The sequence below is a fragment of the Sceloporus undulatus genome, chromosome 1 (assembly GCF_019175285.1).
Source record: "Sceloporus undulatus isolate JIND9_A2432 ecotype Alabama chromosome 1, SceUnd_v1.1, whole genome shotgun sequence".
NCBI lineage: Eukaryota > Metazoa > Chordata > Lepidosauria > Squamata > Phrynosomatidae > Sceloporus > Sceloporus undulatus.
The window spans coordinates 174,628,156-174,772,334 of record NC_056522.1 but is presented as its reverse complement, the minus strand read 5'-3'; the positions used below and the strand labels follow the sequence as shown (position 1 = coordinate 174,772,334).

Genomic DNA, 144,179 nt, shown 5'->3' with positions numbered 1-144,179 from the left:
GAGTTATTGTTAGTTTAGGGGCTGCCTTCAGATTATTGCTTTTTTAGAGATCTGGCGGTGGTACTATAACAGCAGAGCTTTCGTGTTGTTATACACACATTAATTTGTGTCTGCTTCAGCTCATGGATGTGCATGTGCCTGTTTGTGTGTTCCTCCCAGCTAGAATTTCAAAACTGTAGTTACAAAAGCTGATATACATTTGACTACATAGGTGTGATTGTTGATGATATCTGATGAATGGTATCTGTGATGAGCTGTAGTTAAGGTTTTTTAAAAAGACATCCCATAGGAAAACAAAGATACTTTGTACAGAAATAAACTTTGTATTATTAAAAAGAAAAATGAGCTTGGTTGTATTTGGGAGTATTATTGACTAGAGAAAAAAATCTTCATAATCATACAGGATGATATAATTCTCATGCTTTCTCACCATGCTTTGGGGGATTTTCTACATAAAAAGGAGGGCACTTTAATAGAAAAATGGGATTTCCTGCATAAAGAATCCTGTATGTCTGCATGCACATACAGATGCATGTGTACACACACACACCAAGTAGCAAATTTTATACAATGTGCAGTATCCAAGTGTGAAGAAACTTGTCACATTCGGATTCCTCTCATAGAATTTCCTGGTGTTTATAAAACTATTTTTAAAATACTCATTTGAATATGTCTAATATTATTTCCATCCCTAATAATAACAATGTTTTTGCTTTCATTGGGCAGTACAGGAAGCAGCTGTAACTGAGAATTAGGAAGGCAGAACAAGCATGCTTCCTTTCTGTTATGAATCTTCCCTTCCCTCCATCACTAAAGTTACTGAGACACTAACTAGCTTCCAAGAAATGAATACTTCTTCTTGTTGTGTGCCTTCAAGTAATTTCTGGTTTATGGTGAGATTTGTTTGACACTGCCCTCCTGTGAAGCTGAGAGAGTGGGACTTGCCTAATGTCCATGGCTGAACAGGGATTCAAACCCTGGTCTCCAGAGTCACAGTCCTGCACACACCATTACATCACACTGAATCTAAACAAATGCTTATCATAGAGTAAAAAGTGCATGCAACTACTACTATGGCATGAATAGATGTATAGTGACTAGATCAAGGGATGTAATAGTGCCACTCTATTCTGCTTTGGTCAGGCCACACCTGGAATACTGTGTCCAGTTCTGGACACCACCATTCAAAAAGGATGTGGAGAAACTGGAGCATGTCCAAAGGAGGGCAACTAAAATGGTGAAGGGTCTGGAAACCATTCTTATGAGGAACAACTTAGGGAGCTGGATAAGTTTAGCCTGTAGAATAGAAGGTTAAGAAGTGATATAATGGCCCTGTTTAAATATTTGAAAGGGTGTCATATTGAGAATGGAGCAAGATTGTTTTCTGCTGCTCCAGAGAATACAATCCAGACCAATGGATTCAAACAGGAAAAGAGATTCCACCTCAACATTAGGAAGAACTTCCTAATACAGTGCACCCACGTCACACGTGGGCTCATTATTTGCTGCTTTCAGCACATGCTGAAAGCAGCACTGGAAGAAGAAGCGACATGTGCACCGGAAGAAACAATGGTGTGTCACCACCACCCTGCGCCGCTGCAAGTCACCGTCGCCCCACACCACCGCAAGCATGAGCCCCTTTACTTGTAATGGGGCTCGAGCATATGCGCTATTCCTTTTACGTGGGGGGAGGGGGGGCTGGAACAGATCCCCCACATAAATGAAGGGTGCACTGTAGTGTGAGCTGTTCAACAGTGGAACACATTCCCTTGGAGTGTGGTGGAGTCTCCTTCTTTGGAGCTCTTTAAACAGAGGCTGGATGGCCCTCTGTTGGCAGTGTTCCTGCATGGCGGAGGTTGGACTAGGTGGCCCTTGTGGTCTCTTCCAACTCTGTGATTCCATACTACCACTATTTCATCTTTGTCTTTGTCTTCTTATTGCATCCTTTCTCCAAAGAGTTCACCAAACACACACACACATATAACGTTATTGCATGGCACTTGGAAATGGAACGGAATGGAACCGGTGTGTGTGTGTGTGTGTGTGTGTGTGTGTGTGTGTGTGTGTGTATTACCACATGGGGAAATGCTGCTGATGCTGCTGGGAGTCCCCAAATCATTCCCCAGATGTTCCATGGCAGCCAATTTTGAAGAACGGTTCAAAATAGTCCTTCAAAATCAGCTGCCAGAAATGGCTGGGGAATGGTTTGGGGACTCCCGGCAGCATCAGCGGTGTTCTCTCATGTGGTAGCACATGTTTTCCTCCCTCTCGTTCCATTCCATTCGCATTCATCCAAGTGCCATGGAATAAGCTTAATACATACCAAAGCCAACCATGACATCAGACTGGCCCATTTATTTAAGCAGTTAATTCTTTCATGTGTTATTATTGAACATGTTTTTAATAGATAATTTTTAAAGTTTTAATGATAATCTTTAAACTTGTGTTTACATTATATGGCTAGCTGCATTCTGCACATTTTAAAATAAAAGGTAAAGGTATTCCGTTGAAAAGATTGTCAAGTCATCTCCGACCATAAAGACCGGTGCTCATTTCCATTACTACGTCAAAGGGCCAACGTTGTCAAAGACTACTCTGTGATCACGTGGCCAGTATGATTTCACAGAATGCTATTTTTTAATAGAAAGGTGTTAATAAAATATATGAATAAGAACACCCGTGAACATTTTGCTTCCGTTCAGGACTCCCAAATCTTAGTATAACCATTATAACATACTAGTTCACCAGTCTCATATATGCTGTTCTGAGATGCTTTCAGGTAAAAGGTGCAGAAAAAAAAATACTCAAAATGCATGTAAGGGACACTGTCTCAACACTGCCATCAAGTAACCCAAAGTAGCCTATGAAATGACAATTATTCCTGTCTGCTCACAGGAGAAGCTTTACATTTGGCCAGGGATTTTGGCTACACCTGTGAAACTGAATTCCCAGCCAAAGCAGTTGGGGAACATCTCGCCAGACAGCACATGGAACAGAAGGAACAGACAGCGAGGAAAAAGATGATTTTAGCAACCAAGTAAGTAAATTATAAGACACATAATTTACATGTGGGTTTGAAAACTGACATTGAAATAACTCAACATTGAGGCTCCAAGACCAAGGTTTTCTTGTTTTTTTAGAATTGACATACTGAATTGATAGCATGTTGGCCACGAAAAACAAACACACTCAAAACCCCCACACAAAAATGCGCCTCGTGAATCAATGTAATATTAGAGATGAGAAACTACACAAGATTTTACCTTTATTGTTTTTCGAAAGTCCATTGCCCCTCCATTTTTTTTTCAAACTTGTAAAGAAGGACCCAGACACACATAGAATTTCCATTGTTAAACTCTTCATGTGAGCATGTCATTTTGATGAGAATGAGAGTTTGAGATGGAGATCTCAAGTTTGGGGCCGATGGTGCATCACTGGAATGAACTACCTTATGAATGGTGGCTGGGGGTGATGGTGTGTGTCTTCAATTTTGTCTGTTTTCTAGCATGTCTTTATTGCCCTCTGATGGACAGAATAAGAATTGCATAGTTGCATGTTGCAAATGTGTGAGCCCTGCAGCCATTTCCAATTAACACTGTTCTAGACCAGAAAAACCTTCTTGTGTATGTATGTAAAAGTTTATTCGGTCATTGACCTTCTTGGAAATTTTATTCAGAAAAATTTTATTCAGAAAAAACACTTGGCAAACATGGGGTTTACTCCATCAGAAACTTTTTCGATAGGCATGCAAATAAATTAGGTGCTTACTTATTGATGGTGAATCTAGTCAAATGCCTACAGAGCACCACTGAGGAAAGGATTTTCAATACATGGCTACTTCCTGTACCTTGTTGAGGGAATTATTCAGTGGGAAGTGTGAAAATCCCACTGTTTACACATTGATGCAAAGTCCAGTGTTATCAATAATGTATTACAAAGTCTATATTAAAATTCTTGAAGTGTGCAGAAATATGTTCTTGGATTAATGAGGATGTGCATTACGAAGGTATAACAGATTTCATTGAGAGGTCCGGCACAGAGCTGTCTAATTGTTTCCTAGTGAGGAACTGCCAGGTCTTACAAAATTACAGTATCTAATGTAGAATCACAGAATCATAGGCCTGTTACAGACTGCCAAAATAAAGCTGCTTCGGGTCTCTTTGGAGGTATGCTATTTAAATGATGCATGGGTCCTAAGTGTATGGAGGTCGTGCCAAAGCCACATTCCATTCCAAAGTACAACTTTGGTGCAGCTTCCGGACTCTTAGGATGCATGCATCATTTAAACAGCATACCTCCAAAGAGACCCGAAGCAGCTTTATTTTGGCAGTCTGTAACAGGCCATAGAGTTGGAAGAGACCACAAAGGCCATGCAGTCCAACCCCCTGCCATGCAGGAACTCTCAATCAAAGCATCCCCAACAGATGGCCATCCAGCCTCTGTTTAAAGACTTCCAAGGAGGGACACTATCAAAGGAAGTGTGTTCCACTGTCAAACAGCCCTTACTGTCAGAAGGTTCCTCCTATGTTGAGGTGGAATCTTTTTCCTGTAGCTTGCATCCATTGTTCCGTGTCCTGTTCTTTGAAGCAGCAGAAACAAGCTTGCTCCCTCCTCAATATGACACCCCTTAAAATATTTAAACAGGCTATCATATCACCTCTTAACCTTCTCCACTCCAGGCTAAACATCCCCAGCTCCCTAAGTCGTTCCTCGTAGGACATGGTTTCCAGACCCTTCAATACTTTATTCACCCTCCTTTGTATACGCTCCAGTTTCTCAATGTCTTTTTTAAATTGTGGTGCCCAGAACTGAACACAATATTCCAGGTGGGGTCTGATCAGAGCAAAATAGAGTGACACTATTACTTCACTTGATCTAGACACTATACTTCTATTGATGCAGCCTAAAATCGCATTGGCCTTGTTAGCTGCCGCATCGCATTGTTGACTCATGTTCAACGTATGGTCTACTTGGACTCCTAGATCCCTTTCACAAGTAGTTTCATTCAGCCAGGTGTCCTCCATCCTGTATCTGTGCTTTTCATTTTTCTGCCCTTACATTTCTCCGTGTTGAATTTCATTTTGTTAGCTATGGCCCAGTTTTCTAGTCTGTTCAGGTCATTTTGAATCTTGATCCTGTCCTCTGGGGGACAATTGTCCATCGCCGACTAGTCCACAAGCTATCTGGGATAACATCATCCAATTTCATGCCGATCACATTTGGTGCAGTAGACTGATTGAGGGCTTCATGGCCAGCTCAAGTATTTTGCACCCTGAAATGAGGGATCAAATGGTGTCCCCACCCCTAAATCAGGATGCATAGTGCTGAACACTAGGGTATTTTGGCAAAGATGGAAGCAGAAAATCCCATAAGTCCCTCTCTCCACCGTTAGCATGAGAAAGATAATAATAAAAAGTTAACTAACAATTTGCTGTCCTTCCATGACATCTGAAGTCTACAGCCTTTCGTAGCGGAGTTCCTCATCCAGTCTAATGGGCCAGCTCTTTTCATAACTCTGAAAATATTTCTCCAGGCTGAGATTCTTGCACATACTGAGGCAAAGTCCTGTTGATGCCTTACATGAGTGTAGTATGCCAGAGTAAGATATTTTTTGGAATGGTATATAGCATCAGTGGGAGGGATAACAATCAAAAAGCCAACTCTATTACCATAGATAATATTCTGTGAGCTCCAAGGAGCATAGGAGCTGGCAGAACAGCCTTTTCTTCTAACAAACATTGCTTCCAGCATGGCTGGCCCCTTGTCATCTCAGCACCAGTGGGCATTTTATCCTTGCCACCACATCACCACCCATGCCAGTGAAGTTACATTGGCCAATACAACAATGACCTGACTCTCATTTTCATTCAGTCTCACTTAAAAATCTCTCAGATGGTGTTCTAGCAGAGTGTAAAGCCCCATACAGGTATTACAGTCTAAATATCTAAGGAAGAATAAGTTCCATTTCCTCTCCTTGCACATTTCCATAACTCTGCTTATGGCAAAAGTGAATTTCTAAAGAGTTATTCCTCTTCCTTGTGCTTTTATTGTGCATGGCTACAAGGGGATATAGTTACAAATACAGTGGACCCTTGTTATGCGCTGGAGTTTGGTTCCAAGATCCTCCGTGTATAACAAAATCTGTGTATGCTCAAGTCCCATTAAATATAATGACATAGCAAAATGGTGTCCCTTATAAAAAATGGAAAATCAAGGTTTAATATTTGAAATGTATACTTTTTTTTAACATTTTCAAACCGTGTATGCTTGAATCCATGTATAAAAAATCTGTGTATAAGAAGGGCCAACTGTAGTTCTGCTGAATGAAACAGAGCCAAAAGAGCTGCATTTGGATAAGTCCATTATAAATTGCAGCTTTCTAGCCTGATCCACAAACCATTTAAGCTCATGTATATGACACCAGCTAGTTCATGCATGTATGTGGCTTAACCTAAAGCACTCCCAATCCAATTGTTTTATCAGTCAGACCATATTTTTGCATAGGGCTGAGTGGTAATTTATGTCCCAGTCCAGTGGGCAGACCTTTCAGTCCTGACAGATTTCTGACCTTCATCCCTGATGTCTTTCTAACATTGTCAGTACCATGACATGAAGCCCGGTGGCAAGAATCAGGTAGCCACAAATAACCTATACAATATCAAAGATTCCCATGAAAGTCGCAAGATTTCTGCTTCCTTGAAAAGTGAACTTCTTTCCTACTTGATATGCAACCCCTCTTCAAACAATCTCCTTTGGCTATATCTAGCATGCAGTGGTCTACAAATCACTTAACAGCCACTACTTTTATTAGGCCACATGCAGTCATTAGAATCAGAGTGCTCAAAAATGCACAACTATATAGCAGAGACGAATAGGCCCAGTGAATCCCTTTGTCTTCCCAAAGGGGCCATAAAAACAATTATTCCACCTAGATTGTAAAGATGAAACAGAATCTTAAAACATTTGCCTAAGACTAAGAACCTTATCACATATGAAACTGGAACTCCAATCTGGGGCCCTTCCGCAGTGAGGGAGAAGCACGGTTACTTCAAATACAAGGCAGTTCACACGATGTATTATCACACATGAAGAACGAAATTGTGGTCACTACTGGGGCAAAGAGTTCATATAGCTATATACCCATTGGCTTGCCATTTCAAAATGACCTCTTTCTTCCAAGAGTGATGGACCTTCACTCAAGCTGCATTCCCAAAGAAAGAATGGAATGAGCATTTCTTTAGGCTTATTCACTCCAATGATTCCCATTACAGATTGTTGGAGCCAGGATTTGACACTATAAAGGCTGAAATGAGGGGAAAATAACCCTCTGCTTTCATTTTAAAACAGTTTTCAAGCAATCTGGCTGGGAAAATGATGTCTTCTCTCTCTCTCTCTCTCTCTCTCTCTCTCTCTCTCTCTCTCTCTCTCTCACACACACACACACACACACACACACACACACATATGCTGTCACAAATGTATGCACTTTTTGTGTGCTGCAATGGGGCAAAGACAAGCACCCCACCTAAATTTAGTTGATAGGAACCCCAGGGCTGTAATCCAGGCTCCAGGAAGAGAAGAGGGGAGGGAAATGAGGCCTGCCAGCCGACACACTCCCAGGTTGAAGGGTCACTGAGCTTTTTCCAAGTCCGTTGGAATATCACCATGATATTTTAGATTATTCATTTGGAACACTTCTCCATTTGGGAGCCTGGATTACAGCCCCAAGGATTCCTATCAGTCATAACAAGTAGAGTAATAATAAGTAATAATAATGCCAACTTTGTCCCCATTTCTACTTTGGGAGCAATATTACAGGGGCCAATAACATCACCCACAACATCAGAGGTGCATTTATTTGTTTTTCCTCCAATGTGATATATGCCATCCTATGCCAGCAAAGACCATCTACACTGTACAAACAGGACTGTACAAACAGGATAAATAGACACAAATCTGACATTAAAAATGGCAATACTCAGAAAACAGTTGCAGAACATTTTAACCTTCCTGGACGTACAAGTAAGGGATTTACAGGTCACAGTCCTTGAACATGGAAATTACAAAAGGAAGACTAGAAAGAGAAACAGATGGACTGAATCATATTCATAAATTCCAATCCATTAGCAGAGGTAGGAATAATGACAATGGCTTCATGATGCACTAAACATATTAGCACAAGAGTCCTTGCTACTGCAGAAAAAGAATCTTTTCAGAAAGAGTTAAATTCATTTTTTCAAGTATCTAGACATAACTAAATTGCATTATGACTGTAATTTAACAAGGGAATTTCATTCCTTTTGAAATGTAACATGGATTTTTAGTTGCTTGCATAGTTGTAGGACATAACCTCACTAATAAAGGAGAAAGAATATCACATGGTTCAATCACTAGCTCATGATGTTGCCCTATACTTTGTTGTGGTTATTGGAGTGACAAGATGATAAAAAAAAAAGAGAGAAGAGTATTTGTGTAGCACGGGGCATAGCCTTGAAACATTTGGGTGTTCTTGTAACATTTGCTTGTTTTTTTAAGTAATTAAAAAGAAATTACATTAGCTACCTTTAAGAAATAGGAAAGTAAAAAGTTATTTTAAATAAACAGTAACTATAATATAATTAACAACATGAACTGACTTGTAGGTGTTGGAAACTCTAACCACAATGGACTACTATTGATTGATTGATTGATTGACTGACTGACTGATATTAATTGATAGCTTGATTCAGTAAGGCCTTTGAAAAGGTCCCCCACTATATTCAATAATCTAGTAAAATATGGGCTTGACAATGTTAGGAGTTAGGTGTTAAGTGCATTTGTAATTGGTTGACTGGCTTAGATGAAGGAATAGAGGGCATGCTTATGAATTTTGTAGATGACAACAAATTAGGAGTACCTAATACCCCAGAAGAAAGGATCGGAAGTAAAAATGACCTCTCTAGATTAGAAAGCTGAGCCAAAATTAATTTCAAAAAGGAAAATGTAAGGTACTGGTCTTAAGTAGAAAAAATGAAATGCATAGATATAGGATGAGGGACACTTGGCTTAACAAGACTACATGTAAAAGGGATTTAGGAGTCCTAGTAGACCACAAGTTGAACATGAGTTAACAGTGTAATGTGACAGCTAAAAAAGCCAGTGTGATTCTTGGCTGTATCAATAGGAGTATAGTGCCTAGGTTGAGGGAAGTAATAGTGCCACTCTATTATGCTTTGGTCAGACCTCACCTGGAATACTGTGTCCAGTTCTCTGCCCAAGACGTAACAGATGTGAACAAGCTGGAGCATGCAACCAAAATGGTGAAAAGTCTATCAACCATGCCTATCAGGAGTGACTTAGGCAGCTGGGTATGTTTAGTCATGAGAAGAGAAGGTGAAGAGGTGACATAATAGCTCTGTTTAAATATTTGAAGCGATGTCATGTTGAGGATGAAGCAAGATTAGTTTCTGCTGTTCCAGAGACTAGGATATGGAGCAATGAATGCAGACTACAGGAAAAGAAATTCTACCTCAACATAAGGAAGAACTTCCTGACAGTAAGAACTGTTCGACAGTGGAATGCACAAGAGTGATGGAGTCTCTTTCTTTGGAGGTTTTTAAACAGAGGCTGGATAGCCATCTGTTGGAGGTGCTTTGATTGTGTGTTCCTGGATGGCAGGGAGTTGAATTTAATAGCCTTGAGGTCTGTTCCAACTCTATAATTCTATTATTCTAAAAGCAACTTCCAAATCATCCCCTGGATGACTACTAGAAGACCAGAAGCCCTCCCTACTCCAACTTGGCCATTTCTGGTTTAACTAATTCCTCTGACAAAATTTAGAAAATATTATTGTTGTTTGTTGTTAGCTGCCATCAAATTGACTTCAACATATAGCAACTCCATGAATGAGGACCTTGATGTCACCTTGTCATCACCCAGCCTGTAGTCTTGCCGATCCAGGGCCTTGGGTTCCTTGATTGGGCCTGTCCATCTGGAATGCAGTCTTCCTCCTTTCCTACTGTCTTCTACCTTGAAAAGCATTACTTTTTAATGAATCATGCCTTATATTCGATACTGAAATTAATAATACTACTGCAGTGGTATGAATAGGACATATGAGGGGGAAGATTATTTTCATGACAAACCTAGCATGTGACCTTGACAGTTATGCCTCTGTTCTGATTCTAGGCAAATATGTAAAGAATTCCAGGACCTCCTTAGCCAAGACAGATCACCCTTGGGATCCTCTAGACCCACTCCAATATTGGACCTTGACATCCAGAGACATTTAACACATTTCAGGTATGACCTTCTAAGTTTCTTTTATGGAATCATTTACCTAAAGAAATCTGAAATGGGAAATGTTGGTGATCATTTTATCTGTCATTATGCTACTTGAACAGAAGCTGAGACAATGTGTACTTCTGCCAGCACATTTGACATTAGGAGCAGGATGTGTTAAAACTGCAGAGTGAACTACCAGTTGTTCATGTTATGGGGTGGGTAGGCGGAAGGAACAAACATCTGTACAATTCATTGGTTACCAAATCTCAGGAGCTTTTGACAGCCTAGTCCTTGAGGGCAGTCACATCAGGGAGAGGAGGGGAGAGAAGGAGAAATCTGGAGGGGGACTTCTTCCACAGTTCACTGCCGACAGTTAGATTAACAAAATTCAAGGGATCTGGGAGGAGGGAACCTTGCAGTGGAGAGGAGGTGTGTGTGGCTTTGTGCACAATTCTCTGCCCAAGACCTAACAGTAAGAATTGATAAAATGGCTGCACCCAGGCTCTGGAAGTTTTTTCCTTCAGATAGCTAAAAACTTCCTGATAGGAAAGCTAAACAGAACTATGAAAATTTTCAAAGCTCCTGCATTGAATTTGTTTTGATTTTATTACTGAAAGATAACAACTTGTTTTAGTAAATGCTTTGTACTTGTTTCTTCTAACTTGGTAATTTTGTTTGACTTAGGTTTGTTTTAACAGTTAGCTGCTTTGAATATTTTAGATGATAAATGCGATGTGTGTATTTAAAATTGATAATTAAACAACTCGAATCATTTCAGTTTTTCCATGAATTGCATGTATCTTTGATGGGGGGGGGGGGGGGTCTCTGGTCACAAATTCAGGGTTGAAATCTGATCTCATGAAGATGTGCTTGCAGACAAAGGCTAGGATGCAAGAGAAACATGTTTCAACCTGATTTGTTAAAAGTAAGCAGTGAAGTGCTCTCTAGTGGTTCCAGAAAAAAGCAAAGGTTTCTTTTCTACCACTCTGCTATGAACAAAGGAAGTAGTAAGAGTATGTGTATACCAAGTCAGATGGAAGCAGGAATGGAGTACTAGATTACTTGTGCTGCACCTAAATGGACATTTGTTCTTGGTCTAATCTATTTGATTAGATTATTGCAAGTATCAGTTTTATCAATGTAGCTGAACCAAAGGCTGGCTGTAGATGGAATAAACATGCCTGATACTTCATGAAGTACCCATGGTCATTATTGGATAGTGTAATAATGGGATCCTTCTAGGGTTTAGCTTCTAAACTGTGGAAGTGAAACAATTTGTAGTGTTATGGCAGTGTATCATATTTTCCAGAATATTATACAGTACTGCAATGCTGTTGTTGTTGTTGTTGCAAAAGAAACAGAAACACAGCCATCAGATCTATCGTAGAACTTTTTAATAATAATAATAATAATAATAATAATAATAATAATAATAATAATATTTTATTATAGACCGCTATTCCGCAATGATCATAGCGGTTGTACAGTAAAATTGCAAACAATACAAAAAATTGCTGCCTCTCTCCCCCTCAAGATGGTGGTTGGAGGGGGCTCTTTGTCTTCCAGGCCAGGCCTCTCTCCCCCTCAAGATGGTGGTTGGAGGAGGGCTCTTTGTCTTCAGGCCAGGCCTCTCTCCCCTCAAGATGGTGGTTGGAGGAGGGCTCTTTTTTCTTCCAGGCCTGGCCTCTCTCCCCCTCAAGATGGTGGTTGGAGGAGGGCTCTTTGTCTTCAGGCCAGGCCTCTCTCCCCCTCAAGATGGTGGTTGGAGGAGGGTCGTCTTTGTCTTCCAGGCCAGGCCTCTCTCCCCCTCAGATGGTGGTTGGAGGGGGCTCTTTGTCTTCAGGCCGGCTCTCTCCCCCTCAAGATGGTGGTTGGAGGAGGGCTCTTTTTCTTCCAGGCCTGGCCTCTCTCCCCCTCAAGATGGTGGTTGGAGGAGGCCTCTTTGTTTCCAGGCCAGGCCTCTTTCCCCCTCAAGATGGTGGTTGGAGAGGGGCTCTTTGTCTTCAGGCCAGGCCTCTCTCCCCCTCAAGATGGTGGTTGGAGGAGGTTTCTTTTTCTTCCAGGCCTGGCCTCTCTCCCCTCAAGATGGTGGTTGGAGGAGGGCTCTTTGTCTTCCAGGCCAGGCCTCTCTTCCCCCTCAAGATGGTGGTTGGGGGAGGGCATCTTTGTCTTCAGGCCGGCCTCTCTCCCCTCGATGGTGGTTGGAGGAGGGTTCTTTTTCTTCCAGGCCTGCCTCTCTCCCCTCAAGATGTGGTTGGAGGAGGGCTCTTTGTCTTCCAGGCCAGGCTCTCTCCCCCTCAAGATGGTGGTTGGAGGGGGCTCTTTTTCTTCCAGGCCTGGCCTCTCTCCCCCTCAAGATGGTGGTTGGAGGAGGGCTCTTTGTCTTCAGGCCGGCCTCTCTCCCCCTCAAGATGGTGGTGGTGGAGGGCTCTTTGTCTTCCAGGCCTATAGCATTAATATTGTATGTGTGGATTCAAGCAGCACAGGTAGCATGGAGACCACTAAAAGTGTTAGTTTGTGGGTTCCGCATTTATCATTTATTTATTTATTTACGGTATTTATACCCCGCCCTTCAGCCTAAAGGCTCTCAGAGCGGCTTACAATTATTATTATTTTTAATTGCATGGTTCCCTGACCTCAGGCTTACAATCTAAAAATGTAATCCTCCCAGTGATCTATTCTGACATCGGCTTAATACACTGTCCATCAGAAATGAGGAGGCTGTGCTGATAGAAACATAACTGATTATCAGGAAACCATCTGCAGGGGACAGTGACTGCAAAGAGCGGGGGCTGCATGTGCACTTGGGAAGAGTATTCATTTAACAGGGAAGCTATAGCCTAGACTACACTCTGAAACAGCTCTGTTGTTTAAGTTTTTCAATTAGCATCTTGAATAGGTTGTGAAGAAAAGACCAGAAATTGTGGAGGTTGCTGGTAGAGATGGTTGAAGTCAGAGGATTAAATGCTTTTCCATAATGAGCAGGGCAGAAGAACATGGATCTCTTTGAGGATCATCTCCCAGCCACAGCATGTTGTAAATATTTGATAGCAACTTCTGCTCTTAGAAAGATGCAGACTTGGCCATTGCTTGAAACTGGAGATAGGCAGATGGTATCGTCCTCATGTTGCCCCCCCCCCCCCATAGCACATGGAAATGTTTCCTTTGCAATAAAAGTGAGCTATTTCACCCTGGGGGTGGAAGGGTGGGTGGGAGTGGGTGAGAGAGACCTTGTGACTGCCAAAGAAAAGTCCAAGACTTGGGGCCATTTTGGCTGCTTTCACATATATGAAACGGTATCATTAAAACATGATAGAGGCCTGCCTTCCTCTAGACACAGTTGCATATGTTAACATGTATAATGATGGGCTATATATACTGCAACTCCTCTCTGATCTCCACCTCCCCCTTATATTTCTAAATACTCTATAGAAATATGAATGATTATTTTGTTCCTCCAATTACTATCTGGATTGTTTTAGTGGGCTAAATGATTTTTTTCAGACTCCTACAGCTATCAGTGTCATTCTGCTACTTCATCTGCAAAGCAAAGGAGGGAAGAATTATTGCCTATATACTATCAGAGTCTAATGGGTGCTCCAAAGAGTCTATACCTTTGCCCATCTGACACTTTCTGTAAACTGAATGACTCTTTTTATCAGCCATTCACAGAAGATAGTGTCCCCAGCTGTATTTCCTTTTTGAAAGGGTGACTTTGGACTTGTGTTAAGACAACTATTAATAAGTAAGACTTCTGGCATTATTATTGTTGTTGTTGTTATTATTATTATTATTATTATTATTATTATTATTATTATTATTATTATTATTATTGGACATAAAAACAGGAGCCACAATAAATAAAAAAGGAAACCTTTAAACCATGTTGAGAATCTTGTAATGCTTTAAACTCACTCCAGAATCTGAAAAGACAACTCTAGATTTATGACTTGATGATCCCAAGCTTTCTCTGCTAGAAGAACTGAAGCATTTTCTGCTACATATGATGAATATTTTATCATCTACTCTAGTGAGTGGGAGTTATTGGGGGTGGTTCCATTAATTTGGCCTCCTAGCAGCTGATACAGGCCACCACAGCCAACTGCGCTTCAGGATATGCTGGCAGGTAGTTCCAAGTTGGACTTATTCCAAGAACCTATAAAAAGTAATGCATTAATTTCCAACCATGACTGTTAGAACATAATCATAGCAACATAGAATTGGAAAGGACTTCATGGGCCATCAAGTCCAACCCAGCTAAAGCTTCCTCAGCAGGTAGCTGTCCACTCTCTTTTTGAAGATGCCCGTAGAAAGAGACCCATCCCCTCTTTAGGCAGTTGGTTCCATAGTTGAACCTCTCTTACTGTTCAGATGTTCCTTCAAATGATCAATTGAAATCTATCCCCATATAACTTAAAACCATTAGACCTGGGGAAGACCTGCCCGTTCCTCTCCGTAGCAGCCCTTGAGGTCTTTAAAGAGTGCAGTCATGTCTCCCCTCAGTCTTATCTTCATCAGGCTGAACAAGCCCAGCTTCTCCAACCTCTCCTCTTATATTTTGTTCTCCATAACTCTTAGCATCCTTGTTGCCCTTCTCTCAACCTGTTCTGACTTGTCTATATCCTTCTTAAAATGAGGTGCCCAGAACTGGATGCAGAACTCCAAAAGAGGCCTAACCAGCACACAATATTACTTCTCTATTACTTGACTATTACTTCTTTCAACTTGAAAACTATGTTTCTTTTAAGTCAGGCTAAAATAATATTCACCTTTCTTGCTGCAGCATCCCATTGCTGGCTCATGTTCAATTTATAATCTTCAATAATTCCAAAGTATTTTTCACATGTAATTCTGCTGAGATGTGTATTCCCCATCCTAAACCTCCGCATTTAGTTGTTGTAGTCTAAATGTAGAATTTTGCATTTGTCTCTATTGAATTGAATTTTATTAATTTCCCTCCGTTTTTTCTAGTTTATTGAGATCCTTTTGAATTCTGCTCCTATCTTCCAATGTATTAGCCACCTCTCCTAGTTTTTTTTTAATCATCTATAAACATAAGGATTCCCTCCACTCTGTCATCTAGGTCATCGATAAAAATGTTGAACATTAATGGTCCTAGGACAGAGCCCTGAAGAACTCTACTAAAGACTTCTTTCCAGTTTAAAGCTCAGACATGTTAGTTAACTAATGACCTGATTAAAAAAAGATATAAGATTACTTTGGAAGGCTTTTTTCTTGATAAACCCATGCTGGCTGTTGCAGATCATTGTCTTGTCTTCAAGACACTTGCAAGCAGGCTCCTGTATGATCTGTTCTAATATTTTTTCCTGCTATTGAGGTCAGGCTGACTGGTTTGTAGTTTCCTGGATGACCATCACCTCCACCACCACCACCATTTCCTCCTTACCTTTTTAAAAGAGATGGACAACATTTGCCCTTCTCCAGTTCTTTGATGGCTCACATGTTCTCTGTGATTTCTCAAAAATGATGACAAGGGCTTCAGAGAGTACATCAGCATATTTCTTCTTTTGGGGAGAAAAATGAAGTGAGTTAAGTATGGAATAGTTCTGCTTTTTTGTTGTGACTTGTTAGCATTTTATTGCATAGTGGCCCCATTGTCTCCTTGCCTGAAAACTTTGGGGGAAAATCCTTTTTGTTACTCCTTGTTTTCCTAGCAAGTCTCAGCTCATTCATAGCTTCAGCTCTCCTTATATAGTATTAATCCTGGTGGTTCATCCTCCCTTTCACTCCATGTTTGTTCTTGTGTTACATCAAGTTGTTTTTGAGTTATGGTGATCCTAAGAAGAACCTGTCATGGGGTCTTCAGGCCAGATTTGTTCAGGGAGGATTTGCCTTTGCCCTCCTCTGAGCTTGACAGAGTATGACTTGCCCCAGGTCACCTGATAGGTTTCCATGGTTTAGCAGGGATTCAGACCCTGGTATCCATAATTATAGTCCAATACTCAAACCAATACACCACACTGAATCTCCTGCTATTCTTTATAATACTCTTTTTTCTTCTTACTTTCTTCTTGATTTTGATCTGCAGCCACACTGGCTGTTTCAAAAGTTTACCATTTTTCTTCTTTCATGGGATTGTATGTAATTGTGCTTTTTGCATCTCCTTCAAGAACTCTCACCCCTTGTCTTTTTCATATAGGCCTGTTACAGACTGCCAAAATAAAGCTGCTTTGGGTCTCTTTGGAGGTATGCTGTTTAAATGATGCATGGGTCCTAAGAGTCCGGAGGTCGCACCAAAGCCACACTCCATTCCTAAGCACTGGATGGCAGCTTTGGTGCAGCTTCCGGATTCTTAGGATGCATGCATCATTTAAACAGCATACCGCCAAAGAGACCCGAAGCAGCTTTATTTTGGTAGTCTGTAACAGGCCTTAGTGTCTCTAACCATATGATTCTAACTAGCAATTCCCTGAAATTGTTAAAATCAGTTTTTTAAAAAAATCCAAGGTCCATGCTTGACTATAGTCTTCTTTGCCCTGTCCCACAGTTATGGGCCATTTTCCCCTGAGGTACCAACTACAGTGGTCTTTTCCCTTACATGGGGGATCAGTTCTGGACCCCCCCCCCCCATGTAAGGGAAATTTCGCGTATGCTCGAGCCACATTAAAGATAATGGGGCTCGTGCCCATGGCAGCGTGCAGCATGTGCGTCACTGCTTCTTCCGGTGCACGGTGCCGCTTCTTCCAGTGTGGCTTCCAGCGTATGCCATGTAAGGCACGCCCGCGTATGACGCAGGTGCATTGTACTTTGATTCCAGTGACCAGTTTCTCTGTATTGGTCAGGATCAAGTCCAGGACTGCAAATCCTGTAATTCTGTCCTCTGTCTTCTGAAACAGAAAATTATCTGCAAGGCATATCAGGAATTTGTTGTACATCCTATCCTTAGCAGAATTAGTCTCTCAGCAGATATCAGGATAGCTGAAGTTCCCCATAACTTGAATCACTGAAATGTCTGAGATTTGTTTCTGAAAACTTCATCCACCACCTCTTCTTGGTTTGGGGGTCTGTGGTAAACTTCTACCACACTGTTAATTCATTTATTTTTACCCAAATGCTCTCAATAGGTCTACTCTGATCACTCTCATGGGTTTCTGTACAAGTGAATTTGTCTTTGTAACACAATGCTACTTCTCTTCCTTTTCTCCCACATCTGTTCTCTTGGAATAGGTTATAAACTTCTTTTTTTATATTCCAAACATAGGAGTCACCCCATCAGGTCTTTGTTATGCCTTTAAAGTCAAATTACCTTCCTGCATTAAAATGTCAAGCTAATCTTGTTTGTTTTCCAAATTCTGTGCATTGATACATAGACATTGGAAGCTTTTTTTTGTTCACTTATTTATTTACTGTTAGTTTTTCTGTGGATCCCATTCTCTCCTTCAGCTTCTCCTCTAGAATTCACATGCTTGCTTGCTTGCTTGCTATTTTATTTTATTTCATTTCATTTCATTTATATGCAGCCTTTCTCCAAGAAAAGGACCCAAGGTGGCTCACAGATCAATTTTAATAGCAATAACAATAGCAGCTATATTTCTATGCTGCTTCATACTGAACTAATCAGTCTCTAAATGGTTTACAAACTGTAAGCTAATTGCCCCCAACAAGCTGGGTACTCATTTTAACAACCTTGGAAGGATGCCAGGCTGAGTTGACCCTGGAACCCCTGGCTTTTATTGAACTCACAACTTTGTAACTGTGAGTGATTGGCTGCAGTACCGGCATTTAACCACTGTACCACCATTGTTTAAAACAATTTTTAAAAACCCAATTAAAATCATCTTGCTAGAACAATATAAAATTATGTTAAATATACAAAAGTTTAAAATGCAAGTAGAACACACACACCCATATAAAAGCCTCCCTATTAAGATTATATATTAAAAGGCTATTTGAATAAAAATAGATTTTCCTGCTGGTGAAAGGAAAGCAGGGAAGGGTCCAGCCTAGCCTCCCATGGAAAGGCATACCAGAGAGTGGGAGCATCTACTGAGAAGGCCCATGCTTCCCTTTAGGCTCCAAATCCCCAAGGATTTAGTCTGAAGCACTATTGATCAGACTTTCCATGCTCATAACAAAGACATTTTTCCCAGTCTTTGTGATGGCCCATCTCTAGCCAATCATTTTCTGTCTAAGAAGTGAAGACTGTGGTCCCAAAAACCAAACTTCTCACATCTACACTATCTACATAGCCAGTCAATCACTTTTAGTATTTTCCTGTCCCTAAGTAATCATCTATCATTCAATGGCAGAATTGGTGGGGATACCATCTGTGCCTTAAAACCCTACAGCTTTTTGTCCAAAGCTTTATAACTATATGGTGATTTACTCAAAGGAGGAGGACTCTTTTTGTTACTCCTCCCTTGGCATGGAGGTATACCCTGTTGCTGATTTCCTGTTTGAGCATTTACACTGCTGCTATCCTCATGAAGATGTAGGAAGTGATTAATTGGAGCAGTTCTGAATACCTTCTGTATAGTCTGATCCTGATAGTGACTTTATTCAGGACATTATTTCACTGTTACAGACCTCTTTCATTTTCCTTAGCAGTTTCTTCCTGCTGGTTCTGTAAGATCAATTCTCCCTGTGTTTTATCCAGGAAGTCCTCATGTTCTCTGATGCACTGAAGGGACTCCACACACAGCTTTGGTTCACTGATCTTCTCTTCGAAGAGACCTACCAACTTGCACTTGCTGCAGGTGTAGCTGGTGATATTTTCTGGCAAGACGATAAACTTTGCACATAGACAGCAGCAGACAAATATAGATCATTCTTCCTTCATCTCTACAGTTATTTTTCTATTCTTTTCCCCGGTGATATCTATATGGCCTATAACTGCACACACTGCAAGGCACACACAGACATTGCTCCTTCATCCCACCTGGCTGCTTTTTTTGGTTATAGGAACTTCAGCAAGGCTGATGAAAATAAGCACACAAATAAGTTGCTTCATTTTCTCAATTACTAGCTCATCTGCCAGCTCAAAATCTTACTGTCTCTCCTAACTCAGCTGGCATTTTTCACTTACACTAACTTCAGCACAGGCTGATGGGGAAAAATAGAAAGGCAAGCTATTTCATGCAGAGACCTTCACCTACTTCTCTGTTGTCTCAAAAGCTTACTGCTTATCCCAGCCCAGCTGCTTTTTTGCTCACAGTGACTTCAGCAAAGGCTGATGGGAAAAGTATGCAGATGAGCTGCTTCTCTCCCAAAGCCTCACTTCCTCTGCTAGCTCAAAAATTTGCTGCCTCCACCATCTTGACTGATGTTTTGGTTTTTGTTCACATTGCAATTATAGTTTAGCAAACATTAATGTTACTCCTTTGTTTCATAATTGTAACTTATAAGGAAGTGGAAATAACTTTGCACAAGCTCACATCCACTATACAAGAAGATATCTGTTCATCTGCTGAGGGATGGCTCCTTCTTGAGGTATTACTTCCCTCTTCCTCAGATAGATGCCTCCTCAGACCCTTCTTCATTCTTGTTGCAGATATCCAGGAATGTGATACCATGATCCCTGAAGATCTTCTCCCCCAACTTCTCTGCCTCTCTCAAGTTCTAGAAGTCAGGTGCCACAGGCCTTGAAAGAAAATACCAATTTACCTAAAATGTAAACAGAAAAGATGTATTGGGATTAAACAGGACATCATCTTTGTTAAACTCAGCCCTAGAACTATAGTGTGCAATCCAAAAGCATAGGCCTCCTTACTCAATAGAGATAGACACTGAGTCCTATGATGCATTCTAGGAGATTGACACCAAGACCAGGTCAGAAAATTTTCTGGACTGAACTTATCTTTGCACTGAGTACAAGCAGAGGAGGAACCCTGCATCTCCCATTGCTTCTAGTCAAGATCAGTAGGGAAACCTTAATGTTTAAATGGAATATTGTTATGTTACAGGCCAAATGAATTTTAGTTGGTGACTCCTAAGCCTGTGCATATATCATTAAAATGTTTAACTATCATTACATAAGAGCATATAACCTGATAGAAACATATAGATGGCAGTATATAGAACCTAAGGCCTGTTACAGACTGCCAAAATAAAGCTGCTTCGAGTCTCTATGGAGGTATGCTATTTAAATGATACATGCATCCTAAGAGTCCGGAGGTCACGCCAAAGCCACAGTCCATTCCTAAGCACTAGAGTCCAGCTTTGGTGCAGCTTCCGGATTCTTAGGACCCATGCATCATTTAAACAGCATACTTTCAAAGAGACCCGAAGCAGCTTTATTTTGGCAGTCTGTAACAGGATTCATGACATTGTCTTCTCATTGATTGTCTTCTAAAAAAGAAAGAAAAATCTTGTTTAGATCTCAAGTCTGGGAAGACTGCCAGATGCTTCTTTCAAGAATGTAAACACAGGGCCCATACAGACAGGCCAAAATAAAGCTGCTTTGGGTCACTTTGGAGGTATGCTATTTAAATGATGCATGTGTCCTAAGAAGCCAGAAGCTGTGCCAAAGTCACGCTCCAGTCCTAAAGACTGGAGTGCAGCTTTGGCGCACCTTCTGGACTCTTAAGATGCATGTGTCATTTTAACAGCATACCTCCAAAGTGACCTGAAGCGGCTTTATTTTGGCCTGTCTGTACAGGCCCATAAACTACAAAGAATAATCTCAGGTCACCTGTTAGTTCATACGTTAGAGACAACTGACAAAAGGTAGTAGGTTCTGTTTTAAAAGTGGGGTGTGCACTAGAAGCGAGTGCACAGGACAAAAAGTTAAGAATCTAAACATCTAATTGGATTACCAAGGCACTGAATGGGCATGAAAAGAAAAGAGCTAAGAGTGAGTCACATAATTAGGCCACTTAGGAAGGCCTCCAGTGTGGAAAGTGAAGTCTACATGTAGCCTTCCTGAGATAATCCCTGTCATGCTGCCCTAAAATGCTGGTGTAGGTAAAGTTGGGAGATATATGCTTACATGTAATAAATGCAGTTAAGACTTGCTTAATAAGTGCTTAAGCGTTAATCCTTGAATACCTCTGTTACACAGAAGCATGTTAAAAGTTGTAACATTCCTCAAAAAGATGAAAATGGCTTAGAATATGATAAAAGATAAGATTGTGAATATGTCAATTATGTAAAAGCCTTTAAGAATTATCTGCATGACTTGGCAGACATTCTGGAAAACTATATGATTAGTGGGAACCTGATTATGATAACAGAAGGAGAATGTTGTATGTTAACTGGTTTAGAAGGCTGGTGTTCCTACATGCAGTACTTATTGCCATGCCTGTTAAAGAGCTCAATAGAGAAAGTCCCTATGAATGTTCTAATTATGTGATAGCTATAAAGCTTAGTATAAGATGCCATATATGGAACTTAATGGGATAATAATGCCTTCCATATAATGTTATGGAATATAACTAAAGCTGAAATGCCCAGACAATGTTATGTCTGCAATTCTCCCTAAAGGGAATGCATATGTACAGTATATCCATGTATCTATATGACTCTTTACAATAAATAGCCTGAAACAGTACCAAAAGGGCCTGTCCCTTCCCAAATAAATATCCGAAATAAATATTCAACTCTTAGACTTGAAGATATTTAAGTGGAGTGTTGATGTTAACTTGGCCTGTCTTATTTAATCTCTCTCATAACTTGGGTGACCATAAATTGATAATGGTGACTCCAGACAGAACCTAGAATTAGCTGATAAATGGCAAGTGCCCTAAATCCCTGAGAAATAGTCTAAGAGTAGGGATGGGGAACCACATCTGTTTAAGTCTCCACAGAGAATCTCATCCTAGCCCCTGGTTTCAGAACCAGATGCATGCATAGTCCACCAGACACTGTGCCGCCAAGTGTTCACTGGGACAACCTAAGCATTTAACATCACACCCAACCTCACTGTCAGGTGTGGCAAATTAGAGCCAACCATCTGAGTAAGTCCCAAAAACGCAATCCTGTAGACCAATTGAGGGCTGATTCCTCCACCATTCCTATTTAACCCCAACAACAGACTAGATAAACCCATGTTGCATAAAGGGAAAGGATAACAGGATATTGCATGGAGACATAAGAGGATGAGAAAATAGCTGCCATACAGCCACTCCCCCCACTCCCATCATCATTGATGTCGCATAAGATCAGAAGTCTTATAATGCTTCAGGACAAGACAGGTAGTTCATAGACACCCGAAGCTGTCAAAGACCTTTGAGAAATGGATGTAGGTTGTCAACATTTTTCCCTCTGGTTGTGTTGCTGTTTATTCACCAGATATGTAGTGGAAAGAAATAAGCATGTAAAGCTTTCTCTACCACTGAACTTTCATGTCAAGAAACTTCACTGTAACTACTAGGAATCTTTTAAAGGTACTTAGGCATCTCCCAGAAAAGCAGTTGCCAATCCAAATTCAATTCCTAATGAAAACCAAATTAAACACAATGCAGTAGTTACCAGAGAGAAATCTGATGCCTCTGTCTTCTCTGAAATGTAATTTGGGTAAGAACCATAAATTTTAGAAAAGATTGGGAATAACACTGTAGCTCCATGCTATTCCTGGATGAAAATGGCTTGTTCCGCTCCCCATTTATATTAGCCAAAGGGGGTAAGGAATCATAAGCATCTATATGCCTTCAACATATGACACACTGATAGACATTGTTATTGCTGTGAGGTTATTATTAACCTACTGAAAACCTGTAAAAGGTGTAATGGATATTGGTGGCCAGATTTGTGTGTCTGAGTGGGTCAGAAGTCATTGAGGAGTACAATACTGATGCTCCTTACAAGATTTGTAATGTCTATAATCACTGTAGCTTTGAGGTTGGGTGTGTGAGTATGCATGTGTGTATGCACATGCATGCACATACATTACCTCATCATCCCACTACCCCGTCTTATTGAGAGTCACATTGTATTGCTTTGGAGAATGTAACAGCCACACCTTATGCCAGAAGAATTCAAAGATCCCTCTTGCAGTGCTTGCAGGGTGAAGATCTGGTCTCCAGATGCTTCAGACCCTCCAACCAGAAAATCAACCTTTGAAATTGTGTCTGGCCTTGATTTCTTTTCCCCTCATCTTTTCTCAACAGTAATAAATATTTTAGTGGGCAAGTCTTCAATTTCAGCAAAATGAAAATCTGTGTGCAGTAAACTCTTCAATATTTCTCTCTCTTTCTCCCTGCTTTACAGTTTGATCACTCATGGCTTTGGAACTCCAGCTATATGTGCTGCCCTCAGCACTTTCCAAACTGTTCTCAGCGAAATGCTGAACTACTTGGAAAAGCACACAACACACAAAAATGGTGGAGCAGCAGAATCTGGCCAAGGACATGCCAACTCAGAGAAGGCCCCCCTGCGGAAAACTTCAGAGGCTGCTGTGAAAGAGGGCAAAACAGAAAAGACAGACTAGCTACATCAAACAGAATCTATTTCCAGAGAAACATGCTGCTGATATTTTTTTTAAAACATATATCTATCTATCTATATATATCTATATATCTATATATCTCATTGAGGGTGACTTAGTTCCACTGGACCAAACTGACTCAGGGGGAAAGGGTTTTCCAAACTCACCAACCCTAGCAACCTGAAGGACAGTGATGTAGAATAACCATGTGAAGAAGTCACTTTTTTAAACCATTGCTCTCTAACCTGCATTTTGTGTGTATGCGTGTGTGAGAGTGTGTATGTGTGCACATACATTTAATCATCATTGCATATGATACTCTGATGCATTTTATTTCTTAGAGCTTCCAGACATGGAAGAAGCAACACTACACTAACCTTTTCCAGTTTAGTGATTGGACAGTGTCATCAGAAACTAAGAAAATATGACATCATGGGATATGCAGCTCCTGGTGAACTTGTGTCTCATCACCCATTCAATGGATGAAACCAAAAACAGTGCCTCTTTCTATTGCCCTTGAGAGATGATATGGAAGAATGCCTGGAATGGGAAATAGAAGAACTTGAAGACCTTGCAAATAATAAACACTGTGTTACTGGAGCTGAAAACTGAGGTCTGGGAGTTTATGGGAAATCCACATCAAGGTTATGCCCATCTTTTTCAAGGAGTATCCTAGGAACCTTGACTTGGCTGGATGGCACAGATTAAAATGCATGAGCTTGGTGACTGAGACCATATCCTTCATCTCTTTGGTCATAATCAATAACAGCTTGACCATCTCCTACCACCCTTGGTCTTGGTATCTGAATTCCAACTCTGAAGAAAACCATATATCATTGCATGTTCTGTTGGGTTAAAATAGGTGACTGGAGAAGTCTATTGTGTTTTCTTGATTTTATGATGCTTCCATCTCTTCCCCCCACACCTTCAAGAGTTTTAGTTCAACTAACCATGACTGGCAGCACTGTTCAGAGATCTCCCAGAGGAATATAGAAGGTGAGCCAGGATCATTCCTAGTGGCCCTATACACTTTGGATGTTATGTCTGAAAAAGTTTGACACAAGAGATGTATCTAAGTAGGCTTCAGTGGCACATCAGAAATGCATAATGTCTGTTACAGTAAGTAATCATAAGGAATCAAGGTATTGTCAGCAGGATTGATTAGGCAGCATTATGGTCCCCATTTACACTCATTCAGAGAATGTTGGAATATTGTTAACATTTTTTAAGAATACACATTTATAATGTGTAAAGCTTTGTTACAGACCAGCATACTATTAAATTTATGTACAGAACAGAAATTTCAATCTGTAGTCCAAAACAGACGGGCCCTTTGTGGCATGGTGGTGGCAATACTAGGGATAGGGACTGCGCGGCAACTGCACAGTCCCTAACTCTAGTACGGAGTGTTGGTGTCCTGCGTTCATGGACGCTGCCATTGTGCAATAAGCTCCGCGCAGCATCTGCATGGCACCGTGCATTGCTTACATTGCGAGTACGCCATTGGCACACTTGTGACGTCCACCCTGCGGTGCAAAAAACCCCCGTTTTTTCCGGGTTCTTTTTACTCCAGAGGGAAGCCGCATGGTTTGGTGGCTGCTGCTTCTCTCCGGAGGGAATTAGGCCATCAGCAGGCCACCCCTTTGGGGCAGTCTGTACCGCACCATAGTTTCCAGCAAAAATACTCTATGGTCTGTTACATGTCTCATCCACTTACAGTTTCATGTTTCTACTTAATGTTTCTGACATTTTGAGCTATTCTGTTTGGGTTATGTCTTATCAGGCAATAGGAGAACCCTATTAGTTTTAGGATAGAATCACAAAATAGCTGTTGCCTAAAGAGTAACCCTTGGATTAACCAGTAAGCCTTAATCGAAGTCTTTTTCTTCTTAAAATAATATCACACTTTAATGTAATATAACTGCTTCATAACACTTACCAAAATCCGGAGTGTAAGCAACCTTTCCCTGAGAGCCAGTGTGGTGTAGTGGTTTGAGCACTGGACTATTATTTATTTATTTCCATTTCTCTGGAGAATAGGATTTGAATACTTGCTCTGCCATGGAAACCAACTGGGTGACTTTGGATAAGTCTCACACTCTCAGCCTGAGAGGAGGGCAAAGGCAAACCACCTTTGAACAAATCTCACCAAGAAAATCCTGTGATAAGTTTGCCTTGGGGTCTCCATCAGTCAGAAATGATTTGAAGGCACATAGCAACAACAACAAAAACAATTAACTTTTCATTAAAGACAATGGAACATATCCTACTTCATAATGTATCAGACTGCTCATTTTGAAGCCAACCCTTGTGCCTATACTATCCAGAATTATGAGGTGATACTTGACATATGAAGTGATATTTGGCCTATTTCTCCATGCAGAATTCATATGGCTCAAGTTTAAAACCTGACAGTATATGATAATTATCTAAGATGGCATTGCACACACTGTAACCTGTGCCATTGGAAACCCACAGAATTGGTTTTGATAATACTATAAATCCTGACTTTACTTATTTGGACTACAACTCCTCAAATCTCCAAACCATGTACATTGGCAATGCTGGCCCTGAAAATCTGGGAACTGTAATCTAAAAACAAACATTTGTAGGCTGTGGTTTAAACCTATTGGTTCACTGGCGTGTTTTGCTTGAGTAATATTTATCCTGTGGTTTCACATTGAATCATGGCCCTTGTTTTGTACACTGAGAAAATTGCAAGTTCTGTTTTTCCGGTTCATATTTAGAAAGGGCAGTTTTGCATGTGTCTGTGGCTTGGATGTTCCACTGCTCATGTGAGTTAACTTCTCACTTAAGCAAGCTAATGGGTTTCTTGAGGGGGGAGCGGATGCTGATGAAGACCTTTGACCTCACAGTTGATTGGCTTACTCAAGTTAACTTACTGACTTTTGTCAAAACTGGTTGACAGAATAATAGTGCCAAATATTCACAGTGATCTGTGTTAGAGTTTATTCACCTCATTGTGGTCTGAGTTTAGTGAAGAGTAATGAAACATATCAGGGGTTGCAAATTATGAAGCCAACCCTTCTGTCTTTAGCAGAGGCTAGATTATCCACGACAAGCACAATAACCATGATAAGCATTTCTGTTCCCATGCAGAGATTATGAAACAAGTGGCTGATTCAATAATTTGTTCCATTGGGGTGGGGTGGGGTGGACAAAAGGCATAATCAGGGTGCCTTTAAAATCAGTGGCACTACAACAGAACTCTCCGCATCTACATTTCAGTTTATTATAACTTAACCAAATTGTACTAAATGTATGATTGTATAAATGTTGTGGATGCTCTCCAAACTATTTGAACAAATTGTGTGTACCTTTGGGTCCAGATTTCAAATTAACCATTTTGATTTCTTGTTAATATGGCAGTAATATTCTGTGTGGAACAAGGGAAGCAGGTGTCCAGTCTGCTCTCACTATCATTAATTACACTCTTGTTGTGACCAACAGACATTAATGATCAGATCTAACAATGGCTGCTGCTTTTGACAAATTGTGTTAAACGTTCAGACATGATCCAAATGCTTTCTTGATCAAAGGTGGGTGAATATTTGGAGCTATGTGTCCAAACTTTTTGTGATATTTTGTGAAAAGGCTCCCAAGGTATTCAGGCCATTGCATTTCAAGGTGGTAAAAACTAAGAATCTTCCCTTAAATTTGAATCACTGCCAAATTGTTTCAGAACTTGAGGTGTCCTCCCACCATTCATATTCAGAAGTAGTTAAGAATTGTTTTGTTGCTTCTCTTGTTCACCATCAAAAAGTTGCCATCTCTTTTCTCCAACAAGACAGGACATTAATACTTAGGTCATGTTTTAGGTGTTTAAAAAACACCTAAATATGGACTGTATGGACATGTAAAACAAATGTTGGAAAAAATGTTTGTTTGTTTTTTGGACAACAACACTTGTCAGAAAACTGGAGGTGGTCTGCAGCTTGAACATAGCATAGCTTGAGTGCTTCCTGAGCATTCAGTTGCAAATCATGATTGTTGTTGTGACATGTGTGAAATGACACACTTTCAGCTCTGATGTGATATTCTATAAAATATTACAAGCAAATGCAATGTACAGTTTTCTCAAACCTCTGTGTAAATACCACCCACAGTTGATATCATTTGAAATTTCCTCACAGGCATGTTTGTTTTATCAAAGCACTAACCTGGGGACATCCTGTTCTTTATTTGCAACTTTGAACTCCGCTCCATGTAATCTTGGTTGATTTTTAAATATATATGATTTTATCGTATTTTCAAATATATAATTGAAAATAAGATAAAACCCTTTTTGCTCTAGAAACTAACAAACCATAAAGGGCTGCCAATTAATCCAAACAAAGCTGAATGTTCTCGTAATGTTCAAAGAAGTAACATTGTTATTCCAATTGTTTACTTTTTGAAAGGCAAGAGGAGCAGGTTGTAAGAAACATCATGCCAAAAAGAATTATACTGGAAGTGTATAGTTTCAAATACTGTACTCCATTGAGGATTCGACCTGATAGCCATAGGTCTATCCAAGTCTATGATTCTATGATTCCTCCTTGGCTGTCTCATGGACAGTGTAAAAGTGCTGGCTGAGAAGATGATCTCATTTTCCTACATCAAGTAAAGGTCAGATGTCAATTTCTTTTACTGGTAGTAATTTTAAGCAATTCTCCTTTTGTATGATGGATTCTGTTCTGTATAGCAGTTGTTGTGATTGTACTTAAATGTGAGTGAGCACTTGGTCACAAGCGAAGCAAAGATCATTTTTTTCTTCCTCCCCCATACAATGCAACAAAGTTATAATTTGGTGGTGAAATGCATCCTCCATTATCATTCTGTTTCTTATATAACTTCTCCACAAGACGAGTCTCTGAAGATGATGACCACATTTAAGTGAACATTTCACGACAATAAAATCTATGTTGATTTATGAACATGGAAATAACTTCAGTCTCTAAGAGTTGCTCTGCCCACTTCTCCTTTTGCAAGAAGACCAGTGCCTTTCCACAGCTGCAACAAAGCAATGGGCACGCTGTAGCTTTCTCCATTACTATACTGTCATTCCTTGTTCACCTTCTGCCTCTCAGATAATGCTAAAGGGACTGAAATACACATAAACACACACACACACACACACACACAGTAATAACTATATGCACACAGCCTAATAACTAGCAGCATAAGAAGGTCCCATTCTGTTCATGGAGAATTATTTCATAGCAAAAGGCAATCTCTCTTCAGCTTTTTTTTAAACCTCCCATGACTGCAGAGGTATTCCAAAGGAGAGAACTGCACCTAGTGAAGTTCACCAACTGACTTGGAAGAGAATATGAGCCTTATCAGGCTTGGACCTATCTGTCAAATGTATGACATACATGGGGCAAAGTCCGTTCTGGACTAGTAGGTGGAAACATGGCCTGTCTTACTTCTGTGGCTTCAACATCATTCTGACACAGAGACATCAGTCAGTGAAGCTTTTAAGAGCCCAGCCCAGCCCAGCCCAGCCTTCTCCTCAAAGATGCTACCAACCATAGTGGGAATGTGTGAAGATCAACATTGTGTGTATGTGTGTGCAATCACCTTCAAGTCACCTCTCAACCTATGATAATCCCATGAATGTCATGGGGTTTTCTTAGGCAAGGAATACTCAGAGGTGGTTTTGCCAGTTTCTTCCTCTGAAATATAGCCCACAACACCTAGTATTTGTGGGTGGTCTTCCATCCATGTACTAAGCAGGGCTGACCATGCTTAGCTTCCTAGAACAGACAGAATCTGGTGCCTTTAGGTCAAAACAAACACTAGACTGAGAAATTTAAATTGAGGAGGCCTATAGCCATGGCCTCTGGCCTCACCTCCTAGATTTGGGACAGTCTGGCCATTGATCTCCCCTGCATCTGCTTGCTCTGTCTGCCTGGTTATTTATTTCTTGTTGGAGGAGATGAAGCCAATTGTGGCGACTAAACATAATACAGTCATAGCCACTCTTCACCTACTTTTCATTTAACCATACTGGTCATCCTCAAGTATATTCAGGCTACATCCAATTCAAAATATCTGATTGTAGGCCAGAGGACAAGCCCTGCTCCCCTGCATTTGTATGTAAAACAAAACAAAACAGGGAGGGGGATGTAGGAAGAGAAGAAGAAGAGAGAAGTGTAACACCCCTACTGACAAATATCTTAAGGAAATTCCATGATGCAATCTCCTAGTTGTGATATTGTTCACTGGGGGTCTTCTTGTTACAGTCATTAGATGCAGAGGTTGGTAACATCCTTAAGGTGGTGGAGAAGCAAAAAGACAAGACATTTTGGCAGGAACAAGCCTTTCCTCTGTACCACAAGATGGATTGACTAAAGCCAAATTTGCTTTTCTTCAAGTAAATGACAAATTGGGAGCCCCACATGCCTTTCTTTGAGGTAGAAACAATGCAGTGGTCTGTGTCTCTGCCTTAGTGAATAATATCTTTCAAAATATCTCTGTCAAGTGCAAAACTCAGGTCAGGGCTTATGTTTAGGACTATTTATCCCAGGATAGCCTTTTACCTACCTCAACTACTGAACAATGGATCTCAAATCATTGGTTATCAGCAAGTAACATGTTAAATATGACACAGGATTTTAAAGATTCACAAATATCAAGCCAGCAAATAGGGCTGCCACTGCCAGCTTCTCAGCTGGCCATTATAGTTATGCTTTACTATATGATTGTGTACAGTCATTAACAATTGATAGCAGGTGCTTCCATGCCCTATCTAGTGGTGGCTTAATGGTTAAGATGGTGACTCTAACAATTGCAAGGTTGGCAGGTAAGTAGTTCAAGACCCAAGTATCATGTGTTGGAGTGAGCTCCTGTCACTAGTCCCAACTTCTGCCAACCTAGCAGTTCAAAAGCATGCAAAAGAGCAAGTAGATAAATAGATAATTATGGTTCTATGATTCTAGGTACCATTTCAGTGGGAAGATAACAGCATTCTGTGCAGTCATACTGGCAACCACAGAGTCCTCTTTGATAACGCTAGCTCCCTTGCTTTAGTAACAGAGATGAGTACTGCCCCCTATAGTTGGACACGACTAGACAAGTTTGTCAAAGGGGAAACCTTTAACTTTACCTTTTATTTAGAAATTCCTTGGAGGGTAGTAGACTCTTGTAAGGCAGCCTTGTAAAGATGCGTAGGTTGTCATCTCGTCTCCCAGTTGAAGGGCATGGCCCAGGAAGGGAGAGAAAAATACTAAGGCGAGGAAGAGGCGCTAGAGCCTCATTCTACAGAACTGTTGGTAGAGGTATTCTGGGACATACCTTGCAAAAGGGAAGCCTGGTTTTCTATGTCCACTTTGCTTGGGTAAGAGCTTAAAATTTTAAAATGGGAGCCATTTCTTTTGGTCGCTGGGCAGAGGAGGAGCTAGAGCCTCATTCTACAGAACTGTTGGAAGATGCATGCACCTAACGGCGCACAAATTTTTCTTTTCACATTCATTTTTATTTTTATACTCAAGGAGGGTTTGGAGTACAGAGGAGAAGGTCACCTTGGCACAGTGCTAGAGGACATCTTCAATTTTACACTTTTCTGTTCACTACTCCCTTAAGGGGTTTGTGGGGACTTGCTCAGAGGAAGTGAGTCAGAGACTTGCCTCTGAAACTACAGAGCCAGGAGCTCTGTACATAACTAGAGTCCCAGTTGATTGAGCTTGCTGACACAGTTTGGGTACAAAGGCCAGGCCCACAGGAGTTCTTTGTACTGGTGTCTAGCAGGGGAAGCCCACAGCCTTGTTCAGTGCCTCCTTAAGACTTTTCAGTATGGACACTAAGGGACCTGCTGCAGTCACCTGTAACACTTGTGGGATGTTTGTCTTCTTGCCCACAGATGTGGGGAACTTCACCTGCACTTAGTGCAAGTTGGCAGCTCTCTTAGAAGAGAAAGTACAGCAGCTGGAGGCCCAGGTATCTACACTTCAGCATCATAGGGAGTAAGAGGTTTTCCTGACCAAAACAGACCAGATGGTCCTGAACAGGAAACACACAGAAGAAGTTGCTGGGGAGGAGGAGGTCACAGAATCATAGAAGATACTGCAAGGGCCATCCAGTCCAACCTCCTGCCATGCAGGAAATCTAAATCAAAGCATCCCCGACAGATGTCCATCCAGCCTCTGTTTAAAGACCTCTAAGGAAGGAGAGTCCACTACACTCCAAGGGAGTGTGTTCCACTGTTAAACAGCCCTTACTGTCAGGAAATTCTTCCTAATGTTGAGGTGGAATCGCTTTTTCCTGGAGCTTGCACCCATTGCTCTGGGTCCTAGTCTCTGGAGCAGCAGAAAATAAGCTTGCTCCCTCCTCACATACAATGGAAATAGATAGTTGGAGGAATGTCACACACAGAAATGGGGAAACCAGGGATTGTTTTGTGAACTTGCAGCTACAAAATCAATTTGAATCTCTCTCTATTATCAAGGATGATGAGGAAGGGCAACAGGGACAGAGCAGGGAAGGTAATAGAAAGACAAGAAGACCACACACCAGATGGATACACTCAATCAGAGAGGTCACAGGCATGGATTTGCAGGACCTAAGCAGAGCAGTGGAGTGATAAAGGATCTTGGAGGTGTCTCATTCATAGGCTTGCCATGAATTGGGGTCAACTCAAGGGCAATTAACAACACAGATATAGCATCAATAGTACTTGGCTCAGCAGTAGTACATGTGAAAAGGACCCTGAGATTATTGTTGATCATTATGTTGAATGTGCTCCAGCAGTGTGATGCTCCAGCAAAGAACGCAAATAACATTTAACCTGTATTAATAGACCCAAGTTTTCCAAATAATAGTCCCACCATATTCTGCACTAGTCAGGCCTTATCTGGAGTACTGCACTGAGTTCTGGGTGCTTTATTTTTAAAAGGATATAGATGATTTGGATTGGTTTCAGAGGAGGAAAACAAGGATGATAAGAGGTATAGAGAACAAAATATATGAAGAAAGGTTGAAAGAGCTGGGCTTGTTCAACCTGCTGAAGAGACTAAGTGGAGGCATGATTGCACTCATTAAATACCTCAAGGGCTCTCACAGAGATGAGGGAGCAGGTTTGTTCTTTTCTGCCTTAGATGGTATGACCAAGTCTAATGGTCTGAAGTTTTAAGAGGGTGGATTTCAATGGAACATAAGAAGGAACTTCTTGTTGGTAAGAACAAATCATCAATGGAACCAATTGCCTAGAGAGGTGGTGGGGTCTCCTTCTCTGGATGTTTACCTGCTGGGGATGCTATAACTGGATTCCCTCCACTGAGAAGGAAGTTGGGGTCTGTGCCCTATAGAGCCCCTTCTAAAGCTATGAGTCTATGCTTTTATAAGAAGATTGAACTGAATGGCCTTATTTATAAAAAAAATTCTGCACTTAACTATATAGTCTAACTTTTATATTGGTTCCATGCTTTTATTAGGGCTTTCCTAATACAGTGGTTTAAAAAGATTTTATTCTGTTTATCCTTTTCATATGCCAAATAGATATGCCATCCTTATCTTATCCCAGTTCCCTGCAGTTCCAACAACCTATTGTCATTTCAAGATAGTCATTCTTGTATCCATACTAAGCAGCAAGCTTTATAATATAGTTTCAGATTAGGGAGACCCATGTCCCCTCTTTCTCTTATATCTTGCAACAATTTTAACTTAATCCTCGGTTTTTTCTCTCCTCCATATACATTTTGCTATATCTTTCTGCCAGTCCTTAAATATTTTGTCAGATATTATAATAGGCAGCATCTGGAATAAAAAAGAAGTTTTGGTAGAATGGACATTTTTATAACTGCTACCCTACCCAAAAGAGATAAATTAAGTTTATTCCAATTCAACATTTCTTTCTCTCCATCTCCCCTTCTTCATATTTGGATACATTTTTAGTTATAATAATGTATTTGTTTTTATTGAGTCTACAACCTGTTGCCAATTCAAATTCTTCTAATTCATTTATTAGGATTTCTACGTTTTCTTTCGGGTCTTCAGTCATTAGTACTTTGAATGATCATCGTTTTTTAATGTTCTTATCTTGTAATTTGTTTCTTAATTTTCACCCCTCTCAAATTCTTGTTCAATTTTATATTATTAATAAGAAATTCCATAAATTAATAAAAATAATAAAGGTGATAATGGGCAGCCCTGGTGCCCCCTGATATAAATTGGTATTCTTTCTGTCCTTTCTCCATTACTCTAATATAGGCCTTTTGATTAGTGTATATTTTACCTATCCAATTAAAAAAAATTCTGCCCTACATTTATTGCTTTTAGTACATCCATTACTGATGACTAATTAACTGAGTTGAAAGCTAAGTCAAAGTCTAAGAACAATAATCCCAATTTTTTGTCATTATGTTGCTCAAAAACTTCTATTATGTAAATTACTATTCTCAAATTTTCTCTCTTTTTAGGGGTAACCCCCCCCCTTTGGTCTTCATTAATCATAATTTTTAGACATTCTTTTATTCTATTGGCCAAAATTGATGCAAAAAATTTATAATCAATATTCAACAACTATATTGGTCTGCAATTCCCTGCACCTTGTAAATCCTTGTCTTCTTTCGGTAATAATATTATTTCGCCTTCCTTCCATGATTTGGGCACTTCCCCTTTCAAGGATTCATTCATTAAACATTGCAGTGGGATTTCTAATGCCTCACTGAAGGTTTTGTAGAAGGAACCTGTTAAACCATCTGCTCCCGGAGCTTTCCCTTCTTTACTTTGTTTTATTGCTTTTTCTACTTCTATTAGTGATATCGGTACAGCTAATTTTTGTTGTTGTTCCACAGACAATTTCCCAATTGTACTTTTGTCTAGATATGTTAATTTTTTTTCTTTTGAAATTACTTGTTCTGTATATAGAATTGAAGAAAAATCTTTAAACACCTCGTTGATTTTTTGTTGCTGAGTATACATCATATCTCCTTTCTTTACTTTGGTGATATTTTTCTTAACCAGGTTTGTCTGTTTGAAGGTTGTAGCAGGAGTGCCTGCATCTTGATGGAGGTCTCTATCACTCTGTTTTCCTGACCCACAATAGGCCCTTTAGAATAAGGAATCCAGGTGTAGGGGTCACTCAGATGTGGTTTCCAGGGTACAGTCTGTGTCAAGCCCTTGCCTTCTCCATGGATATGTGGCTACTGGACACAAATCAAAGGTGGAAAGGGGAGCATATTTCACCCTTGATAGTTAGCCTTTGTGGCTCAAGCACACAAAGTTCTCAATCATGCTTGCACACAATTTGAATTGCAGTCTGGGCATTCTACTTTCTTCCCCTACTTCCTCACCAACAGATATACCAACATGCACTTTAGCACCCCTGGGGAATAGGGCTTGCCCACATTCTCCACTAATCTTGTTACCAAAAATGCCAGGGTCCTAGGAACACGTCCACAACCAATATTCCACTTTTCAAAACATCTGCAGATAACCCCATGGCAGAGGATTTCAGGCCCATCACAATTAATTGAGATGTCAAGCTTCTCTCATCTATTCTAGTTTGCAGGATTAACTCCTTTATAACCAAATACATATATGATAGCCAATTTCACTTTATGCCATGTTGAAGATTAGCTGATCCAATTAGAAAGAACCTGAACATCATATATGATGCTAATCATTCACACTCTCAACTTTCATTATCTTCTTTGGATGCCTTGAAGGCATTTGACAAATTAGAATGGCCCTATAGTTTTGCAGTCCTGGAAGGCATGAGTTTTGGGACACAGTCCACAGCTTTAATTAGAAATCTTTACAGAGAGGCAGCAGCAACAATTTATATCAACTGGCAAGACTCCCCATGGAAAAATCTTCTTAGAGGCACCAAGCAAGGGTGCCCTCTCTCACCAGTATTATTCTATTAGCAGTAGAGCAATAGAACCCCTTGCTGATTCTATTAGGAGTAATCCTAAAATTCATGGCTGGTTCCACAGTATATGGGAGCATACATTAAATCCCTGAACTTGAACATGCTCTTCATTGCTTTGATGTAAAAGTGGGCATTAGAGTCAATTTACAGAAATCCAAACTGATCTGTCATAACAGCACTCTAGACACACAACTGAAATGGCAATGTATGACCCATTTCCATCCTTGTCTATTGGGTTTCACCTACCTGCGTATATTAATTACAAAAGACCTACTCCAACTGCTCCCATGGAATTATAAACCACTTGCAGATAAGATGAAATCTAAATTGAAGCTCTGGAAAACATACAAACTCTCACTACTGGGTAGGATAGACTTACCAAAATTAATCTCCTATCCAAGTTTCTTTCTCTGTTGCAAGCTATCCATACCTTTATCTCATGATAAAAACAAATAGTCAACTTTATTTCAGCAAGCAAATGAATTTGATTTCCTAAAGATTGCTGACATATGAGATCTAAGCATAGACGTCTTGCCATACCCAACTTGGAATATTACTTTGCAATATTTCAGTTAATCTAAACTAACCAGCTCATCAATAAATCTATCTCTACACTTTGGGTAGAATTAGAATTAAATGTAGAAAAACTCAATGCAGTGCGCCCTTTAGAATTATAGAATCATAGAATCATAGAGTTGGAAGAGACCGCACGGGCCATCCAGTCCAACCCCATTCTGCCATGCAGGAAGTCCAAATCAAAGCATCCCCAACAGATGGCCATCCAGTCTCTGCTTAAAGACCTCCAAGGAAGGAGACTCCACTACACTATGAGGGAGTTTGTTCCATTGTTGAACAGCCCTTACTATCAGGACGTTCCTCCTAATGTTGAGGTGGAATCTCTTTTCCTGGAGCTTGCACCCATTGCTCTGGGTCATAGTCTCTGGAGCAGCAGAAAACAAGCTTGCTCCCTCCTCAATATGACATCCTTTCAAATATTTAAACAGGGCTATCATATCACCTCTTAACCTTCTCGTCTCCAGGCTAAACATCCCCAGCTCCCTGAGTCGTTCCTCATAGGGCAAGGTTTCCAGACCTTTCACCATTTTAGTCACCCTCCTCTGGACACGCTCCAGTTTCTCAATGTCCTTTTTGAATTGTGGTGCCCAGCATACGCTGAAAGCCGTGTGAGGAGAAGGGGTGGCACATCTCATAGGGAACAATGTGGTGTGCACCCATGTTGCACACGCGTTGCCACACCATCATGCCGCCACATGAACAAGCACCATTCATTTAAATGGGGCTCGAGCATAGGCGGAATTCGCTTTAGGCGAGGGAGTCCGGAACAGATCCCCCATGTAAAGAAAAGGTTCACTGTACACCCTTTTTTCCCCTAACATCACAGCTATAACCCTGAATGGAACTGAAAATATCTTTCTTCAAACAATATTCTCTGTTTGGAGGAAATAGGACCACCTTGTGGCTCCTATCTCTTCCCTCATTAGACCCTTCCTACTTCACCATTCCTTTCTTAGTTCAGATAAATTTATACAATTTAAAGGGTGTGAAGATAAAGACATTTATATCAAGAGCATGTTGTAAACAGGTCTGATAAAATGACATGGATGTGGCCACTAGGTGGAGCTGTAGCAGAACTTATTAAAGTTCTAGTGTACATGAGTCTGCATTTTAATAATAATAATAATAATAATAATAATAATAATAATTTATTTGTATCCCGCCCCTCTGAGAACAAGGCTGATGCAACTGTCAACTGTCACTGAGAGAGTGAGACAGTTGTGTTAGAGTAAATGCCTCCGAGGTTGTTGTTATGGTTGGTTGGTTGGTTGGTAAAGTAACTTGTTAATGAGTATTCAAGACAGATGTCTTATACTCTGTGTAATCTATGTAAATAGTTAAAGTAACAAAGGTTAAAGAACCCTCTTCTTGAGAGAAACATCATTGTACTGAGATTCATTCCTGTGAGAGAGAAAGTTATATGCAACTAAGATTCTTCACAGACCTTCTTCTGGGTGTCTTGTCCACGTACATAAACTCTGCTTGTGTTCCCTTTGACAAGGATTATGAACCCAGCGCGCACCTTGACCATTTATACTAGGTAAAGGTTTCCCCTTTGACATGATTTGACTGTAGGGGGCAGTTGTTAGGAAGTCTCTTGCTTAGGGGAATTTTAATTCGTTCAAATATAGCCGAGAGGAGGCCCTAACAAAACCACGTGCCAGAATCGGGTCCCAACAGTGTATACCAGAGGTCGCCAGCAAGCCCCAAGAGAAAGAGACGCTGATACCAACTAGGTCCAATTAAAAGGGTAATGTTTATTAAAGCACAGGGAAAACCACACAGCAAAAGGGGAGCATACACACACACACACATTCAATGCTACAGCAGGGGATGGGTGAGTTAGGGAGATAGGCACCACTAGGGAATACTACCTTAGAAGTCTTCTCTGGGAAGTCTGATGAAGCTTGGATGGATAGTGGATCATGGCCACAGGAGCGGGGGAAGAGGGCCGCAGGAGCTAAGATCAGAGTTCAAACTGGCATGGACCAGCTTGCAACCTGGTGATAGCACAAGGAGGGTCCAAAAACCCAGGGTTCTTATAGTGCGAAACATAGCTGGAGGCTAGGGAGACTAGTTAGACAAAGGTGTTGATTGCTTGGGCTTTGTTAAGCCAAGAGCAAGTAATGTGTTGCACAATGCATTTAGGTCTGGACACAATTCAGAGGGGCATCCGAGTTGATTACTGAGTCATTAAGCTGATCACTGGCTCATCAGGTGTGAGGCCAAATCTATTGTCTTACTTGGGTAAGCAGTGGCAGTTCTGGTTTGGTGACTCCCAAACTTCCTGAGGAGAATTTCCAATTCCATCTTTTTCTAGGGACTCTGCCTTTGCAAAGCAAGTTGCCTACATGGTCTCCTCATCTTTGGCTTAATGGCGGGTCCTCTATGAGGTCAGTCAGGGGTCATAGTACAGAGTGCATGTACTGAAAATTTTATTAGAACCAAACTTGATAACACAGTGCTCATCTCCATTACTAAGCTGAAGGAGGCAGTGTTGTCAAAAACAACTCCATGTTCATGTGGCCAGCATGACTAAATGCCAAGACACATGGAACACCTTCCCACCGAAGTGGTACCTATTTATCTGCTTGCACTTTTACATGCTTTTGAACTGTTAGGTTGGCAGAAGCTCAGACTAGTGATGGGAGCTCACTCCATCACTTGATGCTTGGGTCAAACTGCCAACTTGGTTATCCTGGGGTCATCAGAGTCGTCATCTTAACTGCTAAGCCACTGAATCCCTGCATTTGTACTATCCAGTACTTATTTTAGAATTCTAGGCCTAAAACTACAGAAATCCTCTTAAATGCTTTGCTGTCCCTTAAATCCTCCCGGCTTCAAATCCAACAAATTACTTCATTCATGTCCCAGCTAGTATGGTCAGGTAAAATCCCTAGATCCTTGACTGTATTTGAACAAATGTGCACAGTCCCAGGTCCACCAGTGAAGGGCAGGTCAGCTGCATTATTTAACTGGATTTAACTGGTTGAGGACTCCTATGGCAGAGGTACTTTCTATAAAATGGGTTGGTAGTTAGATATACATTTGGTTATTTAAGATGCAACATATATGGTCGTCTCCTCTTTATAAGTCCAAGCCATCTGCCATACAGGAAAATATACTGAAGGTAATATACAGATGGGACCTGACCCCTGTGCAGTTGGCATGAATGACAAGGAAGACATCTCCTTTGTGTTGGAGAGGTTGTGGAGCAAAAGGTACATACCTACACATGTGGTTGGAATGTCCACACATTTAATGATTCTGGACAAAGATTGTTCAACTGATTTCAGACCTTACTAAACAAAAAGTCCAACCCACCCCAGAGTTGCTTCTCTTGTCAGTATTTTTTGTGGTGGAGGTATTTATTATTGGATTGGAACACATGTCTTTGGAGTGTGGTGGAATCTCCTTTAGAGGTTTTTAAACAGAGTCTGGGCGGCCATTTGTTGGGGGTGTTTTGATTGTGTGTTTCTGCATGGTGGGGAGTTGGAGTGGATGGCCCTTGAGGTCTCTTCCAACTCTATAATTCTATGATTCTAGTCTATGATCCCTTCCATTAGCATACTATATTCTTTAAGTAGTTCATCTGTAGTTAATCCACAAACTACAGTTCCTCAGCAATGGACTGAACAAAGATAATTACTTCCTGACACACTACACACATTTCAACTCTATCTTACCCCATCCTTAAGGAAGCATCCTGCACTCATCTGTTCTCTTCACCACAAGCTAGTTCCATTGCTAAGCTGAATTTGCTACTTCATGTCCATGCACAAAGGCTAGTTTGCAATGCCTTTGTTCACAAACAACCATTGTAAAAACTGAGCTTGACACTTCATTTTCATATACAGTGCACCTGCTCCTTACACAGGTGTGCCATACGTGGCTTCCGGTTTACATGGAAGCTGCACTGTAATCGTTTGAATGGTGCGTGTGACTGCCACACACACACCTCACCACCAAGTGCACAAGCCCCATTCAGTATAATGGGGTTCGAGCATCGGTGGAATTTGCCTTACGCGGGGGGTCCGGAACGGATCCCCCGCATAAGGTGAGGGTCCACTGTACAAAGAATTTTGAATTCAAATTGACTTTCTCACACATCTAGGACATATGTAAGTCTGTCCCTAGCTCACTTCTCTACCAAATGCATCTGAGGAAGTAGACTTAAGTTTACAAAAGCTCATGCTGCCAACTTCTGTCTTTAGTTAGTCTCAGAGGTGCTACAAGATCTCTCTACATACTGATCCTACAAACTTACATGGCTATATCTTTGAATTCTATCTTCTTTAAGTATGTAGACTCTTACAAGTACAATGTGCACTTAAAGAAAGGTAAAAGTTTTCCCTTGACATGAATGTATACAGTAGTTGTAACTGACTGTAGGGAGTGGTGCTCATCTCCGTTACTAAACCAAAGAGCCAGCGTTATCAAAGACAACTCTGTGGTCATGTGGCCATCATGGTTGCACAGAACACTGTTACCTTCCCACTGAAGTGGTATCTATTTATCTACCTGCACTTTTACATGTGTTTGAACTACTTGCACTTTTACAAGTGTTAGAACTTCTGGTTGGCAGCAGCTGGGAGCTCACCCCAACACATGGCACTGGGGCATTGAACTGCCAACCTTCCAACCTTACATTAGATTTGGCATCTCAACCACTAAGTCACTGTGTCCATTGTCTAATGTGCACTTAGAAGTCTGTAAATCCAGTGTAGCTTACTCCCAAGCATAGCATAGTTTGCACACAGATGTTGTTATTCTTAGGAACTCTTAACTGAAATAGCTATCCCAATTTAATTTTTTTTAAATTGATTTTCTACTTAATCATTTGATACCCTCCTGGGTGATCATTCCTAAGGGAGCTCAGCTAAATAGGTGCCTTGATAGCCCAAATTTTTCTTGATAATTTCAGTTCAGTCCTCTTAAATGGCATTTATCTAGGGGCAATTGATTCTTGAGCCTGAGGATGCAGGGACAATTTCTCTGTCTACATCCAAGGAAGCAAGACCTCAGACAGGTAATTTTACCCCCTTACATGATTAATACCACAGTTTGAAAGGTTATCTTTTCAGACTCCAGGTCTCAGCATTTTCCAGGTAGAATGGGAAAATTCTGTAAATATGACATTTTCTCCCCCCACATTAAACTTCGAGTAAAACTCTTAACACTTCCAAAAACATGAAGATTGCATTTTTTTTAATTTGCATACACCAAGCCAACTTCTGGGATCTAAATTAGTTTGGCGTTTCTTACATTCTAGTAAACACTAGAGAGGAAGAAATAAGGGATTTTAATTTTTGTTGTCCTGTACCTTCAAAGTCTCTGAAGTAGGGCAACCCTAAGCCAAACCTATCATCAGGTTTTCTTGGCAAGATTCTTCAGAATGATTTTGCCATTGCCATCCTCTGAGGCTGAGAGAATGTGACTTGCCCAAGACCACCCAGGGAGTTTACATGGCCGAGTTGGGATTCAAACCCTAGTCATAATCTAATGCTCAAACCACTACACTATGATGGCATATGTTAATTTTAATTTATATAAACATATCAAAGTAATATTTCCATTTTTCACCTGAACTTAGATATATATCTTCTGTATTTGCACTTCTAATTTCTGGTTTTATGCCCTATCATTTTTGAGCACCCTTTCTTGCAAATCTAAGAACTTATTATCTAGTCAAAATCACCATTGACCTCCACTAGCACTAGAAATATTTTTGAGAGATCTCCAGTGTCTCCTAGTGGTAAACAGTCATTGCTGTATAGTATAGTATAGTTAAACTAAACCTTAGGCGCACACACCTTCTCTGGAATACCCAGAATGTGGATACATGTATGCTATGACCAGGGCTGCTTTCTGTTGATATCATCTGGCTCATAAGTGCCCAATTATTTTTGCCTTTAAGAAGTAAACTGGTGCTCTGCAGTGTACTCCTTGTAAACCACACTGGATTCTTCAGGGGATGTCGAAGATGCACTTCTTCATCTAGTTCTCTGCCAATTTGGTCCGTTAGTCACTGAGTTCAATTCAAAACACTACTTTCCACCTATAAAATCTCACCCTTTGCCCAGTCTGCCTTATGAGACTTTAGTCAGAAGATACAGTTGTAAGTAGATTTAAAAGACAGCCAGTGTGATATAGCACAATAGTGGATTGCAGCTTGACAGATGTCAATTCCAGTCACCACTAAACCATAAAACTCACTGATCAGCTAGATTTTTTCAAGCTGATCTATCACACAGGGTTGTGAGGATAAAGTGAGACTGAAGATCATTGGAGAAAAGACATGATATATAAATGCAGCAAATGAACAATAAAATAAAATCTCAGTTTAGCAGAGCCTTTATAAGTATCTTAAACTTTATAAATGTTCTTGGAGCTGGTATGATTTGCATTTAGAACAATTCATTGACCAGCAGAGATATAATACAGAATCCCTTTGCCACACTTTTAAAAATGATCATTTTCTTTTCTAATATTTTTGAAGATGTCATGCAGATTTCCTTATAAAGGAACTTAGAAGAAAATAATCATGGAAATAATCATAGAATCATAGAATCATAGAGTTGGAAGAGACCACAAGGGCCATCCAGTCCAACCCCCTGCCATGCAGGAAATCCAAATCAAAGCATCCCCCGACAGATGGCCATCCAGCCTCCATTTGAAGACCTCCACTACATTCTGAGGGAGTGTATTCCACTGTCGAACAGCCCTTACTGTCAGGACGTTCCTCCTAATGTTGAAGTGGAATCTCTTTTCCTGGAACTTGCATCCATTGCTCCGGGTCCTAGTCTCTGGAGCAGCAGAAAACAAGCTTGCTCCTTCATCAATATGACATCCCTTCAAATATTTAAACAGGGCTATCATATCACCTCTTAACCTTCTTTTCACCAGGCTAAACATCCTCAGCTCCCTGAGTCGTTCCTCATAGGGCCTGGTTTCCAGATCCTTCACCATTTTAGTTGGCTTCCTTTGGACACGCTCCAGTTTCTCAATGTCCTTTTTGAATTGTGGCGCCCAGAACTGGACACAATATTCCAGGTGGGGCCTGACATTATAATATAGGAAAGTAAATAATCCATAGAAAAAGTTGTCTGTACTTAGTAGAGGAGCCCTTAAAGCTGATTTCCATGTGTGAGGGTATGCAGAGAGACATATGCAGAGAGACATCCTCATGGATGTTCATATCTAAGAAAGAGGGCTCCTTTGTTTATCTCTCTATGCTCTTTTGGTCAGGATAACGTCTTGAAGAGGTAACAGCTATCAGGAAATTGCTCTTACCAAAATTACATAGAGAGATAAACAAAACATGCTATTAAGGAAGTTCCCTATCTACTCCTAACTATCTTAGAGGTAAGCATTGATGAAATCTTCACTTCCAACACCCCTTCTCATTTATGCTTGTTTAGATCTATAAGATTCATTTTCTCTCTCAAGAACTGGGAATTATCTCTAGGTGAGAATATCTTCAGTCATCTCTTTTAATGGACACTATTTCATTTCAAATAAACACTTTCTCGTGCAGATCTCTCAACAGGTTATACTTCACATCAGTGTGCTTGAATTGACCTTTCCTGTCTGTGAAAGTTCAATGCAGCTTAAGTTGTCTTCATAAAACTGTAAATGCCTTGGTTCAGTTACTCCAGATTCCTCCAGCAATTGACATAGCTACAAGATTTCCTGGCTTGCTTGAGCAGCCAGTATGTATTCCGTAGATGATAGTACTACCACATCAGTAAATTATAGTGCTACAGCATTTTGTTTCTAGCCTGTCCAGCTCACTATTCCAACTCCATAGAAGAACAGGTTTCCACTGGTGGAATTTCTATCTGGGGAGTCCACAGCCCAATCAACATCTGTGTAAGTGACCACTCTGAGACTGCTGATAAGTTCTAGCTTCAACTTCAAGTGTGCATTACCTTTCAAATATCTGCTCACCCTTTTTACAGCATTCCAGTCCTTCCTTCTAGGTGAACCAAGAATTTCAATTGCTCAGACAATATCTAGTCTTGTGGTTATGGCTAGGTACAACAGCTTTCCTATACTGCTTCTGTACCGATTATTATTTGGTAGAAGTTCAATGTGTTTATCTGTCTTGGTGTAATTTGTTTCCATATGTGGTTGGCCTCCTTGAGTCCTAGGTATTAGAACAGACACATTTAAAACATTTCCACCTAGCCCTGGAACATAAAGGACATTTGTGGCTTTGATTTATTATCAATAGTTTATTGCTATTCTCTGTGTTACAGTGTAAAATACAGAAAATATGCAGGGGCAGCTGTATTGGCCATTTAGCAAATTCAAACAAAAATCCACCAAACCGTGATACCTTTGTTGGCCAACCAAAATGCACAATACGCTTGTTGAAAGTTTTCAAAGCTCCAGTGGCTTCTTCACCATGCAAGATGTTACAAACCAAACAGGAGAAAAGTTGGAGATGTTAGTAAGATGCCTGGATTGTGTTGTTTCTTTAAAATACAGTTTTCATCAACTATCATGTTGGGGTGTGTGTGTGTGTGTGTGTGTGAGAGAGAGAGAGAGAGAGAGAGAGAGAGAGAGAGAGAGAGAGAGACTTACAGCAATTTTCACACTTTGACCATCAAAGGAATTCAAAACAGTGAATAAATCTGGTTTTCTGAGCCTGTGTTTATGGGTGCCAGAATCTACGTAGATTACTTCATCAAATTTGTCTAGCGTGGCTACAAAGTTCCTGTGATTGTGAGTGGCCTGGGAATCATTGCACTTCTACTCCTCTTTCAGGAGATTATGACATCACCTTTCCTTCCATGCTAGATTATTATTATTATTATTATTATTATTATTATTATTATTAACCTTTATTTATGAAGCGCTGTAAGGGTAAGAGGTCCAGCAGTTCCTCTCTACCTCCAAGGCCTGGACCAAGGCAGATGGACTGGAGGGAGGGCTTGGCTTCATAATGGATGGTTAATCTTCTTCCAGGGAAAATACATACTCTCAAGTAGGATAATGCATATACAGTACATAGCAATACAGGAAATGGTTTGATAAACAGACAACAAAAGAACACCAAATAGCAAGTGACATTAATGCAATGCCTGCGAAGGCTACTCTGAACAGGATGGTTTTCAACTTATACAGATGTGGGATGTAAACTTAAATAGGTGGATTTTATTGCACACCCCCACAGCTTTGGTGATACTCATCACAGAGCCTCACTTCCAACCCATAGCTGCTCTGTCTCTGACCCATCCCTTTTAATTCACAGAGGAAACCTATGAATGACCTGCCAACCACACAGGTCCCCAGGTGTGAAATGTCACTCCTGGGGCAGTTGTGTGATTGCCAGTCATGTGGTGTTAGTGTCCCTTCCTCCTCTCTCTTCCCCCTCCCCCTTGCTATTCCAAAGTGCCCTGATCATCTTTCTTTATTTTTTTTCTTTTTCTTTTTTAAAAAATTAAACACTTAAATCATGGCAGCAGAGCTCCAGAACTGTGCGGGGGGGAGGGGGGGTGCAAAACAAAAAACCCTCAAGGCATGCTTGGTTTGACATAAGGCAGGGAGGCAGGATTAAGAGAGAGGTCAGGAAGACAGTTTGATGGGGGCAACAGCCCCAGTCACATGATAGAAAGAGATGAGGTGATGGCTCCCAGGAAATTTTATTTCCATTTGATTACTAGTTTGACTGCTGCAAGAATGGAGCTTGTGCAGAAGAGTCCCAATATTAGATAGGCTTACCGCAACATAGTCTAGATAGGTCTACCCCTAAACACTACATTAACTGCTTCAATCATCATTAAGAATCTACTCCTGGAATTTTGCTGGGACAAAATATGTACGCATTAAGACATTAATATAGGCATCACAATATAATTAAAAACAGGCAAAACCCCCAGATATCACATATGTGCCTGAATAATAATTTTATGACAAAATGGGGGAAAGTGCTGCAGTCATGGGACACACTAACACACCTTTTACTGTAGCCAGGTGCACTCAGGGACGTAGCCAGGATTTTAGGAAGAGGGGGGTCCAGACTAAGTGCCACCATTATAATGGGGCTTGGGTGCGGCGGCACAGCAGCACACACCATTCATTTTTCTAATGGAAGGGGGGGAGGGTCCGGACCCCAAGATCCCCCCCTTGGCTACATCCCTGGTGCACTGGTTGCCAATTTGTTTCCGGGTGCAAATGTTGGCTATCCAATGTGGCTTGGGGCAAGACGACTCCAAGGACCAAGTTTTCCATCCTTTAAGATGAGCACTCTTATATATGCTTTTGCTTTCAGAGGTACGACTGCTGACAGTGTGAGTAAGGGCTTTCCTGGAAGCTGTGCCATGTATATGGGACTCCCTGCTCCCTAGAAGCAGGGAGGCAGGTGGGTTCAGCTTTGTTTCGGCTCTATTCTGTGCTGTTCTGATACCAGCTGAAGGCATTTCTCCTTATACAAGATTTGGATTCTGTTGTTGCTCAGTTTTCATTTATTTACTGTTAACTGTGAAGCTTGTTTTTACCTACACTGCTGTTTTCAGCTTGCTGTGTTGCAGTTGCTTTTATGTTTTTAATACATTGTGTATTTCTTTCTCGATTAACTCCAGGTCCTTATGATTTATGTGGCAGGTTAATTTGTCCATTTCACTCATCTCTAAAATCTTCATTAAGCATTCCTCCATGTGGTAACAGAAATATTAAATACTAGGTTAAAGGGCTTAAGAATAATGGAATATACTCTATGAGTACTTTATAGTAAAATTGAGTGTTTAAAAAAAAGGATAAGGAAATAACAAGAAGATTTGAGACCATGTATCAAAAGGAGTGAGGAAGTTAATAGACAATATATATTTCTCTGGAGATCATTTACACTTTGAGCAATCTCTTATGTAACGGTTTGTTGGAACATGGTTGTTTTTTTTTTATGGTTGTATATAATAAAGAAAAAAAATAAAAATACATTGTGTGTTACTGAAGGGGGAAAAAGGTTTAAATTCTTATTTAAATAATTTCTATAGCAAAAATACATGACCACATGGTTTCTACTACTTTCAAGATTGAAGAATGTATGTGTGTTTTCCCCCCAAATGAGACAACTGGATGGGCTATTTCTGATTGCTAGTGCCAGATACAGTAGACCTGTGCAATGAATGGGGCTTGTTAAGTCACCAAGTCCTATCCATTTAATGGGTCTATTCTAGCTGGGAATAATAACTGGAATATAGCATAACTTCTTTGGCTGGTAAGATAATTTGACAGTTTGAGCCTGAAAAATCAGAAGTGAATCTAAATAGTTTCCATTTTAAAAAAAAGTTGTCAAGGCTGCAAGAGTACCTTGGAAAAATGTAATACTAAATGAGGTTGCATTTTAAAACTTAAGGAGAGAAATCTCATGACTTATCTGAATGATCTTTTGGGGGCTTAGTCAAAAGTAGACAGGATTAGGTTTTATGGGGAAGCTTGGAGGGAGGGCTGACTTTGAGCCAATGCTCATTCGCAGAAACCTTCTGGAGTGCCTGGATTAGAGGGAAGGACAGGCCTCCAAAATTTGCTGAAAGGTAGCTCCAATCAGCCTGACAAGAGTTGTGCCCTTTGCCACCCTTGTTTCAGATACGGCACATAGGTGGCACCTAGGTGGCACCATGAAAAGTGGAGGAGAGGGCTCAAGTTCCTCTTAAAAACAATAACCCTCTCACCTCGGTGCCCTCAATTCTACCGATTTCCACAAAAATTGTGGGAGATATTTAAATATGTTTTAGCCAGATTTAGAAACACACTTATTTTGCTATTGCTACAGAGTGAAATATACTCAGATCCTCAGGCAGATTTACAATGGATGCAAGCTCCAGGAAAAGAGATTCCAGCTCAACATTAGGAGGAACTTCCTGACAGTAAGGGCTGTTCGACAGTGGAACAAACTCCCTCAGAGTGTAATGGAGTCTCCTTCCCTGGAGGTCTTTAAGCAGAGGCTGGATGGCCATCTGTCAGGTATGCTTTGATTGAGAGTTCCTGCATGGCAGGATGGGTTTTGGACTGGATAGCCTTTGTAGTCTCTTCCAATTCTATGATTCTGTGATTCTACTCCAGTCAGCCAGGACTAGGTTGGCAACTGTCAGCCAGAGGACACCGTAGACTGTGGAACGACCTATCTATAGCAGAATATGCTGTCTGCATTTAAAATAACATTGAAGACAGTCTCTTCCAGCAGGCTTGTCAACATGATTTTTAAATGATGCATTTGAAATGTGGATTGTTTCAGAATGTATATGTCTTATTTGTCCTTTTAAACTGCCGTGTGCTTTAATTAATGTGTTTTAATTTATGTTGTGCATTCTTCATTTGTTGTTGTTCCACTACCTTGATCAATGGGGAAAGGAGTGTGAGAAATAAGTACTAGTGGTAAAGGTAAAGGTATTCCTCATTGACAAAATTGTCAAGTCATGTTTGACCCTAGGATGTGGTGCTCAAACTACTCTGTGATCATGTGGCTAGCATCATCGCACACAACCCTGGAGTGGGACCTATTTATCTACTGTGCTGGCCAAATGGCCATAATAAAGTTATTTATTATTATTATTACTGTATTTATTTATTTATCTACTTATATTTGCATGCTTTTGAACTGCTAGGTTAGCAAAAACTGGAGCTAGGGATGGGAGCTCACCCCTCCATGCACCACTGCAAACTTGCAATCAACAGAGTCAGTGTCTTAACCACTTGAGCCACCACGTCCTAGTAGTAGTAGTAGTAGTGGTGGTGGTAAAATTGGATTCGGGAACTATTCCTTCCCGTCGGTATTGCCTGCCTTTTTGAGTGTAAAATGGGATGGGCTGTGTTAGCAAAATGAAAGACACAGTTTGTACACATGGAAGAGGAGTCCTGATAAAAGGAAGGCCTGTCTTAACAGATGTCCATTTTGCAGAGACTGGAAAGGAAAGGAAGCGAAGCACTCCCTCAAGTGCCCAAAGCTGAAACTTAAATACATAGGAATTTAAATGTTATATTAGATTAAATTTTAGACTACTTACGGGAGCGCCTTCTTCCATACAATCCAACCCGCAATTTAAAGTCCTCTGGGAAGAATTTATTACAGTTCAAGAAATCTAGATGTCTACTGTTACCCAGAGGGCCTTCTCAACAGCCGTTCTCAAGCTATGGGATGGCCTGCTGGAGGAGATCCACCACATTACCACTGTTAAAAGGCTGTTAAGATGGATCTCTTCCAGCAGGCCTTTCCAAACTAATTGCTTCCCCTCCACGGGTATGATAGCCCCATCCGCCCTCCTCATATAGATCTTCTGCCTCAATTGTACCTTACCCTAGTTTGAGCTGATTCCTTCAGTTATAACGTTATCTTACATTGTAGTGTAATTTCATACTATTTATGTTTTAGGATTTGGGATGAGGGTGGGTGGGAAAGGGATTATTTGTAAACTGTGTTTGATATCGTTTTTTGTGGGTTTTTCAGGCTCTGTGGCCATGTTCTGGAAGAGTTTATTCCTGAGGTTTCGCCAGCTCTGTGGCATCTGGCATCTTCAAGAAGACTCTCTGCATCTCCTGAAGATGCATTCTCTCTGAAGATGCCAGATGCCACAGATGCTGGCGAAACCTCGAATAAACTCTTCCAGAACTGGCCACAGAGCCTGAAGAACCCACAAAAACTATGGATGCCGGCCATGAAAGCCTTGACTTCATAGTGTATTTGATATCTATTCTTATTATGTTTTGTATTTTGATGGTAACCACCTTGATTCCCTGTGCAAAGGCAGGCTATAAATAAATCATAGTATCATCATCATCATCATCATCATTATTATTATGGCCACCGCAAGAGGGCGCGAAAGCCAATGGTTCCGAAGACCTCAGTGACTCCGAAGCACGCCTTCTCGCTCCAAGCCTTTAGCTGACAGAAAGATAATTGAGCAGCAATGCATCAACTCACCTCGACTTTGCCAGAGCAACATGCCCAGTCATGGAGACAACGGAGATATGGCTTCCCCTCTCCTCAGGCGGAGCGTGGTCTGTGTTGCTTGGACCCTCCAGCCCTGGCTCAGCCACCACTTCCAGAGACTTGAAGCACTACTCAGGATCAAGGCTATTGACACTTGATTTCCCTTCCTTGTTTCCTGCTGTAGTGCCTTATCAAGAGGCTTCCTTGCAGGGGCGGGGGGAGAGAAAGAATGCCGCAAGATCTCCTCTTCCTTGACCGGATCTCTGGACTCCTGGATCCGGGAGTCGGATCTCCTGCGAAAAAGCGGGGCGGGCGAGATGTTGCCAAAGAGCAGTGCCCTCCAGAGGGCTGTTACTCTGCAGCTGAATGCTCTTCCCTGCCACCCTCCTGCTAGACTTGCCATACTAAGGGCTGAAGCTTCCCTTAATAAGGGTAAGGGGATAACTGATAATATTTTCTAAAGTGGGGATTTTCTCTCAGACGAACCCCTTGGCTCTTGCAAGGACTGTGTCCCTAAAATAAAGGCTGGCTTCCCCTCCGAGTTCGCTCCCCACAGATGGGACATCTGTGCCACTGTATCTGCCTGGTCAGGCCCCACCTGGTATACTGTGTCCAGTTCTGGGCACCAAGTTCAGAAAGGAGTGAAAACTGGGAGACTAAAGGTGAAGGGTCTGGAAACCATGCCCTATGAGGAATGAATTAGGAGCTGGGGATGCTTAGTCTGGAGAAGAAAGTTAAGAGATTACATGATAGCCCTGTTTAAATATTTGAAGGGATTCATGTTGAGATGGACGAGCTTGTTTGTCTGCGCCAAGACTAGACTGCGGACAATGGATCAACTACAGGAAAAGAGATTCCACCTCAACATTAGGAGGAATCCAGATAGTAGGGCTGTTTGACAGTGGAACACACTCCCTCAAAGTAGTGGAGTCTCCTTCTTTGGAGGTCTTTAAGCAGAGGCTGGATGGCCATCGCTGGGGATGCTTTGATTGAGATTTCCTGCATGGCAGAAGGGTTGGACTGGATGGTCCTGGAGGTCCTTCAAACTCTGCGATTCTAGGTCTATGATTTCTATGAGGGACAGGACCGAGGATGAAATGGCTCTCCAAGTCCTGGGCTCAAAGTGGACCTAGGCCTGAAAGGACGCCAGAATCCTCTCATAATATTTTATTCCTCGGAGCCTAAAGGCCCAAAAAGCACCAGATCTGATCTGAAAGTTAAGCAGATTCAGCCCTCTAGTGCTTGGGTGGAGATGCCAAGAAATCAGGTGCTGTAGGCTATACTTTTAGAGGAAGGACTGGTTAAAACCGTGTCTGGTATTCTTGTCTGAGAACACCTCATGAATAATTCATAGAGGCTCATAAGTCGATGGGCCACATGTGCACAACGCGCATACACACAGCCGAGGAGCAATGAGTTGGATCCAGACCTCTTAGAGTTCTTCCTAAACTGAATCACCTGATTTCACTGAGTCTTCCTTAGAATGACTCAAACAGATCGAACCCAGGATTTCATGAGCAGAAAGTATCCTAGAAACTAGAATCAGGGTTGGAAGAGACTACAAGGGCCATCCAGTCCAACCCCCTGCCGTGCGGAAATCACAATCAAAGCAACCCCGACAGATGACCATCGGCCTCTGTTTAAAAACCTCCAAAGAGGCTGTGTTTTTAGAGGCAAGCCTTGTCCGTATTGTGCCCCGATGTCCAATGCCATACCCGTCCAGAAGCCAATGAAGCCAGAGACACTATGCTCCTAGTCACTAGTCCGGCTAGGGCCTGAGAGCAGGAAAATGGTCGTAAGAAAAAGGGAGAAATCACGATGATGAGTTTTCCTATTTTCATACTTACAGTTGTGGGTTTGTCTTAATGTATATTTTTACATCCCCCCCCCTTAGTTGTAAACGTAGCTAAATTTAGATTCTCTACATGTCACTCTAAAGCTCACCTTAAGAACTGGTTAGATGCAAAGCGGGATCTTTCACTTAAATGGTGGGTGGTGTCAGATCTAGATATTGGTTGCTGAAAAGACGCGGCGAACTAGATATTCGGCTGTTAACAATCCATAAGGCGACATAGCTTTTTGCACGCTCTTGACCTCCCCACCCTTTCCCTTCCTTCACAGTCCAGGTGACCAGGCCGCGGCCAAAGGAGAAGGAGGACAGGACCTACACCAAAACCAGGGCAAACCACGGCTAGCCTGCATCTGAGCGGCCCAACTGGAAGGTTGCGCCTATTCTAAGCACAACCGGCTTCCAAGTCAGGAGGAGCGATTCTGCCCACTTACTGGGCTGCCAGCCTCAGTGGCACTCCCCAGTGAGGATGGTACGGGCGGCAATGCTGCCAGCCTAATTTACTGCTCTGGCAAAATCACATTGGAGGAAGGGTGGGTTTCGGGGGGGGGAGCGACACATACCCTAAAGGCACCAGATGCCATCTGATCTTGGAACTGAAGAGGTCAGGCCGGTTAGTACTTGGATGGGAGGCTGCCAAAGAATACCAGGTTGCTTAGACAGTATTTCAGAGGAAGGAGCTGGCAAAGCCCACTTTGGAGTATTCCTAAGAAACCTTTTGAAATTCAGGGGTGGCCATAAGTCGGCAGCGATTTGAAGCACATGAACACACAGTAAGAGAGAAGAGAAGAGAGGAGGGAATGCGCACGCAACCCCCCCCCCCTTCCGCACAGTTCCAAGAATGCCTTCATTTCTGCTTTGACTCTTTTCCGAGGCGTTCCCATATTCGGAACGTTGTGCTGAATGTAAAGGGGGGCATGAGCTCCTTCCTGATGCTCTAAAGATGTATCTGCCCCTCCCCTCTCCATCTTCTCCCTCTCTCCCTCCCCCCTACTCAACCGGGCATATAAGAAAACGGGTGCTGTCATTCCTTTTCACCCGCTAACATTTCCGACTGGGAAGGCAAACTGCTTCGCCTTCCTCTTATTAGAACTACCTGAGGTCGGCTTCTTTTTCCTCCCGAAATGCGAGACAGGTTAACCCTGTCTCCGCCCGAACGACTCTCTGGAAAGATGCCACTCGAAGACCCATGAGGCGCTCCTCTCTTGCGAGGATGAGAGGGGAGTTTCCATTTTTCTCGACTTTAATTTGGTGGCAAAGACAACCCCGAGATTTGCTAAAGAGCTCCTTCCCCTCCCCCCCCCCGCCACATACCAGCACCCGAAGATCGATTTCTTGCCCGATATTATAAAGAAATCGAAAGAGGTCGGGAACTCGATAGGTATTCTTGTCCTGCCGAAAGCCTCCGCCCCAAGCCCCAAAAGAGAGCCCCATGCCGGCAGGAAGGAAGACCCGAGCGAGGGCCGGAAAGCACAATCCAGAAAAAGCAACGACGGTGAAGGGGAAGTAAGTTGTCGTTCAAAGGCACCGGGTAAACACAGACACCAGACCAACGACACACACACACGCAACATCCAAGCGGATCCTCCTATTCCATGCCTGGCAATCTGGAGGTTGTGACATAAGGGTCGATGGTTTGAACTGGGGGGGGGGGCGCAAGGCTGCAAGAGACGAAAATAAAAGGTTCGAAAGATGCTGGATGTAACCTTCGTTTCTGGAACCATTGCTCTTCTTTGTTCTTATCGATCAGAGAAATAAGAGTCTGCAAATTTCTATAGGTACAAATACACCCGTGTATATGTATATATTCACAGAGGAGGGAGGAAACCATTCTCTCGTTGCAAAATAAAGAGTTTACCTTATTATTTGCAACGAGAGAAATGGTTTCCTATCTCCTGTGAATGGAAGTAAAGCAGGGTAGTAAACTTTATTATGATATAATTCCCATTCATGGATATAATTTTCCTTCATAAATCTAGAGAAATATGTAAGTTCCGTTCTTGTCCATATATAGTGATTTTAATATAAGTCCATATATATATATATATATATACACACACGCTAGTGTTTATCCCTTTGAAGCATGATATATTATTACTACTATAATTATCTGCTTCAAAGGGATAAACACTAGTGTGTGTGGTGATATATATATATATGAAATAGATCTGTGTATAAATACGTTACACTGCGTGTTATCATCAAAAAACTGAGATGTAACCACACCACACACACACACACACACACATGATGTACAACACTACACACTGTTGGGATACATAAGGTAAAGTATTCTTTATGGTCGTGTGTATGGAGAGAAAACGCTATCCGTCTGTGTGTGCCCGCTGTGTGGTGTGTGTATCGAGGGTGTATAATTATATGCCTAATATATGTGTGCTCAATAAGTCTATGTGTTCTATATAAACTCCATAGAAGGGGATGATTTCCCTCTCCTGGGTGAGGTCTCCTTCTCCAGCCTATTGTTTCAGGCCACACATATAAGAAGTTGCTGCGATGGGAGAGGAACGTCGGGTTTGGTGCCTGTCCCCCATTTCCAATTATAGATGGATCATTACAGACGGAGAAGTCCTGAGAATCCAGACATCTGCTCTTCACATGAATGCACTCACCTCCTAGAGAGCAGTCCGCCATCATGCTCTGGAAACTGGTTGAAAATGTCAAGTACGAAGATATCTACGAGGTAAGGATTAGAAAGATAAGGAGCTTGTTTCAGGGAGGGAAGGAAGGAAGGGCTTTCTCGATTTAGGGAAAAGGAGGCAAAGACAGCGCGGTGCGGGTGGCTTTCTTTCCCAGGGCTTTTTCTGCACACACCCCCCCAACTCGGGGAGCTCCCCGACAATGCCTCCATCGCCGGAAAGAGGCGCTGGAAAGGAACTTTAGGAGGTCGGAACTTGACAAGGGGGGGAAGAGGCCAGATTTCCATGCTGAATCCCTACATGATCCAGGGCTTGCAGGGAGAGAACCAAGCGCTCCCTCGGTTTAGGCAATGCAGGTTGCAGTTCAATGCCGAATGCGGGGCGGGGGGCTGAAGTCTAGCTTCCCCCTCTACCTCCCTCCGGAGAAAAAAGCATAGAAAGCCGCAACGATTGGGGCCCTCGTAATGCCTCCCTCGGAGACCACCGAAGGGTCTGCCCTCGCCCTCGGTTGGGGGGGCAGCCAGAGAGGGAGCTCTCCTTCAACTGTTGGCGGAACCCGACGACTAAGAAGGACTAGAACCGGTGTAGCCCAAGTTGTGGCCAAGGGAAGGGAAGGAAGGGAAGGGAAGGGAAGGGACGGCATGCCTTAGCCCACAGCTCGAACTGGTCCCCCTTTGGGCTAGGGAAACCAGCACCCACCACATGCCCGCCCGCAATCCTCCACGAACAGCCTTCCTCTCCGTCCTGCCAGGCGAAGAAAATGCAGCCAAGGAAGTGTCGGCCAAGCTGCGAAGCCAAGCTGGGGGGGAGCCTCTGTTTAAAGACCTCCAAGGAAGGAGACTCCACCACTTTCCAAGGAAGGAGTGTGTTCCACTGTCGAACAGCCCTTACTGTCAGGACGTTCCTCCTAATGTTGAGGTGGAATCTCTTTTCCTGGAGCTTGCATCCATTGCTCCATTGGGTCCTAGTCTCTGGAGCAGCAGAAAACAAGCTTGCTCCCTCCTCAATATGACATCCCTTCAAGTATTTAAGCAGGGCTATCATATCACCTCTATCTCTTTCCCAGCCCCACGGGCCCCTCTCTGCCTCCCTCTCCTTTTCCCCCAAAGTCGTTCCAATGCCTTCTTGGAAAAGGGGGAATGGGGGAAAGTTCCACATTTAAAACTAGTCCTGAGTTGTGCAAGAAAATGCGGAGGAGAGCGGAGAGCGAGGCAGCCAGCCATGCCGCCAGCCTGGGACTCTTGGCCGCCCTTCCAGAGGAGGCGAAGGAGGGCTGCCTGTGGGCTCTTCCTCGGCCCTCATCTGGATGGAGGTCGGGGAAAACTTCCCAAAGGGAAGCTGCGGGTTCGAGAGCAAGGATCTAAAATCGGAGAGGGTCCCCAAACTGGGCCCAAAATATTAGATGGGAATATTTGCACATACTATATGACAATAAATCAGCTGTGCGTGAGAGCGTTCGCTCATCGACAGAATTGGTAGTCAGTCCAGCTAAAGCGTTCTGACATATGTTCCGCTGCATTCGCATTCACACACACACACACACACACACACACACATGCATGCATGCATCGGATGGGGACACACTTCAGAACTAGCAGAAAAGCCAAAGGAAAAAAGGAACCACTTTCCCTGAAGCGGGAGAGAGGGGGGAAGCGGGGATCTGCGCTCCGCCGAGCGAGACCGTTGTTTAGGAAGGAGCCTCGGGTTGAACTTTAACTGAAATGGCAGCCAGGCCAGTCAAACGGGTTCTGGGGAAACATCAAAAAGGTTTTCCATCGCCCCTGGCCTTGCCTAGCAACTCTTCTACAGTTGGTATCCTTTCAAATTCGTTGCATTCGTTTTACATCGAGGTGAAAACTGGGCGCTTTTTTGGCACAGCCAGAGGAAAAGTCGCTCACTCTCAATCTCTGTCTCTCACACAGACACACTCGCACCCCACAAGCCAGCCAAATAGGAGCCAACCGCTCTGAGCCTTTTCCATGTTGCTTTGCAAAGCGAGGACAGTCTGTAATACGGGTAGATTTCTTTTCTTTCTTTTTTAAGTGCTTAATTACTTCTACAAACAAACAAATCGCATTGGCTGCCTTTATTTTCTGGAGAGGAAAAAAAATAGGCAGGATTAGAGAAGCCCTTTTATTATTTGCTTTAAAAATTAGAACAAAAGCACCAAGGGCAATCGATTTTCTTTCGTATTTGGAATGTATAATTAAATGTAGGGGGAGGGGAAAAAAGAGGGGGGGGAGAATACGAGTTCCCTCCCCCTCCCCTCCGTAGCCTCTGGCGTTGCTCCAGATCACTTCCTTGCTCCAAATCAGCGGCGCCTCGTTTACACGTCTTCCTCTGCTGGAATTAATTGAAGTTCTGCCTCTTCCCTTGCTCCACTTTCTTCCTCCTTTTGGGTCCCTTCCCTCCCGCTCTCCCCCAGCCAGCCCCCTCGTCTGATTACATCGAGTAATTCTCCACTGAATGAACGTCATTTACAATGCGAGGGGAGCTCTCGAGCTGCCGCAGCAAAGCCTTCACGCTCCATTTGGCCCTGCATTCTCCCTTTAAAGTCGTCGTGTAATATTAATAGTCATGAATATCAATTATGATGAGGCGGTGTAGGGGAAGGCAAAGGAGAAGGGGGCACGGGAGCAGTCTGAACCTCGCCTTGGGTGGAAGAGGATTGCCTTTGGAGGCTCCCAGGCCCGGGAGGGGCACCGCGCAGAGCCGCCTCTTCCCCGCCGGAGACTAGGCAGCCCCTCCATCCCCGTCGGGGCCACCGGCTCCTTGACTTTCGGCCCCCAGCCCAGCCCAGCCCACCCCCCGCCGCCGGCCCCGCTTCACATTTTTGTTTTGATGGATAGACTCGGAAATAGCTCCAGCTGTTCTCCGGACTGCACCGCGTTCCTTTGCAGATCTCCTTGATACGTCTCCTCGCCTTATTATTGTTATTATTATTAATTATTATTTATTGCTATTGTGATTCGATCGCTTTTTCTTTTAATTTTTTAGCTGTTTCAAGACCTTTTTTTATTTCCAGATGTTAGTCCACACCTATTCCGCCATGGTGAGTTGTGTCTGGGTTGTAATTATAAATTGCCCTCTCTCTCTCTCTCTCTCTTTCTCTCTGGCACTCTCTCTCCCCTCCCCCCTCTCTCTGCCTTCTTTCTTCCTTTCTTCCTTTCTTTCCTTTCTCTCTCTCTCTCTCTCTCTGCTCTCTCTCTCTCTCTAAACGCCTTTGGCTTGGTAATTTAGCACAATAATTGAAGGAAGCTTGCAGCTGCTTCTCCCTTTTACATTGTCTCCCTCCTCGGTTGGAGCTTCAGGGCGAAGAGGGGGGGAAGAGAGAGACGGAGGGGGGGAGACTTCGCTTTTAGACCTTGCTGTTGGGGATTTGAAGCACATTTTCTGGACTATCCTTCCCCCCCTCCCTTTCTCTAAAATCATATGTTCAACAGGGACATTTACAGACATTTTAATTCGTTTTATTCTTTCTGATTTTCAATTTTTTAAAAAAACCCTCCAAGTTGTCATAGCTTCCCATTCTTTTCTTTTCTTTTTAAGTTTCATACTGTTATCTAAATGAGACAAAGATCATTTGGAGGAGAAAAACTAAGTTTGGATCAGAATTATTCTCTTTAAATTAGTCCAAGCACAGTAGTCTTTCTTTTGTTCCCAGTTCTCCTTTGCACAACTTCTCCTAACTTTTTTGTAACCGCCCCTATCCTGTTCTCACGTCCTGCCTCTAAAATACGAGTGGTGTGGTTGTTGGTTAGTTGTATACATGGTTTAATTGAAAAGATCTCTCTAAAGGAATAAAAGATTCAGTAGCTTTTCCCTTTTTGTCGTGTGTCTCCTACTGTTAAGGTTCTTCACATGAAAGCCACTGAACTGGTGGAGAAAGTCACCCTTAGTGTGCAGCTAAAGTATTTTTTAACATAGGGGCTTTTTTGGGTGGGTTTTCCAGGCTATGTGGCCATGTTCTAGAAGACCTTTCGCCAGCATCTGTGGCTATTTTTTAAACACTTTAAAAACGAGGCTTTGAAATAAATTTTTAAAAATGGTTTACAGAGTTCAAGTGGCGATTCAGCAAAGAGGGATTTCTTTCCTATTTTCTAATTGTTTCAAAGGGATCCCGGTCTAGCGGAGGCCATGACCATGAGAAATAAAACACCGGTCAAGAAAGGGAAAGTGGTGTTCTGAAGGGGAGTTGTGTTTTGTCGGTGGTGGTGGTTTCTTTGGACGGAATGGCTTTTTCATTGTGCCTTCTCTCTCTCTCTCTCTCCCTTTCTCCTTTCTTCCCCCTTCCCTTTGTGCCCTTCTTTCCCCGCACCCTCCCCGTTGCCCCAGGACCGTCACGACGGCGTCCCGAGCCACAGCTCGCGCCTCTCCCAGCTGGGCTCGGTCTCGCAGGGCCCCTACTCCAGCGCCCCTCCGCTCTCGCACACGCCTTCCTCGGACTTCCAGCCGCCCTACTTCCCGCCGCCCTACCAGCCCCTGCCCTACCACCAGAGCCAGGACCCCTATGCCCACGTCAACGACCCCTACGCCCTGAATCCGCTCCACCAGCCCCAGCAGCATCCCTGGGGCCAGCGGCAGAGGCAGGAGGTGGGCGCCGAGGCCGGGTCCCTCCTGCCCCAGCCCCGGGCCTCCCTACCCCAGCTCTCCGGCCTCGACCCCCGGCGGGACTACCACGCCGCCGTCCGCCGCCCCGACGTCCTCCTCCACTCCGCTCACCACGGCCTCGACGCCGCCGGCATGGGCGACGCCCTCTCCCTCCACGGCATCGCCCACCCGGGCATGGAGGACGTTCAGGTAAGCACCGGGAGGGCAGCGAGGGGGAAGGTGTCGGGTGGTGCCCCTGGCCCTCCAGATCAGCAGGTCAGAGGGCTTGGTGGCCTTAGCCTGCTCAGCCAGAAAGAGGGTTGCTCCCCCCCGTGGATGGGGGGGGGCTCCGAGAGAGAGGCGGCTGTGTTCACAAAGCCTGCCAGGTCCGGTTGAGTTCACAAGGCCACCATTGCTGGGAGACCTGGGCCTAATATGCAGCATACTAGACATAATAATAATAATAATAATAATAATAATAATAATAATAATAATAATAATAATAATAATAATAATAATTGTATTTGTACCCTGCTTTTTGTTAAAACAACCAAAGCGGCTTACAGGGTTAAAAATGATACAACAATATATACAAACTGTCCCCCCCCCTTTGAAAAAGAATTAAACAAGTTGGGATTAAATTACATACATAATGCATAAAACAACTAAAACAATAACGGTGGGCAGACCTTATGCGCTGCATGTTAAACCTAATACCATTCCAACCCCTTGCTTCATATGGAGAAGGGGAAACATACATGGCAGAGATTGGGAACCCCTCTGTCCTCCTCAAAGAAATACCTTCCCTGGCGGGAGGCGCTCTTCCTCGGGTTGAAGGACTCGGGAGGGCCCAGATTCCCGGGGAGGCTGCCATCTCCCTTGATGCACCCTTTCCATGTTCTATCCCACTCTCATCCCGATTGGGGAGCAGAGAAAGGAATGTGGGGTGGGCATTTTATTTGTTTGCTTGTTTGGAAATTTCTTTGGGATGTTTTAAAAGAACGGGGGACAGAGTGCACAACTTGGAAGAGGTTTTCACTGGCCCTTGGTAGGCCTAAAGTGCAGGACTCCGGCAGAGCGAGTGGAGGGTGGCTAGGTGGCAGAGCCCCTGAACACCCAGAAATCTGCAGGAACAGCGTGGCTCTGGTGTCTATTTCGCCGTCTGGGGTCGGGGATGGGGGGGGGTGCGGACCCCTTAGTCGTGAGGAGCCGTGGACAAAGCGGGGATGGGAGTCTGAGGAGGCCGGCCTTTCTGTAGGTGAGCTTCGGAGGGGGAGCCTTGGGAGGCCCGGTCTGGCTGGGAGCTGGCGGTGTAGGCTAGTCGGAAAAGAAAGCCTCCCTCCGGTGAAGGAAAGAGCAGGATCAGGAGGAATGGAAGGGGTCTGCACTTAGATCAGAACGCTAAGCGCTGGTTTGAAAATGGCACCTCTGAGTAGCAAGGCGAAAGGACAGAAGATCAGATAATATTTGTCCCCATTCCTCAGCAGTTCGAAAGGAAGTGAAAATATTTGAGAGTCTAGAAAGGCTGTTCTATAATCCAACCCTGTCCTGGTTGAGCTTCTCAATTTTTGTCTCTCTGTTCCCTTAAACGAAAGCGCAACTTGTCGGGTGTGGGAGTGTGGGGGAAAAAGAGCAGGCTTAATATGCTATATGTCAAAATAATACGCTTTTAGGCCAAGGAGTACCTCTCAGCAGCATTGTTCTAGATACAGAATGTTACTTTGTGAGTCCTATACATTTTTGGAAGGGGGATCCACCCCTAGGAAAGTGGGCAAAGCAAAGCAGAGGAAGATGGTTGGCGAGGATCTTTCCAAAGGGCTGGATGAGGAAAAGCGTTGCAGTATTTGGTGTAATTCAGCCGTGTTTAGGAGAAAAATTCGTGCATTTTCTGTTTCTCTTCCCCTGCCTTTTTTAAGGCTTCCACCTGAAAGACAATATAAAATATTTTTAATCAAAAGGAAAGGGTATTTTGAATTTATGTGAAGCTACCTAAGAGTAATCTGATTTATGTTGTATCCCGAAACCAGGCGTGTATTTAGTTTTGCCGGAAAGGGTTGCAGATTCATAAAGAAAGTGAAGTCGAAGGCTTTCATAGCAGGCATCCATAGCTTTTTGTGGTTTTTTCGGGCTATGTGGCCATGTTCTGAGAGTTTATTCCTGACCTTTCGCCAGCATCTGTGGCTGGCATCTTCAGAGAAGAACTTCTCAAAGGAGAGAAAGATCACAAAGATCTTCTCTGAAGATGCCAGCCACAGATGCTGTGGCGAAACGTCAGGAATAAACTCTTCTAGAATATGGCCACTAAGCCCGAAAAACCCACCCAAAAACCACAAAGAAAGTGTTTCTTTAGCAAAAACCAAACAAACAAAGAAAAAAAACCCACCTATCTTTCCGATTAAGTTGACTGGAAAGGAAAGCACTGAAGGGTGACATGGCAAACAGACCGGGAAAGAAATGAAGGAGGAATATCCGATTATTATAAATACAAATCGAAACCATGTGGGATCCGTGTCGTTGGCTTTGTAGAATGAAGTCGTGGTAACTGGAGAGGTTTCTGTTATTGTAAACACGTTGCCCGGTCCGTGGGGCATTGCGGGCTCCCTGTGGCCGCATGCAGGAACCCGACCCAATAAAGACCCTCTTTCCTCTGAAGGAAAGAAACTCTGCAGGGCTGGAAGAACCTTCTTTCCAAGGCAGATGTGCCCAGAGAGCAATCCAGCCCACAGCAAAACGTGCGAGGGCACATTTGAGGCAACCCGCAGCTCTTCCTGGCCAAGAGGGGAGGGAGCCCGGAGGGAGGGTGTAACTTCTAATGAATGAATAACTTCGTGGGAAGGTTTTCACAGTGTCCTCAAAAGTTCCATGCTTGGAGCTACCTTCAGCAGGGCTTCCCAAGAGAAGTCTTTACAGTCCCGGGGCCCTGAAAACCACGTTGACAGGATGTTTGGTTGTCAAAGAGGATCCTCTTTTGGCGGCCTATCATTTGGGAGAAAAGTCCTGGCCAAAGGAGAAAGGCTTTCTCGAAATACTCCAAGGAAAGTTAAACAGGCACGATCCAAGCGGTGCGAAGCAGTTGTCAGTGAGAAAATATGCTTCAGTTTCGCACATGCTTCCATTTCTACTCCTTCGGTGGATTAAATTTTCGGTCAACTGGATGTAAACATTGTTAGGAGGAAGAGGAGAACTGAACACTTTCTCCTAAGTAATCCTATTCCCTATAAATGTTCGAGAGTAGTATAGGTTCAAAATGGAATACTTAGAAAGGACTATACGTTTCATGCTCTATAAATCAAGGTAAAATACGCATGGGCTTTGCTTGGCTTGAAGACCTGAAATGTCTTTGGTTTTGGTTTTTGGTTTTTTAATAATAATAATAATAATAATAATAGTAATAATAATAATAAACCCTAATAAATAGCATCTTTGCAAAATTATTTTCGCACTAACACTTTATATTCTTTATACAACAATATAATAGTATTCTTTATACAGTTGTTAATATTGTATAAAGTATAGGTATAATTAATATTCGCCCTGTGTAAGAAAGGTTCAGAAATGTGTTTCTTCTTAACCTTCTTAATAAATTAGAGGCAGAGATCGATAATGAGATAGCTATGATATATGTATGTGTTTTATACAGTTAATATGTCTGAACTAGTGCCCTATTTTTAATTGTAAAAATGAACTTCGGCATGTTCATGATAGCAAGGATGATATATCGGCGTGCAATATCAGATATATGGCAGCTTAATATTGATGAGGGCCGTTTTCTTGATATATTGCATTGTTCTCGCGTTAAGCGTCAGATGTTCTCGGCCAAGACCATCGGCCGCCTAACACTGAGGCCTTAGATCTATTATTATCAGAAAGTAAATCAAACTGAAACCAAAGAGACTTCCATTAAACTGGGGGCTTCCCATGACGTTTATAGGCTTTGAGGATCCCAGCCGGACCCTCGGGATCCAAGCAGCTCTCCTCGAAAAAGGAAAGGAAGGGAAGGAAAGGAAAGGAAGCAGACCCTGGGGTTGACTCCATGGGACTCCTGCTGAGTTCCTTGGGGCTGTGTCACCTTCCTTTGTGATGTCTACCGGGAAGTAAGTCCCACAGAGTTCAATGGGGCTTACTTCCAGGTAAGAGCCCCCGAGATTTGCAGATTTTCCTGGAAGGCTCGGAAGACAGCGCCACTGATTTCAGGCAACTCGCAAAGGCACCGATGTCGGTTTGGCTGGAATCAGTGGGAATTCCTTCCGAGTAAATCGGTTTGGAAGTGAAGTGTGAGGTTCCCTGCCTTCTGTCCCCACCCCTCCCTCTCCTCCCGCCCGTCTGTTTCTCTCCTGGGTAAGTCAGGCGACGATTAGAAAGTGTTGGGCTTCCACTGAGAAACGCACCCCCTCCCACCCAGTGAGCATGGCTTGTTGTGAGGATGTCCCAGGCCAACTCTCCTCCATCCAATCGTTCCCTCTTTGGGACGGGAGCTCCGAGTACAGAGTTAGGTTGCCTAAAAGCACCAAGGAAGTCCTGGTGTCACTTTTAACTAAAGAAGCCGAGCACTTAAAAGTCTGGAAGGGGGGGGGGGGAGGGTGCGGGGGGGGTGTTTCTTCGCGCGTGCGCTTCTCTCTCGGTTTCCGCATGCAGTCCTAATTAAATCTTTACGATCCTCTCTGTGACTATTAACTGCCAGCATGCTGCGCGAATATCCTGTACAAAAACCCAGCAGGCGGCCGTAATTAGATCGAAAATCAGACAAGACTCTTCTCATTAACTACAACAGCTCAACCACGTTGCGGAGGAGGAGGAGGAGGAGGAGGAGGAGGGAGGGGGCGGAGGGTGTGAGCAACCTGTTTGCAGGAGTAGCGCCCCACACCCGGCCCGCGCCCTCCCGGCACCCAAACTGCTCCGGCAGTTAATCCCGAACTGCTCCGGCAATTAATCCGGATTAATGACCAGCGCCCATCCCCCGTGGACTAGGATTTCGCCCCAGCAAAAAAAAAATGCACCTCGAAAAATAGCTAAAGAGCTGATCTTTGCAACAATAACAGAAGTAAAGAAAAGGAAAAGAAGAGAAATAAAAAGTCAAGAGAAGGAAGGGGGGGTTGACATGTTCACGGAGAATGCAGGATCGGGTCTCTAGTAAGAGGGGAATTGTCTTCAGAGAGGATTCCCGCCTGGACCAGGGCCGATAAGAGAAAGAGGACTGGGAATTGTGTGTGTGTGTGTGTGTGTGTGTGTGAGAGAGAGAGAGAGAGAGAGAGAGTGTGTGTGTTTGTGTGTGGCAGATACCTCCATGAAATCTTTAGTCAAGAACCTTAGGTGCCTAGGCATGATAGATATTGCAGGTATAAGATGATATTGCGGGTATTCATCCTGACCTATCTCCCAACACACACACACACTGAGAGAGAAACAAGGTCTTCTCTCTAGCACTCTGTGTTTGTGTAAGCATGCACACTTATGTACGCATACATACAACTGTACGCAAACAGAGCAATTCCTATTTCTTGATATTCTTATATTTTTTCTTTTCTAAAAGGTGTGTGGTGTGTGTGCGCGCGCCCCGCCACACAGAGCCTGAGCGGCTCCTACGACTCCTCTCTATAGCATTATCCCAAACCATATTACTTTGAACGTCCAACCCCCATAATGACTCCCAAGGGAACGAGCCATATCGTCCGAGGGGGGTTACCTCACTGCGTGGACCCCTCCACTACACATTAAGTCTCCATTTCGTCCCTTATTCTGTGGAGACACACACATGGCCTTTTTTTTTGTTCAGGGAAATTCTGAGAAACTCCTTACACAAGTTAAAGGCTTTCCCAGCTAAAATCCTACGCGGGACCCCGCCGGCCCTGGGATGCTGCTTTGGCGTTTAAAGTAGGTGGGGGTCGAGGTGACCAGTTTAAGGGCTGGAATCCCCCCTGAGCCAACCATCGGGGTCAGGGAGATGGAATCAGGTGGGTGCTTATTGTTGTTGTGTGGTGTGTTTGTGTGTGTGTGTGTGTTTGTGTGTGGATGGCGACATTCAACCCCAAAACCTCTGCCCCAAAACAAGAAAACATCAGAAAAGCTTTGTTTAAATCCTGGACACTTTACTTTTATCCCTCTCGTCTCCAGATTGTGGTTCTTTCTCTAGACAAGGAACAGAGATTCCTTTGCTTCAAAGAATTTTTACCGACAAACCGGGATAGCTCAGGTTGCCAGTCGGTGGGTGTTGTCTGTTGTTTGTGTTGTGTTGTGTTGTTTGTTGTTTTTAAAAGCTAGAACACCGGCAGAATTTCCCCTTGGGCCGGGGCGCGGGTTTTATGACCGTGGCTGCTTTCAGATGGCGATTGCTTTTTCTGTTTTGCCTCCGAACTTGCAACGGGATTGGGCTGGAGTTTTAGTCTAAGGGGCATCCTCGAACCTTGTTTGCTTGGAGAGGAGAGACTGGGTTCCGTGGGGCTGTATCGGGGACATATATCTGATCTCTAGGGGAGATATGGTCGGTATTGTCGGTGCTTCTATAGGGGAGAATGGAGAATTGCCAAGGATTGCCACAACTGTGCAGAGTAAGGCAGGAGCAATCCCGTGAACAAAGGCCATTGAACAAAGGGGGACAAAAGAGCCTTGTGACCTTACCCACTCGAGGCGCACAATAGCCGGAATCCCACCTAAGTCTCTGAGCGACGGTTCGGACCTCACTTTTACATACGTATACATTCTGTAGGAAGGGTTTTGCTTTGTTAAACATTAAAACACATAGTCAATAACACCATCCGTCACCCGCACATGGCCCAAAACAGTTTTGCAAACCCCGCCCTGAGGGGAGGATAAGTTTGGGAAGACTCCCGTCAAATATCCCCTAAAAATCGAAAGGGTAACGCTCTCCTCTGGGCTTTTGCCTCGCCACTCTGGAATCTTTGATGGAAAGGGGAAGTCCAACACAACTGAAATTCCTCCCCCACCAAATTTTGGCATTCCAACAATCCTGAGCCGCAGGGTTGCCGGCCCTGGGTGTTAATTCCCCTGACCGAGGTATCCAGGGTGGCTCCCAGCTCCGAAGGTCTCATCGCAGGAGAAGGTGGCGTTGCAAGGATCAAGGGCTGGCTTTGCCAGGAGCACTCCATTCAAAATCAATTGCCTCCAATTCCCCAGGACGGCTGCAATCCCTGTCCTGGTAGCAGGTTCGCAAAAAGACGGCCATCCTAAAACCTGGAAGAAGGAAGAGCCTGCTTCGTTACTCTCCTGGGGCCTTGAAATCCTGCAAAGGCAGAAGCCCGGGTGTTAAACCAGGAAGGGGGGGGGGACTTTAGACTTTAGCCGGCCCTAGCCATCTAAACCCCACATTCTTTAGAAGTAACTCCACTAGATTTAGTCGGGCTTACCTCGAATAGTATCGAAGGGGACAGCAGAGGTACCAGGTCAATGAGCCGTAAAATTACGTCTTCTGTGGCCATAGTGTTGGGCAAAACCAGCTGAGAACAAAAAGGTCTGTCTTCCTGGAAGTAAGCCCTGGAGAAAGAATGGGGAATTTACTAATTAAAGCAGTAAAATGGTGTACATGGAGTGGTGGTTAGGGTAAACATGCTCAGGATGGGGGCGTACTATAGCTGTGTTTTTAAATGCCATTTATAATTTTGCAGCCGTTAGTGCCTTGCTAGGACACGGAATGAAGGAATAGAAAGCTGAAGGGTAACGAAGTCTATGCCTTAGTCTGATATTTTTAACAAAAAAGCAGGGCGGTAGTGTTTTTGGTGCCCCTTTTTATCCAGTTCGCTAATGTGGGAAAGCTTTTCTCTTTCCCTTTCCATCCCGATATGAATAAGAAACCCCTCCTGTCGCAATGAATTGATATCACTAAAAATGGCAGGCAGATTCCTGTGCCGGGGAGATGATGTGCCCTCTGTATACCACCTTACATGTACATTCGTTCTCTGTATAGTTAGTCAATGAAATGGTGATTTCCCTCCTTCGTTTTTTATTCCTAGTCGGTCGTAGAAGATGCCAATAACAGCGGCATGAACTTGTTGGACACATCTGTCATCAAAAAAGGTATGGCGAACCTTTCAGTCCAGGGCGGTTGTTTTCTTCCAAAGTGCGTCGGGGAGGGAGTCCCTTTGCGGGGGAGTTGAAGTTCCTTGGAAGCAAAGCCCATCTATTCCAGAGAAGGTTACTCCCAATTAAATGTGGAAAGGGTTCTTTAAACGTGGAAGACTGTGCGTTCACCCAGAGAACAAAAACAGGAATAGAAACAACCGGGGAAAGCGGTAAAGGTAGACGAAGGAAAGCAATTCTCAGGATCCGATTCGCTTCTGGATTTTAGTCGGTTAAATGGACTTCAATGGGACCGGTGGAGAACTGAGGTCCAAAACAATCTGCAGAAATAATCCAGTTCGAGAACCGCTTTACTGCGTGGCTTCCAATGCTAGGGAAATTGTTGGAACTGTATTTTGTGAGAACATTTGGCTTTCTCTGTCAGAGAGCTCTGGTGCCACAATAAGTACAATTCCCAGGATTCCCTAGCACTGAGCCAGGACAGTTAAAGCGGTCTCGAAACTGGATTATCTCTGCAGTGTGTTTTTGGACCTTGGTCTCTCTGCATTGCCATGGGGGTCTCTTCCAAGCGCTCTTAGCCCATTAATTTGGGGGCAGCAAAGGCCCTCTTCTGTCCCAGTTAAGGCTCTGCGAGTAATGATCGAATTAATCCTTGAAGCACGTCGATTCGATTCGAGTGAATATTTAGGACTGGGGTGGCAAAAGGAGTGAGCAAAGATCTCTTTCACACAACACAATTAGCGCTACGATTTCAGTTTAACTGTTGTGGCACTATCCACGGAACCTGGTTCAAGACCAGAAATTTCGTGAGTTATTAGACTTCTCACCAGAGAGCTTTCGTGCTTCTGGCCAAATTATTATTCATTATTATTATTATTATTATTATATTATTATTATTTCTTATCCTGCTTTCCTCCCAAGACTGGATCAAAGCAGCTTACGGTCTAAAAGAGACACAGTACAGTTTAATATAAATCCTAAGATTCCACAGAGGACAGTGAAAGTGACATCAAGTGCTTCATGAGACAGAAGCAGTCCGTCGGGTGCTGTGCTGTTATGGGATGAAAGAATGCCTTAGCAGTTTCCAGCAAGAGAGCTAGAGTCCAGTTGAGAGTCTAAATTGCTTTTGCTTTGCTTTTTGCTTTGTCCATCATCTTTTACCCCGGGGGCGGGGCGAGGCGGGGCGGCGGCGGAGCCCTGGGTAGAAAACTGACAAGTGGACCCCTCGTCTGTGTCCCCCTTGTCCTCTCTGCCAGGGCTCGACCTGCCAGCTTTCAGGGCTGAATCTTGCGTGCCCCTCAGCTGGGGGGAGGTCTCCTGGACGGAGTGGGCCAAGTCGGGCTATATGTCGAGTGGTGTGTGTGTGTGTGATTCCACGGTGTCGAGGTGTGTTCACTCAGGAAGGATCCGTGTATGGAGAGTGAGGAGGAGTGGGGAGGGGTGGCTTGGGGTCCCCCCCATGCCCCCTTCGTCCTCAGATGCATACATGATTGGTGCAAGTGCAGCTTCGCCCCATACTGGTAGAGGGAAGTGTGATATTAACAATGTTTGCAATCTCTTGTACAGCTGTAAGCAAAATAATAAACTAATTAAACTATTAAATGTAATTACAATAACTCATTTTGGCGCTATTGCAGCTGCTCCCCTCCTCCCCTCTGCCTCTGACAGACTCTTGAAGACATGGAGATATCGCTGCCTTGCCGTTGCAGGCAAGAGGCCTTCAGTAGGCCCTCGGGGAGGGGGGGAAGGGGGAGCAAGGAGCCCCTCTTTCAGGTCGGAGTGTGAACTGGCTGTCACTGGCCCTGCAGTCCGGATTTGACTTGCTGGGAGGAAACCTCCCCATAAACTTTGTTTGTGCGGAGGAGGGAGGAAAAGTGTGTGTGTGTGTGTGTGTGTGTGTGTGTGTAAAAACCCAAACCTCTGGCCTCCAATTACGTCTTTCTAATCAAGAAGTGGAAAGCCTATTAATAAGGAGCTGGGTTGGGGGATGAGGTATGCCATTGTGCATCATTTATGTATGGGGAGGGAAATCCCCCTACAGAGGCGCCGTAGGTGGCTGTGAACTGGACAACCTCGGAATTTAAGGGAGGCTGAACACATATAAGCAACGGGCCTTCTTTCCCGGGGAAACTTGCACAAAACGTCCGCCATCAGCCTTCTATTTTTTGGGCTTCGTTAGTAACAAGGCGGAACTGCGTTTTTCAGCAGCCTATTTTCGGGGCGGACCTGCTTCGGGAGAAAGACCCCTCGCTGCTCTCTCTGGAGGTCTGCCGCCTCTGGGCCTGAGCACATTCGCCTTTGCCTTTGCCCCCTTTGCTCCCCGGCGCCCCCTGGCGGCCCCTGGCTCTCGGGCTCTGGCTTGGCAATGCAGCCTTTGACCTCTTCCTCGGAAGCCAAGGGGTTTCTGGACGGGCCCCCTGCCCTCAGAGAAGTGCAACCAATTAAGCGAGTCCATCGGGTAGCTGGGAATCCTGGAGTTCATTCCAGGGGGCCATTGCAGTTCTCTCGTTCTCTAGCCACTACTCTTTGAGTGCTGGTGTTCGTCACATTCTCCACAGCCCCCCCCCCCCTTTCTCGATATTCCCAAAGAGCTGATGGGACGAGTATCTCTCACCACATCTTGGGGAGATATAATGTTATTCCTTCCAGGAGTTCCATAACCTTTTCTGAGGTCTTAGAAGGGCGGCTTTCGCTTCTGGGCTGCTTCCCCGCCTCCCTTTTGAGGGCCTGAGCCCTTGGCCGCCCCCCTTCTCTGGCCCACAGACCCAGCGAGAGGACCAGCAGAGAAGCAGCAGAGGCCGGGGGGATTGGGAGTTAGTCTTCTGTTTCACCATGGCTGTCCCCGTTTCCTAGTGCAAAAAATAAATAAATAAGTAATAAACCTAGTGACAAAAGATGCCAAAGGGAGATAAATTATTAAGAGAAATGGCTGATCCCTCCGAGCTTCAGTCTTTCTGTCTTGGAGACCTATGAAAGTAATGGGCGATATCTGTCATCTTTTATTGCCACGTGGTCCTCGTGTGTGACACCACTCCCCGCCTCCCCTCGCCTTCCTCCCGCCTTGCCTTCCCCTTTCCTTTCCTTTCCTTAATATCTCCTTCTGGTCCTCTGTCTTCATCTCTGCCATCGACCCACGAAAAATCCTCTGAATCCGGAGTCCATTGGACTCGTCCTAAACGCAGGTTCACACGTGCCTCTTTGGTAACTGACCTGTGATTCGGTCCATACTGTCGGAACCCGCATTTTCAAGTTCAGATGCTTAGTTCTTTCTTAGAATCTTAGACTTATTATTATTATTATTATTATTATTATTCTTTATTTATAAAGCGCTGTAAATTTACACATAGATTTGGAAGAGACCACAAGAACCACCCAGTCCAACCCCTGCCATGCAGGAACTCTCAATCAAAGCATCCCCGACAGATGGCCATACAGCCTCTGTTTAAAGACCTCCAAGGAAGGAGACTCCACTACACTCCGAGGGAGTGTGTTTCACTGTCGAAGATCTCTTACTGTCAGGAAGTTCTCCTAATGTTGAGTGGAATCTCTTTTCCTGTATCTTTTCCTCCCCACTCCCCCCCACGGGTTTCTTAGAATCATAGAATCATAAGTTGGGAGAGACCACAAATGCCATCCAGTCCAACCTCCCGCCATGCAGGAACTTTCACTCAAAGCATCCCCGACAGATGTACCAAAACCCCACCCGATTTGGACTTGCCCGCCTTGGCCCAGCCTTTGCAACATTCAAACTGGCTTAGGTCACCCAAGTCCTTTGGGGGGGGCGTCAAGTTAGAAAGGCCCGGATCCAATTGCCATCCCCACAGCAACCCACTGAGAGAAGCAAGTTTAGGCCAAGCCTTGGGTAACTCTCCCGGATCGGAGGGGGTCTCCTCTAGCTGGGATGGCAAGCAGCTTTAGGCGAGTCCCATCTAGAGCTTAAATCCTATTACTCGCACTTCCCAGCGAATCAATCCTATTAAGCTCAGCCGGCCCGACTTCATAGTAAACATACATTGGATCAAACTGTAAATCTAATCTCTCCCCCTCTTTAAGCCTTCTCTGGTACAGTCTTTTAAATATTTATCTCGTCCTTCCTTCCTCCGTTCCTTCCTTCCTCCACCGACTTATCTGTAACCGAAGAAAACAGATGGATTGTCTCGGTCCCCCCCCCCCCCCCCCCCCCCCCCGGCCGGGGCGCTTGACTCCGGCGCAGAAACACAAGATGTTGCCAGCCACCCCCCCCCCCTCCCCCCCTCCCTCCCTCCCTCCCTCTCGTTATGTTTGCGATCTGTGCTTCCTTGACATTTCTGAGGTAATTTAGTTAAGAGGAAATGAGTTGTTCCCAGTAGAGAGAGCAAACGAGTGGAGTGGAGGTAGCCAGCGTGATAAATGGCTCTTTCATTTGGAGATCTCCAGAGCTCGTTTAAGGCTAATTTTCTGTATTAGCCCCCTTTGAGCTATTAATGCAACAGGCAGGGACCACCGTGGCCCTTCGGCTCTGAGCTGCCCCATTACAGCCACGCATTAAAGCTGCCAAGATGGATCTCGGGGGCGGAGGGGGGGGGAGGAAATAATGAAAGGTGCTTTTGCCGGGCAGAGGAGAGGGGAAAGTGGAGAGATGGGGCTGGGGGGGAGGCGGCGGAAGAGAACCAAGCGAAACCAAACAAACCTCCTAATCTAAAGTGGCAGAGGGTGGTTAATACGATTGAAAGGGGGCTGGTCAATGAGCAATCAATAAAGTAATAATGAGTGGGATGCGCTACATTAACGGGCTAAAAATCCAACGAGACATTAAAAAATCATTCGTAACTCTCGTTCCATTAAGACCAGGCGGGAGGGAGGCAGCCGAGCTCTCTGTGGGGCTGGGAATAGGAGGAGGAGGAGGGGGGGGGGGGGGGGGGGGGGGGGGGGGGGGGGGGGGGGGGGGGGGGGGCCCAGAAAAAAGGCGGGCTCAACCCCCCCCCCCGTCCCGCTGAAGCAGACAGCCGAGTTGGAGGAGACTGGCGAAATGCAATAACATGCAACCTTAGCCGGCTCCTGTGGAAGGAAATCCGTTTGATGACCGAGAGGCATTATTTGTCGGTTGCAACCTTACAACTAGATTCTAGATTCTAGTAGGATGGCATCCCAGGATCGTCTGCCCCGTGCAGGCATGATGCAGGCGGATTCCCTCCCGCCGCCTTGTCCTCTTAAACCTGGCCTTCCAAGAACCTCCAACAAACGCGAGAGCAAACCTAAAGGTTCCAGCAGAACCGCCTTCCCTAGCTCTGCTTCCTTGTGCCTCTTCAAAGAGCTGGGGGTTAACGGAAGAGCCACTGAGGCGGAGTGGTTTGACCGCAGTGGAGGCCCTTGGGCAAGTCACACTCTCTCAGCCTCAGAGGAAGGCAAAGGCAAACCCCCTCTGAACGAATCTTGTGAAGAAAACCCCGCAGGGATCGCCATAAGTTGGGAACGACCTGAAAGCTCCCAAGAACAATGTCTAGCAAGAGCCACTCAGGGAGTGATTCCTTCAAACGCTGTGGAAGTGGGCCATCATAGATTGTCTCCTGTTGTTGTTCCCTGTCCTCTAGTCAACCCCAACTCCTGGAGATTCTGTGTATATGAGACATCTCCAATTCCCACTATCCTCAACTGCTCTGCTCAGGTCCTGCAGGTCCAGGCCCTTGGCATCCCTGACATGTGCTCTCCTTTTCCTTCTACTGTCCTCTACCGTTTTTGGCATCATGGTCTTCTCATTATTCATTTCTCTTCATGATGTGACCAAAGTAGGACAGCCCCAGTTTAGTCACGATGGCATCCAGGGAGGGTTCGTGCTTGATCTGTCCAAGGACGCATTAGTTTGTCTCCTGCTCGGAGATCATCTTCTGTAAGTCGCCCTCGCCTTTCCTATTAACTCTAGGGAAGGCCCTGAAATCTGGGGGGAAACGTTGCCCCTTCTTTTGGCTTTGTGAAGAGGTCACAGTGGACCACGTTGTGAGAGAGGTAGCTTGTCAGGTTACGATCCATACACATTTGCCTGGCAAGGGTTACCTTTTGGAGTGTGATCCCAGAGGCCTCCACTGGTTGGGGCATTCTGGGAGCTGTAGTCCAAAGAGTCAATTTTCCAGCATGCTCTGCCAGGAGACGGAAGCCCATGGACCTCACTGGGACCGGCTTTGAGCAGAACTATCCTGGATGGAATTCCTTTAACTGTGACCCCCGTGACTCCCATTTGCTCAAGGGGGTATTTCTCTCCCTCCCACCCCAACTTGTGTCTTCCAACTCGTGTTTGGGAGGAGAAGAAGGTCCTTAGGCAGGGACTGGGGGCAGGGAGCTGGTAGGGAGAGTCCTCCGCTCTGGGAAATCTATCTCCAGGGCAATAATATACAGTAATAATAATGATTTAGTACACGACTTTGCGAAGATGGTATCTGTAAGGGCCGGCACTGGTTATTCGGAAGTAATCCCCCTTGAACAAAAGAGCATGGTGGCTCCTTGTTGCGTGCCTTCAAGTCTTTCCCGCCTATCGCGGGGATTTCCGCTAGATTTGTTTCAGAGTGTGGTTGCCATGGCCTCCCATTGAGGCTGAGAGAGTGTGAATTGGTCGAGGTCACCCAGTGGGTTTCCCTGCCCGAGCCGCGATTTTAAGCTTGGTCACTCAGAGTCCTTGTTGTTTTGTACAATTTGATATACAAATGACAACATCTCGCCTAAGTCCAGAAGTGCCTCCGAGATAAAAATACAGAGGATCGGGGTGCAAATCTTAAAGAGCTCCCACCTCCATCTCATGGGGTGCCCTTGGCAAACCGATTGGAAACCTTGGAGGCCTCAGAAGAGAGCCCGGGCCTCGTGAGTCTCCCCACTCCCGATTTGCGGGCAGTTAAGCTGTCGGTCTCATGTACACTTGTTCTCTGACAAGGAGAGAAAGTGTCTGGCGCCCAGACTTCGGTTTTTATGACTGCATGACATGGGTGAGTTTGAGGCCGAACAAGTCGTCGGATTCCTCTTTTGTGTCTTTCAACCGCATTTCAGAAACGTGGGAATAGGAGTCGATGGGGGAAGGTTATGGATCCCTCTACAGCGAGTAGCTGCCAGGAAAAGGAAAAAAAAATACAATCGATGATGATGATGATGATGGATGAAATATTATAATAGATCTCCTTTGATCCACACAGAGAGATGAATATCGTATTTGATTTAGTTGCTGCTGCGCGGACTTGGTGGTGTTTAAAGGAAAGGATGCTGTTGTTTTTCCCCCGGGAGAGAGCCGCGCCTGCCTTTTGTGGCCCAGCTGAATTCCGGTGACCCAGCCACTTCGTATAAACGTCATCCCCACGAAGGGCAAAACCCTGGACGAGTGAGACGGGTGGGAACGGTGACCGGGGAATTCTGTGCCTGTCTCCTCCGACCTGAGTTCTATTCAGTTCAATAGGGTTTACTCCCAGTTAAATGTGTTTAGGATGGCCGATTTCTCCCCGCTCCACTTAAGTCATTTTTAACGGCCTAATCCCGGTTTCAATTCCCAATTAGAGAAGACCCGTTGAATTAGTTGCTGAACATCTAGGTCAATCTCCTTGCCTCGGAGGGTTTCCTCTTGTTGGGACTAGCAGCTGGATGTAGGCCACCGGATTGCCAAGGCTCCACTTCTCCTCAGGCCTCTCGCTAGAAAGGAGGGCAAAGAAGTGCCCTTGCAGGACCAGAGAGGAAAACTCCATCGGACCCTAGACAGGCCCTCTGTAAGGAAGAGCAGGCATGATGCCTGGCGAAAATCTGTGACACCTTTGCAAATCGCTTCTAGGAGAACGCGAACCGAAACCCAATCCACACCCCTAAGGAAGGCTAAATGTCGGGGATGCTTTGATGGAGAGTTCCTGCATGGCAGGTGGTTGTACTGGATGGCCCTTGTGGTCTCTTCCAACTCTACGATTCTATGATCCTATGATTCTATGAAAGTCGGGCAGACGAATATTTTGTCTACTCTTTCCAGTGCGGTGTCCTCTAAGGTTGAGATCCCTTGCCAGTCTTTTCAGCAACTAAAATGGATCCGAGCCTAGGGGAGACGGTGCTACTACCCACAAGGCACAAAACAAGGGAAGCCTCTTCCCCCTTCTAAACACTAGTCAAAACCGCCCAAACGTCGGCGCTTACTGCCCAACCTTTTTCCGAGGCTGATTTGGAAATACTGGACTGGAATTATCTCTTGCTCCAAAGAAAGGCCTCCAGAATTTTCGAGAGAATTCGGAATTTGCTTTTTAAAAGTCTGCTAACCAAATGTGCCATGATAGGATCAAGGTATCCCTAGTGATTACTTAACTGGAAGAGCATACTAGTCAGCTTATCTTTCCGCAACAATCCCTGCTGTCTATAGGAGTAGGAAATGAGTTCCACTGAAATCAGGGAGAAAACATAGGCAGAATTGGGCTCCCAGGCATAGTTCCCAAATGAAGAGAAAGTATCTTCTGCCTTCTGTAGGAAAAAAAACACACGTTTTTCGTCTCAATTGATCTCACCAGGATTCCTCTCTAGAGTAAAAAGAACGGCTGTTCTAAAAACACTCTGGTGTTACTTATGTGAAATCAGTTCACGGTTGCAGACCTAATTAAGGCTATGCATATGTATTTAAAAACAGAAGGGTGGAATGATACTGTGGCACCAAAAAACCGCAAAACCACCCGTCCTAAAACTAGGCAGAGAAATCATCTTGGCCCCAGAGACCCTGCCTAGCCCTGGGTCTCTTGTAGGGAAGTGGCCGCCTTTCTTTCCCTCTCTCTCAAACCCAGCTTTAATATATGCACCGAAAAGAGTAAACATGCAAAGCAGAGAAAGTGTCACGCTGCGTTGCTCCATGCTCCATTTCCTTGCCGTTTCCTGCTGCCGTTTTAAGGCGCTTTTTCCTCGACGAAGAGTCGGCGTTTTCAGGAACGGGAATTGCTCCTAATTACTAACAAATCAAGCGACTCCTGGCGCTCCCTCGCTTTTATTGATAAGATCAAGAGAAATGGAGAAGGGAGGAAGGCTGGAAGGGGGGGGGGAGAGGGGGAAACCCCCAAATCATCCTTAGGAGGAATTAGAGGCCAATGGCCAGGCCGTCTGGGGGATGCTGTGAGTTTTAGTTGCAGAAGTAACGTTGGCAGCCTCTGGGAGGCATTAACTAAGAGCCACCTTTCCGACACTCTTGGGAGCGGGGAAATGAGAGAGAAGGAGGCTTATATTTAAAGACACAAGAGTGGGAAACGAGGCGATAAGAACAGAGGATTTCAAGGGGAGATAGTGGTGCTTGCATTTTGATTTTTCTCGTATTTTTAATATTTATTTTGTATAATTATTATAGGAGTATACTTACTATTTAATTTTTATATTTATTTGACTTGGGTTGTATTCTTTCACTGTTGTAACCCGCCCTGATTCTACGTGATTGGTCGGGATACAAATAAATAGTTGTTGTTGTTATTATTATTATTGTTATTATTTCCTAGGAGTGAAGGGAGTCGGCTTTTTGGTGCAGGTTAAACCATCTTTCTTTCCTTGCCTTCCAAAACCCTCTGAAATTCCTAACTCGACAGGGGTTTTCAGCTGACCTAATAATAATAATAATAATAATAATAATAATGATGTAGTATTTATATCCCACCCCTCTACGTAACGCAATCGGGGCGGCTTACAACATTAAAATATACATACACCAAACCAACATCCCCACTACCCACCCCTTAAAATACAATTAAACAGATTAAAATTAAAAACCTACTTAAAATTCCACAAATAATAATAATAATAAACAGTGGCTATATAGCGAGGTCGGGTCAGAAGCTGAGCTCATACTTTTGGGCATCAATTCCCCTTGGATTTAGGAAGGAAGCCACAGTTTAGTAGCCCCAACCTTTGGCTCTACACAGGAGGAGAGGGGAACATTTGGCCCTTTGACTTTTGGTCTGTATCTCACAGAATGGGGTGAAGAGATGGAGGAACTGTAGTACCTCAGATTACAAGGCAGGGTCATATTTTGGGATGTCTTCTGGACCTTCTGAAATGCTCCCTGACCTTAAGGAAGGAAGCCTATCAGGAGACGAAGGCTTTCATGGCCGGCATCCATAGTTTTTTGTGGGTTTTTCGGGCTGTGTGGCCATGTTTTAGAAGAGTTTCTTCCTGACATTTCGCCAGCATTCTCTGAAGATGCCAGAGCCACAGATGCTGGCAAAAAGTCTGGAATAAACTCTTCTAGAACATGGCCACATAGCCTGAAATACCCACAAAAAACCTATTAGGAGACTTTCCTCTCTGAACGGCTAGTTTACCCAGTGCAGGCATATGGTTGAATTGGGGAGCCATCCCTCCATGCCCACGCCTGCAGCTTAAAGTAATGTTGACCAGAAGACTATTGCTTCTTTCTGCCTGACGCCAAGGGCGGTTTTTAGTGAGACTTATTGGATTCAATGGCATGAATATTGGAGGCTCCAGCCTTCCAGAGGGCCAGCGTGTACTCTGCCCATGCTCTAAAGCCCTCTCTCATTAGACACCACAAGCTCTGAGGATGAGTGCTCAGTAGGTTGAGCGCTACGTTAGAAGGGTGCAATGGTTACGAGCCAAATAAACATTTTTGGATTGGAAAAAAGAGAGGCTTAAATTAAATACCTCACAAATTAACAACCGGATGAGCGTTGCCTAACCATACATTATTGTAGCTAGGCCCCTGCGTTTGTGTGTACACTTAATGTGGGTATCCCGCATAACTGAAATCTCCAAATTGCATTACCTCTGGCAATAGCTTTAATAATAAAGTAATTATACAGATCTAGATAACCGGATCCCTATCCTTCCTTCCTTGGGAGGCTAGTTTGTTTCTTTCTCTTCAGGAGAATTAGGTAATTTACAAAAAGATGGGAGGGAGATTAGAGTTCCCGTCTCTTGAGCTATGAAATTGCAATGGATATGGTTGCGGAGGCTTGCAGCAGCAGGGGAGCCCTCGGTGGGTTTGGAAGAACTATTTGCACAAGTCGCCTCTTTCCTGACAAAAAGGCAAGCAGCGGGATCAAGACGAGGAGGAGGAGGAGGAGGAGGAGGAGGAGGAGGAGGAGGAGGAGGCCTGCCTTTCTTGCTGCAATTTCCCCGAAAGTGAAGTGGAAAGCTTTCATGGCCGGCATCCATAGTTTTTTGTGGGTTTGGGGGGCTCTGTGGCCCTGACCTTCCGCCAGCATCTGTGGCATCTGGCATCTTCAGAGAAGATCTTCCCAAAGAAGAGAAAGATCACAAAGATCTTCTCTGAAGATGCCACCCACAGAGGCTGGAGAAACGTCGGGAATAAACTCTCCTAGAACATGGCCACAGAGCCCGAAAAGCCCACAAAAAACTATGGTTTCCCAGAAAGATGCTTCATCTCCAGTCCGCCTCCAGGGATCCTTTCTGGCAAGGATCTATTCCTTGGACCCAACTGTTTATCTTTCTCAGTACTCTCCTTCAGCACCACATCTCAAGTGAACTGACTTTCTTCCTATCAGCTTTAGCTGTCCAGCTCTCACACCCCGCACATGGTAGTTAGGAATACAGTGGCTTGGACGATTCTAACTTTCGTGCTCAGTTGTATATATTTACATTTTAGAATCTTTTTCTAATTCTTTCATAGCTGCCCTCCCCGTTCCTAGTTTTCTCATTTTATTTAAATGTTTGATCCAAGGTATGGGAACTCTTTTACTGTTTCAATGTCCTCATTGTGTTTAGGTTGCATCTGTGTAGATCTCCCCTGACCATTATTTTTGTTTTAGTGTAGTGCCTTACATTTTTCCCTGTCGAAATTCATGATCCACGTTTCTAAGCTAATAAGGTCATTTTGAATTCTGATCCGCTCCTACTTTGATATCTTCTGCCAAGTTGATGTGCATACCCTGTTTTCTATCATCCAAGTCATTGATAAAGATATTTTATCAATAGCTTTGGACCCAGGACAGACCCCTGTGGGACCCCCACTGGTCACCTCTCGTCAAGATGAAGAGGAGCCATTGCCCAGCACGTTTTGGCTTCAGCTGGTCCACCAGTTACAGTACCAATCCACGGAACATATCTATTGTTTAGCCTACTTATTTTTTAGCTTTAGAATCTATGCTCTTCAATTCAGACCTTTCTTAGGTAGGGCTTTGGAGAGTCAGGCTTTGTTCTCTGACTCCTGTGTTAAATCCTCATCGCCTCTGGAAAGAAAGTTCCTGGCATGGCAGAGGGTTGGAACTGGATGGCCCTTGTGTCATTACAACTCTACGATTCTATGATTCAATGATGATTTTCATATCATATTGTATGATTCTAACTCTCTGTATCCAAGGGGCACCTTTTCAGGATCTGGCGCCTGCTGCCCCAGTTGTTGAGAGTGGCAACCCCAAAGGTGGTTGTTGGCAAGTGAATTCAGAACCAGGCGGCGTGGAAAGACTTCAATCTGTGATGTCTTCAACAGGGCTGTGTCTGTACATCCATACTAACAATATGGGAGATCAATTATTGATCGAAAGAGGGGATGGAAGCATAATAACTTAAGCCACTTTCAAAAATTAGACTGCAGTCTTGAAACACTTACTATGGAGCAAGCCGCATCGAAGCTTGTTTTCCTGATGCCCAGAGAACAGGACCATAAACAATGGATGCAACCCAGGAAAAGAGATTCCACCTCAACATTAGGAGGAGCTTCCTGACAGTAAGGGCTGTTCGACAGTGGAACACACTCCATCGGAGTGTAGTGGAGACTCCCTCCTGAGGTCTTTGAACAGAGCTGGATGGCCTTCTGCCAGGGAGCTTTTAGTGGAGAGTTCCTGCCATGGCAGGATGGGGCTGGACTGGATGGCCCTTGTAGTCTCTTCCAACTCTACGATTCTACGAAGCCGGAAGAATTAGCTCTGAGTCCAAGGATGCCCAAAGCGTAGATGCCAAGGGCGACAGGGATAAGGCCCAGTTGCCCCCAGCCCTGGCTTCCCTCGGGGCTCACCAGCTTCCCCCAAATGGTCCCTGGGCTCCGCGGGGGCAAGATCGGATGGCAGAGCCGGGCCCGGTTTTGCTCAGGGAGGCCCCCATCCACCCGAGGCGCCACGGCCAACCGCCTGCAGGCTGCGTTTCTCTTTTATTGCCTTGTCCTGATTTTGTTTTCCTGCTTAAATAATTGTCCGTTTTGATAGTCTGGCATTTATCTTTTGATCCGGGGAGACTCTCGGAAATCTTGACAGGCAAGAGTTCCACAAAGTGCTTTAAAATTCAAGCTAGCGATAAACTTAAGAAAGGAAGACAAGATAAAAGTACTCTCAGGGTTTTCCGGTGTGGTGTGTGTGGTGGTGTGGTGGTGGTGTGTGTGTGTGGCATAAACGTTAACTACATTTGTTCTGACTACACTATATTCTAGTACGTTTCTTAAACAATATCAGTTAAATTAACCTAAAGTAAGCATAAAACCGTTCATACGGCGACAGAAATAAGGCAGGGCAAAGCAGATTAATACTGGAGACAAGTGCCTTTGAGCATAAAAGCATTTTCTCTCTAATCCAAGGGGGGTTAAACCCATTCTTTTGGGATAGAGAAGGGGTGTACTTGACATTTCACGGCGAGCAGGAGACCAGACGAACATATTTGCTGCCACCGTCCAGCTTTCAAGCCAACAGAAAGGCCGGCTCAAGAGAAACCGGCACGATTCGCCTCCAAGTCAATGCACTGATTGCCATTTAAGTCTGAAAGAAAACCCACCTGCGTAAGATTACATGAAATCCGTAATACGAAGAGATTAACGTCTACTCGGTTTGAGGGAAAGAGAGCAATCAGAAACGGAGGAAATTCTCCTCTCTCAAAGAGAAAACCACTCTGCTGCAGCCACACTGAAGAAAACCCGGTTGACCCCGCTTTAACTGCCCGGCTCAAGGCTATGGAATTCTGACAATAAGGGCTGTCGGACAGTGAACACACTCCCGCGGATCTATGGAGCTCTTCTTGGAGTCTTTAAGCAGAGGCTGGATGGCCATCTGTTGGGATGCTTTGATTGAGAGTTCCTCCATGGCAGAATGGGGTTGGACTGGATGGCCCTGCAGTCTCTTCCAACTCTAATGATCTTACAGCATTCTAAGCTAGAAAATCTAGCATGCTAGACAGGTCGTAATGCTAAAACTCCTCTCCACAATATCTGCATGCAAGATTTTTTTCCCTTGTCTGGGGAAACATTTTAAGACAATTGCTGCGATTTGAAGGAGTAGGGTCGAGGGCTATTGGCCACTTCATAACAGAAACTTAGATGTGTAATGTATTGGGACCTGCGCTCCACTGTCAGTAAATCCTGGATCTCCCAAGTGGAAACCAAAAACCTACAACATGAGATCACAGGGGCCCTCTTAAGGGGAGGCCAGACTGCAGGGATCTCAGGCATAGCACAGCTCGGAGTAGCTGCTGTCATCTCATATTAGCGCTTGCATAAAACGTATCTAAATAGGGTTTGTTATCAATTACAGGCAAGAAGGGAGCAAAATGTAGTGATGCTTTGGGAAATATGGTAACTGGTGATGGAACACAGGCTAGAAACAAAAGTCTCCTAACGCAAACACACACAGCAGGAAGGATTTGTTTAATATAAATAAATCCTACCAAATTAGGAAGATCATCTCTATCCTCTATTCTATCTCTATCCATCTCTGTTGTCTCTGTCCCGCTACTCTATCTCTATCTCTATCTCCTATCTCTATCCCTATCCTTTCCCTATCCCTATTCTATCTACTCTATCTATCTACATCTATCTATCTATCTATCATCTATATACTAAGAGAGCCTTATACCAAACCTATTGTAGACATATAGTTATATTAATTTCTCTTTTGAAACCATCCTCTGAAAACTATTTTAAATAATTCATGAGGTTCATAGAGAACAGCAGTACTTCATTATATAGGGGTATTTTCATTCTATTAGTAGCATCTCTCCAGATGCCAAAAAGAGGGCTTCATTTAAAATTGAAATTGGGCCTCCTTGCCTCAACCCACCATTAAATAGTTGAATAATGAAGGGCACTTTCATCAGTTCTAGATTAGAGTAACACTGAAAAGTTATATGTAAATCAAGACAATTTTCAGTGCAAAAAGTTATGCCCATGTTAAATACGTAAACAAAGAAGACCATGAAGATTAGCAACTCCCTGGATTATTTTTCTTTTCGATTGGAAAGTGAGACCAGAAGTAATAAATTGCTCATATGCTGTTTTGTAACTTATATATGCATAAAAAGGCCCTTGCCCGATGAGTTTACAGTATATTATTTACTCAAGTATTACATTTGCTTGACAGCCTGACATGTTCTCGTATTAAACTCTGACAATTACGTTTAGGAGCAGTGCAGTAAAACAACTGCAATGTCACCTTCCTCCCCTTGCCTCTACTTATGATGTGTCCAAAGCCTATGAAACAAAAAGCTTTTAAAAAACATAATGTAACATGGTTGCAGTGTGTTTTCATGGGCCTAAATAAATGCAGCACAAGTTCTCTGGCTCAATGGGTTAGTGAGCCATACAACAGATCTCTCCTGATGGAGGGGGCTGGGAGGTGTCCTTTATATATTCATTTGGACCTAAAAACCATTTGCTGCCTGTTGCTAATAATACAAGGCATGTAAAAGCAACCGGAGAACTAGATAAGGAGGATGTACCAAGGTTAATTGTGTCCCATTCCCATCTTTCTGGCATCTTGTAGTGTCATCTACGCTGGAGTAATACAAAGGCCGTTACAAACTGCCAAAATAAAGCTGTTTCAGGTCTCTTTGGAGATTAGCTATTTAAATGATGCATGGGTCCAAAAGTCTGGAGGTCGCGCCAAAGCACACTCCATTCCTAAGCACTGGAGTGCGCTTTGGTGCAGCTTCCGGATTCTTAGGATGCATGCATCATTTAAATAGCATACCTCCAAAGAACCTGAAGCAGCTTTATTTTGCAGTCTGTAAACAGGCCAAAGAGACTCATAAATTGAAGCTGTAAATATGTAAGTAAGAACAAATTCAATCAACCCTTGGTCCAGAGAATGAATAATACCTTCTTCTTTTTGTGCTTGAAAACTGTAGAGACAACTGGGTGGCCTCCAGACGTGTTGGCTATCATATCACAGTGCTGGCAGAGGTGAAGAACACCTGTCACTAGTGAAACAATTCCCCCTTGATACAAGAGTTTAAGCTAAGAGATGATAGAAGATGAGTACGAAAGGGAGGGCGGAGACAGACCACCGTAAAGCTCAGCACTGGTTTGTTTTTTTTTCCTTTATTTTTAATATAGAAGAATACAAATTTTAAAAAGTGGAGAACAACAGCCATCTTCCGCAGCTCTCAAGCTGTAATCTCTAACAAGGTAACCAAATTGTGACTTCCCAACAAGGTTAGTCTGAGGCATGGGTCAAAGCCAAGGCTCACTGTTTCTGGGGACTCCCAAGATTCTAGGCTTAAACAGCAACATCTGGGTGAGGAGGTGGGAAGGTTTGAATTCTACCCTGCTCAGCTTACCAAGGAGGGTAAACCTTCCCTGCCTACCCTATGCAGCCACCACTAGTCTGTCACATTTGCTGCGTCACTGGTGGTTAAAGCCCCAGGATTACACTTTAAAACATGGCAAGCAAAATGTTCACTGTGAAGTCGACGGCTTTCAGGCCAGCACCATAGTTTTTGTGGGTTTTTTCGGGCTCTGTGGCCATGTTCTAGAGAGTTTTCCTGACGTTTCCCAGCATCTCTGAGAGAGCAGATGCCACAGATGCTGGCGAAATGTCAGGATAAACTCTTCTAGAAACTGGCCACAGAGCCCGAAAAAACCACAAAAAATATAAAAATGTACACTCTTTGGCCTGTTACAGACTGCCAAAATAAAGCTGCTTGTGGGTCTCTTTGGAGGTATGCTGTTTAAATGATCATGGGTCCTAAGAGTCCGGAGGTGCGCCAAAGCCACACTACATTCTAAGCACCGGAGTGCAGTTTGGTGCAGCTTCTGGATCTTAGGGGGCATGCACATTTACACAGCATACCTCCAAAGAGACCCCAAGCAGCTTTATTTTGGCAGTCTGTAACAGGCCTTTGTCTCCAAGCTGAGTAACACTTCCAAGAGACTGGTTTAGCTTTTATTTGTTTATTTTAATATATCTTTATTAATTATTTCCACATTCTTATCTCACATATTGTACTAATGCATAATAATGATACATTGTTTAGCTTTTAAACAAATGTGTACATTCTCTATGTGCCTTGCTTTAAAAGTCTGTTTTAAGTGTCTGTGTGTAGAAACATTTCACATGCAAACACACAGACACACTCATTTCCTGGTACACATTTAAACTGAACTTTGGCTTTGCATTCAGTGCTGTCAAGAGACAGCAAGCTGGAGTTAGGAAAGGGGAAACAAGTTGACAAAACATGTCATTTGATGTATTAATTCTTCATGGGTCAATGGTTTGAAAGGGTTGCCATGGGTCCAAGGGTCAAAATGTGATAGCTAGAGCAAACAAACAAACAAAAACAAAACAAAACAGAGGAACATTTTTCAAACCGACTGATTTTTTTTGTAACATCCAGTGAATTTCAGAAGTATAATTCCTTCTTCAGAGGCTTGTAAAAGTACAAGAAAATATATGACAATCTTAACACATCAGCTCATAATTGCATTAGAAAGCATTTTGCATTTTATACTGTTGTTATTTTTGTACTGTTGTTATTTTGATTTGCTGTGTTGATGTATTGTATTGTTTTTGATTTGCTGTGCACCGCCCTGATCATAGGAAGGGCGGTATACAAATAAAATTTTTATTTTATTTATTTATTTAAGATTACAGCAAGCTGTTTTTGTAGTACACAAAGCTAGAACCATATCCCCTTCTTTAACATTTAACACAGTGTGCTAGCCCAGGACTTATCATGGCTATTATCTGACCCTATTACGACTGTTATGTTTTCTTTGCCAGAGGGATGCAGTTTTGAAGGGAACATTCACCAACTGAATTGTTGGTTATGTAGTTGCTAAAGGTACAGGACTTCTTCAAGAAAACTAGGTGTCAGTTTCCATTGCTGGAAAAAGAACTTTCCAGCCTCCTCAGTGAATTCTTTTCCTAATGATTTACAAGGGAGTCCCTTGTAATTACCTGTAACTCCAACTTGTTCAGTCCTTTCTTATGCTGTCTTCTTGGTCAACAGAACTTTTAGAGACGTTATAAGGCCCAGTTGTGACATTATATTTGTGAAACAGTAATCCAGGAACAAAAAGTGCATGTATTCCTTTACTGCACAGGGACTGGTGGGTTTTTTTTGTTTATTTGTTTGTTTTGTTTGTTTTGTTTTTTGCTAATTCTTACATTAGGTTTAGTAGCCTGGTTGCTATTGTCCTTGTTGATACTATATATTACCAACCCTTGGCATGGGAAATAAATGTGTCACTGACCTTCTTGATATAGGTCCTTTTGAAGTTATTTTAGTGGCAATTGTAGCATGTCACTTTTCAGTAATCCATGGGTCTCATGGGGAAAATCTCCATTCTGGTCTTTTCCTATACAGGCATTCTCCCAGTTAGTGCAATGTGGGTCTTTTCCCACATTACCTTTCACAATGTGGCTTTGCTGCTCAGAAATGTCAGATACCTGATTTCATCTGAAGGGGATGCTTCCCATATCATACCAGCCCCTTCCAGAAACTAAGGGCCCCAACAGACAGGCCAAAATAAAGCTGCTTTGGGTCATTTTGGAGGTATGCTGTTTAAATGCTGCATACCTCCTAAGAAGCCAAAAGCCGTGCCAAAGCCTAAGGACTAAAGTGCAGTCCTTAGGCTAAAGTCCAGTCCTAAGGACTAAAGTACAGCTTTGCTGCAGCTTCTGGCCTCTTAAGATGTGTGCATCATTTAAACAGCATACCTGCAAAGTGACCTGAAGCAGCTTTATTTTGGCCTGTTTGTTCAGGCCCGAAAATAACACTTGCATAGAACATGCAGCCTTTCCCTCCAGGAGTGTTCATGGCAAGGGAAATAGGACGGGGGCAGCTTTTTTAGTAGTCTGTAACCCCGCTTCGATCCTTTGGGAGAGGCGGGGAAACACAAATAAATTATTATTATTATTATTATTATTATTATCATTATTATTATTTCTTCCCTGGACTCCCTCACTACAAAGGCCCCCGTCTTCAGCTACAATGTGTAAAGTCCCACTGTTGCCTCATTAGAGCCTCCTCCTCACATGCCTATGGTAGGACATCATACATCAAATCTGCCCTGAGCCCCATTAGCCTTCTGGTTCGTGTTCTTGCACATGTTTTCCTTTTTCATATATTGCTGAGGCCTGCTGGTTAGAGTCATACTTTATTTCCTGGATCTCTTTACTCCTGGAACGATTTTGGCACAATACAATGCATTGTGCTGGCACAGGAAAGAGAAACTTTGTGGCAGCTATCTGCTGTGCAATGTGGAAATGTCCAAAGAGGGTCTTCCTGGCCTTTCCAACTGAGTCATCTCGTGTGTGTGTGTGTGTGTGTGTGTGTGTGTGTGTGTGTTGGAGAGTTGGAGTGGGGCTTGGGAAATTCATAATGAAGTCCTCAGTGAACTATGAAACTCCCTGGGTGGCCTTGGGCCATTTGCAGTCTCTGTCTGACATATCTCACAGATTACTGTGAAGACAAAAGTGGGGAGAAGAATAGAGCTCACTGGAGGGAAATGGGGAATTGTAACAGATAACACACAACAAATAAAATTTGGTATGGGACCTGGCTACCTATAGCTGGCCACTATGTGAAAATCAGTCCTGCTAAGTAATTCCCCTATCATGCCATACCACTTCTGAAGCATTCCAGCAATCTCCCTAAAACTGTGGATGAAGTAATGAATGGAATTTACTCCTGGCTGTATATGGTTGTATGATCAAACTCTGTAGGTCCCTAAAGTGTGATCTTACCCACACGACTTTTGTTTCTCCTCAGTTCCAGTTCCTCCAAAATCTGTTACTTCCTTGATGATGAACAAAGATGGATTCCTCGGCGGCATGTCCGTGAACACAGGCGAAGTGTTTTGTTCGGTACCTGGGCGGCTGTCTTTGCTCAGTTCAACTTCCAAGTACAAAGTAACAGTTGGAGAAGTTCAGAGGCGCCTTTCGCCTCCAGAATGTTTGAATGCATCACTCCTTGGAGGAGTACTTAGAAGGTAAGGCCCTTGGGATAGGCAAATCTGAATTTAGTAATAGGATTTACCAGTATTATTTTGAAATCTATGCAAAAAGCTTTTAAAGTAGCCATTGATGCTGATGCATGTAAGAACATCCAGGCAATGGGTTCAGCATGATACTTCCTAGAGTTTCAAATCACTTACCCTGAACTGGCCTTGTGGAACATATCTCACAAATTGATGGCCACTCTGTTTCAGAGGGTAATTCAACACCTTGGGGCTTATCTTTGAAAGCACCATACAACTTTGGAGTCATGTATCTAATTTTATTTTTTTACTTTTGCATTAACTGGTCTGACTGGTGAGGACATCATTAGAGACCGTTCTCAGGCGATCCTGCCTTTGGAAATAAGTATTATACCTTATCAAACACTTGTAAGTTGTTCTATTGTGGTACCATACATCTTATTTTTTTCTCGCCACTGTACTAAATTGTTTCTTAGAGATGTTTTAATTTGCTCTTAAACACTGTTGCATACTGTATAGAATTTTTTTGCTTAAATGTATAGACTATTATTATTTTGAAATACATAATAAAGAATAGTTATGAATTCATATTTAGTATTTGAAATGGTATACAAAACACTGTTCTGAGAGCTAGCATGGTGTAGTGATTTGAGTGCTGGATTCTAGGACTTTGAAGAATTTGAAGCCCATTGGGTCACCTGGAGTGAGGTGTCACACTCTCAGTCTTAAAGGCAGGCAACAGCAAATCCAAACTGAAAGGGCAAGAAAGCCCAGGCCTGTTACAGACTGCCAAAATAAAGCTGCTTCGGATCTCTTTGGAGGTATGCTATTTAAATGATGCATGGGCCCTAAGAGTCCGGAGGCTGCACCAAAGCCACACTCCATTCCTAAGCACTGGAGAGCAGCTTTGGTGCAGCTTCCGGATTCTTAGGATGCATGCATCATTTAAACAGCATACCTCCAAAGAGACCCCAAGCAGCTTTATTTTGGCCATCTGTAACAGGCCCCAGATTCACTTTAGGGTTCCCATAAGCTAAAAATAACTTGTAGACACCACAACAATTACTGTTCTGTATTATCCATGTAATTCAAGGTTTAAAACACACTGTCTTTGAGCCTTAGGACTTACAGCCCACATCCAAATGGGCATTACCAATATTGGCTTATTTTAGTGGATTGTTATAAGAATTAATGAGACATACACAACGAACTTTAAAAAGCTACACACCAGTAGTTTAAAGATGTGAGTGTACTGTATAAGATATGAGGAAATAAGGTGCTGTTCTGTGTTTCCCTTCATTGTAGTTCATACCTGTTCATTTGGATCGCATTTGTATTAGGGCTCTGGTTCTTCAAGAACAGACATGGTCTTGAACCTGATGACCTGGTGAATCAGGACATTTCAAAGTCCTCTGGATGAAATAATCTAGTGATCATTACATATTTGGCTCCACCAAAAATTCCAGAATAATCTTAGCAGTCATGGAATGAGGGGATGAACTCTTCTATGGATCAGTAACTGATTAAAGAAAAGGAAGCAGAAAATAGAAAATGAACAGTTCTATAGGGGAAGAATGTAAAGAGTGGGTTCATCCAGGGAACGCTACTGGAACAAGACTTTTCTTCTTCTTTTAAAAATTTGTTTTTAAATGATTTGGAGTTTAGTAATTGTTGGGGATTCAAGTTTCCTAAGGCTTCAGTCTTTGTTAAAGAAACAAAAACATCAAAATATCAAAAATATCAAAGACAACCCTGTTAGGGTTTAGATTTTCAATCAGCAGAGCAGCAGAAACTGTCTTCAGCAATGCTTCCTAAGGACTGAGGCTGACTCAAAGACAACACAAATAGCTTGTAGTTTAACAACAAAACTTTACTAATGGCTTGAATCTACATATGCATAGAGGCTGCATCCTAACCTATCTAATGAATAGTCCAGGTAAAAGAAGAAATCTTTATCTCACCATCTTTTGGAAGAAAGTTGATAGAGTAGGGAGATCAGAGATCTGGAGAGTAGCAGGAGAATCTCTTTGTATGAGAAAACTTCTTAAAGGAAGTTAGTTGCATCACATGATTTGTGGTATTTATTACCCCTGTGATTCACCAAGACCAAATGGCATGTTTTAAACAGGGAAGACAGTGGAGTTTGCATGGAGGGCAAATCCTATATATTTGAGGATGGGGAGAAAGAATGTAATGATTTTCCAATAATCCCCTTCTCATTCTCTTGGACCAGCATCAAAGATCTTCACCCCTTCACTTAGTCTCTGGAACTAATATCTTGGTTGAGGCTTAGTAAGGATGTCTGCAACCATCACTTCAGTGATGCCGTATTCTAACTAAAAAAATGTCTATTTTGACTCATTTCTTGCACCTTGTGGATGGCAATATCAATATTCTTCTTGAGTGGTTTCTAACTTTCAGAAATCTTCATGCAGCCTTGATTATCTTGCATCAAAATGGTTCGTTTGGGCTCTGTTATCCCCAAGTCCAGAAGTAAATTGTGCAACCATTTCATTTCCTCACATGCTGCCTTTGCTCAAATACACTCAGCACCAGTAGAAGATTCTGGAATTGTGGATTGCTTCTTACTTGTCCAACTTACAGCTCCTCCACCATAGAAGATCAGGTTTCCACTGGTTGATTTTCTGTCTTCCAGGTCTGCAGCCCAGTCTGCATCTGTGTAGGCAACCAGTTGTGGATGGTCACAGGCTGGCAGCATCAGTTTGTGATTTGAAGTTCCTTTCAAGTATCCAGCAACTCTCTTCACTGCAGTGAAATCTCTTTCAGTTGGAGAGTTGACCATTCTGCATAAGATACCAACAGCATTTGCAGTATCGGATCTGGTGAAACTGGTTATATATAGGAGTTTTCCAACTGCAATTCTCTACTTGTCTCCATTCCTCAAAGGTTCAGATTCCTTAGTGTCCTTTAATAATCCCACTTCCATTGGAGTTGGCATAACATTTGCATCTTTCAGGCCAAGACAGTCCAGAAGATCCAGAATCTTCTGTTTTTGATTAAGGAAGAAACTTCTATCACTTCTTCTTTTTAGTTGTACTCCAAGATAGTGTGAGATATCTCCCAAATTCTTGATATCAATCTCTTTCTTGAGATTCTGGATTATCTCTTCAGTATCTGCTTTGTCTTCATTGCACAGGATCAGATCATCAACATAACTTGAGAAATAAGTTTATTTATTATTTCTGAATCTCTTGTATACACATTTGTCAACAGTGTCTGGAGTGAATACTGGTTCAGTTTCTCACTCCATGTTCTGGCAGCCTGTTTCAAACCATAAATGGTCTTTTGTAATTTGCATTCAAGATGTTCTTTTCCTGGAACTAGGAATTCTGGAGGCTCTTCCATTTATAGGTGTTCAGAGAGATTGCCATTAAAAAAAGCTGTTTGTACGTCCAGATGTTGAACATTCATTTTCTTGTAGGGTGCAACAGCTAGGAGAGTTCTAATGGTTGTGTGTGTGACTACTCTGGCAAAGGTCTCATTATGGTCTTCACCATATTGCTGACTGTAGCCATTAACCACAAGTCTTGTTTTGTATCTTTGATTCCCCCCTTTCTACATCTTGCTTTATGGTAAAGACCCATCTACAGCCAATTGCCCTTTTTTCTTCTGGCAGTTCAGACAAAGCCCATGTCTTGTTTCTATATAAAGACTGCATCTCCTCATTGGCAGCTTGCATCCTCTACTCAGAATCTGTCTTTGGCAGTCCCTTGATCTTTTTCCAGTCAGAGGTTTTTGGAATCCCTTCCTCTGTGGCTTGATAAGAGAATCTGTCAGGTGGCACACCTCTTTTGGAGCATTCTGACCTTCTCATCTGGACTTGGATACCTGGCTCCACTTCTTGCACATCATCTGGTTCCTCATCATTAGGCTGTTCCACTGCAAGTGTAGCCCCTTCTAGATGTAAGACCTCTAGAGGATGAAAAGACTCCACATGTTCTGGTTGCTGGTGGGAGTCTTCTTCCACTGAAAATAAATCTGGATAGACATCTTGGTTTGGATTAGATTTAGGTCTTTCGTCAACATAAACAGCACTTATTAATTTCATTGTGTGCCCATCTGGATTTAGAATTCTGTAACCAATTCTAGCATAACCAAGAAAAATTCCATCTTCATTTCTGCAGTCAAGTTTGTCTCTTTTCTGTTGGGGATTGTACGTATATGCTTTGCTTCCAAAAACTTTCAGATGTTTCAGTTTAGGCCATAACTGAAATGGGGTCACAGCTTTGAATTTAGTTGGGAGTCGGTTACACAGGTATGTAGCAGTAATGATGGCTTCGCACCAATAGCATTTAGTCATACTGGCCTCCAAAAGCATAGTGACTGCCATCTCCTTGAGAGTTCTGTTCATTCTTTCTGCCACACCATTCTGTTCTGGGGAATAAACCTGTGTGGTCTGATGCTCAATGCCATGGTTTTTCAAAAAAATCATCAAATTCAGAATTGACAAATTCAGTGCCGTTGTCTGTGCGCAGGCAATTTGGTTTATAGCCAGATTATTAGATACTCAATTAAAGTACTCTTTGAATTTTTGAAAAGCTTGACTCTTCTTTCTGATGGTGTGGCAGAAAGAATGAACAGAACTCTCAAGGAGATAGCAGAGACTCTTCTCTCTGAGAAAGTAAGTATATGTATACTTGCTGAAATCATCAATAATAGTAATAAATTAAGAGTTTCCACCTGCAAATGTTTTATTTATTGGTCCACAAAGATTAGCAGGTAGAAGATCCAGAGGCTTGGTGGGTTATTGTCTCTCAGTAACTGAAGGGTGTGGAGCTCTAGTGGCCTTTGCTTTCAAGCATTCTACACACTTTTCATTGTTGGAGCATGCTTTGGAGTTAAAGTCTCTTGCAAGCTCTTGATTGGCCAGTCTCTTAATATTTTCTACACTTTGATGAGCAAATCTGCAATGCCATAAAACTGAACAGTCCTTGTGATTACATTGAGTCACACTGTTTGCAGATGAATGCAAAATCTGCATTTGATAACAGCCATGAGATCCCAAATCCACTTTAAAAATCAAGTTTTTGTCATGAAAACTAAAGCAGGATTGCTCTCTGAAACTGACACAGTTGCCTCTTGATGTTGTGGTTTGCACACTGTAAAAGGAGGCTTCTAAATCTGCCACATTATAGGCATCAGGGATTTGTAAGGTCCTTATCTTGTCAGGACCAAGTTGTTTGCAAAATAACAGTCCCTTTTCCCTGAGCAAAAACCTCTTGACCATTGGCAAGATAAACAGGAAAAGCTACATTTGTATCAAAATCCACAAACCATTCTTTGTTGTTAAAGTAATGCACAGTTGCTGCAAATTTATATTTACCTCCAGCAATTTGAATACTTGTTCATAAATCAAACCAATATCAACATGATCGAAAGATTGACTTTCTTAAAACTGACTTTCTTCACATGTGGTTTTTTCCTGCTCTGCTCTTGGCTTTGCCTTATTAACCTTGTGTCCATTTGTTCTGGGAGAAGAAGAGGCTTTGATATGCAAACGTCCCTTAACAAGTTGGTCTAATTCTCTGCGGCTTTTGCATCATAGGCCTGATACATACAGGCCAAAATAAAGCTGCTTGGAATCACTTTGGAGGTATGCTGGTTAAATGATACATGTGTCCTAAGAGTCCAGAAGCCGCACCAAAGCCATGCTCCAGTCCTAAGCACTGGAGTTCAGCTTTGGTGCAGCTTCCAGACTCTTAGGACGCATACATAATTGAAACACCATACCTCCAAAGTGACCTGAAGCAGCTTTATTTTGGCCTGTCTGTATAGAGCCATAGCTGCCTTCCATCAAATTCTGCCTATTTTGAAATTCAATAATTTAAGCAATAGCATCTTGCAAAGGAACATCTGCTTTAATTTGCAGAGCATTAATTATTGGAGAGTAATGTTTTGGAAGGCTAGCCAAAAATAGTCCAGGTTTTGCATGTTCTGGGAAAGAGTCCCCAAGTGATGTTACTCCAGACAAAGCTGTCATAAAGCCATTGATATGGTGATTCAAAAATTGAGGATGAGACAACTTTGTGTTAACAAGTTTTATCATGGGAGCTGTTTGTTTAGCCGTATTTCGAGAATCAAATATTTTCTACTGTTTATCTCATATTTCTTTTCCATTGGTCAAACCTTGAAAATGCTGGGATCTATAGATAGGCAAATATAATCAGCTGCTTTTTCTGCATTTTCATCAAATTGTTGTTGTTTTCCTGCTTCTGGGGGCCTCTGCCCATTCACTGTTTTAAATAATCCCATTGTATCCAAGTAAAGTTGCATTTTCCATGACCATGTTTTATAATTTGTGCCTTTTAATATTTCAGTGGTCATTGTGGGGGGTCAGGATTAGCAGAAGCCATCATCTGTTGTTTCAGTAGTAAAGACTTTGTGGCAGCCACGAGAAGAAGCACGTTTAAAACAAAATACTCTGGAGCCTCATAATCAAAAAATATTGGGGATTCAAGTTTCCTAAGGCTTCCGTCTTTGTAAAGGAAACAAAAATATCACAATATCAAAAATATCAAAGACAACTCTGTTAGGGTCTAGGTTTTCAATGAGCAGAGCAGCAGAAACTGTCTTCAGCAATGCTTCCTAAGGAGTGAGGCTGATTCAAAGACAAACAAATAGCTTGTAGTTTAAAAACAAAACTTTACTAATGGCTTGAATCTACCTATGAACAGAGGCTACATCCTAACCTATCTAATGAATAAAAGATAGCCTGTAGAAGCAAACATAGACAATCTGTGAGCATTTTGAGGACTGCCTGAAGTCTGCGAAAGCTCATGTGTGCGGTTTCTTTCAGTTAGTCTCAATGTGCACAAGAATCTATCTAATAAATAGTCCAGTGAAAGAAGAAATCTTATCCACCCTCTTTCGGAGAAAGTTGATAGAGTGGGAGATGGGATAACCAGAAGCAGCAAGAGACTCCCTTTGTGTGAGAAACTTCCTAAAAGAAGTTAGCTGAATCACACATGTGTTTTTAACAATACAACGGTATTTATTATCCTGTGATCCTCCACAAGACCAAATAGATGTTTTAAAGAGGGAAGACAGTAGGGTTTGCATGCAGGCAAATCCTAGCTATCTGAGGAAGGGAGAGAGAATGCAATGATTTTAGAACAGGAATCAGCAGTCAGGTGGCAATTTTTTAATGGATGACCTGAATGGCAAAAAACGGATTTCAAAGTGGTCTAAACAGTCTCCTCCATACTGGCTAAATGGCAACAAAATACACAAGTTAATATAACAAAATGTTAGAGTAAAGCATATGGGAGTAAATATCCAATTGATACATTGATAGCTTAACTAGAGCCAGAGTGAGGTAGTGGTATGACCATAGGACTAGGATTTTGGTGACTGGGATTGATTCACTTCTTGGCCATGAAAACCTCCTAGGTGACCTTGGTGACTCACACTCTCTCAGCCCTAGGAAAAAAAATATGATTGGTTCACCTGGAGTCAACATAAATTGAATGACTTGAAGGCACACAGCTACAACAATGCTTAGCTGGTGATGATTGAGAAGAATGAGATCTTGGGGTCATGGTGGGCCGTCATTGAAAACACTGAAGCAGTGTTGTGGTAGCTGTGAAAAAAGGCAAACACCATGCTAAGAATCATTGGGGAGGCATCAAAACAAAATGTCAGAAATCCATTTGGAATATTGTGTAACTCTCTGTTTTCCATACTTGGAAAAGAATTCTTCACCAGTCACATCTTTAAACTGTAGAATTCTTCACTGCCACCAGATGTAGTGATGACCATCATTTTAGATGCCTTAAAGGGAGCAAGGATAGATAAATCTACAGATGATAAGACAAATAATGATTTATCTACCCCAATCTACATAAACCTTAGTATTAGAAGCTCTAAGCACTGGCTTCTAGTGATGGTATTCAGCTTCTAGTAAATGTGAGCAAATGTGAGTATTTTCTGAGTATCATATTTGGTACTTTCCCCTAAATATCTGGACCTGGAGTGGCCACTATGCAGAACAGGGTGCTGGCTTGATAGGCCTTTAGCTGACCTAGCAGGGTTTTTCTCCGGGTCTGAAGCCTCAGTTCAGTAGGATAGCCTACCCTGGATGGAGGTTGCGTTCAGCATGCACACATGTGCTTCCATTTACTGCGAGTAGGCAGCTTCCTTGCATCTCTGTTAGGCTTCTGGGTGGATTGAATGTGGTCATCTCTATTTTTGGATGTTCAGCCACAGCTTTCAGTATGGAGGTGGACCTAGTGACCAAGAGATCACTTTAAGGAGGGGCATGGATCACGCAGTGTTGGTTTCATATTTAAGGTTTTCAGGATTTAATGGTTGGTTTCCTCTCACTGGTAAAAACTTATAAGTAACGCAGAAACAGAAGTGTAAGTAAAGAAAAGGACAGAGGTGTGCCGTTTGCAAGTATGCCTCTTTCATGGTGAAAGATGGTAAGATCTACCTAGCCTATGAAATTAGTGTGTGAGTCCATGCAAGGATGAGCTACATTCCTTGCTTTAACAGGGAAGAAGGGAAATCCTAAACAACATGTTTACAACACAATAGGAGGAATAGCCTTATATGTCAGGGACATTTACACCAATGAAGAGATCGGACATCAATCCTGGAAACCAAGTGGAGGCATCTGGAAAAAATAAAAGGCGTCTACTACAGCACCCAAGTCAGATGGAGGAATGGATGATACCTTTCTAAACACACCTCAGAAAGGAGAGATAGTAGTGAGGGACTTCAACTCCTGTATTTCTGGAGTCAACTCAGCAAAATCCCAAGGTCTGACAAATTCCCACTTGCCGGAAGACAATTTCATGGTCCAAAAGGTGGAAGAGGCAACAAGGGGGTCAGCTATTTTGATCTGATCCTAACCAACAAGGATGACTTGATTAATGTGTGCAGGGTGGGGTCCTTAGGTGGAAGTGACCATGTCTCCTGGAGTTTGTTATACAGTGGAAAAAGCGGCATAGTCAGATATCATCCTAGACTTAAGGACAGATTCAGTAAACTAAGAGAAGTATGAGGGGGATCCCATTTCAGAAATATAAAAGAGAAGGAGTTTAAGACGGATAGGAGTTTCTTAAAGGAGATACGGAAGGCACAATTTGAAACAGTTCCAATGAGAAAGAAAATGGGAGGGTGTCTCAGAACCCGGAATGACTAAGGAACTTTCAATTGAGCTAAGTTTTAAACAGAACATGGATAAGAATGGAAAAAGGGGGAAATCACCAAGAGGAATCAGACAATAGCAGCACCTGTAGGGTAAAGTCAGAAAACTAAAGCACAGAATGAACTCACTTGCTAGAGAGGTTAAAACAATAAAAAGGGCTTTTTTGGATATGTCTGCAGCAAAAGGGAGAAGGAAGAAATAGTAGGCGCCACTGTGTGGAGAAGATGGCAAAATGCTAACAGAAACAGAGAAAGGCAGAATTACTCAACACTTTCTTTGCCCAGTCTTCTCAGAAAAGGAAAAGGGTGCTCACCTGAGGATAATGGAGCAGAGGACAGAATAGGGGAATTTCAGCACAGAATAAGTAAAGAGATATAACAGAAATATCTGGTTAATCTAAATGAATATAGTCTCCAGGACCAGATGAAACTACATCCAAGGCTATTAAAGAACTAGCAAAAGTAATATCAAACCATTGGCAATAATCTTTGAGAACTCCTGGAGAACAGGAGAGATCCAGCAGACTGGAGGAGGGCAAACATTGTTCCCATCTTCAAAAGGGAAAAAAGAGGATCCTAACAATTATTGTCCAGTTAGTCTGCCATGAATACAAGGAAAGATTCTGGAGCAGATCATTAAACAGAGAGTCTGTGAAGATCTAGAAGGCAATGCCAAATCACAAAAAATCAACATGGGTTTCAGAGAACAAGTCATGCCAGAAAATTGATCCTTTCTTTGATAAAATTACCAGCTTGTAGAAGAAGGAATGCGTGGATATAGTATATCTTGATTTTAGTAAGGCCTTGGACAAGTTTCCCATGACATTCTTGCAAACAACTTGTAAATGTAGCTAGAACAAAGTAACTGTTACATGGATTTGTAATGGTGAAGGGTCTGGAAACCATGTCCTATGAGGAACAACTTAAGGAGCTGGGATGTTCAGCCTGGAGAAGAGAAGGTTAAAGAGGTTATATGACAGCCCTGTTTAAATATTTGAAGGGGTGTCATATTGAGGAGGGAGCAACTTGTTTTTCTGCTGCCCAAGACTAGACCCAGAGCAATGGATGCAAACTACAGGAAAAGAGATTCCACCTCAACATTAGAAAAGAACTTCCGACGTAAGAGCTGCTGACAGTGGAACAAGTCCCGAGTGTAGTGGAGTCTCCTTCTTTGGAGGTCTTTAAACAAAGGCTGGATGTCCATCTGTCGGGTATGCTTAATTGAGATTTCCGGCATGGCAGGGGTTGGACTGGATGGCCTTGCAGTCTCTTCAACTCTATGATTCTATGATTCTATGTGAGATTTTCTTTGTTATTGTAAATTGGCTTGTTAGCATCAAATCATGAATAGTAGGCTGCAGTCCTTTAGTCAGTAGCTCAGTTACATAAAACCTTTAAAGATTAGTTGACTTGGTCAGGCCTCACCTGAAATACTGTGTCCAGTTCTGGGCACTACAATTCAAAAAGGAGTTGAAAAATTGGAGACTGTGCAAAGGAGTGCCACGAAAATGGGGAAGGGCCTGGAAACCATGCCTATGAGGAAAGACTTAGGGAGCTGGGTGTGTTTCGCCTGGAGAAGAGAAGTTAAGAGGTGATATGATAGCCCTGTATAAATATTTGAAGGGGTGCCACTTGGGAAGTGAGCAAGCTTGTTTTCTCGCTGCTCCAGAGAACAGGACCCAGAAAAAGGGATACAAGCTCCAGGAAAAGAGATTCCACCTCAACATTAGAGGAACTTCCTGACAGTAAGGGCTGTTCTACAGTGAAACAAATTCCCTCAGAGGTGGATTCTCTTCCTTGGAGGATTTTAAGCAGAGGCTTGATAGCTATCTGTCGGGGATGCTTTGATTGAGATTTCCTGCATGGCAGGGGGGTTGGACTGGATCTCTCTCCATCTTGATGTAGCTATGAAATCAAGTGATTTTAATAGGAGGCAATATGTTTAAGAAATGAGGTTCTTTCAGTTTGGGTCTCTTTTTTCTATCTATAAAGTATGTCCCCAAAACACTTGGAGTGCCAATTGGTGCTGAGATTCGGAAAGTGGCACCTACCTCTGAAGGGTTTTCAAAGGCATGCCCTCATTGCCAGGAGGGCACGGTCTCTATGATTTCCTTCCCCTTCTCAGCCCACTTTGGCAGCTTTGGAGGTAACCCTTTTCTTGCCGTTGCAGAGCCAAATCGAAAAACGGGGGCAGATCGTTGCGAGAGAGACTAGAAAAAATTGGTTTGAATTTACCAGCCGGCAGGCGCAAAGCAGCAAATGTCACTTTACTCACCTCCCGTGGTGGAAGGTAGCAAACTCTCTTTCCCTTTCGTTTTTTCCCTTCTCAACCCCCCCCTCCCCTAGTCCCCTGGCTTTTCTTAAGCAGGAGAGAGTAATTTTGACATTTTGCAGAGTTTAGTGGATTGATTGAAATCTTGCTGCAGTGGCATAAAAGAGCCTTTCAGAGCAGAAGTAGCCAGAAGCCAAGACATTAAACAAACAGAAGGCCTTATCCCCAATCTGACCTCAACTAGTTTTGTGGCAGCTTCTTAAGGTGCATCTCCTACCTCTAATCCTGAGGGAGTCGAGTACTAGTGGCATTTATCCTAACCCATGCTCCGGTCTACGCCTTGTGCACAATAAAGCTTCAGGTTCAGTCATTCTATGAAAGGGTCCTAAAATGTAAAGTCGAAGGCTTTCAGGGCTGGCATCCATAGTTTTTTGTGGGTTTTTCGGGCTATGTGGCAATGTTCCAGAAAAGTTTCTTCCTGACGTTTCGCCAGCATCCGTCTGGCATCTCAGAGAAACTGGTTAAAATGAACCACAAAAAAAATCACCATCATCCTAATATGATGGCGCAGATACCCTGTCAGGATCTGGCAAGGTGTGGTGTGTGGGTTTTCCAGTTAAAGAGCCTCGGGGTAAGGAAGTTGTTTTAAAAACATTTTAAAAACATTTCAAAGCCCTGGGTGGCGCAGTGGTTAAACGCCTGTACTGCAGCCCACTCACTCCAAAACCAAACTCAGTTCAATACCAGCAAAAGGGCTCAAGCTTGACTCAGGCTTGCATCCTCCGAGGTCACTAAAATAGATCAGAAATTGTTGGAGGCAATGCTTACCACTTGTAACCACTTAGGAGTGCTTAAGTGCACTGATAAGCATTATAAGAAATGTACTTGCTCTTGCTATACAGAAGTAGGCTTGAGCCACAGATGCTTTCTCTCTGCAACCCAAGATACAAACCAGTAAGGGCCTAGATCTGCCCCTGACCACCAATAAGGATCTGCAGGCCATTCTTTACCAAAGCGAACAGGAGTACAAGGAAATGCAAGGATCCTTACATTAGAAATCAGGTTAAGAAAATGGATTGAATATGAAGATGGGAGGAGCAACTAAATTGCAACTGATAATTTTGGCTCTAGAAACCACAGATTGTAAGGACCCAAACAGGGCCTGTCCAAGCTATTGTGGGGTCTAAGGGCCTGAACAGACAGGTCAAAATAAAGCTGCTCAGGTCACTTTGGGATATGCTGTTTAAATGACACAGGCATTTTAACAGGTCAGAAGCGGCGCCAAAGCTGCACTCCAGTCCTTAAAACTGGAGTGTGGCTTGGCACAGCTTCCAGCATCTTAGGACCACATTCATCATTTAAACAGCATACCTCCAAAGTGACCAGAAGCAGCTTTATTTTGACCTGTCTGTTCAGGCCCTAGGGATAGTAGATAATCCCTCCTGACCGCCACCCAAGTTCAGGAAAATAGTACCTAAAGCCAGCCAACATTTTTGGCATAGGGAGTAGAAAGTCCTTCAACCATCCCTCTCTGGCTTTGTTGGTAAATATACACTCTTAACAAAATTAAATCATTAATCTTGTGCCCTCCCATGGAGGTTCCTGCAAGAGAGAGGAGGAGAGAGAAGGCAGCTGGGCAGCCATTTTGAGTGGTGATGATTCTTTTAAAAAACTCTAGGACAGTGTGCTAGTTGCTGAGGGGGTGGAGCTTCTGTGAGTCACATCTTTGAGTCACTAGTGGGGTGGAGCTAAGGCAACTAGCTCTATTTAACAACTTCCAGATCCATGCGCCTAGCGGTGCGCGAGTTTTTTTTTTAAAATCCAAAACAAATCTACAGCAGAGGCAGCAGGTGAGGAGCAAACCTGTAGTCAAAACTTGCCCTTAAGTACTAGCTAGCAGCCAGGACATCCCGTTAAAGTTATCCTCCCAGTAGATTGAGCTCGCTGCCAAGAGACTTGTGAAAAGGACAGTTTATCAGGCCTCAACCTTGGTGTTGATCAGAGGATTTTTTAAAGAGAAGCCGACAGTCCTGTTTCATGTGATTACTAAAGACTTTCACAATATGGACACCGAGGGACTACTGCAGCAGTGACATGCAACACTTGTGGGATGTTTGTCTTCTAGCCTACAGAAGTGGAGAATCAACGCACCAGTGCAAGTTGGTAGCACTCTTGGAGGACAAAGTACAGCAGTTGGAGTCAGAGTAGCTACACTTCAGCATATTAAGGAGCAAGAGGTTTTCCTGGACACAACAGAACAAACGATCTTGGACGAATACCACCCAGAGGAAGTTGCTGGGGTGGAGAAGTCACTTCACATACACGGGAGGCAGACCACTGGAGGAATGTCCACAGAAAGTAGGCCAAGAAGGGATTGTTCTGGGAGCTTGCAGCTAGAGAATCGATTCAAAGCTCTTTCCTTATCAAGGAGGACGAAGAAGAGCAGCATGGACAGACTTCAGGGACAGAACAGGGAGCCTGAGAGTTCCACCAGAGGGAACAGTCGCTGCAAGCCCGGAGGAGGTGTGTGGTCGTAGTGGGGACTCCTTGCTGAGGGATACAGAAGCAGTGTAGGCCTGACAGATGTCCTCAAGATTGTGTTGTCTCCCCGGGGCAAAGATCCGTGATGTGATAGAGAGGCTGACAAGACTGGTCAAGCCTACTGACCAAACCCCTCCTTTTGGTCCATGTGGAAACCAATGATATGGCAAGACACGCCTTCAAACATCAGAAGGGATTACGAGGCTCTGGTAGGAAGCTGAAAGAAATGAATATCACAAATTTGTCATCTCGTCTTTTTCTGCCAGTTGAGGGCATGGTCCAGGAAGGGAGAGAAAATAACGGATGTGAACAACTGGCTCCGCAATGGCCGCTGAGAACAATTTGGATTCTTCATCATGGGCTGCGGTTCCATGAGGAGGGACTTCTTGAAATGGACAGGCTGCATCTCACGCCAGTTGGAAGAAAGTTCTTGCCACTGTCTCAAATTTGATCAGGAGGGCTTAACGAGTTTCATGGGGAAAGGAGACAATTAAGGAAGGCAAAAGGGCTGGAGAAATAGTCAAACTGACACAGAGGAAACAGAAAAAAAGTGCAAGGCCCCAACAGTGGGAGGCAAAAAAACTAGCACAGCAGCAAGTAAAAGGGACCCATGGGTCTGCAATGTCTCTACACTAATGTACAGAGCATGGGAAATAAGCAAGATGACTCGACTCCAGTTACAACAAGCAAATATGAATATAATAGGCATCACTGAAACCCTGGTGGGAGGTCTCATGATTGGATGAGAAAAATAGAGGGATATAACCTTTTCAAAGAAAGGCCCAAACAGGAAAGGAGGAGGAATAGCACTATATGTCAGAGACTACACCAGTGGAAGAATCCAGGACATCAATCTTGGAAACCCAGTGGAGAGCATCTGGATAAAAATTAAAGGGGAAGGACAACAAGGATGTTATGGTGGGAGTCTACTACAGACCCCAATCAGACTGCGGAACTGGATGATGTCTTTCTAGAAACATTAATACACACTCAGAAAGGAGAGATGTAGTATGATGGGTGACTTCTTCAACTATCCTGATATTTGTTGGAATCAAACTCAGCCAAATCCTCAAGGTCTAGCAAATCCTCACTTGCCTCGAAGACAATTTCATGGTCCAAAAGGTGGAAGAGCAACAAGGGGGCCAGCTATTTAGATCTGATCCTAACCAACAAGGATGACTTGATTAATGGTGTGCAAGTGGTGGGATCCTTGGTGGAAGGACCATGTTCTCCTGGAGTTTGTTATACAGTGGAAAGAAGTCAGGCATAGTGATATGCATTCTAGACTTAAGGAGAGCAGTTCAGTAAACTAAGAGAAGTATTGAGGGTGATCCCATTTCAGAAATATTAAAAGAAGGAAGTTTAAGACGGATAGGAGTTTCTCAAAAGGAGATACTGAAGGCCATTTGAAACAGTCCAATAGAAAGAAAAATGGAGGTGTCTCAAGAAACCAGATGACTAAGAACTTTCAATTGAGCTAAGTTTTAACACAGAACACTAGAATAAGCATGGAAAAAGTGAAACCACAAAAACGGGAATCAAAGAATAGCAGGCATTTGTAGGGGTAAGTCAGAAAGCAAAGCACCAGAATGAACTCAGGCTTGCTAGAGAGGTTAAGAACAATAAAAACGGGCTGTTTTGGATAGTCCACAGCAAAAGGAAAAGAAGGAATGGTAGGTCACTGGTGGAGAAGATGGCAAAATGCTAACAGAGACAGAGAAAAGGCAGAATTACTCAACACCTTCTTTGCCTCAGCCGTCTCAGAAAAGGCAAAAGCGTGCGCAACCTGAGGAAATGGAGAGAGGACAGAAAGGGGAATTTCAGCACAGAATAAGTAAAGAGATCGTACAGGAATACCTTAATCTAAATGAATATAAGCCTCCAGGACCAGATGAACTACATCCAAGGCTATTAAAAGAACTGGCAAAAGTAAATCAGAGCCATTGGCAATAATCTTTGAAAACTCCTGGAGAACAGGAGAGATCCCAGCAGACTGGAGGAAGGCAAAACATGTCCCCATCTTCAAAAGGGGAAAAAGGGGATCCCAACAATATCGTCCAGTTAGTCTGACCATCATACAGGAAAGATTCTAGAGCATATATTAAACAGAGAGTCTGTGAACATCTAGAAACAATGCTATAATCACAAAAATTCAACACGGCTTTCAGAGAAAGAAGTCATGCAAGACAAACCTTATCTCTTCTTTGATAAAATTACCACTTGGTAATGAAGGTAAGCTGCGGATATAGTATATCTGATTCAGTAAGCCTTTTTCCAAGGTTTCCCATAAAATTCTTGTAAACAAGAGTGTAAAAGTGGGCTAGACAAGTAACTGTTACATGGATGTAATTGGTTGACTAGCTGAACTCAAAGGGTGCTCAACAATGACTCTTTCATCCTGGAGAGTAGGGACCAGTGGGGTCCCACAGGACCTGTCCTGGGCCCAGTGCTAATCAACACTTTATCAATGACTTGTAGGACAAAATTGGGAGATACTTCACAAATTGCAGACAACACCAATTAGGAGGAGAAGTTTACTCCAGAGGAGGATCAAAATTCAAAGGACGAATAACTAGAAAGCGGGTCAAAGCTAACAAAATGAAATTCAACACGGAGAAATGTAGGTACTACACTTAGGGTGAAAAATGAAATGTACAGATATAGGATGGGACACCTGGCTGAAGAAACTACGTGTGAAGGGATCTAGGAGTCCAGTAGACCACAAGTTGAACATGAGTGAACAGTGCGTTGGCAGCTAAAAGGCCAATGCAATTTTAGGCTGCATCAATAAAAGTATATGTCTAGATCAAGGGAAGTAAAGTGCCACTAATCTGCCTGGTCAGCCCCACTGGAATATTGTGTCCAGTTCTTGGCACCACAATTAAAAAAAGGATGTGGAGAAACGGAGCATGTCCAAAGGAGAGCCACTAAATGTGAAGGTCTGGAAACCATGTCCTACAGGAAACGACTTAGGGAGCTGGGGATTTCAGCCTGGGAGAAGATTGGTTAAGAGGTTGATATGATAGCCCGGTTTAAAAATAGTTTGAAGGATGTCATATTGAGGAGGGAGCAAGCTTGTTTTCTGCTGCTCCAGAGACTAGGACCCAGAGCAATGGATGCAAGCTACAGGAAAAGAGATTCCACCTCAACATTAGGAGGAACTTCCTGACAGTAAGGGCTGTTTGACAGTGGAACAAACTCCCTTGGAGTGTAGTAGAATCTTCTTCCTTAGAGGTCTTTAAACAGAGGCTGGATGGCCATGTGTCGGGGATGCTTTGATTGAGATTTCCTGCATGGCAGGGGGTTGGACTGGATGGCTCTTGTGGTCTCTTCCTACTCTATGATTCTATGATTCCATTCTATGATTCTATGCCTCACTTTGGGTCCAGCATGTGGCCTGATGGAGACAGCTAGAGTACAAAACCAAATTAAAGCATTTGGAAAAGTCAGCATGGCTTATTCCACTGATTATTTTTGTTGTTATGTGCCTCCAAGTTGTGCCCCACATGACCCTAAGGCAAACCAATCAGGGTTTTTTTTTTTTGTGCCAAGATTTGTCAGAGGGGATTTGCCTTTGCTTTCTTCTGAAGCTGAGAGAGTGTGACTTAACCAAGGTTACCCAGTGGGTTTTCATGGCTGAGTGGGGATTCAAACCCTGATCTCTAGTTATAGTCCAGTGCTGAAACCACTACACAATGCAGTCTCTCTCTATTCCATTATTACAAATCTTGAAAATCTTAGCACCAGATTCATTTGACAGGTACTTAGACAACATCTTATGGTTAGTAATTTGCTTGAATCCATAGGAAATATATTCTGGAGTAGCCATGTTGGCCATAAAGCAAAATACAATGAAATCCAGAATCCACAAAGCAGCAATACTTTATTGGGCCAACTCAAAAGCATCAAATGTGTCATTGAAGCTTTTGAAGTCTCATGAAGAAGACAGTAAAGCTTAAAAAGCTTGGATGATGTATTTTGTGCTTTGGAATTGACCCAATAAAGGTAATGCTGCTTTGTGGATTTTGTATTTTGTTTTATTTTGGATCTGTGGTCTTATACAGATTCTTATTCCTTTCTTCCCAGTGTAGAAGACTGATTTCAGAATACTCATTTAATTGGAAATGACAGTATTTTGTACCAGTTTTGCACCAGAAGAAAAGGAGCTTCAAAATAAATGAAAACAGGCAGACTACAATTTATGTTTGACTGAGATGAACAGCAGTTGTTTGCACTCAGCTGTAAGAATGCAGTCCTAAATGTATTACTAGCAAATACTGTCAATTCAAATCTGAGCAATTTATTTCCAACTATGTATACTACACTGAGATATTAAAATGTAACCCGAGATTAAGTGAAGCATTTCATTTGTGGACTGTAATCATTAGAGAATTTCAAAATTAATAGACAGGCTTGATTGTATTAGTGAATACGCTGTTAATTTATCTCTTACAGAATATGCCAACATTTCATCTGTGCAAACCAACTATTTCACTTTAAAGGGTTAAGGTTTAGTCTGTCTTGTAGGAATTAGCACCTGCTTCAGTACCAGTTTCCACCCCCCACCCCTTTACTGCCTGTAGCAAAAATGTTTCATTCATCACTGTCCAGGATTCACAAAAGGTAGGGAGTTTAAAGCCTTTCTTGCACTTTTAGTAAGAGAACTCAGTATCCATGGTGAAGGCAACTTTCTGTCCTACTTCCCTGCCAAAATAATGCGTCATTAGATTTATTAGGAATAAATCTGGTGTGGCTTTTGTTTCTCCTATTCATTCTTTGCATTTAAACTCCAGTGCAGTATCAGCAGTTTGACTGAAGTGGCGAATATGAAAAGAGACAGGCACCTAAGCTTAGAATAACATAACTGTTGTTCGTCTTACGAAGATTTCCAAGACCAGCCTGTTTTTGACAACCTGACTTGGGACCTCAGGAGCTTCTCCTGTATTCCCTAAAGTAATTTGTACAGAACGCCCAAAAGGGTGGTCTGCCGCCACCCTTGTTTGCTGCATGAGAGAGCCGCAGCGGAGAAACCGCGCGGCTCCCCCGCCCAGCAAAAAGAAGCTGCAAAAATGGCCCTTTTTCCAGCGCCATTATGATGCCACAAGGTGCCAATGGCACACTTGCGGTGTCATCAAGGCGCCACGACGTGCGGATGCTAGGCGTCTGTCACATCAAAATGGTGGAACCCATGTGTATAGGGCACCGCCATTTTTACGCCCTCGTTACGTGTGAGGGGCAAGACGTGTCAGGAAGCGCTACCCCTTGCGTGGAACAACGGCGGCCAAAAGGCCCCGTCTATAAAGCGCCTTAAGGCAATCCTCCAGTGAGTGCTTTTTCTATTTGAAGCTTGGCTATTAGCTTTAAGAGACAGGTGGCCTTCTGGTTATGGAACACTCTCCCCAAGAAAATTCCCTTGGCACCAAAAACAAACAAACAACTTTTTAGATTTTAATCCCCACCATATGATGGTTGTTTTAACTGTTTTATTTTTTGGCTAATTTTACCTCATCCTTTAATAAAAATGATTTTAAAATCATGTCAGTTTTCTACTTCATTTTTTCATCACATTCTCCTCAGATTTGCTTTTGAAATTTTATTTGTACTGTGTTTTTAGATCTTTGTTACTTATTGTATCATGGTAATTTATAATTGCTTAGTATGCAGATAAAAATTTGTTTCTAGTGTGATCTTATAGCTAAAATAAATATTTGACATAGAAAATATTTTCTCAAATAAATATTTTATAATATTTTATCATTCCATGGCTGTTTATTACAATTCACCTCCACTGATAACAGCAGAGCTTTCTTTACCTAAATAAGTGTGCAGTAGGATTCTAGTCTTTATGATACATTTCAGAGGAATTTGAATAAGGTACCTATTTTTTAATTTTTCAATGGCAAAGGGTATCTAATGGAATGAACTTATTGTTTACACAGTACCTTTAAAGCTGACAGTGTTTTACAATCTAATATCTGACTATATTACAGCAGGATTATTAAGGGAGGAAAGGCAAGGGTAACAGAAAGAGGGAAGGGTCAGGAGAAGCAAATGTAAGGAGGGGAAACGTGAGTGACTGGAGACTGGTGGTGCTCATGAACTTGGACTTCATTTTCATTTAAGGGGTCTGTGTGCAGGATTACACTCCAAATCTGCATTAGCACTGTCAGTGCTAAGTTAGTGGGATAAAAACTGTTTACTCTGTAATGGACATGGTGGTGGGAATCACATTCAACTTGCATAGTAGTAGTAATAATAATAATAATAATAATAATAATAATAATAATAATGCACTTTATTTATGTGCCACCTCTCCCACTAATAAGATCAAAATGCAGAGTCATGTTTCTTCCTGGCTTGCCCATAGGTCACAAGGTGTATATTTGGGATGTTCTGCTGATGCATTTCATGCTCACCTGTTTCAGATGGTTAAGCTGTTGAGGGTTTGAGCCTACTTGGAAAGCATAGTCCATGTTTTCCCCTCTACATCCTTAACTCAAGGTAGCTTTGAACTTTGAAATCAACTTGCAGTGAATGAAGAAGGAAAATACAGTCTGAAGATACTAAAAGAAGCTGTTGTCTGTTTGCTTGCGTGACACAGTTTAAGATGTGGTCTTGGTGGTTTGGGGCCAAGGCCTATCATTTCAAGTCCTGTGGGAGGAATCTGCTGCAACCTTTAAAAACTAGGCTGTCTGCAACCACCCAGAGGACCTTTTCAGCTACCGCTCCCAGATTATGAAACGGCCTGCCGGATGAGATCCATCATATTACCACCTTAAACAACTTTTAAAAAGCTGTTAAGATGGATCTCTTCTGTCAGGCCTTTCCTGAATAGACACCCAGCTACTAAAAAGAAATCTTAATGTGGTGACCCTGATTTTTGCTACAGTTACTGTGTATAGTTTATTACTACTGCTATTATTTTAAGGATGTTTTAATTGTAATTTGTTTAATTGTATTTTAAGGGGTTGAGATTGGGGGTCATGGAATATATATTTTAATGTTGTAAGCCTCCCTGGTTTTGTTGCACAGAGGGATGGGATATAAATACATTTTATTATTATTATTATTATTATTATTATTATTCAAAAATTAAATAATAGATTACTTCAATTCATTAGTATATTCTAGAGGACCATATTTCCCTTAATTGGCTTGAAAACTGGACATTTGTCTTGTTAAAAAGGAGATGCTACAACCGCTGTGCCACCTTTTTTTAATTTCATTCTAGCACATCATGATGCCTTCTAGACACTGGATTGCATCTTCCAGAATTCACTATTGTCTATTTTGACTAAAGCATTTGGGAACTGTAGTCTACCATCTGGAGGATTTGATGGGTCCCATCTCTGTTTCATTCTAATGCTTTACTAGGGAATTTCATAGGGATGGGATCATGGGAAAAGGTGGAGACAGACAGTAAGTATAGGAAGTTATAAATGAACATTTAGAAGGGGGAATTAGAAAAAAGAGTAACAACATCTGGATTATAATGTACTAATAAAGATAGAGAAGTTGTGCCTTTTTGGATGGTGATGAACCAACCATCCCTGATTGTGGGTCATGCTGGCTGGCTGTGGTGATGAGAGCTGAAGTCCAGCAGGATATGGAAAGCACTGGTTCTCAATCCAGGTAATAAATGAAATTATTAATTAGAATTATATGCCACAAAAGAAAATCAGGGAAAGGTAGGTCTGCAGAATTGAATGATCACATTGAATGGTCAAGTTTATGGATATCTTGTCTTCTAAAATCAATGGAGTTTACAAGAACAGCTCTTTCCAAAATGTTGCTAATAGGCCCACAGATTATATAGACTACTACACAGCTGATTAAGTGTAAACCTGACTAGCTGGAAAACTTAATTGTTGGTTCCCTCAATGCACTGTGGGATTTGTGGATTAGTGAATGATCTCTAACCTTTTTAGATCACCAGTTTTCAAAGTTAGGTAGATAGGCAGACAGGTGAAGCTGATTGGTGTGGAAGATAACATTGTAATAGCTAAAGCTGTGTCCTGGGGATGTACACAAAATATGCCATTTTTTTGGTTCAGTCTGCGTGTTCATAGTACACCTAGTTGGCTTTGAGTTGTGTCTGTCTGTCTATCTATCTTGGCCACCATTTCTCCCAGGGCCAAAATAGGTCTCAGAAACAAAACTGTACTGCTTTCTATATTATGCTCAGCCCAACACAGAGCATAGGATGAGCATGCAGAGTATCTGTGAATGGCAGAATACCATTGTAGTTAATTAGATCTTTTGCAGTCACAGCAGTTGGTGTCCCCCAAACCTGGGAAGTTGGTTGTTGGCCTGATGAATTGAAGGATTAGACTATTAATCTATCTCAATAAGTACTAATGCTGCCTCAAATGGACTGTGACTGTGTTAATCTAGTTGACCTATGAAGATCAAAGCTGCTTGTCTTTCCCTAGGAGAAGCTGTACATTTAGCCCGGGATTTTGGATACATCTGTGAGACTGAGTTTCCTGCCAAAGCTGTTTCTGAGTACCTGAACAGACAGCATACGGACCCCACTGATCTCCACTCCAGGAAAAATATGCTACTTGCCACAAAGTGAGTAGTAATAATCTTAAAGCTGTGTTTTCTTTCAACATTCAGATCCTGCCCCCCCTCCCCCTGGGTGATCTTTGATACATTAGAAACCTTCATTTGGAGGGACTATATAATTTCAATTCAATTTAAAATAGTCTTTACACTTTCTGCTTCATAGATTCATAGGAGCCCTATGGTGCAGTGGTTAGATGTTGCAGCCACGCATTCACTGGTATAGTGAGTCCAATACCAGCTCAGGGTCAATTCAACCTAGCTTCCTTCTGAGGTTGCTAAAATGAGTACCCTGCTTGTTGGGGGGCAATTAGCTTACAAATTGTAAACTGTTTGGAGAGTGCTTAATTGCACTGATAAGCGATATAGAAATGTACTTGTGATATTGCTACAATTGCTAGATTTCATTCCTTGATGTAATTTTTAGGATTAGCCGATTCACTCATATTTAGTTTAGATTTGACAATGCCTTTTTTTAAAAAAAAAGTGCTAACACTGATCCATCATTTTTCCTTCAAAGAGTTCAAAGTGGCTTACAACTGGTTTCCAGGCCTTCACACCAGGCTCTGGACATTGCACTTTCTATATTGAAAAATCCTGTTTTCCATGTAAAGTAGTAAAGAAGATTGGAAATGCTAGTATTTTGTAATAATTCACTGATTATTTGGGAACTTACTGTAGTAATCTAAATGAATGTGTGTGTGTGTGTGTGTGTGTGTAAAAGAAGGAGAGAAAGAGAGAGAGAATGGAGAGGTGACAGTAATGTGTGAGCTCATCCAATTTTTATGTAACTGCTCATATGTATTTTATGCCCCTCCCCCAGCAAAAATTGATCTACTTACCTCTTTCAATATGGCCAAACCCCTTGGCTAGGAGACAGTGCAGGCGGAGTGGTAGGACTGTGTAACTGCCAGTTTGAAGAGTCTGTAGAAGTAACTGGGATATGAACAGAGCCAATTTAAAGGCATAGTAAGCAGAGGGGCCTATAAAAAGAGTGGTAGAATAAATATGGGCCTGAAAGATAGAAAGGAAGAGCCAGCATGGTGTAGTGGCTTGGGCACTGGATTGCAACTCTGGAGTCCAAGATTTGATTCCCACTTGCCCATGGAAACCATGGTGACTTTGGGCAAGTCACACACTCTCAGTCCCAGTAAACCCTGTGATATGTTTGTCTTAGTTTCTGTATAAGTTGGATGACTTGAAAGCAGACAACAACAGCAACAGCAACTGATAAATATGAAAGCCTGCAAAATTAAGGCAAGAACATGATAAAGGAAAAGTGGTCCAGAACAGTTGGGGAAGATCAGAGGGACTGAGAGTGAAAATAAAACTCAGAATCATAGAACCATAGAATTATAGAATTGGAAGAGACCACAAGGGCCATCCAGTCCAACCTCTTGCCATGCAGGAAATCATAATCAAAGGATCCCTGACAGATGGCCATCCAGCCTCTGTTTAAAGACCGCCAAAGAAGGAGACTCCACTACACTCAGAGGAAGTGTGTTCCAGTGTCCAACAGCTCTTACTGCCAGGAAGTTCCTCCTAATGTTGAGGTGGAATCTCTTCTAGCTTACATCCATTGTTCTGTGTTCCAATCTCTGGAGCAGCAGAAAACAAGCTTGCTCCATCTTCAATGTGGCACCCTTAAAATATTTAAACAGGGTGATCATATCACCTCTTAACGGTCTCTTCTCCAGACTAAACATACCCTGCTCCCTATGTCTTTCCTCATAAGGCATGGTTTGCAGGCCCTTCACCATTTTGGTGTCCCACCTTTGGACACACTCCATTTTTTCAACATCCTTTTTGAATTGTAGTGCCCAGAACTGGAAACAGTATTCCAGGTGAGGCCTGACCAAGGCAGAATTAAGTGGCACTATTAGTTCCTTTGATTTAGACACTATGGCCTGTTACAGACTGCCAAAATAAATCTGCTTCTGGTCTCTTTGGAGGTATGCTGTTTAAATGATGCATGCACCCCAAGAATGCGGAAGCTGCACCAAAGCTGCACTCCAGTGCTTAGGAATGGAGTGTGGCTTTGGCGTGACCTCCGGACTCTTAGGACGCATGCATCATTTAAACAGCATACCTCCAAAGAGACCCGAAGCAGCTTTATTTTGGCAGTCTGTAACAGGCCTATATTTCTATTGATGCAGCCTAAAATAGCATTGGCCTTTTTAGCTGCCACATCACACTATTGACTCATGCTCAACTTTGAAAGACAAGAAAGCCCACATTAATAAAACACACAATCCAGGAGAGGCTGCAGCAGTTTTGCCTGAGTGTACTGGGAAGGGCAAGAATGCATATCCATCTATCCTCTCCCCTTTCCTAAGTCAATTGAGTGCAAATTATTTTCATACTTGAACTCAGTTTGCAGCAACTGCAATAAACTGTGGACAAAGGAGGAAAGTGGGAGGTGGGGAGAGAGAAAAAAATGGGACATTCTAGAAGCAGCTGTAAAAGTGGGACTACAGAAGATTAATTAGGACTTTCCCTGCAAAATTGGGACGTTTGGTTGTTGTTGTGTGACTCAGAGGATGGCAATGGCAAACTCTTCTGAAGAAATCTTCCAAGAAAACCTCATAATAGATTTGTCTTAGCATTTCCATCTGTTGGAAAGGACTTGAAGGTACATACACAACAAGGCAAATCTGTCATCGGATTTTCTGGGACCCTAAGTGAAACTATCACAGGATTTTCTAGGACTGAGAGTGTGTGACTCACCCAAGGTCACTCAGTGGGTTTCCATGGCTAAGACAGGATTCAAAGCCTGGCTTCCAGCATCTAAGTCCTGTGCTCAAACCATTATACCACACTGGTTCAGGACATTTGGAGGGTATGAATAGTCATGAGTTTTTCTGCATCCTTCTGACTTTCAATACCTTTGATTTCAAGGAAGGTAATACGGGGTTGATTAACGACAAACATGCCAGGTAGGCAATAAGGACTATATACTTGAAATACTTAGAACTTTTCTTGGGCTGGTTACAGACCGGCACTTGGGACGTCCACAGGACGTCCCATTTTAAAAAAGGGGCGTCTCTTCTAGACGCCCCTGGCTCTAATATGGACTCTGTCCGTACAATATGGCGCCGGCCGTTCCACACGGCCGGCGCCATCTTTACGTATTGGACGCATAGCGATGTCATTAGGGCGCTGCAGAAAGAAGCTCCATTTTGGAGCTTCTTTTTTGCTCCACAAGGGAGCCGTGCGGTGTGGCTGCGACGGCTCCCTTACGGAGCAAACGGCGACAGACTGCCTCAAAGCGGCGGTCTGTAACCCGCCTAAGTAATTTATAAAAGCATCCAGATGCTGACTTTGTAAATTTTCATTGTTGGTCTTCCACATTTAACATTTGGTTTCTTCAAACATAGGCTTTGTATAGGTGGAATGATTTCCCATCCAGCCCCATACACAATTAGAATACATAGATAATCAATTACTATGGCTTTTTTCATACATATTTGTGGGATCACTTTAAAAGGTTACTTGATTGACTTTACAATGGAATAACCAGAAGGATCCCTAAATATAAAACAGATTAATTTTTTTGCTCTGAATTTTTTTTCTGAATTAGTTTTGCTACTTCCTAATAATTTGAATCTATATTTTTAGGACTGGGTGTATCCTTCCAGGAATTGTCTATTTTTAGAGGTGTTCACATGTTAAACTGTACATTGTCTGACATATTGCACCATACACTATTTCCCCATGTTCTGCTGTTGTGAGACTATATATATCTGTGTCCATCTTTGTATCTGATTTCTACTGAGATGCTAGAACCTTTTAAAATCCAAAATCCAAATCAAAGACTGCCCCCCAGCACCTCCCTCTGTATCGGGGGAGACCTGGGATGCGGACATCACTATTCCTAATTAATAAGTTTTGTCATCTTGACCAAATGCTGATGTCACATTGTCATCTATGAAAATGTGTCACCTGTGAAATGTTGGATGGGATGTGAGAGTGTGGTGTAGTGGTTTGAGCATTGGACTATGGCTCTTGAGAGCAGGATTAAAATTCCTTTTCAGCCATGGAAACTCACTGCATGATTTTGGGCAGGTCACACTCTCTCAGAGGATGGCAATGGCAACCTCCCTCTGAAGAAACATTTCAAGAAAACCCCATGATAGGGTCAGCATACGTTGGAAACAATTTGAAACAACAATGTATGTGTGTATAACTGATTTCATGTGTTATATAGCTTTGCTGCTTTGTCATTTTCCATCGGGCAATCCATCCAATCTGAGATGTGAATTTCTTTCTTCTTAGACTAGTACATGGTAGTTAACATAAGCTTTTGCTGTGACTGTGACTGTAAATAATTATTATTTCAAGCTTGGCTTTAGCATTGTCATTGTCAGGTCCCAAGACCAAAAGACTACAGATTGCTGAAAGCTGCAGTAGTGTTCTTTTAGTGGTTTCTAGTAACATTTATGGAATGAAACAATTACTCTTGACTAATGCCCCATCTGGCTGATATTTTGGTTGACAATAGGGGGAACCCATAGTCCTAAGCAAGGGGCAGGTACCTCATGCTAGAAAGGTGGTGTTCTGCACCCCACTGAAACAATAACTACTAATGTTGCCTGTGGAAGGATTACAAAACTGGTTCCCTCTACAGTTCCTAGACCCATCTATTGTTCCTGAATCCTATTGTCATCAGATCCATATGGACTGGAAAATATACAATCAATATGATGCCAGACATGTGCTTTGTGGGTAGCCTTCTACGGTGGTTACTCCTTGGACACTGTAGTATGTTTGAAGCTGCTCTAGGCAACCGCTGCCAAATGCCACCATGGACTTATTTCTCAGTATTGTAAGAGGAGGAGTTAATGAAATAAAGGTCCAGACCCCCCCAAAAAATGTGTCACCTGAGTTGGCGAACCTAAATGAACAAATTGTCCTTGTATTGTGATATCTTTCTTTATCCTCAGGATGATATTCAACTTCTGTCAAGCTTATTGCATGGGTGCAGCACTGATAAATGTGGCTCAGATACAAGTTGTACATTGTGATTAATCAATCACAAAACCAATTTACTATTCATATACAAAAGAGAGCCTTTTGCACTACACAGCTATAGCATTATGATTCCACTTTAACTGTCTTGCCAACATCCTATAAGCTGTGAAATCGAAGGCTTTGACGGCTGGCATTCATAGTTTTTTGTGGGTTGTTCAGGCTATGTAGCTGTGTTCTGGAAGAGTTTATTCCTGATGTTTCACCAGCATCTGTGGCTGGCACCTTCAGAGAATGCTGGCATGGAAGTGAGTGGTGTGTGTGTGTGTGTACACTGTGTGACCCTTTATTGAGAGGAAGTGATTTACATGTTAATCTCTTTGTTGGTCTGTTGTTGAATGGCCACGTCTCAGGGTATCTATTTAATTAGTGATCCATTGTCAGTTGGGAAAACCCCTGACCCTGGGTGGTTTTCATTTGTACATTCTGGGCCTTGATTTTGGTGTTTTTCAGGACTGGTAGCCAAACATTGTTTACTTTAAGGGTTTCTCTTTCCTGTTGAAGTTGTCTAAGTGTTTGTGGATTTCAATGGCTTTCCTGTGCATCCTGCCATGGTAGTGGTTGGCATGGTCCAGAATGTCAGGGTTTTCAAATAGCATTTTGTGTCCAGGATGGTTTATAATGTGTTCTGCTACTGTTGATTTTTCTGGCTGATCCAATCTGCAGTGCCTCTTATGTTCCTTGATTCGTGTTTGAACACTGTGTTTGGTGGTCGCACAGCTGCATGGTATGTGGTAAACTCCTGTGGCCATGAGAGAGTCTTTCCTGTCCTTCACTGAGCACAGCATTTGCTGGATTTTCTTGGTCGGTTTGCAGATCATTTGGGGGTTGTGTTTCCTCACCAGTTTCCCTATTCTGTCGGTGATTCCTTTGATGTATGGTAAAAATACTTTCCCTTTGGGTGGTTGTTTGTCTTGAGGCCTTGCCATCCAACAACAGACCAACACATACATTAACAGGGTCACACAGTATATATACCCCACTCACTTCTATGCCAGCATTCTCTGAAGATGCCAGATGCCACAGATGCTGGTGAAATGTCAGGAATACATTCTTGCAGAACACGGCCACATAGCCTGAAAAACCCACAAAAAACTAACCTATAGGTTCTTGTGATTTACAGTTTATCAAGGGTACAATTTAGAGGGCACAACCACTCATTTAGAATTCTATGCCAAACAGCTCCTCTAGTACCTCACTGCAAATCCCAGATCCCATAGGATGTAGCCATGGCAGTTAAACTGAAATAAATGCGCTATAACTGTATTGTGTGAAAGTGCCTCAGCTGAGACACACTCTGTTTGCATTGACTGTTTGAGTGAACTGATCTAACATGACCAGCCATCATTCTTTGGAAGGATGACCTTGGGCCTAGCTCCTTGTCATGTGAACATCTGAGCTGATTTCATTAGGATTCTTGGCTATCCATCCAAAATGACAAAAAATAAATTTCACCCCATGCCTCCCAATGTTTACTGTTAATCATCCATAGACCTGACACTTTTACAGCAGGAGCTTGGGGGCAGTGAGGGGGTGGCGAATATTAAATCTGCTGCTATATTTAGATGTATTTCTCTAGCTCATTGAAACTTTTAGAATAGCTTTTCTATTTGTTTGATTTATGCCTCCCTTTGGCTCCTGTGCCATACTGTTTGGTGTTTTATGGCGAGCTTAAGCCTGTGGTAGTGTAGGCTGCCTGTTTCCCCACACGTTTCATCTTGCAGGCAACCCCCAAACATATCTCATTTATTTCATGCCCTAGGATGTGGCTTGTTCTGTTGACAGCATAATTTAAAGAAATATATGGATGGCTGAAAAATCATTTGCTCAAATTTGTCCAGATGTTTTTTAGACGTGATTGGAATTTGATTGCCCTTTTCCACAGGGTCAAAAGATATTAATGTCCTAGAACTTTAATTGCTCACAGACCCTGCCTTTGCTCTTTGAAAGCAGAAAACATTTGACTTGTTATCGCTTTGCCAGCAAATTTAGTGTCATTTTTCCCCTCTTCATATTTTGAAAAATATGAAAATAGTACTATTTAATTTTTTTCCACCTGAAACCATCAACCTGACATCACAGTTGTACCATCCTAATTGTAATATGGCTTTATATTTAATTTTATAGGTAAATAACATTACTATTTCAATTTAGCGCTTCTTGTGAACTCATTTTGTCTTGTGCAGAAGATAGATAGTGTAATCAACAGTCTTACTCTGGATTTCTAAGCACACTGAATCCATGAGCTTTAGGGAATCATTTTACACTGCATAACTTAAGTGATCTTTCATTTCAGTTTATGGATTGCATCCATTTGGCTTCTTCAATCAGTTACCTCTACTGAACCTATCTTAGTGAACTGTAGTGCATTTAGGTAATGTAAATAGTTTATTCTGCTTGTCTTCCACTAGGCTGCTACACGTGTTCAACTGAGGTCCCCAGCAATAAGGAAGCAACTGGAACTTTGTCATCAGTGAAATATTAATTAGCAAAAGGGACTAGCATACAGATTTAATTTCCCAATGTGACCAGTGAGTGGTGTTTATGAAATGCATTTGGGAAAATCTATGTCTGCCTATTAATCTCCAGGACATAAACACTAAACTAGGTTTAGGACTTCACTTGTTGCTCCTAGGGATCTCAGGGCCTTGTGCTTTGCCTCTGTAAGGAAGGAAAGAGAGGAATCCAGGATGAGAATGCTGTCTTGAAAAGGATTTTAAAAACCACTTGCTTGTTCTGGCCCCAGCTGCTGCATGCTATTTCATAGCAGCTGCCTTAAACTCTCTCATTGCCCCAGAAGTCACCAAATAAAATACCATGGAATGACTGAGATGCATGTGGGGTATACAATTATTAGCAAACGTCTGATACAAATCTTTTTCTTCTTTAGTTCTGCTTAGATGTCATTCTTCTCTTTTAGTTAGTTAATTAAAAATATTTCTCTTTTCACTCCTCCTCTTCCTCTTTTCTTTTGTCCCTACCACAAGCAACTCCTGGCTAATTTTGTTCTACTTTACTCTTTCCTCAATCCTCATCTTCGTTCTCTGTGCCTACAGCTCTTGCACATTCATCTTCACCCTTCTACCCTTCCATCCTTTCCCCTGCCCCTGCTCTTCTTGTTCTCTCTCCTCAATTCTCCTGGCTATATTTATCTTCTCCCATTTTCTCCAGCCCTCTATTTTTCCTTCTCATCCCCTTTCTCCTTACATTCTCCTGCTGTCTGTACTCATCATCTTCCTTCTTCTCCACTCTCTCCCTGATTCTTTTCCCCTCTCTTCTTCCCCAAGAAAATCTTGAAGCTATGAGGGAAACATGTTAGATTCTAAGCATTTTAAAACTGTAAGTTCCATTAAACTCAGTATGAGTAGACCTGCTTGTGAATAGAAATGCATAGATAGGATTGTCTTGTAGGTCTCTTTTGCTGTGTTGACATATAGCTATTCATATCCCTATTACTATCACCACCACAATATTTTGTTGACTTTTAGTAGTGGGGTGGTGGTGGTTCTTATGAAAATAATTTGGAGAGGAGAATTTTTCTACCTAACTGTAAGAATGAAAGAAGAACAAAGGGCATATAATTAGGGTAGAACTGCCATTAAAATAGTACTTGAAATTTTTTCTTTTTGTTTGGAAAACTTTCTTTGATTGGCCTATGTCTTGTTAAACATATTTACATATTTACTAAGGTATGAAATGCAGATCTGAAAAAAAAATGTGGGTTCCCTCCCCATTGCTTGTTCAAAGAAGAGCTAGGAAAGCTTAATTTCTAAGTAGAGAAATATTTTCTCATTGATTAAACTTTGTGTTTATTTGGTTGATGCTTAATGATATCACTGTGGCCTAGGAGGCCATCTCTGGATCTTACATTCATCCTCACTATCTCTCCCCAGTTTGTTGTAACAATGGTAGGTCTAGTCCCTGCTCCATCCTAAAAGTCAAAGTGTGTTGATGATTGTGAAATCAGTTGTGCTTAATTGTTTTCTCATAGTTTTGTCAGCAGCTAAGAGATTAATAAAACATCTTTGAAACCTGTGCTAAGATAAGTCTTCCTTGTTTCATTTTAGTGTGGATTTTGTTCTCATTTTAATAGTGTTGCTTATCAAGAGTTACAGCACTGAACATTTATAGCATTGATATTTTACTGGGTCTTGAGAGGTAGACTCATCTGAGGTGTTAGCATCACTAGATTTATTACCATTATTTGTTTAAGTTAATATGATATGGAGGAGAAAGAGAAAGACATATTATAGCTAAAGGTGACTCTGCAGTTCAAATCAGTGTGTATGAACTGTCTCCATTTGTCCTTTCAACAACCCATTGATGGTGGTTACTGGGCTGATCAGAGATCTGAACCTATGCTTCTCTTCTGCAAAATGAATATTCTACTTTACACTGTCACAGTTACTGAAAAGTATCCCTATAGTACATCTCTTATATCACGCTCACAAGTGCTGGGGTGTTAAGTTCTGTACAGGTCAGCTTTGAAATGTGGGCAAAGCAGAAGGGATAGCTGAGCATATTCTATCATTTTTGCATTTGACAAATGGGCCCAAAGGTTGGGACTGACCCATAATATTCCTTAATACATGTTTGTATTGAACAGATGTGGTCATCTGCCAGAGGTTTAGGGGAACTGCTGCATTGGATCTTTATGAGATTTGGAAGAGCTGCACCTCTCCTGCAGTGTCATCTTGTTTTGTTTTTGTTTTGTTTTGTTTTTCTACAATGGGAAGATATCTTGCAGCAGAAAAGATTTTTCCTGGTCCCAAAATAATAAGAGAAACATGGAAAAATTGCCCCCATGTACCACTGAAGCCTCCTGCCATTCCATCAAAAGCTCAGGTCCCACATACCCCATTTTTACTAGCATGAGTTTGTTCAAAGTGTTGAATGCAGAGAGATTTTTAGTGGAAGGAAAGCCTGTTAGGTCCTTTTCTCCAGCAACAGTGGAAATGACAACCTTAAGAGGATGAATGTGTAAAAACCAAGTGGAGGACAAAAATAGTTTTTAGAATTCTCAAATAGGAGGAATGTTTATTAAAGAAATTCATTCTTGCTGAACTATCCTAAAAAAGGAAAGATAATAGAAGAAAATCAGCCCATGCTTTATAGATAACAGCAAAACCTTTGATTGGGCAGATCATGAAAAATTATGGACCACTCTTAAAGAAATGGGTGTGCCACAACATGTGACTGATGTATAACCTGTACTCAGGACAAGAGACAAGACTCAGGACAGAATAGTGAGAAACCAAATGGTTTCCAGTTGGCAAAGGGGTTAGACAAAGCTGTGTTCTATCATCCTATCTGTTTAATCTGTATGCTGAACATATCATACATGAATCAGGATTAAACTCAGTGGAAGAAAGTGTGAAAAATGTAGGCAAGAACAGCAACAATTTAAGATATGCAGCTGACACCATACTACTAGCAGAAAATAGAAAGACTTGGAATGATTACTGAAGCAAGTCAAGGAAGAAAGTGCAAATGATCACAGATGATTTACATAACTTTTAAGTAGCCAGTGAGCACTGAAATAGTTCCAAGATTTTTCATACTTGGCTCAATCATTAATCAGAATGGAGACTGCAATCAAGAAATCAGAAGAAGACTAGGACCTGGAAGGGCAACTATGAAGAAATTAAACAGAATCCTGAAGTTTAAAGTTATACTAAGGATAGTTTATGCAATTGTGTTTCCCATTTCTATTTATAGTTGTGAAAGCTGAACAGTGAAGAAAGCTGATAAGAAGAAAAAACCCAACTCATTTGGGATATGGTGTTGGTGGAGAGTTCTACAGATACCTTGGACTGCCAAAAAGACAAATAAATAGGTCCCAGAGCAAATCAAGCCTCAACTCTCCTTAGAAACCAAGATGACTAAACTGAGACTGTCATACTTCAGACATATCATGAGGAAAAAACCAGTAATGCTCAGCAAGGTAGAATGCAGCAGAAAAAGAGGATGACCACATTCCAAATGGATAGACTCATTCAAGGAAGCCACGGCTCTGAGTTTGTAAGACCTGAGGGCTGTTGAGAATAGGGTGCCTTGGAGGTCTCTCATTCCTAGGGTCACCATAGGTCAAAGTCAAATTGATGGCAGTTAACAGCAACAAAGATACAGTAATAGGCAGACATGCTCCAGCATGTCTTCCTTCATGAAGAGAGAGAGAGAGAGAGATCACAAATGGCAGAGAGAGAAACAAAACGGGGCTAGTCAGCTCTGAGGTAGTTCTTTCATTACAACAAAGAGCAGAGTAACCCTGGCTGAACAAGATGATGGAATTTGCCCACAATTCTTTGGGATAGATGGCCCGGGGAAGCAGGCAAGCAGGAAAAGAAAGGCCAAGTTCATAATCTCTCTCTGTCTAAACCATTTTATCCCTAGTGGACAAGGGAATAGCAAGAACAGGTGCTCTTGGTCATCTTCCAAAAGATGTTGCCGTGATTTCTTCCTGAAGATTGCATGAAAATACACCTCCATTCATCTCATCTCCCTTAGAACCACCTTCCATCCAGAAATACTTCTGTTTTTATTAGTGTCCCTTTCATAATGGCATTAAGAAGTGGTGGAATGGCCTTGGGAGTATAGAGAACATGTTTTGAAAAAATTAGCAAAAGTCTGAAATGGGGGTGTTGGTAGCCCTCAGGGGTGCCTGGGGGTGCAAATCAGCCCATTTTTTAAGCCACAGCTTGTAAAACAAAACCACTATCTAGATTCTACAAATACATATTTCTGATGTGGGTATGTGAAAAGTTTTTTTCCTGAAAAGTGGCTTTGAAATAACTAAAGTAAAATAAATCTGTAAAGTGCAGATCTACATCCAGATCCATTCAAGAACATGCTGGCTTCAGTAGAAGAGGGCCTACAACCTATCACTGTAGTTCTTAGCTATGTGTGTACATTGTCTACCATCTATCCCAAGCATTATTTCTGGGAAGGGGGTGAGTGGGATTTACATTAATCTTGCCTGCTTAGTTTTCAGTGTCAATTTGTGGTGTTTAGCTTTTAAATATTTGTTATTGTTGTTACCTGCCCTCAAATCAACCCTGACTCGTGGTGACCCTGTTGATGAGACATCTTCAAGACCCCCTGTCCTCCACTGCTTTTCTTAGGTTCTGTAAATTCAGGCCCGTGACCTCCTTAATTGAGTCTATCCATATGGCATGTGGTCTTCCTCTCTTTCTTCTATCTTCTACTTTCCCTAGCATTATTGTATTTTCTAGTGATTCATACCTCCTAAAACATGGCCAAAGTAGGATCCAAAGGAGGATCAAACTCAGTTTGATCCTCCTGGCTTCCAGGGAGAGTTCAGGCTTGATCCATTTGTTTGTCCTTTTGGCCTTACACAGTATCCTCAGCACTCTTCTCCAGCACTGCATATCAAATGTGCTGATTCTCTTCTAATCCACTTTCTTAACTGTTCAGCTCTCACATTCATACATGGTGATAGGGAATACAATGGCTTGGACAATTCAGTTTTCAGTTGTTCAGTGGGCCCTTGAAATCCACTCAGGTTTAGTTCCAGGACCCCAGTGGATACCAGAATCTGTGAATGCTCAAGTTCCATTAAATACGTAGTAAAGTGGAATAGTAAAATGATGTCCCTGTATATAAAATGGCAAAATCAAGGTTTGCCTTTTGGAATTCATATATATTTTTACCATTTTCAAGCCATAGATGTTTGAATCCATGGATAAAGAATCTGGATATGGAGGGCCAACAGTACATCTTTACACATTTCGATCTTCTCTTGTTCTTTCATGGCTGCCCTACCCATTCCTGGTCATTTCTTATTTCTTGAGTGCAGTCTCCATTCTGATCAATATTTGATACAAGATATAGGAAATCTTTTCAATTTCCTCATTGTCTTTTTTGAAATTTATGCAGACCCTCTGTGGTCATTATTTTTGTTTTCTTTTTGTTCAGGAATCACCCTGCCTTTACACTTTCTTCTTTGACCTTCCTTAGTAGTTGTTTCATGTTAGCTATGTTTTCCACTAGTAGTATGGTGTCATCCTCATATCTTAGATTGTTCCTTCCATATATCTTCACTCATCTTTCTTCTGAGTCTAAACCTGCTCTTCATATGATATTTTCTGTGTACAAGTTGGACAAGTAGGATGATACTATGCAGCCTTGCTTGCCCCCTCCCCTGCCAATTGGGAACCATTCTGTTTATCTATATTCTGTTTTAACAGTAGCCTCTGGATCTGAATACCATTGGCATTCTACATTTGTGGCTTTGACTTTTTTGGATTTGATTATTTGTTCTCTCTAGGAATCTCTAGGTCCTCCAGCACAACTCTGCCAGATGCTGACCATAGAGTTGTGCTGGGGAATCCAGACTTTCCTAGGGAAAACACTTCTCTAGGTCCTTTGTAGGTCCTCCAGCATGATTCTATGGTCAAACTACAGTAGATGTTGACCATACACCTGCACTGGATGACCTAGAGATTCCTAGGGAGGTGTTCTCTTAGGTAAAAAGAATAGTGGTTTTTTATTTGTCGTTTTTCCACATTCATGAAGTCTTGCACCCCTAATCCCAGTTAATGTGAAGGGATCACTGTACATATTTCTTTTCAGTGGTGGCACTCCCATGTCTTTAAGAGCAACCCATAGCTTTTCATGTTCTAGGTTGTCAAGGGCTTTGCTATAATCAATAAAGCAAATGCTAATTTTTAAAAAATATTTTTTTCTGGAATTCCCTGAATTAGTATGTTTGCAATGTGGCCCCTAGTACATCTTCCTTTTCTGAACCCCATACAAGTTCTTTCTCCTTATATGTTTGGATTCTATATTGTCTTTAGAGCCATACAAGGCTTGGGTCCAAGTTACTTGCGGGAATACATCTCCCTATACAATCCGCCCCGCACTCTTAGAACAAGTGGGAAGAATTTGTTGGAGATACTATCATCCAAACATGTTTCGACTTCCCTGAAGGCATTTAGTATAGCTGCCCCCAGACTTTGGAATGGACTCTCAGAGGAGACCCGCCTTATTACATCTCTAGAAATCTTTAAAAAGGCGGTAAAGACAGAACTCTTTCACCGTGCTTATCCTCCTGACCTCCTATGAAGATCATTAGTATGGAACGAGACCAGCTGACCCCTTGATTGATGGATGCTACTGTTTTTAGATTCTGATGTTTTTTATGTTTTTATGTTTTTATTTTATTGTGGTTTTAATGCTGTTGTAATTTTAACTTTGTGATTTTAACCTTGTTGTGATCCCACTTCAATCCATGGAGAGAAGTGGGAAGATAGAAATAAAAATTATTATTATTATTGTCTAATTTTGAGCATAATTTTGCTTGCATAGGAAATTAATGATATGGTCCTATTGTTGGTGCAGTCTTGTGTGTCTCCTTTTGTTGTGGGTAAGGATGTATATTGAGTTTTTCCAGTCTGTTGACCACCACTTTGTTTCCCATATTTGTTGGCATGTTAGCACTTGAGTTGATTCTGTCTGTCTGTGTGGATTAGTAGCAGTTCAGTTGGAATATCATCTGTTCCTGGTGATTTATTCTTTCAAATTTCTTTCTCTTAGTGCAGCTTCGACCTCACTTTCTTGAATCTGGGGTTCATCTTCATATCATTCTTGATTCCATATGTCTTTCATTTTTTTTCATTATTTTATAAAGCTCTTATTTGTATTGCAACCATCATCTTTTTATTTCTTCTTGGTCTTGTGATACTTTCCTCATTTTATCACAGAGCTGTGATGGTGAACCTATAACATGTGTGCTAGAGATGGGACATGATGACATTTCTCCTGGCATGTGATGGGGAGAGGAGGAGGAACAGGCACACACCTGTTTCTCCTCCTTCCCGATCCTGCCCAGCCTCCAGTGACCTCTTCAGAGGCAGCTGAAGGCCAGGGATGGTGTGGGGGCAAGAGGAGGAAGAGGTGTGCACCTGTTCTTCCTCCTTCCAGACTCTCCCTGGCTCCCAGTTGCCTCTCTGGAGGCAGCTGAAGGCTGGGGATGGAGCAGGAGGGGAAGAGGAAGAGGTGTGCACCTGTCCCTCCTTTTTCTAGACAGGTGGGGATGGTAAGAGCCTTGAAAAGGTTTTCTGAATATTGTGACAAATTTCACCTACTGATAAACTTTGAGAAATCCAAAATACTGGTATTTTCTAAGAGATTTGTACCAAGAACGTGGAAGATTGTTAATCAAACAATTGAGCAGGTCAAAAAGTATGTTTACCTTGGTGTCCTTTTTCATTTTAACAGGCAATGGAGTATACAGAGAGATAAAGTAATACAAACAGGGAAAAGATCGTTGGCGGCTATACAATCTTTTTATTATAAAAAAGGCAACCAGAATATTCTAGCAGCCTTAAAAATTTACAAAGTCAAATTAAGATCGCAATTACTTTACAGCATATTCACCTGGATTCCAGCCTTTAATAAGAAGATTGAACGTTTGCAGACACATTTTTTCAGGAGACTATTATCTGTACCGCCATGTGTACACACCATCTGACTCTCTATGCGGAACTGGGATTGAATGCTCTTGAAACTGAAGCCTGGTTGATGACTTATAGGTTTTGGTTTAAGATATATTTCTGGCCTAATAGATCCAGTCTTTTATGGTTCCTACTATCTGACGTTTACTATGCTAGATGGGCTAAATTTTATGAAAGTAAAGTAATTTCGATAGGTTTACATGTTGAGCCTCTCCTTTTACTTACCAAAAAGGAGTGTCTTGAATCTATTAGGGTCTGCCTTGCAGAGAGAGAATATTAACTGACATATCCCACTCCTCCCAGAGTGTGTTCTCCAGCGATGCTTGCTATCCCCCCCCCCCTTGCAGGGTAGGATACCAGACTATTTTCAAACCCTTTCACTGCAGGTGTCGAGGAAGGCCTTTTTGTTTGCAAGACTGAATGTACACCCCTCAAATGTGACCAGGGCAGATATCTGCAGACCCCATTTTTGAATTGTATATGTCACTGTGATCAAGCTCCAGACGTTCTTCATCACATTGTATTGCTTTGTCCATTGTATATAAATGTCAAGAAGGTTATTGGAAATGAATATCTCTTTGAATGGGTTATCAGTGGAATACCTATTGGAAGATCGGAAGCCACACACTATCAGGTTAATGACTAATTTTCTGGTGGAGGCAACAAGATTATGGTTTAAATTTTACTAATGATCCAGAAGTTTTATTGTAAATGCATGTTGTTTTTCTATGCCTAATAAAGGTTGACTGACTGACTGACTCTTTCTAGACCCTTCATGGCCTCTAATTGCCTCTTTGGAGGCAGCTGAAGGGAGGAGACAGTGTGGGGGGAGGAGGAGGGAGAGGCATGCACCTTTTCCTCCTCCTTCCATACCCTCCCGGGCCTCCAGTTGCCTCTTTGCAGGCATCCGGAGACCAGGAATGGCACAGGGGGAGGGGGAGGAAGAAGCACATAATTCTTCCTCCTCGTTCCAGATCCCCACTGCCTTCAACTGGCTCTCTGCATGGGGTGAGGAGGAGTTCCGTCTTTGCCCCTCCCCCGGGAAGGCCTCGAAGAACAGGGGAGAGAAGTCCCGCCCTGGAAGTCTTGCCCCAAGAGGGCAGAAGTCCTGCCTCTGCATCAGCTAACACCCGGTGCCAAAAGACCTTTTAATTTGGACACTCAGCCCCTAAAAGGTTCACCATCACTGTCATAGAGCATCCCCGTTCCCAGTTTGAACTTCCCTTTGAATTCCTGGATCTTGTAGAAGAGATATCTATTTTTCCTTTTTTTGTTGTCTTCTATTTCTTTGCATTGGTTATTATAGTAGTTCTCTTTATCTTTACACACTACTCATTGGACAGTTGCATTCATGGTTTGGGTTTTGTTCCTATCTGCTCTTCTTTCCTATACTGCCTGAAGCATTTCTTCTGTTATCCATTGTATCTTGCTTAAGAATATAAGAAGTGCCTTGTACTGCAGTGCTGAAAATTCTGAGAGGGTGCCAAGTGTGTATGCCTGTTTAGTAACTGTCCGTTCTTTTGTGTCAGTGTAGCAGCAGAGGTCTTCCTGGCATTCCCCACCCACCCCGAAACACTTGCCTGTGCCAACATAGTATATATTGCTGATTACAACAGCATGGGATTCTTCTTTAAATTTACAAACTTCCATAGATAGAAACCTTTTCCTTCCATCAAATGCAACTCCCACCAGTGAGGCAGAACATCAGATCAAAGCTCTGTGAAGTGGACTAAGCCTTAGGCCTCGTGCAAATAGCTAAGGAGGTGGCCGAGCTATGTCTCAGTGTGTCACTTGAGAATATAGGTGAGGTTTCTAATGATGGTGACACTAGCTCATGTCAAACATTCTGTGGAGAATGCTGGAAGTAAGACTGTGCTAGTTTCTTAGTTGCTAGAGTTTTTCTAGTTTTCCCAGTGTGAAGAGTTGCTTTATGTAAGGTAAAAGATCACAGTCTGCCTTATAATGTAATTAAGTTGTGGGAGCACCATCTGTTGACTGAAATGGTGCAGGTAATATAAAGAGGCTGGCAGTTTGAGAGAGGAGAGGGAAAGAGAAAATGGCCTAGGAATTATTCTGCAAGCTGCATATTATATACCAGTGAAACAGTAGACTGAACTGTTGGCAGAATTTTAACCTGAGAAAGAGGGGAGGGGAAAATAAGGTAAACATTAATCCTCCAAGTAGCAAACTTAATGAATTTGTGCTAACCATCACGTCAGTAAAACCCAGACAAGTGAAAAATATGCATATTCTTATTTTTATTTTATTACTATTAATTTTAAAAACAAAGACTCCCCAAACTTGTTTACATTTGCAAAGCTGTCTTGTAGAGTGGAACAATAGAAAGCAATATAATGTACATATGACCCCCAACCTCATCAAGTTTTCATGTTTGTAATAATGTGAGAGTGAGGTTTAAGTTCCTTTGTTAAATTCTGAAAACATCCCAAGCACTGCCCCCACTTCATTTTCTACAGCCAGTGTGTCAGGAAGAAGAGGCTGACTTCCCACAGTCCTTCAGCTTAGTCTTTTTAATGTGCAGAATACATTTATTCATAGCAAATAGCTCTTAAAGTGACTCTGTGCTTTATAGATTATGCATTTTTAAAAAGCAATCTCAATACTGGCAAGGAAACAGTTTGACTTTCTAAAGATTGTTGGTGTGGTATAACCATCTGAGCTGATGGATCAGATCTGTCATGTCAGCAGAAGGAGGCTATAAGGCTGTGTAAGGTCTATGTGGCCTTTAGTTAAGTGTAAGCATCTACTGTGCTCCCTTCCCATTTCCTTTTTGTCCCATTTCTATTCAGCCAGGAGACAGGCACTATCTTTTTCAATGGTGCAGTGGCAGATCTTTAAAGTTGAAGACTGTCCCTACAGTAAAACCTCAGGGAAGATCCATTGTCATCCAAGAGGGGCTGCCCTTTTGTCCTGGGTTTTTCAAAATTACTTCAAAGAACTGCTCCATCATAAATCACAAATCTGGAAAAAATGAAGAAACCACAGACTGTGAAATCTCAATCCTATTTATAGTACTGCAATCCTATAAATAGTTCCCTGGGAATCTATGCCATTTGAGTCAACACAATCTTTGATTTTGATTGTAGGTCTAAACATACACCGAACTTAAAGAGAAGCTAATTAGCTGAAATACAACCTTTTGATTTTAATTAAAATTGCAAGAAGTGTCAGCACTTAAATGCTTGAAAGCTCTTTTATCACCATATTCAGTTACCAGAAGGGAGGGGGAGGGGGGTCATAAACTGCCCTGTTACTCTGGAATAAAAAGTCTCTAGAGCTCTTCTCCCCTCCCTCCATACATGTACCATCCTCTTCCAGTGCAGAATGCCCCTTTCTATAAGCCTGAGAGCCTGTGATATGTTGCACTCTACAGATTTATTTTTTTCTTTCAGATTTTGAATTCTAGTCCAGCATGTTGCATTTAGGTTGTCTTTTGTCTTTCCTCAAAATTGAATTTTTTATCTACGTTTCAATTAAGGAATTGTACTAGCCCATTTTTGAGGGGGGTCAGTTTAGGGAAGTTCATGGCAGTAGAATTTGAGAATCCTTTGTCTAGGTAAAACTGTTATATCTGAGTTCAGACTGCTGCTGAGCTATGAACCTATTACATAACCTTGGACAAGTCTGGTATTGATCTTCTTGTTCTGTAAAGTGCAAATAGTGCCTCCTTTCTAAGCACATGCCAAGGTTTCGATCAATAACCACTGCCTGTCTGGTAGTGGTGCTCCACAGTGCAGTCTGAACAGGCCACTAGAGGAGCAGAGGATTGATATGTGAATGGATGTTACACCAAGGGAACTGATTGATGGTGAAATTTTAGGCACATCTTCTCAAAAGCAAGCCACTTTTGGTTCAATAGGGTTTACACCCTATGGAGTGTGCATAGAGTTGTCTACACTGATGGTATTGATTCTGTTCCTCTGTGCTGCCTTTTGGTCTGAGACCTTTTATCCTTTCCAGCTATTTGTTTTCTGCATGGGATAATGCAGCTAAAGTAGAGCATTCCTTCCCACAAGGGATGAACACATAGATATTCATTCCCATTTCTGTTGAAGTGAGGCTAGAGCCTCATTCCAAAGCAGTAATTCTCTAGATGTCCTGGAGTTTTCACACAGAATGGTATGACATCATAGATACAGGGACGTAGCTAGGATTTTAGGAGGGGGGGGGGTGTCCAGACTAAGTGCCACCATTATAATGGTGCTTGAGTGCAGCAGCGCAGCAGCACACACCATTCATTTTTCTAATGGAAGGGGGGGTCCGGACGCCAAGAATCCCACCCTTGGCTACGTCCCTGATAGATATCTTTAAGCTGTGACATAATAGCTTTCTTTAAATATCTGAAAGGATGTCATGTAGAAAGTGGAGTGAGCTTGATTTCTGCTGCACTAGAGACTAGAACATGAACCAATGGATTCAAATTAGAAGAAAAGAGCTTCCATCTAAATATTAGCAAGGACTGCTCTTACCACATACTACATATTCTAGTCATGTAAGCCACCTTGATTGCTGCAGCAGAAAGGCGGGGTATAAGAATATGGTTTATTTTATTTATTATTTATTTACTACAAATGCTGTTTCACCCTGGAATAGATTTCTTTGGAGGTCTTTAAACAGAGCTTAGATGGGCATTTTTAGGAGTGTATTCCAACATGGCAAGTGGTGGGACTAGATGGGCTTGTGCTTCCTTCCAACTCTAGGATGATATGACTCTAGCACTCACTAAAAATGTTGAAAATATTCAGGCTGGATTTACCCCAAAGGCTTGATCTCCTTGCTTCTGCAGCTGGAAATGCCACTACAACAACACCGCTAAGGGCTAAAACAATATTGTGGATAATGAATGGGAGGTCTTTGCTCTGCCATGAACCTCATTTGGTGGCTTTGGCCCAGTCTCTCAGTTTGGATTGCTGTGAAGACAGAATAGAATAATTTCTACAACCTGAGCTTTTTGGAGGAGGACAGTACAAATGTGATTGAAAGGGGGGGGGGGGGACTGAGAGGAAACAGCAGTCTTTCCATGTATCCTGAAAGTGACTGTACTAGGTGTGAGATCATGATAAGTATATTTTACAGAGTGTTAGTAATGAACAGTGGCATCATGGGTGTGAGGTTTTTGAACTGCACCACACAGGAGAAGTGACACCTGGTGAGGCCATCCTCCCACTGCAGTGGAGGGGTGAGTGTGCCCCTTGTGGCTTTGTCACCAGCCCAGTTCACTCCCCAGCGAGGGAGTTGTGATAGTGGCAATAGCAGCAGGTGAGCAAGGCAGTGGGAGGAGAGATCAAGCAAGCTTTGGCTGCCCTTCCCCTTGGCAGCCCCCCCCCCCACATTGGGTGTCACCAAGCCTGGTGATGCCACTGATAATAAAGTTGGCTTATGCTGCCCAGTCTTGGCTCTTGTTATCTGCTTTGTGTCTTCTTCCTCTACAGGCAACTTTGTAAAGAATTTACTGATCTCTTGGCCCAGGACAGGACACCCATTGGCAATAGCAGGCCTAGCCACATTTTGGAACCAGGGATCCAGAGCTGCTTGACTCACTTCAGCCTCATCACCCATGGCTTTGGGTCCCCAGCCATATGCGCTGCCCTGACTGCTCTCCAGAACTATCTGACGGAAGCTCTGAAAGGCATGGACAAGATGTTCTTGAACAACAACTCTGCTAACAGGCACACTTCTGGAGAAGGACCAGGTAGTAAAACTGGAGACAAGGAAGAGAAGCACAGAAAATGAAACAAAATGAAGCTAATGAAATTAGGGGAAAAAATTAAAAGGAAAAAAAAAAGCAGAGAGAAAGAGAGAGAGAAACATTTTTAGAAACATTTTAATTTTAGCTTTAAAATATTGGATTGGGCTTTGGAAGAATTATACTAGGTAGGTTACACCCAAAATATTTTTTTTTAAGGAACTAAAGGTGAGAGGCGCACAATGGAGCAGAAACAGTGGCTTGGTGGCTTTTACAGAGGAACTTTTCAAGACAACTTCCAGGAATTTCCACTTCTATCCTTCTACAATCTTTTTTATGGGGAGGGGATGGGGAAATGAAAATAATAATAATAATAATAATAATAATAGATGTAAAAGCAATCAATAACTTATTGGAAGAATCATTTTGATAATGTTGATATGTTGACTGAATCCATAGTCGGTTTCTGTATTACTGTGTTGTTGTTTGGTTTTTGGTTTTTTTTTAAGTGTCTCTATCTAAAGTAGAAAAAGCAAAAACCTTCTAAGGGATGGATTTATTTTACATTGGGGTGGTCAGAGCAAACTTTCATGCTTTAAATTCTGCCCAACCGTAGCTCCTTATTTTGTGTGACATCTTGCCATTGCCTCTCTGTGTTATCAGAATAGTTAGGCTTTACTAATAGTCTATGGCCTACAGACTTGTTAAGAGTGAGGGGAAAGGGGAGAAACAGACTTATTCTCTGGTTTTGTCTAGATTAGGAGCTGTTAGGAAGGAAAACAAGCTACTACACATACAGTTAACAAGCTCAGGCTCCAAAGAAGTAAAACTATACCTACTTTGAACCCTCAGTGTGAGATATTTGTCTAAACTGACAGTTCACTACAAACTAGACATTTAGCATATCTAATCACAAAATTCTGAGACTGCAACTTGCAATTGTCACTGACAGTAAGAGCTTTTATGAGATCCAGGGAAATATTGGGATGGACATAATATAATGGAATATTGGCTTGTACACAGTCATGCCTAAAATAGACATACTGAAATGAGCTGAACTTAAATCAGATGGCTAACTTAATTCCCATTGAGTTCAAGCATATGCTCTAAACACTACTACTGTACATCTGGATCAACAGGATTGATAATAAGGCTGTTGTCTAACATATGAGCCCTTAACCTGCGGTACAATGTCTGTCTTTTTCATATATTTGAAAAATGTTAGACTGGTAAACAATAACTATGAAAATTAAGGGGAGGAGAATCTCCTGCTTGTGGGTAGTTCTTTTAAAAATGACTTTTAAAATTTAGGCATGTTACAGACTGCCAAAATAAAGCTGCTTCGGGTCTCTTTGGAGGTATGCTATTTAAATGATGCATGGGTCCTAAGAGTCCGGAGGTCGTGCCAAAGCCACACTCCATTCCTAAGCACTGGAGTGCAGCTTTGGTGCAGCTTCCGGATTCTTAGGATGCATACATCATTTAAACAGCATACCTCCAAAGAGACCCGAAGCAGCTTTATTTTGGCAGTCTGTAACAGGCCATAGATAAAACATTTTTATGTACATGCCTTCTGTAGAGGAGAAATGTTATATCAGAAACGGCCCTGGGATTGAAATTAGTATGATCTTGCCACCCTGGCATTTTGACAATTCCTTCTGGATGCAGAACTTCTAAGGTGTTCATGGAGCTCTCTCATCTATAAGAGTTTTCTTTGTATCACAATAAACCCTATGTTTTACTTGAGGTGGTACCTCGGAGTGTGCTGAGAAATGTGCACACATAGGTGCATCACTGAAATAAACAGGAGAACCCCTATATGCAGAGAGCTCCATGTATGTCAATGGGGTTCTGAGACTGGGGATAATGTGCTGAGAGAGAGAGATGCTAGACTGCTGATTCTTACTCTGATTGCCGACTCCTCAACTATATCAGTCTTCTTCAAAAATATCTCAGATCTCACACTCATCTTTTTTCAAAGAATTGTTAGTTACAAGAATGTCTTGATAAGTATGCAATTTCCTTCTTAGGAGTATGTACCCTTTTTATTTTATTTTTTTGGTTTCCCAAAGCTTTGCCCGCTTGGCTTATGAACTTCTTCAAAGAGGACTAGAACTCCCTACACATTTCATCAGGTACAGAGATGAAAATCCACAGTTCTGACATTTTTCCTTTTCAAGTCAAAACCAGCTGTTTTGTAATTCTGCAGGTGTACTTCTTTAAAGAAGCTCAAAGGGAAAAGATTAAGCAAAGCAATGGTAACTGAATAGGTTGTGTCATATTGAGAGGCGAATACTATTTTCTCCAGTATGTAGAAAAGTTTTGGGGAGGGGCAATAGCATTTGGTGTGCAGTGTCAGGCAGAATTGTTAAATGTAGTTCTTCTTCAGAGGATGAGGGTGGAGCTGCAAGGGAAAAGGATCCTTGTGCGTCTTTAAGTTGGGCCTGTTACAGACTGCCAAAATAAAGATGCTACGGGTCTCTTTGGAGGTATGCTGTTTAAATGATGCATGGGTCCTAAGAGTCCAGAGGTTGCGCCAAAGCCACACTCCATTCCTAAGCACTGGAGTGCAGCTTTGGTGCAGCTTCCGGATTCTTAGGGTACATGCATCATTTAAACAGCATACCTCCAAAGAGACCCCAAGCAGCTTTATATTGGCCGTCTGTTTTAGTATCTCATTTGGAGTAAATCTGCTTTCCCCAGGTTGTTAAAACAGGTTTGCAAATTTTGATTTAGAAGATGAACAGCATGTTTCAGATGGGAGAATCAGACAGCTTCCAATCATTTGCGCAAATTAAGAGCATTACAGTATGTTTTATAAATGATGTTTTAAATGTTTTAACTTCTTGTCTGGAATATTTAGAAAAATCACGGTACAGTACAAGAAGATAATTTCACCCTGCATGTTGTCAGCTTGGAAAGATTTTGTTTATTCGACAATGTCTATGGAGTATAGAAAGATAATTTCCCTTTTGTTAAAACATTGTATGTTTATACATCACTTTGCCCTCAACTGCTGAATTCATTCTAATAGATGGGAATAGATCCTAAACACATTACATGGCCGTAAATTACATTTATTCTGACAGAACATCTGCTTAAGGGAAGTAGAGGGCTGGAAAGTTTGACTCCATTCACTGTAGTTCTTTCAGTCTGCTGTAAAAACCTACTGTAAGTCATTTGATACAGTATAGATGAAGAGTACAGCGGTCAATATCATATTTGAAGCAGTTGCACACATCTGCTTCACAGATGTGCAACAAATGTTAGACAGCTGTTATCAACTATAGTCTCCTACTGAATCTTAATACACCTTGGGCAAGTCACATTCTCTCAGCCTCAGAGGAAGGAAAAACAACCTCCCTCTAAATAAATCTTGCCAAAGAAAGCCCCATGATAGATTCATCTTAAGAGTCTCCGTAAGTCTGAAATGACTTGAAGGCACACAACAGTAACAACAAAGACAGACACATGCAGATGCACCAGATATGAAGGCATAGATTCTCAATGTACAACCTGAGTGATTATCCCTCCCATGTTCCATACAGTACACTGTGCAATGTCTGTGGTACATATTGTCTCTATAGAACTGGTCCCTAAGATTCCTAATTTCAAACCCACAAGATGTACTTGAAATTAAGCCAGTATTTTCACACAGATTTTTCTGTCATGACCTGAGGCATATTTTTGGTTTTTAGAACACTTATTCACAAGATGATTAATGTGGAATTGATTGGATGTGGCCAAATTTAGGATATAATTCTGAGCATGTAATCTAGGAAGGAAGTTTATTTAATCAATGGAAGTTCTGTGTACAGTATTAAAGGCCTCACAGCTAAACCTCATTGACTCTAATGGGAATCAGGCCTGAGTCCAAGTATTCCACTCAGCTGTGTATGAAGCATTAAGCTTTCATCTTCAATGCTGATGTGTATGGATGCACATTCTACTGCCCAGCTCCCATGCAAGTCCTCTGGCCACTAAGTTTTGCATCTCGCTGAAGCAAGTTATGCAAGAGAGACAGAGCACAGAATTGAGCTGTCAACCTGATTAAGAAATCTTAGGCCTGTTATAGGCTGCCAAAATAAAGCTGCTTCGGGTCTCTTTGGAGGTATGCTATTTAAATGATGCATGGGTCCTAAGAGTCCGGATGTCACGCCAAAGCCACACTCCATTCCTAAGCACTGGAGAGCAGCTTTGGTGCAGCTTCCGGATTCTTAGGATGCATGCATCATTTAAACAGCATACCTGTACCTCCAAAGAGACCCAAAGCAGCTATATGTTATCCTGAACATTTTTGACTTCCCAATTCATGAGCACAATTAAAAATGTAAATGATTAATTCATTAACCCATTAAAATTTTGGAGTCTTAGGTAGAACTATTTTATCAAGCATTCATCTGAAAACTTAAATTTTAATTTATATCTGAAGAACCAGATTGAAATCTATGGCATCTCTTCCTGATATAAGTCAGTCTTAACGTTTTGCTAGATCCCCCCTTCCTTTTTATCCTATTAAGGCTGCATCTGCACTGCAGAAATAATGAAGTTTGACACCACTCTAACTTCCATGGCTCAGGACAATGGAATTCTGGGAAATGTAGTTTATTGCAGCTTCAGAGCTCCACTCCGGTGTTGCAACCAACTACAAACATGGCAGTTAAAGTGGTGTCAAACTGCATTATTTCTGCAATACAGATGCTGCCCAAGTAAGACTATTCTGATTAGGAGTTCAGAGACATGGGCCTGTTACAGACTGCCAAAATAAAGCTGCTTCGGGCCTCTTTGGAGGTATGCTATTTAAATGATGCATGGGTCTTAAGAGTTCAGAGGTCATGCCAAAGCCACACTCCATTCCTAAGCACTGGAGTGCAGGTTTTGGTGCAGTTTCCGGATTCTTAGGATGCATGCATCATTTAAATAGCATACCTCCAAAGAGACCCGAAGCAGCTTTATTTTGGCAGTCTGTAACAGGCCATGGTTGCATTAGTCTAAAATACTAGTATACAAAGGCACCTTGTAGCATCTTTGAGACTGTGTGAAAGAAGTTGTAGCATAATCTTTTGTATACTAGGTCTGCTTCCTCAGATGCATAAGAAAATAAACCCAGTCTACAAAAGTTTATGCTACAATTTTATTTGCACAGTTAGTCTCAAAGGTGCTACAAAATCCTTTTGCATGGTCTTATGGTTAAAGCCATAATTTAAAAATTATAGGCCACTCCAACCAATGCCAGTCTCCTTTATTTTTCTGGAGAATCAAGGATATAATCATTCCTGTTAAAACTAATCAGACTTAAACAGTATTCATTAGGTAACAACTTATTATTTTTTAATTTCTTTATTTTGCACTCCTGATATTTATATCTTTCCTGTGTACACTCCAGCATCCAAAAGGAAGGGGGAATGGAAGTAAATGTAACTGTTCCTTTCCGTACGGCTTTACATAACACTTTAGAGAACTTGAAGACAGCCGCAATATTGATTAATCATTCTCCCATCCCATATTTGTTAGCTTTCACATATAGAAACCTATCTGGAAAATTGTATAAACACAGCTAGTTTTTTATACACCTCAAGAATAATTTAGTAATTTTCAACCCAGAGTGCCAAGCTTGCACTGCCCAAACTAACTTTTAACAAGAGAAGGATCAGCTAAGACATATCCTGTTGCCTAAAATTAAAAAGTTTTGCCTGGGATGAGCCGTTTCGCTGAATTAAGGAAAATATCAACATACAAAAAGAGCTGAAAAAAAAGGCATTCTAATTACATGACACTTTCTTATGAATCAAGGGAACCAAAACATCTGCCTTATTATAATGTAGGAATATCCACCCTTCAGATTTAAATTGGCTTAATTTTGTGGCCCTTGTCCAAGGGTTGGCTAACAGATATTTGGTCTTTCTCAAAACTACACTTACATGAGTTTTGCTGGGATAGGGAAGCAATTATGGGTAAGCTGTCTTTAAAATGTAGTTTAATCTCCAAACTACAAGAACCTGTAGCAACGTAAAGCAGCTGATTCGAAACCATAGAAACATGGGAAGCGCCCCCCACTGACTTCAGCTGGTGAGACCATTGGTCTGTCTAGATCAGAATTACCTTTGGAAGTATTGGTGTCTTCAGAATGAAAATTGTCTACTTACCCTTAGACAGGAGGCTTTCCCAGCCCTGCCTAGAGATGCTGTATACTAAACAGGATCTATGCAAACCTTTACTACTGAGTTGTGACTAATACAATACACATCAAAGCTTGTATTAATTTTCTAGTAGAGTAATTCTTACTCCTCTCAGATATGCACTCAGGGTTTATGGACTAAATCCCATTGTTAGTGCAAGCTACAGTAGATCTGTTTAATCAATAAGATTTGTTCCATCAATTCTTATATCCATTCCCCTGATTTAATAGGTTTTCCATAGTTAGGACTAACAATTGGAATAGCCTTTTCCCCCCTAGAAGCATGCAAGCAGACTCAGTTGCTCCTGAAAGTTATGCTGGCTATTTCCCTCAAGGACATTAGCTTCATGGGCATCCTGTGATTGTGAGGAAAATGTATGCAGTATCAGAAATTCAAAGGTGTATACTCTTATAGCACCATCTTCATGGTGCAGCCTATTAAAACAAGCTCCTTAGAAATAGTGGCCACCATGTTCAGCTTATTTATGAAGAAATTTCATTGGTCTAAATGAGAGTTACCCATGATCATAGAATCATCGTAGAGTTGGAAGAGACCACAAGGGCCACCCAGTCCAACCCCATCCTGCCATGCAGGAAATCTAAATCAAAGCATCCCCAACAGATGGCCATCCAGCCTCTGCTTGAAGACCTCCAAGGAAGGAGAATCCACTACACTCTGAGGGAGTGCATTCCATTGTCGAACAGCCCTTACTGTCAGGAAGTTCTTCCTAATGTTGAGCTGGAATCTCTTTTCCTGCAGCTTGCATCCATTGTTCCAGGTCCTGTTCTCTGGAGCAGCAGAAAACAAGCTTGCTCCCTCCTCAGTATGACATCCCTTTAAGCATTTAAACAGGGCTATCATATCACCTCTTAACCTGCCCTTCTCCAGACTCCTCAATATGACATCCCTTCTTGATTGCCTATGAAAAACAACATTAGCATTCCCCATTTAATCACCTCCAGTCTGCTCAAAATCAAATGATATTTAGGCAGTGTTGGCCAATGGATTGCAGTTAGAAAATCTGATGGTGAGGATAGAGAATAGGAAGTTCCCCTGGAGTGCAGGCGTGTTTTTTCCAGTCATGTAGGCAGACGATCTGCAACTGTAATGACAATTAGAATTAGACATATGGGGTCCCTTGTGAGCTGCTAATGTGGCGGGGAAGGAATTCTCTGGTTTACCTAAGATACAAGAATGCACAGAAGAAACTGCATGAAATAAAATAAACATATCACCTGTTGCTATCTGCATGTGAAGCTGCTGTGAAAAGGCACAGCTACAAAGGGTGGTTCAAAGCTGGCCACCTAAGAAATAGGTTTAAAAGCCATGCCCTAAATCCAATCAGAGCAGACCCATCCAATCCATTGTTAAATGGTAAATTAACATGTATATGATTTTTTTTAAAGAAGTGGAAATCCAGAATATGAAGCCTTTCACTTTGCTGTAGCCGCATGCAGTGAGATGCTGCAATTCTACTTGCCTTGTAAAACTCATAAAGGCAGGTATGCCTACTAAAAGAAGAGAAACGTAGGCATGTTACAGACTGCCAAAATAAAGCTGCTTCGGGTCTCTTTGGAGGTATGCTATTTAAATGATGCATGCATCCTAAGAATCCAGAAGCTGCACCAAAGCTGCCCTCCAGTGCTTAGGAATGGAGTGTGGCTTTGGTGCGACCTCCGGACTCTTAGGACCCATGCATCATTTAAAATAGCATACCTCCAAAGAGACCCCAAGCAGCTTTATTTTGGATGTCTGTAACAGGCCGTAGTTTCCAAATCTGGCGTTTGGCCTATCTCATTTGGGAGTAAAGAAAGAACATGTATGCCATTGTGCCTTTTATTTGGAAGTGCCAGGAGCCCGTTCTCTGGAAGTAGACAAAGGGTATGCACACTGAAGTACTTGTGATCCACCCACAAAATCATACTGAGGTGTATCTGTGATGTTAAAGTATGTACCTCACCAATGCAGTATAAGTACAACAAGCGAATGTTTGAAAATGTATGCAGTACAAACATGCATAATTGAAAAACCAGAGATGGCTGCAGCTTCCTTTTGACACAGTGTGGACTGGTAGCTCCCATGTCAGTTTAATCTGCAAGTGAAATAAAAGATATCCCTGATTCTTACCTTACGATGAGGGTAGAAGTGGTACCTTTTGAGGTTGGGCTAAACCTGGAGCAGATTCACTGCTCTGAAAGCTACCCTCGGCCACGGGCTGGAAGTAATAAACAATAATGATTTCCCCCAGTTCTTCTTGTCACTCAGTATTAGTGGTCTGGCACTTTTTCTCCTTTCCTGAAGGATTAAATTCTCACTGGATAAATAAGATGCAGGCAGATTAGCCAAATTATGCTTACTGTGGCACCCAAATAAAATGTTTAAGGAAAAGACAGTACTGTACAAGCTCCTTTTCAGTGTTCAAATAATTTGAAGTATGCTCTGAAATCTCTTCTTAGACAAAGATATCGCTGGACTCCATATTCCAGCATTCCTCACCATTGGCTGTGCTAGCTGGTCTGTTAGGGGTTGTGAACTAACAATATCTGGCTAGTGATAGAAGACTAGATTTCATAGAATCATAGGAGCCTAGAGTTGGAAGAGACCACAAGCGCCATCCAGTCCAGCCCCATTCTGCCATGCAGGAACTCCCAATCAAAGCATCCCCAACAGATGGCAATCCAGCCTCTGCTTAAAGACCTCTAAGGAAGGAGACTCCACTACACTCCACTGTCAAACAGCCCTTATTGTCAGGAAGTTCCTCCTAATGTTGAGTTGGAATCTCTTTTCCTGCAGCTTGCATCCATTGTTTAGGGTCCTGTTCTCTGGAGCAGCAGAAAACAAGCTCCTTCGTTCCTTGTCCCATATCCCAAGATAAGATGAGCCAAAGGGAGAAGCTGGGACTTCCACCAAAAGAAGCCCAACGGAGTTGAGACAACATCCACATTTCTCTGGATCTTTAGCGGCCCTCAATCCTATGTCCCTTGATTTGAGAAAGCCCTGAAAAACAGAGGTGGGAGAAAACAAAGACCCATTGATATACCGCTGGCGGAGGAGGGGTGTTGAGTGGTGACCTTCCTGGCTGGCATTTCACCCTTTTGCCAGAGGGACAGGGCCAATAATAGCCCTCCTTGTGAGCAAATGAGGTCCAAAGCCTTCCTTAGCGCTTCCTCTCAAGACTCTTAACTTGTGAGTAAAAATGGATCTCATTGGACCTTTAAATCGATTAACTCCTTTTCCATGGTCCATACCAATTATATGATTATTATTTTTTTACAGAACAGAGTTTCTCCCGTCCCAACAGTAAGGTTTCTCAAGGACACCTCTATAAACCATTTGCCCTTTTCGGAATCATGATAAAAGCAAACCCGACCCGCTGCAGGAGGCGAAGAAAGTCACTTAAAACCATATTGTTGAGTCTGTAGATGTACATAGCTTTAAAAACAGACAACGCACCAGTATTGAATGACCCTTTTAAAGGGACAGCTCTGATGGAAATTGATCTTATCCCTCTTCACATTTCAGTATCTGCAATTAATAAATTAATGCTTTTAATTGCACTGATGAATGAATGCTTTGAGCCCCGTTTATTCAATAGTCTCCCGGTTTAAAGAGTGTCGGCGTTGTTGATTCGAATGAAGGATGCCAACAGTAAATCAGTTTAAAAGAATGGCTAAACTAAACGATCCCAGAGAAATTTGGGGGTCGAAAGCAAGGCCTTGTACGATCGGATGCTGGGAAAGGAGGCTCCCCTACATTCAGCGATGTCACGCCAAGGACCGAAGCTGAAATTACAAGGCAAATCCCGGTAAAAGCAGTTTAAAACCAATATGCCCCGATCTTTCTTTAAAACTAAACCAAACCAAACCAACCCCTTCTCTTCTATAGTCTTTCCATAAAAGCAAAGCACCAGGCTCTCAGCGACTCTTCCAGCAAAGAAACAGAGGGGAAGGGCACAGGCGCAAAGAGGCATTCAGCGATACGTTTTGTATATATTTATTTATGCTTAATTTAATGGGATTGTGTAAATATGGCGAGCAAGTAGTTTTGGGGTTATTTATCTGTGACTATACCTCTGTGAATGGGTGGGGGAATTTAACTCGACGTAAAAAGAGCAAAACAAAACAAAACAAAACAAAAAAAGACAAAAAAATACTAATGACAAATGCTTGACTCTAGATAGTACCCAATCTGATTTATTTTTCGTTCTTTATATAGACAAGCTGTTATGGTAATGGGTAGAAATTGGTTTCTTGTCCAGTGATGACCTGATTTACATAAATAATGACAATAAAATAAAAAGATTGTTGTGTTTTGTTGTATTTTTCCTCTTCAAATTTTTCATTGTTATTCAAAAAATATGTCGGTGCTTGCTTCAGTTCTGCAAAGGGATTTATTTCCCGCCCCCCCCTCCAAGACCAAGCCTTTCCTTTCCCATTCTGGACTTTGGGCAATTCCGGACCTGGTTCTGCAGTGGAGAGAGAAGCTCTGGGTCTTCCCTGGAGGAGAACTGGCGCAGGGAGGGAAGGGCTCGGGAGCCCCCTCCAAAAGGCCCTCCGCAGCCCCCGGATTTCCCTGGGGAGTCAAGGCCTTCAGGAGCCATAGGTCTTATACACACTGCAGAAACAATCCAGTTCCAGACCGCTTTCATTGCCCTGGATGAATGCTAGCAAATTTTGGGAACTGTAATTTTGTGAGACATTGTCGGAGAGATCTGGGGCCGCAATAAACTACAAATCCCAGGATTCCTTAGCATTGAGCAGGGGCAGTTAAAGCGGTCTCAGACTGGATTATTTCTGCATGGTGGTTTGGACCCCTCGCCGCTCCTGTCTGGGGAAGGAATGCAACTTTCGCCTCCTCTTTGCCTCCTTCTGCTCCGCTCAACTTCCCAGTTTCACTTGAAGCGGGGGTCCCCTTGTGGCCTTCTTAACCCGGAGCAAAGCCACGCAATAATCCCTTTCCCTCTCGCACCTTCCAGCAGCTACCGAAGGGGCCTTGCATGGTATTGGGATTGGGGGGGGGGCTAGCTCTTCAAAGCCAGGGCAATTTCCAGCTCCAATCCAGGTGTTGGACTGCAGCTCCCCATTAGTTATGCTGGCAGCTGCGGTCTCCCACTCCTGATATGAACCGAAGTGTGGCTGGTGCTACCGAAGGGGCCTTGCATGGCATTGGGATCAGGGGGGCTAGCTCTTCAAAGGACCCCCGTGCCCCCTCTGCATGGAGGAGAGGAATGGCATCCTTTGCTACCCATATAATAGCAATAGCTGCTTCATTTATTTATCGCTTCATACCACTCTAAGCGTTTTATAACTGTAAGCTAATTGCCCCCAACAATCTGGGTACTCTATCTAGCGACCTGGGAAGGATGCAAGCCTGACAAGCATCAGCCCTTTGGCTGGTCTTGAACTTGCAGCCTTATGGTTTTGAGTGAGTGGCTGCAGTACAGGCATTTTTAACCACCAGGACTCAGTGGTTTGCTCCTTTTCCAACGAAGCAGAGCCCTCGAGGTGTGTTTTATGTTTGCTTTCCAAGGCGAAAAGGGGAAGGGTCCCTCCGCCTCCCCCGATGCCCCAGGAGGGCCCCGGGCAAAGGAGGGCCACCGGGGAAAGACAATGATCCCCTCCGCCCCGATCCTGAAACCAATTTACGCAGAAATACGACGGATTTCAACCCCGACATTTCTTGATGTTTACAACCCTTTCCGAAAACGTCTAGGGATGGCATCTCAGCGGCTTCCAGGAGACCAGATTGCTTTGCTCCTTGGCAGTTTGTTGCGCTGAGTTGTTTTGCCCTTGGGCAGGGCTGCCTCTCCCGAGGAAGTATTTGGGAGGGTGTTTATAACGAAACATCGGGAAAGAGAACAGCAGGGGTACCCAAGGGTCATCTAGTCCAACCCCATGCCATGGGGAGGGGGTTATCAGGAAACCCCCGGATAGGAAAGGAAAGGAGACACTGGCCTCCATTTCCGAGGTTTTTGTCCCCCCCCCCTCCGCCGCCCAGCCTTGTTGTCCTTTGCTCACCACCGGGGTACGGTCTTAAATAAATCATTTACTAAGGGGGCAGTTCCAGGCAAGGCTCCGTCTGCGGCGGCTCAAAGCAAGGGGCGGGGCACTTCCGGGGTTTTCTATTTTTGGGGGGGGGAGGGGGAGGTGAAGGAACAGAGAAGGGCAACCTGGGAGATTTCCAGAGCTTGGAAACCTACATCGCCTCGAACTCAGGGCAGCAAAGTCACTTCTTCGGATCATGATGGAGATCCCCGTGTCTCCTTCCAAAGGGATGCTTAGCCCGTCCCCCGGGGCATCTCTGGGCAGGAGAAAGGAAACAAGAAAAGGAGCAAGAGACATACATTTCGGGGCGGGGGGGGGGTATCGATCTATCGGTGGGAGCAGAAAGAATTAAAACGGCATCGAAGGGTCTCACCGACGCGACAGCATTCACATTCAAACAGAACAGAACAGAGCAAAAGAAAACCCCATCCATCGAGGCTTTGAGAACCCTGGATCCTTGGCCTCCCTGAGCGCGATCGCTTGGCCTTTGCTCGAGGGTTCCGTGGGGAAGCCAGGGCTCCGGGCGGACCCCCTGGTCCTGGGCACTGTCGCCCGGATCCCAGGGTCCTCCGTCCCTTCCAGGGCCTTGGCGGCTGGGAGGCTGGCTTGGCCGGCTTTGGAGGGAAAGGGTCGGAAAGGGAGCAAAGACTCGCCAGGACCAATTGGGTGTGGGTCAACAGAATCTCCAAAGACCCTCCTTTCATCCTTTGTTTTCCTTCCTTCTTTTCATCCTTCCTTCCTTCCTTCCTTCCCTCTTTTCATTCTTCTTTCCTTCATTCCACCCTTCTTAGTTAATCATTTACTCTTTGCATTTTGCCCGAAGCTGCCTTCTCCAGAAGCAAAAGCCTCCCCCCCTTTAATGGCGACTCGGGTCCCCTTGGCACTTGGAAGAGCAAACGCGTCGCGACCCTCTTGATTTCAATGGGACTCCG

The 144,179-nt window shown here is 42.6% G+C and overlaps 2 protein-coding genes across 2 annotated transcripts in view; both read left to right on the top strand.

Moving 5' to 3' along the window:
• Positions 1–25,251, top strand: part of TFAP2D (transcription factor AP-2 delta) — a 69,675-nt gene extending 44,424 nt beyond the window's left edge. Inside the window, exons 7-9 of the mRNA XM_042445173.1 lie at positions 2,896–3,037; positions 10,168–10,281; positions 23,431–25,251. Of these exons, the coding sequence (XP_042301107.1) occupies positions 2,896–3,037; positions 10,168–10,281; positions 23,431–23,650 (476 nt within the window). The 3' untranslated portion in view covers positions 23,651–25,251. The remainder of the gene's footprint in view (positions 1–2,895; positions 3,038–10,167; positions 10,282–23,430) is intronic.
• Positions 25,252–54,351: 29,100 nt separating this feature from the next.
• On the top strand, positions 54,352–132,370 carry TFAP2B (transcription factor AP-2 beta). The gene is made up of 8 exons (XM_042445174.1): positions 54,352–54,581; positions 58,873–59,337; positions 67,092–67,155; positions 87,058–87,277; positions 98,607–98,716; positions 107,684–107,692; positions 109,682–109,823; positions 130,771–132,370. Exons 1-8 carry the CDS (start codon positions 54,501–54,503, stop codon positions 131,069–131,071), a joined length of 1,392 nt encoding a protein of 463 aa, XP_042301108.1. The 5' UTR covers positions 54,352–54,500; the 3' UTR covers positions 131,072–132,370.
• The last annotated feature ends 11,809 nt before the right edge of the window (positions 132,371–144,179 follow it).

What these genes read in the sequence shown, in the direction of transcription:
- TFAP2B (XM_042445174.1), top strand. Translation starts at nt 54,501, where the DNA reads ATGCACTCACCTCCTAGAGAGCAGTCCGCCATCATGCTCTGGAAACTG. An exon ending in CGGGCATGGAGGACGTTCAG is followed by an intron (nt 59,338 to 67,091) that starts GTAAGCACCGGG and finishes TTTTATTCCTAG; the next exon opens with TCGGTCGTAGAAGATGCCAA. An exon ending in CTTGGAGGAGTACTTAGAAG is followed by an intron (nt 87,278 to 98,606) that starts GTAAGGCCCTTG and finishes TTGCCGTTGCAG; the next exon opens with AGCCAAATCGAAAAACGGGG.